Genomic DNA, 115,002 nt, shown 5'->3' with positions numbered 1-115,002 from the left:
TGAGCCACACACATACTCCAACACACCCACACCCTTTTTTCCCCTGCCTTGCATCCTACCCGTGCCCAGTACCTTTCCCCATTACCCTTGAAACGTACGGACATACACCCAAACCCATCAAACCTTCACAGATCGTGGAATCCAAGCACATATTCGAGCTCGTGAGGCTTGTAGGAGTCCAACCATACCATTTTCAGGTAAGAACACCATCGTTTTCACGTCGAATCCACGATGTCCGATTTCGAGTACTGTTCATGCACACGTGATTTCTCACGTTTTAGGGAATTTCAAGCTTGTAGGTAGCTTGGTGAGGTCCCTAGGAGGCTCGGGGTGGTTCGTTTGAAGGATTTGGACGTCGGGATCACTAGTGTCGAAGTTGGCCGGAGTTGGGTTGAATTTTCAGGTGAGATTTCGTGGTTTTTAACCCTTGAAAGTAGTATAATTGTGTTCCTCTAGTTCCAAGCTTCATTTTGGTACCAATTTTGTGAAATTTGGATGAAAAACGAAGAAGATATCAACGTTTGAAAAATTCCCGATTTTCCGGCGCCGGAGGCTCGCCGGAGAAGACGACGGAATATTCCTGACGCCGTTGACGGAATCTGTTAAAACTGACGGAATATTCCCTACGGCGTCAGTTGACGCCGTCAGCGTGCCACGCACGTGCCTGCGCGTGGCCGACGCATGTGGCCGTGCCTTGGCCGGCGCGTGGGGGCGCGTGCGACGGAGGAAAATTATTTTAAAAATATGGGGATGTTCCTGAGGTTGAGTAAAGCACGTTGGTATATTCAATTGCCCCATTTGAGCATTGTATGAGAAGTTATTACGAAAGGTTTGGTTATGTACTTTAAAATTAACGTTTTTGTAGTTGTTTCGCATATAGGTGATACCTTTCCCGAGGACGAACGTGGTCACTCGAGGCAGGGGGGCTACGACCCTTCCACATACCAGTGAGTGGGCTTTTGGTTTTCCGTATATACCTATATACTTATATTTTCCCAGAAATTGATTTAAATGTTTAATAGTTATATGCCATATTTTATATTGCCGTTGGTTATGCATAATTACTTGCATTGGCATATATGGGTGTGTATTGGTGTTGTGGACGCACAGGTAAGTGCCAAGTAAGTGTTATTCATGTTTATATTCAGTAGTGATTCGAGAAGTTTAGAGAGCTCATAGCCTGCACCCCCGGTGTTAGTGCTCCCGCCCAGAGTAGGGCACAGTCCTTCACGTGATGTTCACCTCCCGCACCACACGCTCAGCTTGGATCCAAGTTAGGTGCACAGTCCTATCGTACAGACCACTTTAGGTGGTTCCGACTCGTAGGTGACCCGCGATTACTCGCCCAGCCTTCATGTGATCGTAGCACTAGAGCGTTTATATGTTACACCCAGTCTTGTCGTACAGACCACTATAGGTGGTTCCGACTCGTGTGCAGGTCTAGCTATTGATATTGAGATTTGAGCTCTAGATGAAGCCGTACAGGTCACGTTAGGTGACTCCGACTGCCAGATTACATGCTATTGATATGATTTATACCTGGGCACTTGCATTTCATTGTGAGGTTTTGGCATGGCATATTCTTGAGCATGATTGGTATATATATACGTATATATGGTTTCTGGGAAGTATACAGGTTTTACGGCGAGGGGTTAGAACTTATTTATTAAATGGTTTTAGAAAAGCTTTGTTTTTGCCCACTCACGCTTTTGTTTTGCGCCCCTCCAGGTTCTAGTTGTCTAGCAGGTTCAATGGTTTCCTAGAGGACTTTTCCGGCATTTCTGACAGACGATCACCAGCGTAGGGCCACCTTCGGGTGTACTGTTGTCGCGTCATTTGCATTTGGACTGCTTAGGCTTTATGCTCTGACCTAGGCGTCGCACTTACTTTGCACTTGTTATTACTATATGTAAAATCAGTTTTTATTTATTCGTATTGCTACTGCTATTATCATTTTATTTAGCTTCCGCACCGTGCACATGGCTACGTCACTTCCACGTGACGGCCAACATACCCTGATCTCGGTCGGGGTGTGTCAAGGAACCTAATTTTCACTGAGGTGATAGTCCATAGACTAAATCGACACTTCACCCTTGTTAAAACATTGAACGAACATATTAACCTACTATACACCTTGAACGTCAAAATAACTTGGTTTTAGGAATGCTATTTTGAATTTGTAACTGACAAGGGATGAAGGCAACCAAGGTATTATTCGCATTTGAATGCTTATTAACATTAGCTGAACCACAGCACATACTTTATACACACTTGGTGCTGTAAGTATAAATTGCGATATGTCTGTCGTTTTGAGTAGGTGAGGGGGTGATCTGTGATCAAACCTTTTTTCTCCCAAAAAAGTCGTAGGAATATTATTAAGAAAGGCCGGAGGACCATACGCAAACGTTAGGAAACCTACATGCTTATTTATATACACGGAATGGAAACGTAGACATGAAGGAAAGTTAATTAACAATAGAGATGGCTGATCACCAGAGAGTTCGTGTTCATCCTGCTGGAGATGTGGAGGCACCACCTATGCCTCCGTTGGTGCTACTGCACATGGACACAGTTCATCATCATCATCAACTACAGAGAGAGAAAGCGACAGAGAAAACAAAGCTGCTTCTGCCTTCTGGTTCAGGCGAAAATCACTCTGCTCCCTTATCTCATCTTCCACCCTAAACTTCCTAATTACTCGGATGATAGCTTGAAGATTAGCGACTTAAGGCACAATTTGGACTTGACCTTATATGCTCAATTCAACGTCAAATAACAGCCAATTACCCAAACAAGTGATCAGAATTTACTACGAGAATGGTGGCCGGTTGAGTGTGTGGTATACAAACACGAAGCTTTATCAAGGGACGCTACCAAAGTTTTACCAAGCTCATCAGAACAATACTCTGCTCAATGTAGCCTTGACTGGCCAAACGCAATATGGAAGCACTTTGATGAATACACTGCAACAGCAACAACAAACCGGAAGCATCCCCTTGGATCTAAAGCTTAACGAACCCGTGGCAATTAAACCCGGGAAATTGAAGCTCAGGAAGGTGACCATCTTGGGGAAATGCTTGTTGGTGGTAGATAGCTTAACTGCTAACAATTTGATTAGCATTAAAGCTAATAATTGTATATTCAGAATGAAACTTTGAATTAATCTTGCAATACATCTGCAATATAGGGGATATGGGAGCTGTTTATTTATTTATTTGTTTTTTATCTGTTGCATTTCTCTCTTCTTTCTTTCTTTCTTTCTTTCTTTCTTTCTTTCTTTCTTTCTTTCTTTCTTTCCATATGTATTTCCATCAATGCAGTAGTCGTTTTCTCTCGTAGTAAACGCAGCAATTGAGCTGTGACGGAAATAAAAACCACAGCAATTGAGCGCGCACGAGACAAAATCACAAGTGATGCTAAAGGTATAAAATATTTTATATGTAATGGTGTACAGATCTACATAGAGTGTTATGCCTATCGATAAAATGTCATGTCATGTGTCCTACAATAGTTAAAAATATATAACTAGAAGGGTCTACGAGCAGAGTGCATCACATAATCAGAATCAGTTTCAACTTGAACTGACCTGCAGGATCAGTTTCAACTTGAACTAACCAGAACACCTGATGGATTTTGTCACCTGTACGTTCCAGTCATTCTGGGTGCATCTTATGTGATACAGACCCAACCACTTCAATTTATAAAGTGGATTAACAATACCTCTCATTGCCATCCATGGAAGCATGTTTGACTTCTAAATATCAGGACAATATACAAGAACTAATCACCAGTCAAAGCCCGAGGTCTGTGCTCAATCGTAAACAAGGACATCCCAGTTTGTGAAATTGCTCTAACAAATGCCATATTTGCCGTTACAGTTGGAGCACACCAGGAATCACCAGTACCAAAAACAACCTTATTCTTCAAAGCCAGTTTTCTAGTGGTTGGAAGGCTCATCATGCGTTCAGAGGGACTATCAGGAACAACCCTGCACCAGTCCTAAAGGTTATTAGCGCATGATAATACCAACAAAAGGGAAATGATTAACCAGATACAGACCCTATAGATAATAAAGGACCAAATCATCAAACCTATCGTACCAACGTCCATACAAGTCAGTTTGAACCTCAATGCAGACCAGGGTTGGTTGGTTATAACAAATGTGCAGTGCTCGTTTCCTTCTTTCTATAAATTTTCATTTCCTAAATAAATAAATAACCTCAAAATATGTTTAATGTCCTAGACTGAGGGCACTAGAATCTAGATAGGCTTTACCAACCTCGGAAGCCAATATGTAAGTCTATTTCATGCATCATCCTCCAAATGCAATCTACGAAGTTCCTCGTATGTGCAATGACCTAAATCATACACCCAAGGTTAACTCACCAATTAAGTTGAAGCATTCCGCAGGCTGAAGCCAATTATATAAGGAAAAACAACTTAATGTTGACCTATATTGACTTAAAAATATGAAGTGCCATGTCATCATAAAGGTTGTTAGAATCTGTTAAATGGTTAGGATCTGTTGGGATAAGATTGGCTAGCTAATCCTAGTCAGCTAAGATTGTAGAAGGGTGGTTACTCTTGTATAAAAGAAGAGAATGTGAGACTGTGAGGGATTATCAAGTAATCAAAAGAATATTCAGATTTTCTCTTAGTTTTCACTGTGTCGTTCTTCTTCCTTCTTCTTCCTTTCTTTTCTTCTTTGTTTTCTCTTTGTTATTGTAATACAACCGAGACTGTTAATACTTAAAACAGTTTTTGGTTTTTAGTTTTCATTTTGTGTACTTTTCCTTATACATTTCTGCTACATCTCTTCCGGCATCCTTCCTCCACTCTTCTTTATCGCTCTTTCTCCCATGTTTTTCTTCTATCTCCAACACAAAAATGAAAAGTAAAACCTTAAAAAACAAAAAAGAAGTTGTTATTAAATGGACCCTTAGTTTTTTCTATAATGTCAGTGTTTTTCTTCTATCTCCAGCACAAAAATGAAAACTAAAAACTAAAAAAACAAAAAAGAACTTGTTATCAAATGGACCCTTAGTTTTTTCTATAATGTCAGTGTTTATATTCTTTTGAAATTGGGGCAGACACAAAAAAATGTTTAAAGAAGTAACAAAAAACTGGTAGGAAAACTCACGTAAGATACTTTAGCATTTGGCTAGCTCTCAAGTTCTCATTGGGCCCACCACAGATCAATGCTAACTCTTTGAACTCCAAAAGGACACTTTCACAGATTATGCCTCTCTTTCCAGACATTGCGCGACCAAGTTCAACAAGAATTGGATTCTGAATCTCAGACATCACCTGGCAGGATATCAAGAAACCTTAACCTGGATTGGATGTTAATGTAACATAATTCTTGTGAAAGGTGGATAATTTTATTTAGTTCCCAGAACGAAAAAATGGTTGATGAGGCATATAAACAAACTTTATGAGTCAGCATGATAGCAAATACCATAAGAAATATTTAAGGAAAAGATAAATAAATATAATAAGAAGTTCAATGTACAGAGTAACAGTGGTTAAAATATTATAGGTTGTCATTTTAACGGACTGCCAATGATCTACCGAACCAATCCGTTTGTGTTTGTGTTTATTAAGTATCTGCCACACTGTAAGACAATAAACTTGAACAGCCAGCATTGAAAGGATTTCTCAAGATATTTTAAATCTTAAAAGTAAAACTAACCATTCACAGAAGAATACCACAGAGCCAACAGACGCTAACCCTAAAACTAACTACTTTTTGAGTTCATAATTCAATCCTTCAATATGGCTATGTCCCGCTGTAACACCAAAAGATTTCCAAGACAATGGGACGGGAAACACAAAACTAGAATGAAGAACTAACCTGTTGAATCACAAACTCGTAGTTACCCTTAAACCGCTGCCTCAATTCACTTTCTGGAGTAGCCAAAAGCTTGTCTGTACCACCATTACTAATACCCGATATAAGAGCAATCAAAGCAGTTGTATCAAAGTTAATAAGTTCACCATCACCCAGAATACGCCCCAGTTTCACAGATTCCACATTTTTTGCATCCAATGAGTGAATTCCCATTCTTGAAATCAGAGAAGAGAAAACAGGGAAAATTTGAGTGTGCTTCAAAGGGACAGACGGATCCTGGTAAGTCTCCACAGCCGCCTCTCCCAGGCATGAGTCCTTCACATCAGATTCTGAACTGAAAACAGTGTCCCTTGGATCATTAACCTTTATTTCAAATACACAAGCCTGTTGAAAAGTTCTTGCGGCAAGTACATTAGTCCAGTCACCAGGTTCGTCGGATAAATCAAAATCAAAGTCTAAAATAGGAAAATCCAATCGAAACTCAGTTGCCCCAAACTCCTCTTTTAGTCTATCACAAATAACGCTGCTAAGACCGTTTCGGTATGAGAAGAATAGAATAATCGAGGAAGGTTTGAGTGCCACAGCAGAGCGGGCAGCAGCAGTGAGTTGCTGAATACGCAATTTTAAGCCCCTACTCTTATGATGGGAAGGGGATCGGAAGCCAGTCCAAGTAATGTATTTAGGGTTCCTGTCGAAGACAACAATCCAGACAGGGTTCCTATGGAGTGTGCAAACTATATCAACATGGACGTGTTTGTGGTTGACACAAGGGTCGGTTTGCTGTGCAATTGGGGCTAAGGTTGAGAAAGGGATTGGCTTGCAAACGCGAGAAACCCCAGTAATGAAAGGCTGCCGGAGAATGTGAACAACTGCCTCAATGTGTCCGACATTGACACTGCCAAAATTACAGTTGAAATTAACAAAAAAGATACCCGTCAAATACAAGACAGACACCCCACAATCACAATCACTCCATTCCATTCCAGTTCACAAGTAATGAAAGGCAAAGGAGATGACAATTATTCGTTTGTTTACTTTTCAGTCGATATATTTCCACGATAAAATCATTAAGCAGCTAAGTGGGTTCAGATTATTTGGAGACTAAATAGAATTAGATGCCATGCCATAAAAAACTCAATAAAAAAAAACTCAACTCATGCATAAACAAGTAAAGAAATGAAAAGCAAACCAGATGATAATTATTTGTTTGTTTGTTTTTCGAATTTCATTGATTCAGACGATACATTTCGAATTTCATTATAATAGAATGAGATGATGTGAGAATGAATGGGCAAGCAATTCAGTGCAAACCTCTTGATGTTGGTGAGGGGAGTTGAAGAAGTGGAGGAGGAGGCGGCGGAGGAGGAGCGGGAGAGAAAAGTGAGTTCGGAGTGAACCAGTTTGAGAAGAGTGCGTTTGATGTTGGTAGGAGCTGGCAATCCCTCTATCCGCCCTATCACAAATCTGCATCTCTTCCTTGCCAATTCCAATTCCACTGCTGCTTGTGGTGCTGCATATGCATATGCATCTGCGTCTGCTTCTGCTTCTGCCCCTGGTCCATCAATCACTTCCTTTCTTCCGACTTCCATTTTTGCTCGACAGAGTACTCCAACAAGGAAAGAAGATACTCTATATATACATATGAGGCACGCACGGCAGGCCCAACGCCTTTTATATACTGTGGCTCGGCTCACTAAAAGCCCATTTATCTCACTTGGACCAACTCATGCAACACGAAAAGAAGCCCATTGATGTCAATGCTGTCCTGTGGTCGGCTGTGTCCTTCTATTCCAGTTTCCACCTCTTTTGTTTCTCCTCCTCCCTCTCAAATTGTCAATTCTACCATTCCATTCCACAGTGACAGTGTTAACAGTGCATTGCAGCGCCGCAGACGACGGGTCCGGGGCCTTCTCTTCGTCTTCTCCGGTATTCCATCTTCTTCTTCTCGCTACTTTTCCTCAACTATTTGTTTATTTATTTTTATTATTTCTGCTGCTGCTGATGTTTCTCTTCTGTTTTATTCTTCATTTTTTCTGCCCAACCAACCCAGCCTAGGGCTTTTGATTTAGCCAGTTGTTGTTATTGCAAATTACTTCTTTCACATCTTTTGGGCTTAACCTGCAATTAATACCCCTTTTGATTAAATATTAAAGGTTACAGATTAAAGATTAAATATCGTGCTGGATAGGATAATCTGGTGTAAATTATAACAATCCTCTGAATTTTTTTTTTAATTTCTTTCGTGCTAAGCCAAAATATATATTCATTATAATGTCATTTCATCTGCTATGGGTGAAGCAATGGCCGTTGAAGAGGACTCCGTTGAACAAGTACTTGCAGCGCGTCAAGAGAGGCTAAGAGCTCTTAAAGCTGCTCAGGAACTGTTAAACACTCCAGATGAGGATTCCGCTCAAGTTCACGATAACACTAATGAAAACAATGCAATTAGTGACGAAGCGTGAGTAGATCCTATTCATGTTTTGTATGTTAGTATCCCTTACCTATCCTCCATTTTCTCAATAGTCTTATTCAAGTATTGTATTAATTTTAAATTCACAAGTTTGTGGGTTGATAATGTGAACGTTATTTGGTAATTTTACCCATTATGTTTGCAATCCCTACTCGCTCTGGATTTATATTTCATACGCATGTGTCAGTTGAGATGATACTAAACGGTTTTGTTTGCATTTAATATTTCATGTATCTCGACGAGCATGAGGTATGCATGTGATTATGGGTTTTTTTGGGGATAACATAACTATGGATTATGTGGTTTCATCGTGAGGACAAGATCTTTAGGGTGAGGACAAGAGTAAACCTGAATAATCCCCAAAAGGAGTAGCTGAATGAAGGTTGGGAAGTAGATACTGTCGTACCATACACATATGAGACTTCTGCTTCCATTTTTTTTCATAGTCTATGTCTTCACTTATAGTAGCATTTGAATTCATTTCATGGTTGTATTTGTTTAGCTTAGTGAGATAGTTGATTTATAGTAGAAGGCTTGGTCAGGATGTTTTCCATTATATCATTACTTATTATGATACATAGGTTGTCTGTTCTTCATGGCCTTTAAATTTATAGGACCCGGAAAAAATGGCTGCCTTAACCTTAAACTGTAAGTTTGTGCAGTAATACCAACATGAAATTCCGAAATTATGTTCCTCATGATAAGCAGCTTCAGGGGGGAAAGCTTGTTCCACCGGTGCTGCCAAAGTTTGAAGACCCTGTTGCAGCAGTACCTCCTCTATCAGAGAAGAAAGAGGTGCTTGATTACTTTTGAATAGGCCCACTCTCTTATTCATTAATCACTAGCATCTGTGCTTTTCAAAGGGATTGTTCCTTATCTTACTTGTGCTAATTCTGGATCAACGTTCAGGACCCATTTGTGAATATTGCTCCTAAAAAATCCAAACTGGGAACTTCGCAGGGATGTGCAGAAGAGGCTTGATAAGCTTGAAAAGCAAACCCAAAAGGCAATGCTTAAACTTATGGGTATGTAATTACCATTTTCACCATCACCCTCCATAGAAAATTTAAAAGAATGAACATCATGAAATATTTTCTTAAATTGATTCGTTAGAAGGCGTGCCATAAGTTTCAATCACCATTACCGTATTGTTGTTTTCAGAAATAAAGCAGTTGATCTCTTCATATTTCTTTTCGTCTTTCCTGATATTGAGCTGTATGTCCGTAGCTTGTATTGTTACTTTCCTCGCCATTATTAAAGTCATGCTTCCCCTACTGGGAAATATATCAATCTCACATGGTGTCCCATTGGATATTCAGTTGCATTGTCTAGAGAAGTAAATAGTTTCAGAACCATAACTGGGGCCCCAGTTCGGCCTCTGCATTAAAAAGATCAAGTCTTTTCCTTGACGTGCTTGGCTTACAATGTAAAGAGGCTAACATTGCATTTGGTTAGGAAATTGGTTTGAAGGTTTCAAGGAACTGCATCACTTTACACTTTAATTAATCTATCTCCTGTGACAATGAGAATCAACTGCTTAATAACTGGTTTTCTCTTTCTTTTTGTATTTTTTTGTTTTAGCAGGGGAACAAGAGAAGCAAAAGCAATTGGATGGAGACGGCGGAAATGGTGGAGAAGACTAGAATTGACTTTTCCTGACCCTGGCACCTGAAAAACAAAAAGGGGAAAAGGAAAAAAATCACATAAGCTCTTCGAGTTAAACATCAGACCTTTCCCGCTCACTTATAAACATGTTGAATAGAGATTTGTACCTGTTTGCAAGTAGTGACTTGGAAATCAGCTTCTTTTAGCTTTATTATTGATGATAAACTCTGTGTTCTGCATTTGTTGAAACTGAATGTATTCTTGTATTTTCGCCAAACAATGAAAATGGTGTCAATAGACTCGATACAAACATCCACAGCCAACTTGAGCTATCAACACCCTAGACAGAATGGCCTGCTGCAGTTCCAAGTTGGAAATTCCGACCTGTTGGAGCTACAATGTGTGATTTTGTGCTTGATTATCCCTTTTCTTGTTGATGATTATCCTTGTTCTTGTTGATGAAAATATTACAGGAGATAGTCTTGGTTACGGCCAACACCTCTACCTCCATCTAGAGAAGAAATTATAGAGCAGCACGTGCGCAGTAGGTGGATTGAGATGCGGTGGCCATACCCAAGACCCACTCCGATTCCAAATCCAAAGTGACTTCCAAGATCCAACTTCCAACCAACAAAACGAGCCAATGTAAACAGAATAATTCTAGAATGCTTTTTTATGAAATGAAAGCGATGGGCAAACGTATTTGTACTGGATTAACTTTGATGGGCAAATACCCCATTTTTGGTACTTTGCAAACAAATCATTCATCTCTTTCCCTGAAACAGTCAATTAACAACTTACACACAAGAAAGGGGAGACTTTTACAGAGCTCTATCAAAAGTAAATTACCCACGGGAGAAGGAACAAAAGAAATTTAGAAGGAAAAATGGATGCACAACGATTGAAGAATAATCCACCCAGTTTTGAATGGCCATCCACACTTCTGGATCGGTCACTTTTACTCTGTAATGCAGAAAACTATTCTCATATATTGCTCAAGGTTCTAAAGGGCACTAAACGCTAGTCGAGCGGCGAGCTAGGACCTAGCGCCTAGACGGCTAGGCGGGATCTAGGCGGATTTAACTAAATCCATAATATTTCATGTAAATAAGTGTATGTTTATACGTAAAATATATATAATTTCATCATAAACTACAAAATAGAATGACATATATTTTGAAGTATTGGAACATAATGAAAACACGGGGAACAAGCATACAATGTGTGCTCATTTAAGTATTCAACAAGTCTCTTACAATTTATTGAAAAAAAAAATAAAATGCAAAATGAAAGTTATCTATTTTCTGCCTAAGTGAGACGATGCATAGGCGGGTCTGGGCGGGTGCCTAGGCGGTCTGGACGGGCACCTCAGTAGGTCTATGGGGCCTTTCTTAATTTTCAAATGCATAAGCATTAATCGGGACGGTGATCAACCGCCTAGCACCTAGGCGGGGCCTAAGAGGCTCTAGGCTGGGATTTTTAGAACAATGATATTGCTTATATTCTGTCATTCCTGAGCTGGTTGGAGCCCTTATTCATGTGTTCCATGTTCCAAGAGGGGTCTACTGGAGGAAGTTGGAATTCATCCGGTTTCAAGGCCAATGCAAAATCGGGCAATGTTGGTGCTGTCTCCATGATTCTGCAGTTGAAATATCCAAAACCAGACGTTAATTATTCCCGAGGGTTTGTTCTATGTATCATCAGCCAAGAACACTGAGATTGCAATTACGGGTGCCAAGAGTGAAAAGGAGATTGCATTTAGGCATAAACAAAATACTATTGGTAATAGTTCTATCAGGCAGGAACAGGACATACTTCTCGTGTGAGTACAGATCACGGTTTATCCGCACTTTGCTTGAAGCATCTTTTGGAATTTTCTCAGATAGATACTTCATGGTTCCCCAGAGCGGTGGATTTCTGCATAATGTGTGTAAAAAAAGCACTTAACCATTAAAAGAAGAACGATTGACAAGAAGAAGAAAACTGATCAGCTAATGGACATTTCAATCTTGAAACATCCAATGCTACATACGAGACGGTAGATATTCACAACACGCACACAAATTTCAAGAAGGGCCTGTAGAATAATCTCTGCTAATATCTAGAGATTGGACTAGACTCTAGAGTAGATAATTTAGGAGACAGTTTTCTTAGGAAGAGTTCTCGTAGAAACCGAACTCCATCTTAATGGATACTAAAGACAATTTTATGTTCGTTCCTTGTACATGTTTGTGTTTGACGTTCATGGAGATAGGGAGAGAGGATAAAGATATTGCGGCTACAGCACATAATTTATTGCCCCTAGAAAAAACAGCAGATAATCCGCTAGATGCCAACCAATGAAATTAGCAAAATGAATACGCAAATCCACCCTCTACCCACCTTGACAAAGGGGGAGCAGCATTAAATGCTTCGCATGCCTTCTTACTTTCTTTGAAATACTCATCTGCTGCTTGCAAAGCAGCTACAGCCATCCCATGAAATTTTTCTGTGTTACCCTCATCAAGGATCAAACCATGATAGTAATATGCAGCAGCCTGGTTGAAATGGGAAGGTTAAAATTGGAAGAACTTTGGTTAGCTGTTCAGAACACAAACTTCAATCATAATTCGTAATTGAAATCAAATATTCAACATTAGCAGCGTAAGACCCCTCCCTATCAGCTAGATCAACTCGAAAGAATGAACTAAACTATATGATTCTTCATGAATAGTTCAATATACTTTCATTTGGCAGTTACTCATTCAGAAAAGACAATAGCGTATCAGAACCTAGAACATAGGTATCAAAATCTGCATGCACGTAATCTAATGCAAGGGAAGACAAACCAAATGAGCAAGTAATCACCAACGTAGAAAATACAAATGACCAACTTGATATCTTTTTTAGATAAATGCAAGTGTGCTTTCTAGAGGAATCGCTACAAGGCCACTATTTTCCCTCCATAAATAAAACATACATTAACAATCACGCTTTTGGCTTCCTTGTTACTCTCATAGACACTATCCTTATAGTGGGAGGTAAACTCATAAGTTTAGAAGGATAGTGGTAAGAGCATAAAAAAGACGAGCAGAAAGTGCAAAATACCTTTGCCTCAACATATTTCCACTTCACAAAGAGCCGATGCTTTTCACCCCAACCATTTAATAATGGAAGGTTCATAATGTTATCTTGAGCCTGCAAATAAATGGCATAAAGAAAGCAATATGCTTCAGGATCACCATGTGATTCAACAAACATATAATGTGTTCGGATGACAAGAGTAATCATGAGAAACATAGTGAACCACAGAATTAACAACTTATATATGACATGTAACTGATATGAAATGTATAGGAACTTCTCACAACTACTCCAAATAGAGAACAGCCAACATTACTCAATGTCGGGAAATGCAAAAGGAAAACCTAAGAATGTAGCAAAAAATTGGTTTATGAATAAAAGGAATACTGAATAGGGATATGATTTTAGACAAACAGCACAAATTGGAGGTTAGATCCTCTTGTTTGGAGTATTCAGAGAGTTCATGTTTTTTTACCCATTCTAAATGTTGGGTATGTGGGTAAGTTCAGTATCATGGGCATGCATCATATATGCACATGAAGGCATGATAGCCTTCGTAAAAGAGAATCCAGCACATTACGAAAGACTACTGATAGAAAGAGATGATAACCTAGAACCAAACAAACTCATTAGTAAATATAGAGTAGTGGTATAAATGGGGTAAGCTCACCTAAGGCATCAAACAAACGAGGGTGTATATTTGTTATCATTTTTGGTTTTTTCACCTTGCCATCGATGGAATCCATCATGTACTCACAACGCGGTTTTAGAATCACTATAATGGTCCGTTAATCTAGAATATCTAAATTCAGACCCTGCACTGATGCTATTCGAGCTGACTACTGCTTCCTCTTTCCAACTCAATTCACAAGGTTCAAATTCAAAATGCATACAGGCCAAAGGAGATGAATTAAAACAGGAACACAATGGAAGCATGGAAAATTTATAACAAATATCCCAGACATTAAATGATATTACTCATTGACAAGATCAAACCAGAAATCATGATAAATTTCTTACCTGTTGCCAATACTTCACCATTTCACATGCAAGCCTTCGCTTCACTGCAAGTGTAGCTTTTGTGCTATCTATTGCCATTCCAAGTTGAATATCAACACCCTACAGGAGACAGGTGGAAAGAATGAAAGAATGAAGTAAAAATTATAAATAAAACAAGGAAATCAAGCGATAAAAAGGGTCAGCAAAACATAATAGTCAGAAGACACAAGGTTCCAACTAAATTGCATTTTCGGGATAAGCTGGACAATAACGAGATGTCAAAAAAGAAAGAAAGAAGATGCATGAAAAACCAAACTTATTGCAGTTGTACCCTTTGTGCCCATTAAGCAGGATAGGTTCACAACTTCAGGCTGACTGCAATACTTATGTTTTATAGTAAAAGATGGCATTTCAGAAGCATAAATGCTGAAATATAAAATGCAACATTTTACCAGATCAGTCCCTTTAAGTAAAGTTACTACCTGTCCTAATGCTTGTAGGCAAAGCGCTCGAAGAACTCCTTCTGCTAAGTCAATTGGCAGGTTTCTCCTGCAATCAAGGAATAGTCAAAAGATTATAAATAACAGCGTTAGGAACATGATAACAAGCAGAAAGTTAAAAATCAGTGCAAAATTTAAACTGATACAAACTTGAGCTCAGTCGGCAACTGTGGAAGAACATGTCGGACGGCACAATCAAGGTATCCTGCTGCCTTCAGGAAAATATCAATGGAAGCTCGTCTACTCTCTGTAACAACAAGAAAAACAATGGAACCTTCATAGTATGACCAATGAAAAAGAAAGAGCCATGCAAGGCACAACCTAAAGGTAGACTGATGACAACTACTGCATACACTGATTTTGTTAATTTTCTTTAGAAGTCTTACAAAAACAAGATTTCTGATAATATAATATAAGCAGGTGAAAAAAAGAACTTAGTACAAAGTATCAAACACAAAATCCATTTTTCACTCGTCTTAGTGAATTCCTTAACATATCAGCATACTGCTATTAATAGTTTAATGACATAATCTAATGAATTTTCAGTTTTCTTTATCTCCGATTTTCCAATTCCTACTATTTTTCACTGAGTTCCTATGTCAACCATACTAGGTTTCACCCAAAAATTACTGCATCTGATTCTTAAATCCAGGCAACAGTTTTGTACTATAACACAAAGTTCTCTTAGAAACTGAGAAGACTTTATAACCATTAAAGCTATACTCATTCTAGAAAGCATTGACAACACAACTTTTCTCGTTAACTTAACAAGCCATGGTAGGATAATAATAGAGATGATAAAAAAAAAAAACATAATTAATCGGCTTTAGTTCAGTTTTCATGTGGTAATGCCTACCTTCTGTTACTTTTGGCTGATAACCATCAGCAGATGTTCTTGGAAGAAGTAACAAGTTAGCTTGTGATAATGATAGCATTGCCATTAAGTGCAAAATCGACAGCACCTCGTACCATGCATTAGACATAGCTGTTTCCTGAAGAATCATTCATTCACATTAAGCTAGGTTCCCTTTGACAATACCATTGAATCTGAACGCTATTTGAGGAATGACTGAATGAGGAAAGCAAAAACTATGATTTGCACAACAGAGAAATATGAGCTTTAAGAGCGCTCCCACATGCCCACCTCTGCATCATCCTCATGATTTACCCACAAAAATTGAACCTTGTGGTGTAGCTGGCTTCCTTCACATTATAAATAAGAAACGCCTTTAGGATTTACTAAAACTTGTGGATACAATTAAATAAGAAGGCATGAGATCATGATTTACCATCTTTCATTAATCCCAAAAGGACAGGCAAATAATCCTCGAGAGCCTGCTGAAGATCGGCCAATGTTGAACCACCTGATGATAAGAATTCATTTAGATAAAGAAATATCTGAGTTCAGATATCATTTGGAAAAATTAACAAGCTTGTGTTTATGAGAACCATGTTGAGTAGCAGCTCTTCTCCTCGTTCTGGTAATTGTTGGACCTTCTTGGGCAGCCATTACAACTATGCGAGTCCTTAAAGCAGATAGGCGTTCCACTAAACTTTTGGACAAGTGATCACCAAGTGAATGAGAGAAATCAACAGGTTTAGGGATTCGCAAACCGGGAACATAGACAGAAACTTCCCCAATGTTTGCCGGCCTCCTCCTATTTCCTTGTGTATCTTTCGGTGTTGAGACCAGGCATCCCATATCCTAAGACTCGCTATATCTGCTAACCAAACAAAGTTCATTGAATCAGCATCGGCGGCTGTATATATAGATTATGGACATACGCATACGATTCTCTATGTATATGAATTTGCAAATTAACAGAGGCAGACTCTCTCTCACACATGAAACAGTGGTGAATTCAGAAGAGCATGCATATGAAACAGAAACGAAGATTGTTCAAATACTATAGTCCAAAGAATGGAGATGGGTATCACGAGGAGGAGGAACATAATAAACAGCAAGGAAGGCATAATTAAATGCCAACCACCAAAGTGCACTTGTTCACGAGCAACACCCAAATGGCTTGACTAGAACTCTCTCTCTATCTTTGGGATTGAGATTGAGATTGAGAAATTAAATTTTATCAATTGTTATTTAAAAACAATTATATCTATTTACAAAGGTAGACCAAGTGTGAAGGAAGGGAGCATCAACTAGTAGTATGTAAAGAAATAAATAAGAGTTGGGAAAAATTGATGAAATAAAAAACAAACCTCGTCTGTTAAAGGAAGGGTGAGTGATTGGTCAAGCGTTGTTGTATTTTCTGCAGCAAAAGGAAAAAAGAAAGAGAAGAATCAGAGAGGCTAGAAGAAAAAAAATTAAAAAAATTAGTTAGTTTTTTGTGAAAGGAGGAGAGAATGAATCACATGAAAGGCATGAGGGAGGCATGGCGTTGGACAAGAGTTGAAAGAGAAAGAAGGGGGTGATTTCTCGTGCAACCAATTGCAATTGCAATTGCATTTGCATACGTACGCCCGTCCGTTGAAATGATATATGAAATGTGAATGTGAAAGTAAAGCAATTCTACAATTGAACTACAAATATTCTAAAGGAAAGCATTTGGTGCTTGGTAATTGGTATTTGGTATTTGGTATTTGGTATTTGGAGTAACCTAACCCTTTCCGCTCACGAAATAGTGAACTTGAGCCGAGGATTATGAGTAAAGAAAGGGTGTCCAAACAGACAAGTTGAAACAAGCAACAACTGGAGCAAAGCATTGAATTGAATTCTATTAAATTAAAAACCCAGAATTCCAGGCTTCAAGCTTCAAAGCTTCAAGCTTCAAGGGACTCCAAAGTCTCTAAGGCTCCAATCCAAGCAACTGGAAGCAATTGAATAATTGATAGGGTGAGAAGGCGAGAATACTTACCAGTTAACATAAAAGCCAGCGACTTTGGATTGAGTTTGCAAGTTGGTGGACTCTTTCGATCATCAACCCCCAATCAGTCAGTCAGTCTCCTCCATTAACGATAATATGAGAAGGAACAAACAAGCTCTTTTACTCTACGACGGACACCCCACAATTACCGCCTTTAGCCTTTAAGAAGCTTTAAGCTTTAAGCTTATTTGGTCTCTGCAGTCTGGAGAGAGATAGATCACAGACAGACAGACCTAACAGCCCTTGAAAATTTTTACAAAGAGGAGAAAGGCAGCCTGCCTTTTGTTGATGTAGGAGCAGAGTCGTCCAGGAGTCCAGAGAAGAAAGAGCCAAACAAACAGGTGAGGAGGACAGAGGAGGGTATTGGAAATTTGGAAAATGTAAAATTCCTCATATTTAAAATAAAATAAATAACAATTACAGCTTCCAAAAGCTTTCAGCCTTTTTGAGTTTTAACTTCACTAACTCGACACAAAATTAACAAATGGGGGAAATGGTGGAAATTGGAAAATTGGAATGTAACTTTCAACTTTGTGTGTCCTCTTCCTTAACATATTATTATTATTATTTTATATATCCATCACCATTTAGTGGCTCTCTAGTATCCATCATCATTTAGTGGCTCTTTAGTAGGATTCTCTCCTCTCTTTTTTTTCTCTCGTTCTGTCACCTCCTATTTGAATAAATATGATTAAGTCACGTCTATATCTTGTATTAATTTTTTATTAAAAAAAATAAAAAATAAAATATAAAAGGCGTTTTTATAGAAAAAAATATAAAATATAAGAAGAGGGGAAAGAAAATTCTAATCCCTCTCTCTCCTCTTTTTCTTTTCTTTTTTTCCATTTCTTTCTTTCCTTGGATACTGGTTTCTTTTTTTTTTTTTTTTTTCTCTCTGTCAGTGTTAGTGCTCATCAGACGACGGACATCACTAGTGACTAGTGACCAGTGAGTGATGAGATAAAACGAGTTGGTCGGTCCTTCTTTTCCTACGTCAACATTAACTGACAGTTATTCTTGTCATTTCCGCACACCCTTTTCACTTGCACAAATTGCACTGCATGTTTACTTTTTCACCCTTCTTTCTATTTCCGGCAACAACTGTTAACTTATCAATTAATCAAAATTATGAATCGAGAATGTTGGTGTTGATATTGCAGTGCACACTTGTCGTTTGCAACTCATCTTTTCTTCTTTTCTCTTTTCTCTTTTCAGAACTATAGAAAATATTACAAAACAAAGCCAGTTCCATCTGACTTGAATCGACTTCGTCCCCATTACGACTACAGATTTCACAAAATAAATGACTAGTGTCAACCAGATACTGGTGCAACCACTCCTGGAGGCTTATCCAAAAGTTTTATGGTGGTGCGAGCTGTCGAGTAACGGATACTTTGGGTTTTTTTTAAAGTATTATATCATAAAGAAAGTGCTTATATTATAAAATTAATTGATAATACGAAGAGTAGTTTATTTACTTATAAACACATACAATGTTCATTAATTTTTAGATGTAGAATTCATATTCTAAACATATATTTTTTATATATATTTTTAACCCAATATCTAATTGTTGTAAAGTTCAAGTTTCACATTTTTCTTATGGAATTAACTTGGATCAGCCGGTTCAAATGAACTTTACGCCCATGATTAGAACAACTTATTATAAATGTAAATTTCATCGGTACAAAAAATCAATATAAATTACTAATGTAAATGAACTTTATCATATCCTAATAATTCTTATGGTCTTCGATCATGTTTAGTCATTGAACTATATACAAACAGATAATCGAACTTGGTAAAAGTATCGTAAACCGTCTATCTATTTTCAATAGTTAATTGATTAAACATTTTTTAATTGATTTTTTATGAGATCATCTTTACAACAAAGTGAATTATAACGTGAACGGTCTCGAGTATAAGCATGAAGTTATGTAAATTGGATACAAAATATTTTGAAGAGGAGTTCATCCTTAACCATGAGGAGCCAAGTGTAGATTTTTATAAAAATGGATGGATAGATTCGGCAAAAGTATTATGAATTGTCTATTTATTTGCTACAATTGGTTAACTAAAGAATTGTAATTTTAATTGATTTTTTGTAGAAACGATCTTTTTAGAGTGATTTATATTGACACACCCCGACCGGAGTCGAGGCGTGTTGGCCGTCACACGAGAGTGATGTAGCCAAGAGTGCAAAAGAAGTAATTAAAAAAATATGAACAAATTAAAACCAAATCAAAACTTATTTAAACTAGAAATAAGTAAGCATGCGGAAGTGGTCAAATGTGACATCCCACATCGTCCAGGGGAGTGATCCTTATATGTATATTCCCATCTCTACCTAGCACGAGGCCTTTTGGGAGCTCACTAGCTTCGGGTTCCGTAGGAACTCCGAAGTTAAGCGATAAGGGGGCTAGAGCAATCCCATGATAGGTGACCCACTGGGAAGTTGCTCGTGAGTTCCCAAAAACAAAACCGTGAGGGCGTGGTCGGGGCCCAAAGCGGACAATATCGTGTTATGGTGGAGTTGGGCCCGGGAAGTGGTCCCGCCTGGGCCGGGATGTGACAATTTGGTATCAGAGCCTAACCCTGGTCGTGGTGTGCCGACGAGGACGTCGGGCCCCTAAGGGGGGTGGATTGTGACATCCTACATCGCCCAGGGGAGTGATCCTTATATGTATATTCTCATCTCTACCTAGCACGAGGCCTTTTGGGAGCTCACTGGCTTTGGGTTCCGTAAGAACTCCGAAGTTAAACGAGAAGGGGGCTAGAGCAATCCCATGATGGGTGACCCACTGGGAAGTTACTCGTGAATTCCCAAAAACAAAACCGTGAGGGCGTGGTCGGGGCCCAAAACGGACAATATCGTGCTATGGTGGAGTTAGGCCCGGGAAATGGTCCCGCCGGGGACGGGATGTGACATCAAACCCGAAATACAACCATCCAAAGCATTGGTAACATAAAGGTGCAGACAAACTAATTAAGTACTAAATACACAACAAAAGAGGAAATATCCCTACATTATTTGATGGAGTGTCAGAACCACCGATTAGTCCTCGTGTGCCACGAAAGAAAGCGAAGGATATCTAAGACCTGAAGGGGCGAAAAACAGAATGGTGAGTGGGCAAAAACAAAGCTTTAGAAAACACATTTCTCTTTCTAAAAGTAATAACCCCTCATTGTAAAACCCGTATAGTTTACAGAAAATAATACTACATAATACGAAAATGAATGTACAAAGCTGTGAAAACAGAAACATGCCAAGCCACAATATCTTAGCAATAGCAAATGTAAGCCAGGTGTAAAATCAATCTAAACTAGCATACCAGTCGGAGTCATCTAATGTGGCTTGTACGACTGGACCTATTGCTCATTAGCCTATGCTAGCACATGAGCCGGAGTCACCTAGTGTGATTTGTACGACAGGCTGGGTGTAAATATGTACGCTCTAGTGTTACGATCACGTGATAGCTAGCGATAAATTGCGGGTCACCTACGAGTCGAAACTGCCTATTGCAGTCTGTACGACAGGCTAGCATCTACTTGGATCCAAGGCGAGCGTGCGGTGTGAGAGATGAACATACACATGAAGGCTATGCCCTAGCCCAAGGCGGGAGCACAATCACGGGGGTGCATCAATGAGGAGCTCTAAATGAATATATGCATGCTCATATAATGCACCCATTTCAACCACATAATAACTCACCTGAACATACATGCGCCTCCGTATAATAATTTGACATAATCACAATTCTCATCATAATGCAATATTTAAATATAACACATTTAAATCATGGCATGCTATGCATAATTAATTTAAAATATTTTCTGGAAACCATAATACACACACACACACATATACGAAAACAAATGCCTACTCACTAATATGTCGAAGAATCGTATCCCCTAGCCTCACTTGACTGCGTTCATCCTCGGGGTAGGTCTCCCCTATATACGAAACAACTATTTTTAGTTAATTAAATGACACATACACAAGAATCTAGGAATAACTTCTCATAGTTTGCTCAAACGGAAGGTTTGAATATACGAAAATGTTCTACTCAAAGTCACAGACCCGCATGTAAAAACCACTCGCTGGCCGGAGGCCGGACGCGCCCTCACGCGCCGTCCAACCCACTGCCATACGCGCGGCCACGCACAAGCACGTGCATGACATGCACGACAGAAACTCTAACAGCCGTTAGGAATATTCCGTCTAAACAGACAGAATATTCCATTAAATGGTAGCGATGTTACCTGACGCCGTTAGAATATTCCGTTAACTTTAATAGAATATACCTTGTCTTCTCCTGTCAGCTTCGTCATCTGCCGTCGTCTGGTTCCTCGATTTCTGGGAAAATTCGTCGAATTCTGGGAAATTTTTCAAACCTTAATATCTAGCTCATTTCTCAACCAAAATCCATGAAATTTATATGGATTTAAAGCTCTTGAAGAGTAGAACAAGTTCGTACCTCTTAAAAGTCCAAAATCAAACGAAAAACAGCTTGAAAATCCCTCGAAAGTTCTTGCCAAAACTAAAACTCCTCGAACTCACTTGTTCCGATGTCAACTTCACTCTAAACTTACTCTAGGGTCCTTAGGGAGTTGCGTAGAGGCTTCCTCACGTCCTAAAACCTTGAAATCTCATCGGGATCGCGACGATACCAATTCGACTGAGTCGGAGCTTCTGAGTTAGCGAGTTAAAACTCATCCGTTCGTCGATCAGATGGTACTACTAGGTTCATGAGGTCGAGATGAGTACGATGGTGGTATTTGCAGGTTCAATTTGTAATGATTTGGGGATGGTTGTGTTGTGGTGGTGTCTCGGGTACGAGAATGAAAGAGAGAGAGTACCTGATTGAGCAGATAGGAGAGAGAGATATAATCTGATTGAGCTAGGGAAAATAGGAACTAAAATAATTGGTGAATAAGGTTAGTGATAAAAATAATGTAAAACTGCATATGTACATCCACGTCACTTAGTCAACTAGGGTATAATCGTCATTTAACACACTCGAGAAGAAAATTATATAGAAAATAGGGACAGGTCGTCACATATATAATATGAACAATTTCAATCATAAGCACGAAGTTATGTGAATATGCACCAAGCCTTAAGAAACCAAGCTCTTCTTATACTTTGTCCAATTATTGAGACTTGAGCGTGGACGTTGTCTTCATGTCTTATCTTTTCCTTCCATCCCTTATTGACACCGAATACATAATAATGTATGCACTTATCGAGTAATTACTAACTTATAAACAGTAAAAAAAAATAAAACTTGCATTTCTCTATGAAAGAATGCACATATCTCACTTTTTTAATAACATACATATATTCAAGGTATGGCACCATATAAATTCATTTGTATAAACTGCATAAATTTCGTAATGGAAACTGTTAAATTTCTTAATCTTCATTTGATTATTAGAATCAGTGATTGTTTAATCATTCAAATGTATTAAATAAATGAACAATTTCATCATGCAAATGTTCTATATTACTCGTACCGACGATTATCCTAATTAAAACTTGATCACAAGCCATTAATAAAGAATTTTTCTTCAACTTGATGTGTTCCAAATTCAAAACATTTTTTTTTTCTTTCTAATTGAGATTGGAGTAGTAATTAACGTTGTTTGTAATAAAGAAAACAAAACAAGAACAATATGGATATTAATATTAATACGTACACGTTATTTTGGCTTTCATTACATTGGTACTTTGGTAGGTAATTAACTTGAGTGAGGATCCTCGCCGGATTCTCTTTGTGAGGATCCTAGGGATCTTCAAATCACATTCGTTTATCTTACTTTGTGCGGTTAAAAATTATTATATATTGTTTTAATTTAAAATTAAATATAAATAGTACATGACGAAAATTGATCGCATAACATATAATAAATGAATATAATTTAAGCATTTCTAGGATCCTCTCTCAATTAACTTGGCAAGCGTGGATACGAATTTCTCAAAATATATTGAATCTTTTGGATTTGGTCATTGTCTTGACTGATTCCAGACTTCCAGTTGTTTCTAGAATAGTAATATCTGTTATCAAATCCTATCCGACCTCGATCGGCTCATCATGTTTACTTGTCCTTTTATTTTTGGCTAAATTGGATTAATGGTCCCTGTGATGAGAGGATAATCGGAAGACAGCCCCCGTGGTGAAAAAATTTAGATTTAAACCCTCGTGGTGAACTCCGTTAGGATTTAAGCCCAAAATGAACATATTCCTCATCTTTCTGTTAACACATTCAACCTTCATAACCAAAAGAGAAAAAAACTCATTCATCCAAGGCTATGAATTCATTGATCCATGCTTCGATTCCATTCAAAGATCTTTTGTCCATTAATCAGTGAATTCCCTAAATATGCCCATTTGAGAAAAAATGATTTCAAAGAAGGTCCTTCAGTTGTCAGATTACATAAGGATTGTGATTTTCTCGCAAAAAGCAAAACAAAAATGAATATTATAGTTATAAACAATAGGAGGAGAAAATTGGCGATGAAAATCCAAAATATGTAGTGGTATTCATTTACAGGGAAATGGGTTTCTTCTGTTGGATGCGTCTATGGAGATTGAAGAAACATGAACATGGGTATCTCTTTTGGATGGGAGATGGATTTGGATTTTTTTGGTGCCATTTATTTGATGGTAAGAATGTTGCTGCTTTGATTGCACTCTCTATCTCAACGCTCACACAATTTTTCTTTGTTCTTTTGCTTTTCTGATCAAAAGATTGAGGTTGCAGCTATTCAAATACGACACATGGAGAAAAATGCAGGACAAATTGAGATTGAACGCAGCAGACTTCGTGGTTTTAAAATCCAATGAAATCTTTGGGGGAAGGGTGGGATTGTTAATTTTGGGTTAATGGAGAGTTCACATAAATGTTAATTTTGGGTTTAAATCCTAACGGAGTTCACCACGATGGTTTAAATCTGAATTTTTTCATCACAAGAGGCTATCTTCCGATTACCCTCTCACCACAGAGACCATTAATCCAATTTAGCATTTATTTTTTGACGAAAGAAAAAGAAGGAAGAGGATGCTCTCCAAATTCACTTAGTATGAATTTTAGGAATTCTTACATTTTAACCGTTCATCGTATATCGTGCGGTTATATTTCATCAGATACTATTTGTATTTAATTTTAAATAAAAAAGTCAAATGATTTCTAACCACACGTTGCACGATGAATGACTAAGATGTAAGGATCCATATGATCCCCACAATTTGGATCCGGATGGGATCCAATTCCGAAAAACAAAATATATGTTCCACTAAGCACTAATTTAATTTGGGTAATGTTAGAAAGACTAAATTTAAAGACAAAATTTGCAAATTAAATGACATAGCACCAATAAAAATGAGCATTTTTATCAACGTTTAAGTAATAAATCATCATCAACTTCCATGTCTTTTAATTTCCAAAATTTTGTCTATAAATTTAGTCTTTCTAACATTACTCATTTAATATAAATCAAAGAGCAAATCAGCTTGAACTTGTAGCTATTCGCGGGTCATATATATGTTTCCTCATGGAGCTATATATAATGTATAAGTATTATATATGTAATAGGAAAAACTTAACATCTGTCATGACTGTGATGGTAAGAATATAAACTACTCTTAAGTTTTGACAAATTGAATTTTGACAAGTAGGTACTGTTAAGTGTTAACAAATTAAGTAAGAAATTAATATGAATATTTAGACTGTGCATGCATATATATAGTTTTAGTTTTAGACTTTTGATTGACTAAGACATGCATGCATATGCATAAGCATACGCCATGAATTAGCAATTGCTTGCTTGCTAGGAGCAAGATGGATTCATAAAAAAGAACAGGATTTTATGGGAACTCATTAGATCTCTGGGCTGCGCAACGTCATATATATTCTCTCTCTCTCTCTCTCTCTCTCTCTCTCTCTCTCTCTCTATATATATATGTATGTATGTATGTATGTATAGAAAGTGTTTGAGTTGATGGTCACATATGCATATACATAGTACCAGTGGCGAGGCCAGGATTTGCCGAGGGGAGGGACGAAATTTAAAAGAGTGCAAGGTTCAATTGAAACAGTTGCTTTCACATTGGAAAGTGTAAAGTTTTGAATCAATATTCATAACAGAAAACAGTCTTTTCACCAAAACGGTTGTAAGCGGTAATATGAAAACCATGTAAAAAGCTTCAATTGGTTAAGATTAGATTCTAAAAAACGTTTAGGCCCTAGTCAAGCAGTGAACTGTGCCCTAGTAGCTAGGCGCCTAGACGAGATTTAGGCAGGAGCCTAGATAAAATTTAAATAAATTTTCTTTTATTGTAGAATAAGCATTAAACAATATTTACATTATTTTTTAAAAATTAACACAATATTCATAGATAATGTGAGAACTTAAGATTAATACGCTGGGGATCTTAAAAAGAGGAGAAAAATTACATACAAATTAAAAAATAATAATAATAAATAAATAAATAAGAGAAATGGGTTAACAAACCACAAAAAATGTGGGGTCAGAAGAGAAAAAAAAAGGACAATACTTGAAGTTAGTACTCAATTTACTCATTATAATAGGTGGTCTAATAACCTTATAACTGTTGTAAACATTCTTGGTTTAAGTGTGATTGTGTAAATCCTAGATTAGATTTAATTCTAGTTATCTTTTCATATTGTATCTTGTATTCCTTGGGGATGAAGGAATATATTCTCTCCTTTTACTACTATAAATAAAGGCACAATGTAGGACGAATAACAACACACATTCCCCTACAATTCTACAAACACATCTCTCTCTTCTCCTTACCGCCGACCTTCTTTAACCTTGTCAGATAAAATAGACCACAACACATTATCAGCACGTTGCTACCGCTGCGCTGAGGAATCTGACGTTAGAGAATTTTTCTGCATCAAGCCAGTTCATCCATATCAACATGCAATCATGTTCTTTCAAAACAACGGTTTTTATCTCGATATTTTTGCAGTCCTGATAGCATGAACATTCACCATGATGCATGACCCAACTTTACGTTTTACAAATTTTAGATTCTACATAAATTGTGTATGCATCATAATCATAATTGTTGAATTATGTGAATTTGATATTTGCCATGAATTGCATCAAGTATATGTACATGCATTGAAATTATTGAATTGCATATGCATCAAATCAAATTATATAAGAATTGAATTTAAAAAAAAAAAAAAAAAAAGAGAAAATTTTGCGATTGGAAACCTAGGGTTCTTCGAACCCATGCACTTGCACCATGCAAGCCGCTAGCCACCAGGCCAGTAGCCTGCAATGGCCCAGCCCAAACATTGAATCACGACCGCAAGCTTGAACCAAAACGATGCGTTTGAAGCACCTGTCCCAACCCACGGCCTGAAGCCCGGGTCATCCCCGTCGATTTTTCCTACGAAACACGACCAACAGTCATGTAAATTGGACAACACCCATTATTTTCACAAATGATTTCTAGAAATTCCAGAAGAATTTCATGCGTTTTTCGTTCGAATTCAATTGAATTCATTCGGTTCTCTCTCCTTCGACATCGAGATCTTTTCTCCGTTGACAAACACCTAGTTCTTCGACGAACCATGGTTTGCCCGACCTTGAAACGCCGTCTGACGCAGTGCCGTCGACTAAAACCCCGATGTTCTTCTCTGATGCACACACTCAACATGGCTGGGATGTATGACCTGTAGCCCTTTGGGCCCCTTCTCAGCCTAACCCTCAAACCTCAATCAGTTTTGGGCCTGCATCCTATAGCCTATAACATTTATTTTGACCCAATTTTTCCCGGCTTACAAGAAAAAAAAAACAAAATAAATTTTTGTTTTGGGCTCGCCTAAAGTGGCCCGTATGGAATATTTTTTTTTTTTTTTGGGCTTGCCTACAACAACCCACCTCCCTGCTCTTATCTCTCCCTGTAGGCCTGCAGCCTACAACCGAGATCCCCCAGCCCCATTTTCGGCCTAGGAAGCACATCACCAATTTTCTTAAGCCACCCGTGGGCTTAGTTTTTCTTTTGGGCCCCGAGTTTTATTTGCCTAATTATTTTAGGCCCAATGGGTTTTATATTTTTTTTACCCACACTTTAAGTTAGCCCGAAGTCCAAATAGTTAAATTCAATTATAATTGTAAACCTAAAAGTTCTATTTTTTTTTTGCATATTCTTGTTGCATATTTTTGTATATATTTGTGTTTGCCTGCAGGAATATATGAACCTGAAGTTCATAATTATTTCGAAACCTAAAGTTTCTTACAAACATGCCTTGTTTGAAAACCTGAAGTTTTCATTTAACAACATCACCCATGAAAACCTGAAGTTTTTCATGCAAAATTAAACCAATACATGTCTATTAGAACTTGTATGTTCTACTCCTATGTGAATGAATTGATTTTTTCTCCATTACACTAACCACATCTTGTCCATCTATTTTGTGATAGGAACATGTCGAACTTGAACAAACTCAACTTCACTACTTTAGAGGTCTCTGAAAGAAACTACCTCAAGTGGGTCCAAGATATGAAGCTCCACCCCACTGCCAAGAACTTACGTCCAGCTATTGAAAAAGAGACGGACAACCCTATTGGTGAAACTGAAAAAGCCACTGCTATGATCTTCATTTGAAGATATATCCATGATGCTCTGCAAACTGAGTATCTTGCTGAGGAGGATCCACATGCACTATGGGTCACTTTGGTTGATTATTTTGATCACCAAAATGACATATTCTTACCTGTAGCAAGACACGACTGGCAACACTTGTGCTTCCAAGACTTTAAGTCTGTGAATGAATATAATTCTAAAAGTTGTCGAATTCGATCACTTCTCAAGTTTTACAACGAAACTTTGATTGAAGATAATCTCTTGGAGAAAACCTATTCGTCATTCTCTGCCAACAATATAGAGCTCAGAAGTTCACTAAGTTCTCGAATTTGATCTCTGTTTTACTTCTTGTTGAAAAGCAGAACCAGCTGTTGATGAAGAATTATCAAGCTCGACCTAATGGGGCGACTGCTGTGCCTGAAGCACATTATAGCACCAACCAACGTCCAAAACGCCAAAAGAGGCGTGGTAGGGGCGGCTAGAAGCCATCCCACCAAGGTCAACAAAGTCAAGGCCCATCTAAGGGAGGAAACAAAGCCTCAAAACGTCCAAACCTCGCACCCAAGGCCCCAAACTTTAAGAATAAGGCAAATCACCTGCAACTATGGACGCGGATATGTGCTATCGCTGTGGTTCAAAGGACCATTGGTCCCGTGTTTTCCGAGCTCCCAAGAAGGTTGTAAATGAATATCATTCTCGTCGTAAGAAGTTTGAATCAAACTTTTTGCTAGTGGATGAACCAGAGACTACAAAGATGGAGGTTTCTGACTTTCAAGGGGATACCACCCTTATGGAAGATTAGAATCTTAGACATAGACTTACTTTTTAGTTGAAATAAGACAATGGGGCCAAATTCCACCTAGTGGCCGAACCCCTCCTTTGTTTTTGGTTGATTTTTGAACAATTTTCCTTTATGTTTGGATTATTTGTTGGTGTTTTTTTTTTCTTCTTTTAGATATTAAGTTTTAATTAATTGCCATCCTTGAATAAATGAAATTATTTTGAATTGATATTTGTTTTTATGAACTTTTATGCATGTGACCGATTCAAATTAATTTTTCATTCTAGGTATGATTAGAGGGAAAGTTAGTTGTCTGACAGATAGTGCAACCACGCATACAGTTTTGCGTGAACGCATCTATTTCACCAACTTCATACCTAAGAATGCACCTCTAACAACCCTCTCAGGCCCATCCAACCTGATAAAAGGATACAGTAGGGCACGTATAATGTTATCCAATGGTACAATCTTGACCATTTCTGATGCACTCTATTCTCCACATTTCGGAAGAAAACCCATGTAGAAAACAGAGTTGAATTATGTGCATAACTTCTTATTAATATGGCCATAAGTGTATTCTAGAGAAGATTGAGCGTATCCCGAGTGGTCTGTATACTATGACCATACGCCTCATAGAATGCCATTATGTGGCTGGCCCTACTACTGGGACTGCGCACGAAATTACACTTTGGCATGATCGTTCAGGACATCATGGACAAATAGCGATACGCCGTATCCTTAAATTATCACACGGGCATCCACTAACCCAAAGCTTAGGTTCGATCCAAGGAATCGCATGTCAAACATGTTCAATGGGAAAACTTATTACTAAGCCTTCTTATGACAAGATTCATTCGAATCCTCCCATTTTTCTACAATGGATTCAGGGGGACATTTGTGGACCGATTCACCCTCCATGCGGACCATTTAGATACTTTATGGTTTTGGTTGATGCTTCCACACGTTGGTCACACATGTGCTTGTTGTCCACAAGGAACGCTACATTTTCCAAACTGTTGGCTTAAGTTATCAAGCTCAGGGCTCACCATCCTGATTATCTGATCAAATCTATTTGATTGGATAATGCTGGAGAATTCACATCTAAAACTTTTGATGACTATTGCATGTCGGTTAGGGTTGAAGTTGAACATCAGAATCGTAGAAGAATGCGACGTGGAGACCCAAACTAGCTACAAAGTGGTTTTGCACACCTTCATCTGAGTGAACGACGACTCACTCTCAAGGTGGATAGCAAACACAGTGGTTAGAAAAGGCTTCTCAATGGAAAGCAAGCATTTAGCAGACAAACTGGAATTTATGGACATGGGAGTGGAATAGTAGAGAAGAACACACGTGTGATGCAAAAGGAAGAAGAACTAAGTAGTTGGTTCGTTAGATTGAGATCACAAGGCAAATAAACTATTCGGCGCCTCATCAAGAGTTTAAAACTCATAATCTTGAGAGAGAGAGCAAATTTTTAGTGTGATTACTGGGCACAACACTAATAATGCTATCAAATTATTATGCTTAAATTTATTTATTTTTCACAAATTAAATTTTTTTCACTTGTAAATGAGAGGTCTTAGGTTCGATTCTCACCAAATGCGAATTTGAACCACATTGTAAGGCTTAGTCTACTCCCCACCCCCTTAGCATAGATAATATCGTTTGTTAAAAAAAAACATAACATATCAATTTTGTCGTTTAATAGTACACAAAACATGCCACTTAATAGTACGATCTAATGGTATCCTTCTTCACTTATAAGTAAGAAGTCTTATATTTGATTCTCGTCGAAGGTGAATTTGAACCAAATTATTATTAGCCCATTATGAGGCTTAACCCACTCATTCACCCCTTAGTGTAGATAATATCTTTTGTTAAAAAAAAAAAAATAGTACATAACACATGAAAAAATTATTACTTGACTTATGTATAAGAAGCCTATAAAAATTCTCTTCACAATGACATCCAAATAAAGCTAAAATGGAGTAAGATTATCTCCCCTCAAATCCCCTCATCTTTGTACTTCTCTCTCTATAAAAGGTTAACTTATAGACAAAGAAAGACAAAGAGGAAAGTGTGAGAGAAAGATAGGAATTCAGAATGAGAGAGAATCTTACTCCGACTGAAATGGAAAACATGACCACATGTCCACAACTACAGATAAGTAGCACCAATCATGAGTGAGAGTGGGGCCTGACCTGAGCTATTTTGATTTGTTTTGATTAAGGCCACTATCTGTCTAAGGCTTCCTAGGCCATCTCCAATCGAATTAGGGGCAAATAACTATGTTTAGCCCTATAGCCTTGTAAGAAATTATATTTTAATGAACAATGTCAGACCATATTTTATACCATCTCCAACCAAGGGGGTCATAGGCCAAACATAGTCCTTTGGCAAAAAATTCATCTCCAACTGAGGGGGCCAAAAGGTCATAGGCCAAACATAAACCCCCTCAATAATTTATTATTTTAATTGAATTAATATAGTTAATTAAATTAAACTACCATATTAAAATAAGGTTTTCAGACATATTTTAAGTGCCACTTGCCACAATAACGAAGAAAGCGTGGTATTGTTGCACCTGCCACAAAGTCAAGCTTGACATTCTAACGTTGGAGGGCTAGCTGGAAATGGCCAACCCGCTGGCCTGATTTATGGGTTTTGGTCCGATAGACCCCACAAACTCTTTGGCCTAGCCCTCGATTGAAGACAATTTTCGTATCATTCCGAATTATTTTTAACCTTACGATATTTTGACTAGTCAGTTGGAGATAACCTTATTGCTACAAAGAAGGCTCAAGAAACAACGGGTCTAATGGTCACAACTCACAAGGATGGGTGGAGGGTGTTTCCGTCTTTCAAAAAAATCGAACATTCAAAAAGTGCAGAAAATTGCAACGGTCCGCAAATCAAATGCTTCCCTCTGGGGAGGGAGAGAAACCCTAATCGGAAAAGAAAATCCATCCATTTTTCTTTTGTGGGTTTGATTCGATACTTGGATTTTTCTATTTACTGATTATTTTGAATTTTAGAGCAGCAGGAGCTATTTATTTGGTAAATAGAGAGAGAGAGAGAGAGAGAGAGAGAGAGAGAAACCCTAATCGGAAAAGAAAGTCCATTTTTCTTTTGTGAGTTTGATTCGATACTTGGATTTTTCTATTTACTTATTACTTTGAATTTTAGAGCAGCAGGAGCTATTGATTTAGTAAATAGTTGATTTGATAAGTTGTTTGTAAATTGCCTGCTTTCTATTTTCTATTTATTTGTTATTGGGTGTTGGTGTTAAAGAATCATAATGGCCGCAGTAGATTTGAAGAAATCAGCAAAAACCCTAACAGCCGGTGATGAAAGTAAGATTACAAGTCAGACATCGGAAAATATGATCAAGCCTTGTCACTCCCACTTCTACAAATCCTAATCCCAGTTCCAATCCCAATATCCCAATATCCCAATCCCAATCCAGGAGGCTGATTGCCAACCCCAGCTTCCACTCAAGTAAGTAAACCATCCCTTATTTCTCTACACCTTATACTATTTTCTCATTACCTTTCCTTTATAAAAACATTTCTGTTTATAATTAGTCTATATTTTTTTGTGAATGTGTAGATATAGGATTATAGCAGAATTGTTTGCTCATATGAATTGTTCCTTGAGATTGCTTCTTCTGCGTAAAAGGTCGCCTACTTTTCAAAATGTTTTTGCTCAGGTGAAAGTCATGGCACAAAGATAATGCCTAACCCTTCACAATATTCCTGTTTGATAGTGCATTTCTTTCATTTGCTGGTTGGCGCCTAGCGGTGGTGGGTGTTGCTTTTCCACTTATAACCAAGTGTTCTTCTTTTCCTTTTCTTTTTTCAGAAAGTTCTTGCACATGCATCTTACTTAACTGAAATTTGTACTTCCGGAAACCATAAAGATAGATAGTATTTTGGTGCAGGACTAGAAAACTCTATGCACCAATCCAGATATGAATATCACCTTGCTAGTTGATGTTGTAGAAACTCACTCTCAAGTATCTGACTTTATGGCTCTGCGCCAAGTTTTTAATTTTAGGCTTATTCATTTCTTTGCCCTGCATCCTGAGGTATGCCTACTCTTTCTCAGAATATTTTCCCCACTTTTCCTTCTTCAATATGAAAGACTGCTGCAAGCTCCTTGATTGGTTCTAATAAGTATGTTTTAGCAAATGAAACTTGACTATATAAAACAGAAGATGTGGATCTCAACTGTGTAGGACATGAATAATGCCTAAAAATGTTAATTTAGCTTGATTTGAGTGACATATGATAGTCTTGTGGTATATGAAATGTTAGTGATCAGATTGAGCTGGCTTCAACTTAGTGATTCTGCTTTGTAGGATCGGGATTAGTTATTTAGTGACACCTAAAAGATGAAACAGTTGCATGCCAGAAAGTTTGATTGAGTAATTTTCGGATGACAGCCCATTTTGTATAAATGTACAAAGAAAAGATTAAGTTTATTTCAACAAATTGATTATGTTTCCTCCACTTGGGCATACCTCTTTGCATCCTGTATTAGTGTATTTGATTAATCGGATAGGTAATATTCTATGTAATATTTGGGTGTTAAAAGATAAAAGAAATGAACTCATGCATTTTTTTTTTTGAGATCAAGGCTTGTGATGTTCTAGATGCCATTTTGGTAGAGCCTTTTAGCCAAAGACAGCGTGTTGTTGTTGCTCAAACAGAAAAGACCCAGCTCTTAGCATCTCCATCCCCCGCGCCATCTGATGGTGTTAGGAACAACAAAAATGGGCAGAATAAAGTATTTACTATTCAATCTTCCAATTTTAAGAGTAAATCGGAGCTAGATATCTAAAAATGGGAAGTAGAAGGAATCATGTTTTGAATTTCGTATTATCAACCACTCAGTACAGCTGAACCACCCACAATGCTCTATTGCTTCAAGTGTATCTGAAAGCCCTCATGTAAAGCTCACCTCATCTGCTGACAGTTTCAGGTACAAATACCTGCACTATTGACACCAAGGAGATCAATGCCCAGTTGTGACGCCGAGCATGAGAGCATAAACAGCCAATCAACATCATGTTATAAGCCTGCAAAAAGAATTCTAGACTTCTCGCACTTGGAAGGTGATAAGATTGCATTGGATTGTATAACAGATTAGTCAGACTACTACAAAGTTGTAAACCAAAACATCCCTAAGACTACAGAAACACCTTTTGAGGATGAAAATGTTACTTTTTCTCTGGAACCACAAAAGGTATGTTATTTTAGAACTTTTCAATTATTCTAGTAAATTGGCATTGGCATACTTTAAATTTAGTTCTTTACTGTTTTCTTAAACTTGCATAGTCATAACTTTCTTTTCTAAAGGCTGTTGAATTGATTGACTTGGGGCAATTTTAAATTTTGTCAAGTGAAGTGTTTAGTTCAAGGTTCATGATGAGATCAACTAGATTTACTGCATCAAAACTCTGGTATTTTTCCTCTGGTGTGTGTGTGTTCATTTATCTTAAGAAAGCTCATACTATCGATCAATTCTGCATGATATGACACTAGGAAATATAATGATGTTTCTTTTGTCCAAGTAGATATTGTTTATGAGAACTTAAATGTGCAATCCCTTTTTTTGTACTTTTTACCTGTTACATCATTTGAACTTAATTCTGTCTCCCACTAACGTGGAGCCTATAGGTCAAGCAGATAATTGGTTACGCTGATAAGGATTGCAAGCGCATCATTGTGCCATCAAATCTCTGCTTGCATAGATGATGTGGTTACTATAGTTCACGGGATATTCAAGTCTTTAAACTGGTCCCTAATCACAAATTGTGCACAAGATAATTATGACTTATGAGTAGCTTGGATATTGTTAAAAGAAGTGTGTGTCAATGAGTTAAACTCTTGCTTTTTTTTTTGTTGCATTATCTAAACTAGGTGTTTCATGACTTGACCTTTTTTTTTTCCTTTTCAGGAGAAGTCAAAGAACATATTGATCTTCTTAAAGGGTATGCTCCAAATTTGTTCCATATGGAGTTGCTAGTGGAGATACTGTGTACAAGTAAGCTTCATTTTTATTCCGTTAATTTGTCAGTAACATCCTTACACATGAAGAGATGTCTGGTATGTGATTAGAAGACTTGATAAGATCAATGTTGTTAGGCCTTTTCCAGTGACATCAGTTTCTCATAAGAATATCAAAATTTCTGTAAAAAAATACCGTGAGAAATATCCTTCTGGTGTCCCCCAAAGGAAGGTTCTTACGTGTTGCCCACTATTCCCTCTGCGGTGGGGAATCATCTTTCTGGCCCATGGTGTGCACAAACCCTTTTAACACAAGGGATGAGCACATGATAGGTTTTTCTTTTTAATGTTAATGTTGGGCAGGAGCACCCACGCAATGTTAAGAGAATCTCAATTTGGTTAGGAACGTTGACTTTGTTTTTACTACAGTGTATTATTCGATTGAAGGTTATGTAGGGGAAATCACAGGTTTAACCCTTAATAATAAAGCATTTCTAGTATATCTTGTTCAGGTGTGGTCTTCTATCTCGTTTAACTTTGGTATATCTTGTTCAGTTTTATGAGGGAAAAATTATATCAAGAAGTTCCTGATTATCCTTTGTAGATTACAAGTTTATTTGTTGTAGAGAGATTATATTCACATCCCAAATCACTTTTTTCATACTTTCTTATTTTAAATATTTTTTTGATATTCTACACCTGACGAACACTTGATAGAAAATATTTTAAAAAATTAAAAAAGTATGAAAGACGTAATTTTCGATGTGTGAATATAATTTATTTCTTTTTGTATTATGGATATTTGTTTTTCATCTTATTCAAAAGCTTGTCACGACTATTTTCTTTAATACTGTTTTTTCATTTTAGAAGTTGGAAGCAAATCATTTGTCTGTCAAATTGATTTTTTTTTTGTCCGATGACAATGACGTGCAGAATCAAGAAGGTGGCAGATTCAAAATCAGTTGTGTCAAAGTTTGAGGAGAAGAGGATACAAGTGTACTAGTGACTGTGACAAGATTCGATCAACCGGAATTAGATCATCTCCGGATCTCTTCACTAGGGATCCGGATGATCAATTAATATCAACCGTTCATCAAAGATCATGCGGTCGCAATTGAATACTTTTTTATTTTCAAAAGTAAAGTAGTCTCGTTTTGCCTGAAAAATATATAAAAGAAAAAAGTTGTGGCCGCATGATTTTTTATGAACGGTTATTATTAATTGATTCTCATTATCCTCAGTGATGGAATGTCACATCCCGCCCCAGGGCAGATCACTTCTCGGTCCGCTCCACTACCGTAGCACGATATTGTCCACTTTGGGCTTACCATTCCCTCACGGTTTTGTTTTTTGGGCACTCACGAGCAACTTCCCATTGGGGGTCACCCATCATGGGATTGCTCTAGCCCTCTTCTCGCTTAACTTCGGAGTTCCTACAGAATCCGAAACCAGTGAGCTCCCAAAAGGCTTCGTGCTAGGTAAGGATGAGAATATACGTATAAGGATCACTCCCCTCTGCGATGTAGGATGTCACAATCCACCTCCCTTAAGGGTCTGACGTCCTCGTCGGCACACTTCCGGCCAAGAATTGGCTCTGACATCAATTTGTTACATCTCAGCCCGGGGCAAATCACTTTCCCGGCCCGCTCTACCACCGTAGCACGATATTGTCCGTTTTGGGCTTACCATTTCCTCATGGTTTTGTTTTTGGGAACTCACGAGCAACTTCCCAGTGGGTCATCCATCATGAGATTGCTCTAGCCCCCTTCTCGCTTAACTTCGGAGTTCCTACGGAACCCAAAGTTAATGAGCTCCCAAAATGCCTCGTGCTAGGTAGGGATGAGAATATACATATAAGAATCACTCCACTGGGCGATGTGGAATGTCACAATCCACCCCCCTTAGAGGCCCGACGTCCACCGTAGCACGATATTGTCTGCTTTGGGCTTACCATTCCCTCATGGTTTTGTTTTTTGGGAACTCACGATCAATACTTCTCAGTGGGTCACTCATAATGGGATTGCTCTAGCCCCCTTCTCGCTTAACTTCGGAGTTCCTACGAAACCCGAAACCAATGAGCTCCAAAAAGACCTCGTGCTAGGTAAGGATGAGAATATACGTAGAAGGATCACTCCCCTGGGCGATGTGGGATGTCACAGGGAATCCAAAAAGGATCTAATTCCTTTAGATATAAAAAAGAAAAAAATTGGGCCGCATAATATTTGATTAACGGTTGTTATTAATTGATTTCGGGGATCCCCAGTGAGGGAATTCGGAAAGGATCTAATTCCTGGAGTAGGATTATCTCTCCTCTTTTTTTTCCCTCCCTTCCTATTTGAACGGTCATGGTTAAGTTTCGTTAACATCTTATATTAATTTTTTATAGTAAGAGAAAGACAAAATAAAAGAATATGAGAGGAAGAGATGGAAAGATGATGGAAGAGAATCCTAGTCCCTAATTCCCGATCAACCAATTGAATTGATACAATGGCCCTGCAATGCAAATAATAATAATAATAATAATTTATTCGTTGACAAAAAAAATATGAATTTATTCGACAACTTGCAAAAAAAAAATATGAACTTATTTGACAACTTAATTCATTCATATAAGATGGGCAGGCATAGTCATTCACCTTTAGATTATGAATGGTGAAGAAAAATGAATGTGCTTTTGAACCTTATTATTAAATTTAAAGGAGATGATCACAAATCCTTGATTATTCAGAGTGAGCAAGAGAACAATACTCTGTAAAAAAATTCCTTATGATTTCATCGGTTTTGAACTCATGACCTCTTTTAACATAAACCTGACTAAGAAGGCACGTTACACATTGTTAAGAAAACTCACAAACATTATTAAAACACTATTCCACTAGAATAAGTATTAATTCAAGAAACAAAATACAATTTATAATGTACTTACTTATTGATTGTATATTTGTATAGATAGGTATTTGTTCACACGTGTGATGACAATATTTGTATTGAGTTCGACAATAAGTTTGTGATTCTTGTGACTTAGGTGGGTGGATCAAAAACTAATTATAAAGTATTTTTGTAAATATTCTATCATTTATAAATAAAAAAGACAAATTTTATGCGTGTCTTTCCTATGGTATAGTAAATGTATGTGCTTAATATATAGTTGTTTATGTATCTATAAAAAAAAACTATAATGTAAATTAAGCAAGCATTCTTATGATAGTTGTTTATGCATCTTAAAAAAAATTATAATGTAATTTAAGCAAATATTTTTAGGAATACAACGATACGTTGACTCTAAGGAGTAATGAGATAAATTGGTATCAAAGTTATTAGCCATGAAACTCGAACATAAGTCTCTCTTACTTAGGTGTGAAGAAGAATACCACTAATTAATGGCAATTGAGTAACTAGCTGGAAAAAAAAAAAAAAAAAAACTTTTTAAAGACGATATGAATAAATTTTGAAATAAAGCGAGATATATGAGGTCAAGTTCAACTTGTAAGCGAGATAGATGGCATCAAGTTCAAATTGTTTAGGAATCTCAAATGGCATAAAAAATAAAATTATTATTGGTCTGGTTTTTATAATAATTAACAAATTTAGAATAACAATGATGGAGATTAGTTCAAAAGAATACATAGACTCAAATCCACTTGTAGACCTTATTTGCATCTCAAAGGAAACTGTACTTTTAAGAAAAAAATTAATTCAAAATCTAAAATAAGTCTAAATTTAAATTCGTGCATCATTTGGAAAAGAATGTATATAAACCTTTGGGTGTTGAAAAGTCTGATGGCAATGAATGTCCACAGTTCATTAGCAGAATTCTTCAGCATGGGCAGAAGTTTTCAATGCCCATGCAAAGTGAAAGTTGAATATGAAAATACATAGAAATTGTATTGTCAAATGAAGTGTCGTAAGTTTCAAAATGCATTAACTGCATCAGTTTAGAGTTGCTCTATAAATAGAGCACTCCGCATGTTTTTAAGTTACAGAAAATATAAGAAGAAGAGAACGAGAGAAAAATATCAGTAACATCATCCATTCCTCTGCCTTTTATTTGTTATTCTCTTGTGCTATATTTTTAGTGTGACATTTAACATCTATCTTGCACCTACCGTTAAAAATGTTATCTCTTTAACTTTGACCTATTTATAATACGTTATCAGCACGAGTCTCTAAATATAATTATTCTCTCATCTCTCTTCGCCGAACGAACGAAAGAAAGAAAAAATGTTTCCTTTAAGGTTTTTACTGTTCATTTTCTTCCTCTGCCTCAACTGCGCGGTATACTCTCGCAACGAGCTGTTTGCTCCATGCCTGCTCTTAGTTCTTAATCTAACGGTTACATACATTTTTGATTACTTGTTTGGTGTAGAGATTGATTACTAACCTAGTATTTATTTATGTTAATTTTACTGCAATCCAAGATGATGCGGTACAATCGCCCATCTTGAACTGCAAATTTATTCTTACTGCGATCCAAAACGGTGCGGTATCATCGCCTATCTTGGACTGCAGATTTAATTTTACTGCAAATTTTAGGTGGAGCGGTATAATCGCCCACCCTACCCTGCATATTTAAATTTACCTGCTGTTTAATTTCATTGCAATTTTAGGTGGTACGGTATAATCTCCCACACTGCTCTGCATATTTAATTTTCCTGTTACTTGAGTGGTGCGGAATAATCGCCCATTCTATTACATTATTTCAATGAGAATGGTGCGGTACAATCGCCCTCCTTATTCACCCTGAAAATCTCGAGTTAGAAGTTTCGAGTACTTATCATTTTGACCTGAAGATCAAAATGAAAAATTTGTAAGAACCAGAAGTTCTAACATCATATTCCTCCAGGAATACATATTATTGCAAGTTCTTACACATCTCATTTTCTTTCAGAAAAGAAAATGGCGAACTTGACGAAGCTTGAATTTGCTGCCCTGGATATTACCGGGAAGAATTACCTGACCTAGGTACTGGATACCAAGATCCATCTGGAAGCAGGGAATCTTGGAGGTACCATTAGGGAAGGGAGCAACTCATCCTCTCAAGATCGGGTAAAGGCTATGATTTTCATTCAACGCCATCTTGATGAGGCGCTAAAGAGCGAATACTTAACGGTTGAAGATCCGTTAGCTCTCTGGAATGCCTTGAGAAACAGATACAATCACCAGACAACGGTGATTCTTCCAAGGGCCCGCTATGAGTGGACTCATCTGAGGATCCAAGACTTCAAGTCAGTGGCAGAATACAATTCTGCATTGTTCAGAATTACCTCTCAGATGAAGCTCTGTGGGGATATTATTACTAAGGAGCATATGCTGGAAAAGACTCTCAGCACATTTCATGCCTCCAACGTGCTCCTGCAGCAGCAGTATAGAGTGCGATGCTACACTGAGTACAACCAGCTGATATCTGTGTTCTTAGTAGCTGAACAGAATAATGAGCTCCTGATGAAAAACCATCATTCTCGACCTACTGGATCTGCACCATTCTCAGAAGTGAATGCTGTTTCCCTCGAAGTGAACGCCACATCCTCTGGTTGTGATAATCATAAACGAGGACGTGGCCACAAGTGAGGTCGATGGAATAGGAAAGGCAAGAACCATGGAGTTCAGTTTCACAACCAGGTTCCGAGGCATAATTCAGGCCCGAACTTCAAAATTGTGAATCGCCACAAAGGCAAAGTTCATATGAACAATGCTCCCTGGAACTCTGAAGGAGCCTGCCATAGGTGTGGTGGCAATGGGCATTGGGCGCGTACTTGTCGTACCCCAAAACATCTAGTGGATCTGTATCAAGCCTCCCTCAAGGAGAAGGGTGTCGCGACCAATTTTCTCGACCAAGCTAGACCAATGGATATACCTGATCCAGTGTTTGACTTATCAGGGCAGTTGAACACAACTCATCTAGATGTTCCAGACTTTATTGTGGAAAGGGGAAATAAAGTATACCGGTTCGATTGAATCATTGATGTACTTTTATTATGCTGAACTTGTAGTATTTCAGATTCAATAAAAGTGGCATGTAAATTTCTTGTTATAACTTGCTTTTAACTCTGATTCTCTTATTTAGAGAGCATGAATAAAAACTGTGGTTATTCTCAGAACATGAGAAATGGCGGAGATATTTGTCTTGCAGACAGTACAACCACACATACAATACTTCGTGATCGAAAGTATTTCTCAAGTTTAATACTTACAAGAGTAGGGGTAACAACAATATCAGGACCTTCAGATGTAATTGAAGGTTCAGGGCAAGCCCAGATTATGTTACCAAATGGAACAATATTGTCCATACAGAATGCATTGTATGCCGCTCGATCTACTCGAAATTTGTTGAGTTTCAAAGACATACGTTTAAATGGATACCACATTGAAACAAAAAGTGCAGAAAATGTGGAGTATCTATGCATTACCTCCAATGTTACCCAGAAGCGTATATTGGAGAAGTTGTGTGGTATGTCGAGTAGATTGTATTATACATACATAAGGACAATTGAATCACATACTGTCATGAACCAGAAGTTTATTGATTCAAAAGTTTACATGTTTTGGCATGACCGTCTGGGTCATCCAGGATCTACCATGATGCATAGGATCATTACCAACTCTAATGGACATCCATTAATGAGCAGACATATTGCTGCCTCAAATGATAACCCTTGCAAAGCTTGTTCTCAAGGGAAGTCGGTAATTAGACCATCTCAACTAAAGGTTGATGCTGAATCCCCATCATTTCTGCAAAGAATTCAAGGGGATATTTGTGGGCCTATTCAACCATCATGTGGACCATTTCAATATTTTATGGTTTTGGTTGATGTATCTACCCGATGGTTACATGTTTGTCTCTTGTCTACTCAGAATGTAGCCTTTGCGAGACTCCTTGCTCAGATAATTAAGTTACGAGCACAGTTCCCAGATTATCCCATTAAGTCAATCCGACTTGATAATGCTGGTGAATTTACGTATCAAACATTTGATGATTATTGCATGACTTTGGACATTGATGTTGAACACTCTGTTCCTCATGTCCATACTCAAAATAGTTTAGCAGAAGCATTGATCAAGCGACTTCAGTTAATAGCTCGCACTCTGCTTATGAAAACCAAATTGCCAGTCTCTGCATGGGGACATGCTATCTTACATGCTGCATCATTGGTTCGATTGAGATCTATAGCCAACCATCAATACTCTTCAGTACAACTCGTGTTTGGACATCAGCCAAACATTTCCCATTTACGAGTTTTTGGTTGTGCTTTATGTGCCTATTGCACCGCCACAACGCACTAAAATGGGACCTCAGTGTAGACTGAGAATTTATGTGGGTTTTGATTTACCATTTATCATTACATATTTGGAACCCTTGACAGGTGATATGTTTACAGCTCGTTTTGCTGATTGTCACTTTGATGAGACAATTTTCCCGTCATTAGGGGTAGAAAAGACCGTTCCAGAAGAACGGAAAGAGCTGACATGGGTTGTTCCCACCTTGTCTCATTTTGATCCTCGCAGCATTCAATGTGAAAATGAAGTGAGAAGGATCGTTCATCTTCAAAGCATTGCCAATCAATGTCAGATGCATTTAATGATGCTATGAAAGTGACAAAATCACATATACCAGCTGCAAATGCATCTGCAAGAATTGATGTCCCTATTGGACAAAATAAAGTGGTAGCGAATGATTCATCTGGTGCACGCCTGAAGCGTGGTAGACCCCAAGGTTCAAAAGATTCAGCCCCTCGAAAGAGAAAGTCGAGGGCACAACTGAATCCAAATGAAATCATTCAGGAAGAGAAAATGAATGATATATCTACAATTCATGATTCTGGACTTCCATAAAAAGAAAATGTCATTGATGATACATATGTCCCTGAAGAGACAGAAGTCCATGAAAGCAAAGAAATCTCTATAAATTATGCATGTACAAATAAATTGTGGGATCAGAATGAAATAATCATCGATGATATGTTTGCATTCGCAGTAGCCACTGAAATCATCTTAAGTGATGATATTGAGCCCCGCTCTGTTGATGAATGCAAACAGAGACAGGATTGGCCTAAGTGGAAAGATGCAATTCAGGCATAATTAAATTCCTTGGAAATGCGGAATGTTTTTGGACCAGTAGTCCAAACCCCGCCTAGTGTAAACCCCGTGGGTTACAAATGGGTATTCACAAGGAAACGCAATGAGAAAAACGAGATCGCAAGATACAAAGCACGACTCGTTACACAAGATTTTTCTCAAAGACCTGAAATTGATTATGAAGAGACATACTCTCCTGTAATGAACGCAATTACGTTCTGTTACTTAATAAGTTTAGTGGTTTTAGAAAGACTTGACATGCGACTTATGGATGTCATCACTGCGTATCTATATGGAGAATTAGATACTGACATCTATATGAAAGTCCCAGAAGGACTTAAGTTGCCTGAAACAAGTAACAAACCACGAGGTATGCTCTCGATCAAATTAAGGCGATCATTGTATGGACTGAAACAATCTGAACGAATGTAGTATAATTGTCTTAGTGAGTATTTGATCAAAGAAGGGTATATCAGCAATGTTATTTGTCCTTGTGTGTTCATTAAGAAATTCAATTCTGGATTCGCTATAGTGGCAGTATATGTTGATGATATGAATCTAGTTGGAACTCCTGAAGAGCTCAATAAAACTGCTAAATATCTGAAAAGCGAATTTGAAATGAAAGACCTTGGAAAAACAAAATATTGTCTCGGCCTGCAGATCGAGCATTATGCTAGTGGAATTTTGATCCACCAATCAGCTTACATTGAAAAAATTATGAAGCGATTTGGTATAGACAAGGCTTATCCACTAAGCACGCCAATGGTTGTTCGTTCTTTGGACATTAAGAAAGATCCATTTCGTCCAAAAGAAGATGATGAACTGGTCCTTGGTCCAGAAGTACCATATCTGAGTGCAGTAGGTGCTTTGTTGTATTTAGCACAATGTACTAGACCAGATATAGCTTTTTCAGTTAACTTATTAGCAAGGTATAGCTCTACTCTAACAATTTGCCATTGGAAGGGTATCAAAGATGTATTGCGATACCTTCGTGGGACAACAGACATGGGTCTCTTCTACTCAAAGAACTCCACAAATGACTAAGTCTTTGTTGGATATGCAGATGCTGGTTTCCTCTCTGATCCGCATAAGGCCCGCTCACAAACTGGATATGTGTTTAAGAATGGAGATACAGCAATCTCATGGCACTCAACCAAGCAAACATTAGTTGCTATATCTTCAAATCATTCAGAAATACTTGATTTACATGAAGCAAGTCGTGAATGTTCTTGGTTAAGATCAATGATCCATCATATTCGGAATTCATGTGGTCTAACTTCGAAGATAGACAACCCAACTGTCATCTATGAAGATAATGCAACCTGTGTTGCCCAAATGAAGGAAGGATTCATCAAGGGCGATAAAACTAAACACATATTTTCAAAGTTTTTCAGTGCTCATGAGCTTCAGAAGGCTAAAGTTATTGAAGTCAGACAAATCCGTTCAAATGAAAATCTGGCAGACTTGTTCACCAAATCTCTACCAAAGTGCACATTTCAGAAGTTAGTGCAAGACATCGGATTACGTCGACTTACCAAACAGCTAAATTTGGAGAATGCGGAATCAGGGGGAGATACATATCAGGGGGAGTATCCATGATACATGGTTGTTGTACTCTTTTTCCTTCGATTAGGATTTTTCCCACTGGATTTTTCCTATCAAGGTTTTAACGAGGCAACATAAGCATACTTGACACTATATCAACGATCCAGGAAAAGTTGTACTCTTTTTCCTTCGCTATGGTTTTTTCCCATTGGATTTTTCCAAGCAAGGTTTTAACGAGGCAACTCATGTTGATATGTGGGTATCCAATGGGGAGTGTTGAAAAGTCTGATGGGCAATGAATGCCCACAGTTCATTAGCAGAATTCTTCAGCATGGGCAGAAGTTTTCAATGCCCATGCAAAGTGAAAGTTGAATATGAAAATACATAGAAATTGTATTGTCAAAGGAAGTGTCGTAAGTTTCAAAATGCATTGGAGTTGCTCTATAAATAGAGCACTCCGCATGTTTTCAAGTTACAGAAAATATAAAAAAAAGAGAACGAGAGAAAAATATCAGTAACATCATCCATTTCTCTGCATTTTATTTGTTATCCTCTTGTTCTATATTTTTAATGTGACATTTAACATCTACCTTAAAAAAGTTATCTTTCTAACTTTGACCTATTTATAAGGGTATATTTTCTTTTTCATTTTCATTTAGCCGACGCGGGCTGGAGTGTACATCCCATCAGAAAACGAGGTGATAATCAAACCCTATCAGGAACGCACCACGTGGCAAGAGAGGTAGGTTGGTGACCGTCGGATGTTGAGGGGAGGCGAGAGAGGGCTTTTATAGCGAGAGAGAAAACCTAACCATAGCGCCGTCTGAGGTGAAGGCTTTGGATTCGTAATCTTTTTATCTTCTTATCCCGAACGGACAAACCCTAGGGAGGCCAAAACCCCCAAATCCCCCAACGCCAAGGTGAAGACTTTCTCACTCGCTCTCTCTCTTGTCGTCAATCCTTTTATTTTGTTGATGGAATCTGTTTCTGTTTCTGTTTTGTTTACTGGAATAGGTCTTTTGTTTTGATTCCTCTTGTGCTTGTTTGCTGGCTAATCAAGTGATTGAGGATGGTTTATTGAGTAGTGCACCCTTTGTATTGTGTTTGTTTTTGTTTGTAATTTGCTGCTGTTTGCGTCGTTGAAGCTTGTTCGTTGGTGGGTAAAGCTAAATCAATCATTTCTGGTGCAAATTTTGTAGTTTTGGATTTCTAGTTTTGATCGTGTGGGCAGCCAAAGAGTACGTTTGAAATGTTTACTCGGTGGGATTCCGAATGCATCTGCCACAGCTGTGCACTTATTGCACGCATACGTCGTCCTTGGTGTCACTGTATAAGTAGAAGCGTCTTCGGGCGAATGGGTGTGATAGTGCCCAATTATGAATTCTGAACGTGAACGGGTTTTTCCTTCGACAGTGTCACCAGTATTACTCTGTCAAATTTGGTAGTCTTGTTTGTATTCAGTCGTATAGGTCTATATATATACTTATAAATTCTCTTGCTTACTTGTCATTGTTGCCTTATGCCTTTAAACCGCTTGCTTATTCCCATTTCATTATATGTCTCCTAACATGGTTAACTTGTTCTCTCATCTTTTAAAGAAGATAAACTGAACTTTGAAGATTTTTTTTAATGTTTATAGGATTTGGAAGATGTTTTGAACCCAATTATTCAGTGTGCCAAGTCGTATAATTGATGAGTCTTTTCTTTGGTTGCATGTTGTCACCTCATAGAGCGTTTTTACTGAAGTTTCTATAATTCATGCTTATCTTTCTTAATACAATATGAGATTGAAGAAACAAGATAACCGAAAGTGGAAATGAATAGTTCATTATTTGACACTTGTAAAACAAAAGGCTTTGTGAGCTGGAGGTTTTACTGCTTAAAACTTAGATTAACAATAATGTAATTAAAGATGCAATGTTTTGTCTCTTGAAACTTTTTGTTGCATGTCTCAATTAAAACTCATGACTTCATCTCATTATACACTTACTTTATGCAGATGAATAGGGAGAAGCTTATGAAGATGGCTGGTGCGGTTCGCACTGGTGGGAAGGGCAGCGTGAGGAGGTGAGTTAAACTCTCACTTTGAAATTCTTCTTGTCCACCAATCTAATTCAGAGTCCGAATCTTCAAGTGCTAGCTTTAATGAGTATGTGTTGGATATTCTTGTGGTTGATGATTTATGTGATGCGGTTACCCTGATGGTATGTTCAGTAAATTGTTGTGTTACTATGTTTTGCTTTTCTTAAGAGGATCTTCATCTAATGTTTGATTGACTTCTTAGCGCAATCACTTTATAATAAAAATTACTGCCTGTTTGGCAATAGTTTCAGTATAAAACATAGTCATCAGTGGTTTAATAGTTTCAGTATAAAACATAGTCATCAGTGGTTTTGTAGTTATCTCACTTCTGTTGCATTATCTTCCTTTTGTGTGTATGTGATTTTGCTTGTTAATTTATGCTCTTAACTTCAGGAAGAAGAAGGCTGTTCACAAGACAACCACCACAGATGACAAAAGGCTTCAGAGCACCCTTAAGAGAATAGGGGTGAATGCTATTCCTGCTATCGAGGAAGTTAACATATTTAAGGATGATGTAGTTATCCAGTTCATAAACCCCAAAGGTGAAGCCAGCCCTACAAAACTCTGGTCCTGTATATTATCAGTTTGTTTCAAGTTTTTTCCCACTAATAGTTGATGATTTTCCTTGTACGTTTCAGTTCAAGCTTCAATTGCTGCCAACACTTGGGTTGTTAGTGGCTCTCCTCAAACAAAGAGTATGCTACTATTTCTTTTGAGTTTTTTTGAGTTTGAAATTTGTTTAGAATATCAGACCATCTGGCAAAACAACACGCTGCTTGAGTTTTAAAATATCAAACATATTTACATTCGTGTGTGGCTGTGCCTTGACATCATGATGCAGTTGGCTTTTGACGGCCAATTTTGCTGTTGTTTATACCTTTGATTGTCTTTTTTTAGATTTTAGACATTTTCATGTAACTTGACATATGATCTTTATTGTAGAGTTGCAAGATATTCTTCCCAGTATTATCAGCCACTTGGGTAAGTGTGCTTGCAAACCTTTTTATTTTGTTCTTGCTTATGTGAATCAGTTGACAGAGTTGTCAAATTCTTTTTCACACCTTTGATTATTTTCAGGGCCAGATAACTTGGACAATTTGAAGAAGTTGGCTGAGCAGTTCCAGAAGCAAGCACCTGGTGCTGGTGGAGCTGCTGCACAAGAGGACGATGATGATGAGGTTCCCGAGCTTGTGGCTGGGGAAACATTTGAAGCCGCTGCAGAGGAGAAGAACAAGGAGGAGAATCAAGCTTCGTAGGGAATTTTAAGGGGATTTTGTGTCATTTTATATACTTTTGATGCTGGGGAAGTTTTTGATTTTGTTTTTACCTTGTCATGTCTGACCATGTTTGATGGATTCTCCTTATGATACATTGGGTAGTAGTCTATCTTTTGGTTAAAATTTAGTTTTACTATTTCTGAATTTTTGGTCGATTATTGTGCTTAATTGTGTTGAAATTGGATGATCCTTGTTAAAATAACGAAATATGCAACACAAAGTCTGCGAGGATGATCAGGATATGCGAAGCTTTCATCAGTAACCAAAAGCACCTTCAGCAGTTTTGCATCGAACAATTGATGAATCTGCATTCAGCAATGCTTTCATCATTACGCTCTCCGACTATAGAAGGCAAATAGCACACATCAACAGTTGGGAGTCGTCTATCAGTTGGCAGTTGGAGTGTAGGGCTGGTTTGGTATGTCCGAACCGAAAATTTTGGGGACGGGAATACGACGACCGATCCCGAATTGAAATTTTGAGATTCCCAAAATCGAACCTGCATTAAAATCAAAATCATCTAGATTGAAATTGAAATCATCCAAACCTGCATTAAAAACTCAAATTGAAATTAAAGACAGAGTGACTTAATCGTGACTACACAAAACAGGAGGGCACTAGAAGTAGGAGGGCAGGCTGGAAGTCTGGAGAGAAAATGAGAGAGAGAGATGGGATGCAGAGAAGCAGGCGGGCAGAGGTAGAACCCAAGTGGGTGATAAGCTAGCCGGGATAAAGCCAAGGTGGGAGGCGTGTGTGGGAATGTTAACAGAGAGTACAGTAATGTTAATTTTAGACTTGAATTCTAACGGATTTCATCACAAGTGTTTAAATTTGAATTTTTTCACCACGGAAGCTATCCTCATATTACTCTATTACCACAAAGGTCATTAATCCAATTTAGCCTATTTGTTATGATAGTCATCGATTTGTTCAGCACATGTAGATGGCTAAACAATATTCAAATAATTTAAGATGTGATATTTAGATGACGGCGAAAGAGAACTAACAGCATCAGTTATGACGTTTGTATGGTGAATTAATGTCGTATATGGTACGCGGACAGTTAATCCCCAATGTTTTAAAACAAATGCTTCATAGAAAATTAAGCAACCCCAACCAGTTCGAAGAACAGCGCATGAAATTGACATGATTGATATTAGAAACCCAAGCAAAAAAAGGGTAAAACTAAAACCTTGAGAAAAATAAAAACACATGTAGAAGCTAATTACCGGAGATGAGCTAGCGCTCGTTAATTTGCTCATCTCCAAATTACAAAACACGTCTTGCTAATTGCTAATGTGCTGCCTGCATTTTCTAGTTGTGGGACTGGTTGTGGTTGGCAATGGAAAGGGCCTTGTGAAGATTTCTGAAAGCTTTCTCGTAGCGCAAGAATCCCATGAACCAGAAGTCGAAATCATCGTGCTTGGGTAACTATTTCAATGTACTTCTGTTGTGGTTTGTTGACATTCTCGCTTTGGTTCGCTGTTTTGATCTTCCTTATTGGTATCTGAACTTTGTAATGCGTTCTGAGGGGTTGGAGTTGTCCAGCAGCAGCAGGAGCAGAAGCAGAAGGAGAAGAAGGGAGAGTGATGGGTCTTTCGCTGCAAAAAGCAAGCTTTTGGGTAGAAATGAAAAGGAGGCCAGGAATGGGACCGGCGGTGGTAGATAGGTAGCATTGGGAGGCCTTCAAAAGCTCTTCTCCTTGACTGACACCGAATATCTGTTTAAAAATATTGGCCCTCCCACCCTCTTGAATGATTCTTGCCCCCAAACTCAACTTGCCCTTCACTGTTTCTGACAGCTTGTGCCCAAGTTTCACTGCAATTCGAATTCCAATTTATTCACATATGCAAGTATAAATAAATATATATATATATATATATATCATCTATGATTGATTCTATAGCTTAATTAGGTTGTATTAGGAGGACAGGAAGAGTAGATGAATTAATAAGACCGACTGACTCTCACCGTGGTCGCGTATCCTGTATGCGAAACTGCTACTTTGCTTCCCTAATTTTTTGTTGAGGCCTTTCCTCGAATCATCTCCATCTGTACTCGCAAAAATATATACATTAACTGCAGTTGCAAAACAAGCACACATACAGTAGAGAGACGAAGAGAGAGGGGGACGCACAGGTGGAGGTGGTTTTGAAGGAGGAAGATGAGTGTGCAGAAGGACTATGGCATAAGCTGATAGGTTCAGATAGAGAAGATGCCTGCCTTTGGCTTTGGCTTTGCCTTTCTGGTGTTGTATCACTATCATAATCATATGAGTGCATCATGTACGGACTGCTACTGGCAACAAATTGATCTGCAAATTTCTCATTCATTTCCACTTTCTAAACTTTCTCAACTCTGAAAGATGTTGTAAGCGTGTATAGATCTGCCTCCTCTCCTTAAAAGACGGTGCTTCATGTGCTAATTTATCACTGTCTTTATAATTGTATCTGGCAATTCAATAGCATCAATATTATATTATATTAGAATAGAAGAATTGCACTTATTATATTATATTCAAGCATCAAGCACCCACCACAAGGAAGTTTCAAAGATTCTGCTCATACATAATATTATATGGCGTTGTTGACTACATATCGAAGAACCTTGTAACCCTATTTTGAATGAAACATCCTTCGAGAACACGTCGCAATTTCATGGCAGTTGCCAGTTGCCTGCCTAGGCCCAGGCCCAGGCCCATCTTGGAAAATGGCAAAAGGAAAAACTATTATCGCTTGGAAACCTTCCATATTCCAACGCAATAAAGTCAACAAAGGGTGGCTGTGGCTCAAGGTCAAGACAAAGGACATTCAACTCAATTCAACAATAAGACAATTTGGAGAAACCCCTAAAAGGAGGAGGAGGGCTATTCCTTGCCCCTTTCCATTAGGTTTGTTACTTGTCTAGTTGTGTACTTGTGTGTCTTTGTCTAGGTTTCACAACAAACTAATTATAAATTACAATAAAGAGAGTGTATGCTGCTGTCTGTGCTGTGCTACAACTGCCTCCACCATATCCCTGTGAGTCCAAGACTGCCCTTAACACCAGACTGCCAGTTCGGAATAGGGTGGTGGAAGGAGGATGAGGTAATTCGCTTGGCACCATTTCATTGGAGTTTTTGAGAGTTTATTAGTGATTTGATTGGAAGGAATTTAATTTAATTTAATTTCCTAATGACAGACTAACCATGCCAGCTTTGTCTATTCAATAGCCAATATTCCTCCACCCTCCTATCGTCCTTGCCCAATGGCCATCCCGACGTGATAAGATAAGGACCCTCACCTAACACGACAATGGCAATGGCACTGCCATCCTTTTTCTTTTTCTTTTTTGTTTCTTTTCAACAAACAATATTATCTACACTAAGATTAGTGAGGGAGTGGTAAGTCTCACAGTGGCTAGCAATATGGTTCAAATTCCCTTTGATAAGAATCGAACCTAATACCTCACATTGACAAGTAAAACGGAATACTATTTGACCGTAGTACTAAGTGACAATTTCATCCTCTTATTTACAAAAACAATAAAATTTTTTCAAATTAGGATAACTCTTAAACTAAGCAAATGAGGTTTCTTAATCCAAAATGGCTTTATTCATAACATCACCAGATATTTTGTCAATGATGTGATTTTGACGCCTCTACACAAAATGCTCATCGTTTCTTTTAAACTACCAAATTACACAAAGGGATTCAACCTGTAAAACAAGTTGAACAACACAACAAGGTTAAGACAAAAATAAAAATAAAAAAAGACAAACTTGTATGTCAAGATGTACATTAATTTGAGAAGTGAAAACCAGACAAACCAACATATAGTCCTAAAACAAAGCAGCACGAGCAGCCAACAGAGAGGAATCATGTCATATTATAGTTGGAGAAGACAAGCTCATGTTAGAAAAATTGTCACCAAAAAATTTCATTCCCAGTAATGTGACAAGCGTAGAAAGGTAAATGTAAAATTTGTTGCCCCACGTAAGGAAATAAATATACAAAATAATCTAACCAGTGCCAACTTCGTGTACAAGCAAAATGATCATGATGCATGGAAAGGGATCCTCAGGATCCCTTCTATTTAATGCTCCTCATCAAACGATTCGGATCTTTGAAATTTGATCAAACGGCTAAAGTTATTATAACTTCTAGAGTAGGCCTGTGTTTGTAACCGTTGTATTAAATTTCAAAGGTCCAGATTGTTTAATGATAAGGATTAGATGAAAGAGATCCAGAGAAGATCCCTTTCCATGATGGATTGGGTCCATTAGGTAGGGTCCAGGGTGGTCCATGGTACACTAGAAGCCAAAAAAAAGCTTGGAAATGTCCTTAAGAGATCCTTCGAATGTCTCGTAGGGGACCCAAGAGTGCCCACCAATATTTGGTAAAATGCTCACTCGATGGATCACTCGGCAGCAAGCATCTACAAAACTCGGTAGGATTCGCTTGGCATTTGTTGACATGCTCCCTAAAAAGCTTTGCAGCATAGCTGTTCATATGACTACATGTCAAATAATTGTTTGAGTGTTGTGCGCGCTGTTTCCATTTAAAATTTTTTTGAATCTTTTATATTAAGTTGAGAGTTGAGACCCCAAAATTAGAAGTCCATAACTGTCACTGCGTGTTTGCGATCTTGCAGACGATGTATGATCTCTTTCTCAATCTCACTGGTTGGATTTATTTTTCTTTTTTAATCGGTACACTCATGTGTATGGTATACGCGCGCCCAACTAGGATCTTTTCCTAAACTATTCTCTATTCCTAAGGATAATGTCATGGACCCGTAATTTTAGCCACATAATTTTATTTGTAGAACCAAAACTAAATAAAGCGGCACTCTGGGTCTGGGTGGCCATATCTGCCAATTATTTCGTGTTGTTTGGCTAATCTGTCTAGTATTCAACACTTAGGAATAACAATGGTTCAGTTTGAGAACGAAAAATGCTATATTCATTTTCACAATTACGAAAATTAATCATATTTATCCGCAAATTAACGATCAGGGATTATTCATAACAATATTCATTGGGTAACGGATTTCCCATCAATTAACAGTTATATCCATCTTTTTCAATACAAAAATATATTCGTTCAGTTGACGCATAATAAATTAGTAGATATTAATTTCGTCATTAAACAGTTAACGTATAAAATGATTCAATGAACAAATCTTGTGGAGTATAAAAATTAAAATATTGAATTTAAATCATTACTGATGTCGGTTGATAATTTATATCTCTCATAAGAACCATTAAATTCTCTTTGATTTTGATTCAAAACTTTTGAACTTTCTCACAAACTACTCAAACAATGCAACTTTTGTATTCTCAAGTAATTTGTTCAATGAATAATGAATACATACATATATATATATATATTATATTATGTAAGGTTTTTATCATAAATGATTCTTAAAATTGATCTATCCTATCAAGATAGTCATTGAAATTGAAATATAATCCCTGAAAATGAATGTCACAAATCAAGTATTTTTGTCACATATCTGTCAAAAGTTTTGTTATGTGCTGATGTGATACATAACTAGGTCCTACAAGTCTATTTAAATTTGTCATGAATTAAAAATGTTAAAATAATTAAAAAATTTATTTTATATGATTAAAAAACCTAAAAAGGAAAAAAGAAGGAGAAGATGCATTATCTTCTTCCCGAACTGAATTTGCAGCCCGTGAATCCCAGAATATCAGAGCTTATATTCTGCAAAGGTGGATGAGCTATAGAAAAATTAAACAAGAAAAAAGATAAATATATTAATAGATTAATTCTAAGGATAAGAAGAAAACAAGATGGAGATGATCCCCACCCTTTCATCCCCGGCTCTGACTACTCCGGCAGTTTAATTTGAAACAAGGGATTATGTCAAACGGCAGTTTAAAATATGAATGCCTGTGCTTAATTTGAAACAAGGAAAGGGGATTTTTAACTCTTCTGTTATAATTTCCCTTGGTTTCCTATTATTATTATTATTAACCTTTGGGGCATGTTTTAAAGAGAGTTTTATAAAATTCAAGGGATTTATGTCAAGCTATAAAAAACTGAACTACAAATGTAGCATAGAGACGTTAAATAAAGATGGTATTATTCACACCTTTTTTACCTCTCACCCCTCATTCAATCTTTGTTAATTTTTATCATTTGGTTTTCTTCAATTCATTCAATTTGACAATTGAAAATTGTGAAGAATGTAGAAGATAAAAAAAAATGTGTGTGAAGAGCACCATCCTTAGAAAAACCATCCATGAGCATTACAAAAGTATGTCAGTGAGATTTGCAAAACTCTAATTGGGAGGTGTCATTTACAAAACCCTTCCATATGCTTTAAAAAAAAAAAAAAAAAAAAAAACTAATTTGCTTTAAGAATAAATAGTTGTAAAATAAAGTTGTTATTTTTTTATTTTTTTGTAAAGTTAACTTTTATATAAAACTGATGTAAATATATTAAATGATTAAAAATGATATGATATTAAATGTAATAATTGCCAAAGAAAATAATGTCAGGGCAAAAATTGTAATTTTGTGAAATATGCGGGGGTATACTTGCCATTTGCAAATGCTGTTCACTATGCTCTAAAGAAACATGTTTTTAGAAGCATGGTAAACTCTACTTCTGCTTTTCTACTGTCATTGACAGCATTTGATGTTCCAAATTTTCTTAATAAGCTACCTTTTATAAAAGCACTACAACTCTAAATCAGCCCTAAATAATTTACAAGCAGTTGTGGTATGATGAAATAAGAAAGAAAAATACTAAGAAGACTCTCTATAGATTAGAGTCCTACTTTAAAATGTTTCCTTGACATTTCTAAGTTAGAAATTTATGAGTTTGATGTCCATGTCCTAGTCCTTGATGAAAGTTTATATATATATATATATATATATATTTAATCTGGAATAAACAATATTATCTACATTAAAGGAGAAGAATATGAGGTAGCAATAATGTGATTCAAATTTGTTTTTGACGAGAATCAAACCTAAGATATCTCATTTATAAGTGAAGAGGAATACTATTAGATCGTAATTCTAAATAGCTAGTTTTGAAAGTTGAAGCTTTGAAAAGCGTGTCCATATGATAGATGAGGACGTAGATTTCGAGGTGTTGGTGGTTCAACTTGCTCGCTAATCCCTTTCCTTTCCCACCTCTAAGGCTGGTATTTATTTAATACTTGATAATTAATTATAGAGAATGTATTAATGTATGATGTATTCAGGATATGAATGATTAGTATTATAAGGCCTCGATTGGCAGCTCGGATTGTACTGACTATTTCTGTCGGATAGGATAAATAGCCACCAAATAGTACTGACTAAATTAGTCAGGCGTTTGGTGCAGTATCAGACTAATGACCATATTATTTATATTGTGTCTGGTTTTATACCGGATAGGAGGAATCAAACTTAAAAAAAAAAAAAAAAAAAAAAAAAAAAACCAGAAACCATCACTTTTGTTCCCATATCTCTCCGCCGCACCCCTCAAACTCCCTCCCTTTCTCTCTCCCTTCTTCTTCTTCCCCGACTGCAGAAGAATCCGAAATAAATTCAAACAGCTAATCGCAGAAGAATCCCAAATTGAAATCATCTCTCCGCCACACCATGTTTCTTTGCAAAACCCAGTTGCAGGGAGGACGGCGAGTAGGTGATGAGGAAGGCCACAAAGAGAGGACGACGATGAAGGCGACAAGGACTAGGAGAGCAGGGATGTCGAGAGAAAGCGATGACGATAGAAAACGACGGTGAGAGAAAGCGACGAGGAGGACGGCGATGGTGAGAGAAGGTGACAGGAAAGACGACGATGCTAAGAGAAGGCGAGAGAGAAAGGTCGACTAATAATCTGAGCCTTTTGGTTGGTTTTATTAATTTGGCGTATACCGTGTTAAATAAGCAGACCGGTTAAATTAATCTGTCGCTTATTTAGTACGAGTGAACGCCAAACACCTGCGTCTGTATAACTAGTCATATTTGATCCTTTATCCAATCTGCCAAACAACACCTAAGTTGACCTGAGTTGGCCATTAACCCCTGGTTCCCTGCTAAAAGGGAAGCCTCGCAGTTTCCTTCTCAACCCAAGTAGAAAGAGAAGAGATTATCTTAGAATCCCTTCTACTAAATTTTGCAGATCAAATTATTCGGACTTTTGAAATTTGATCAAACGTTAAAAATAGAGACCATTTTTAAAGGTTATAATAATTTTAACCGTTAGATCAAATTTTAAGAATCCGGATCACTTGATCAGTATATTTTAGTAAAAGATATCCAGAGAAAATCTATTTGCAATAGAAAAATCCGGTGATGGGGTCACTCTCGCTGCACGCCTAACATGTCACTCGTCCGCCAGTCAAGTGAGACTGTAGCTTAATCTGTACATTTCAACATTTCTATCTCGTCCGCACTCCACGACCACACACACACGGGTCACGGACGTATCCATGTCTCTTTCGTTTCCTTGGAAAAACCATTCCCTTTCTTTTACTCTGTTTTTCACTCCTCCTTTTTAACTTTTCTTTGAATATCATAAAATTTCAGTCCTTTATTTCTTTTTAAATTGCAGGCTCCTCCTTTCATGGACTCTCTCAGTAGTCAGTAGTATTATATATTCCACACTACTAGTACTATTACCACCACGGTCCGGCAGGCGGGCGGGCAGGATTCCAATACATAACAATTGTACAATAGTATTAGTATAGTAAGATGGGGGTTCCAGACACTCAGAGGCCGTATCAACTTGAAGAAGATGATAACGATCGTCATCATCATAACATAAATTCATCACCATCATCAGGAGATGCGGAGCTGGATTCCCAGCACCAGACTATGACAACGAACAAGAAGAAGAACAAGTACGTGGTGGTGGAAGACGATCACGATGACACGGCAAAGGAAGAATTACTGTCGGTGGAGAAATTGTTCGAGAACCAACCAGTGCCGTCATGGCGGAAGCAGCTCACGTTCAGAGCCTTCTTCATAAGCTTCGTCCTCAGCATCCTCTTCAGCGTCATCGTCATGAAGCTCAACCTCACCACCGGTATTATCCCCTCTCTCAACGTCTCTGCGGGTCTCTTGGGCTTCTTCTTTGTCAGGACTTGGACCAAGTTCCTCGACAGGTGCGGCCTCCTCAACCAGCCCTTCACCAGGCAGGAGAACACCGTCATCCAGACCTGCGTCGTTGCCTCCTCCGGGATCGCCTTCAGCGGTGCGCTATTCTTTCATTATTCTTAATTTGCTAGTTAATTCTCTCATCAGATTAATATTCAATTCAGAACTAGATCCTCTGCCATCCATCCATCCGTCCGTCCATCTTAAGGATGAGATGAGACCGAGAGAAACTACCGTGCCCAACATCTTAAACTAATACTTCCATTATTTTGTTGATTTTCAATTATATATTTGCTTCTGTGACTGTCATGCTGGCTAATCTTCTTGGAAAATTATTAAAACGAACCAGACAACCATGTTCATGACATAAATACATCACTGATATATATACAGAGTACAAGTATTTGTTTCATTTGTTTTTTCTTTTTTCTTTCGGGGATTAAGCAGTTAGGGCGTCACAAGTTTACTTGATTACTATTTGATGTATATGTAGTTAAATAGTAAGACCTTTTTTACCAGAAGTGATCAAGAAAAAGGGGGAATCTGATTAGTTGTCAAAGGTTAGGCAACTCAACCCCATGAGGATACACAGGCGAAGATTTTCAAACAGATCAGCTAGTTGTTCTTTATACTGGTGGCTGTATCAAGGGTTTGTTGGCTGTGCGTTATTCTCTCCAAACCATGTCAGCTCTTATGTTGAGATTGGTCATGGAGATTGTTTACCTATATTTGACGCCACACCCCGAGTCTTGTAAATCTTCTCTTTTTAATAAGATTATATCGTTTCTTCTAAAAAATAATGAAGAGCTAGCTAATAAGCCACTGTTAAAACTGGATCCATCCTGCTAGAGGACTGAAAATCTTCCATTGTTGAATTCAGTGTGATGCCAGTATTAAGAGATGCCACAACTTTGCTGTGGCCAGAAAGGTTGGACACAGAGGAGTCATGGATTGTGTGGCTGTGTTGCGTACTAGGATGCATCCTGCTATATATTCCTAGTGTTAAATTCCTTCCGTTTGATTGTGTATTGATATGTTATGTACAAACTGGCACAGGAGGGTTTGGGAGCTATCTGTTTGGAATGAGTGAACGCATTGCCCAGCAATCCAAAGACAGCAGTGACACAAAAGATCCAGGATTACTCTGGATCATTGGCTTTCTCTTTGTTGTTAGCTTTCTGGGCCTCTTCTCAGTCGTGCCTCTCCGAAAGGTACACTAGCTACTAGACACACACAGACGCACACCCACCCACTCAATGCATTCCATTTCCTATCATAAGAATGAATCCATTATGTATAGTTCGCAAATAGAGAAAAGAGCATTGCCGGGCGGTGTATATCATAGTTTAATGCATAAATGTTCATTGACATATGTGGTTGGTAACTTCAGATCATGATCATAGACTTCAAATTGACATATCCAAGTGGCACTGCAACTGCTCACCTTATCAACAGTTTCCACACTCCCGAAGGAGTCAAGCTAGCCAAGTAAGGCACCATCAAACCTCATTCCTATATACACACCCGTACATTTTATGACTAATACATACGTCTTCAAAATCAACATAACATGAGGTGAAAGTTGTGTCTCTCTAAATTTTAATGACTCTATTCTACTCTTTTAATTAGGAAACAAGTAAGGGAGTTGGGCAAGTTCTTCTCCTTCAGTTTTTTGTGGGGTTTCTTTCAGTGGTTCTATACTGCCGGAGACAATTGTGGATTTGCAAGCTTCCCTTCACTCGGCCTCAAAGCATATCAGAACAAGTAATACTTATATACCACCCCTGCCCCATCCTTAATTGGTTTTCTTATTTGCGTGCGATGATATGAATAAATGTTCAGTTCTGGTTATTAATCATATGTGCTCCTGAATTGGAATTGAATTCGCAGGTTCTTCTTTGATTTCTCGGCAACTTATGTTGGAGTGGGGATGATTTGCCCCCACATTGTGAACATATCAGTTCTTCTTGGAGGCATTCTTTCCTGGGGATTAATGTGGCCTCTCATAGAAACCAGGAGTGGTGATTGGTACGACAAAGAGCTCAGCCCAAAAGACATGAATGGCCTTCAAGGTTACAAGGTGATCAATTTTCCAGCTCAAGAAAAAATCTTAATTAATAATAATATTCTTCCAATGCATATATGTAAGGATGTGTGTCAATGGAACTTATCATGTACTTGTTTAAATAGGTCTTCATTGCCATTGCCCTGATCCTTGGTGATGGGCTATACAACTTTGTGAAGGTGCTAAGTCGAACCCTCGTTGCTTTGCAATCTCAACTCCGAAGCAAAGATGCGAGCGGCATCCTCCCTGTTAAGAAACATCATGGCTCTCCAGATGTGAGCTCAGAGCTATCTTATGATGACCAGCGGCGGACCCAGCTGTTTCTTAAAGACCAAATCCCAGCGTGGATAGCTGTTGGAGGGTATGTTGTGTTTGCTGCAATCTCAATTGCCACTGTGCCGCACATATTTCCCCAACTCAAGTGGTACCATATATTGGTTATCTACCTCTTTGCACCCACGTTGGCTTTCTGTAATGCATACGGTTGTGGCCTCACTGACTGGTCCTTGGCATCCACTTACGGTAAGGTGGCCATCTTCACGATTGGGACATGGGCCGGTTCTGCACATGGTGGTGTTCTTGCTGGACTAGCAGCATGTGGAGTTATGATGAACATTGTGTCCACAGCCTCTGATCTAACCCAGGATTTCAAGACCGGCTACCTAACCTTGGCTTCCCCCCAGTCCATGTTTGTGAGCCAAGTCGTTGGGACAGCAATGGGTTGTGTAGTTTCTCCTTGTGTGTTTTGGCTCTTCTACAAGGCCTTCAGTGACCTCGGAATGCCTGAAAGTGCGTATCCAGCTCCGTATGCTGTTGTGTTCCGTAACATGGCTATCTTGGGGGTAGAAGGTGTAAAATCTCTACCCAAGAACTGCCTCATGCTTTGTGGCATCTTCTTTGGGGCGGCCATTGCCATAAACGTGCTCAAGGATTGCCTTGGTAAAAAGAGGGGACGCTTTGTTCCACTACCAATGGCAATGGCAATCCCTTTCTATATAGGGTCGTATTTTGCGATCGACATGTGCATAGGGAGCTTGATAGTGTATTTGTGGGGAAGGGTAAACAAAGCCAAGGCAGACGCTTTTGTCCCTGCCGTAGCTTCAGGTTTGATTTGCGGGGACGGCACTTGGACTTTGCCCGCTTCAATACTCGCTCTTGCCGGGGTTCAGCCGCCAATTTGCATGAAGTTTTTGTCAAGCTCGCAAAACACTAGAGTTGATGCATTCATAGCTGGTAAAGCTCACTAATTAAGTTCATCGCCATCCCCAGCCTCCCCCTATGCATGATATCATATATGTGTATGTATATATACGAATCATCTGTACAAGTCTTTGGAAGGAAGGTTTGCATCGAATTTGCTTATGGAACAATCAAATATTATCTCCCAACTATATAAAAACTTAATCCTGGTTGGTGGATCACATATATAGCGCCGCTGCGACAATTCTCGCCAACTGGTAAATGTTCACCATGGATCAACTCATTTTTTTTTTATACTAAATATATTTGTAGCTCAGTAAATGGTAAAAACCGCTTTCAAATGCCTTGTATAGTTTCCTTTACTTAATGCTCAACTTATGATTACATGGAGCAATGATCCCTTAATTTTAGTTCCTGAACCACAACTCGGAATTGGACCCACGTCCAGAAGCCGATGCTTCAACTTTTCTCCAATACAAGGCAAGGCCTATCCAAATCATCAAGAACACTTTTACTTAAATGTCACGACGCTACAACCGAACAATAATGTTCGATGTGAGTGAAAATAGCAATACATGGCAATGTGTCAATTTGTGAGACCACTGACCTCAAGCAGCCCAATCTTCATCACTAAGATCCGTATCCTACACAAAGCATAAACTCAAGAAATCATTATTTTCCACAGTAATTAAGGCTTATTTCCAGTCAACAAGGAAATGTTATTACTAGAGCACTGCATCCAAAATCATTATCAGTTTAAAAAAAATCATGGCAATTTCGATGATCAGCGCCCAAAATACCAAGGCACCAGATATGCCATCACCAATCACGCATCTTAATTTCAAGGAATTGCACCAAAAAAATCAAAAAATCCATATCCATAACACTCTATTTAAAATTTTAAATAAAAGTAGGAATTACCTGCGATTGTGAGGTGCTTTCTTCAATATCATCCTCTTCAACCTACATGTTTATGCACACCTCAACACTTCAGCAAGTAGAATGTAATAATTACTTAAACAACAATCTTACCACATAAAAGGTAATCGAGCATTAACAAGTTAAGAGAGCAAATCTCTAGTATTGTAATTGGATAATCATGTTTTTCAAAAAGATCATAATGCTTAAGTGACCAGGTCCTTGCCCAGCTTATACAAAAGGGAGCAAAGTTTTTGGTATCCAACAGGCCCCCAAAATATATAATATATTTTACCAAATTAAAGCGCATCAAACATGCTTCTATATAAGATAAGATAATGCTCTAAAAAACTCCTTTCTGGCTGGTTAGATTGCATTATAAGAGCACTATCCACCTCATCATGGCTAGAGATGCCCTCTGATAAACCACTTCCCTCTTCTTTTCAATCTTTCCACCTCCACCCCCATCTCAAAAGGAAGCACAAAAATACACAATCTTATTATTACACTGAGAAATACATTTTAATTTAGAGTAATAGCTTTGATAACAATTATTAACTAAAAATCCACACAAAATAAAAGGGAAACAATAATGGCCATCGTACAAAAAGAATCTCCCCAGACACAAACGTACCTCATTTTTTTTCTTCTTTGCCAGGCCTTTGCCCCCTACAGAAACACAGACGTCACTTATAAGTGCTAACTTTCCCACACGTAGATGCATGCATAAGAGAAACTGTTATGAAGAAGAATTTTCAAACAAATAATAAAAATCGAAAAAGGTAACTATCTGGGAGATGTATAATAATAAAAAATAAAAAAAGTTGCAATTCCATAAATATTTAATAAACTAGATCAAATTATACACTCAAAACCATATCACATCCGATGCCACTCTAATCTGACATAGTGTTGCTAACGAGCAAACAATGATGAAGATGTGAGCAGAGAGGCCTGAAGGAAACAACAGCTGTTTAACTCAACCTTTATCACCGCTCACATTATCATGAGAACTCCCAACTAATGAAAACAATTACTCCTGTATGCAGCACTGAACAAGGTGAAGTTGTAGTTTTGGGCAGCACTCAACAACCCCACCATCACTAAAAGTTAATTGAGCAATAAAAGACGGAAAAAGATCATGCACCTCATCAGATAACAAACAGTTACTATTCCCAGATAGGACGTCAAGAACTCTGCATTTCATAAGTTCATAAACACACAATCAGACTAAACTGTAATCTATACCACTCTTACCAAACTTGACTAAAATGGTTATATGAATCTCCTCCCTCCTGACTCCTAAGCATACTGATAAGTTCATAAACAAGTAATCACCTCTTCATCAAATAATTTATCTCCTCGAGTATACTGACAAGTTTATATTTATTAGCTACCATAATGGGCACAGAGAGAGAGAGAGAGAAAGAGAGAGAGAGAGAGAGAGAGACCCGCATCCTTTTCCTTGGCAGTTTTTGCCTGTTTCCTGGGTCCTGCATCCTGCAACAACAACAAACTATGTCAGCTACAACACTCCGATGGAAAGCAGTCATGTCCAAGACAAGGATAAAATCAGCTAGAATTGTAGTTTGAAAGGGCAGGGAGAAGGGGGAAGGAGCATTAAGAACAAAATGTAACCAGATTAACCTTCTTCCTTGAATCAGTTTGGTGCGGCTTCTGGCCAGAATCTGGAAAACATCAACATCACTCACTATTCTGAGTACTCAAATCCCAATATTTTCATAATAAGCGTAATTTGGAAGAATTAACAACCTTTGGGAGATGCAGGTTTCCTTGGGCCTTTTGGTGTTTTATGAACCTGTGAAGAGGGAAGCTGTACTTGACTTTGCATGCTGGAGTCCACTTTCTGCAACACATTGAAAAATTTCAGAGCATTGTCAGCATTAAGAGGAAAAAGAAGGAAAATTCTGATAAAGGGAAGGAAAATGGCAATGCATGATACAATGTTCTCTTTTTGACATGCCAAGAATCATCAAGTCCACTCTGATTAGCTGTTTCATTTCGGTTTTCAGTTACATGCTTCGTGGTAGTCTGAAACATACCATAGCTACATAACAAGTACTGGCAAATCATAATCCTAAGAATAAAAGTAAAAAAAAAAAAAAAAAAAAGGGTTACCTTCTTCTCCACTTTCTTAAACAATGTAGATATAGTAGTTTGAATGAGCGAACCATGATTGCTATGAGAGTCCTCTTTAGATGTAGTCCCAGCAAAGGCAGAATGTGACTCTTTCTTTGATTTAGCTTCGGACAGAGAGGAATCTTCATTTTGCTGGGGAGTTTGAGCTCCTTTCATAGGATCCTCATTATCAATGTCTGCATGTCCAAAGCTGAGATTGTCAGTCTGTATCTACCAGTTAAGGGAATCAGTTGAAATATAGCAAGCTGAGATGGAAGTTTGATACAAGGAGCATGGTAAACCTAAGTTCAAATTACGATATATAAATTAAAATGCTGGAGTTTACAAAATTAAGACAGTAAAAATTAGGATATTTCCACTACTGTGCTTCCCGGATGAAGAATCAAGTCTTCCAACTTTTTTATCTTCTCCTTCAGCTGAGGGGGTATCACTTTCAACAGAATCATCTCCAGAAGAAGCTTCTCCAAACCTGAACAAAGTGACAGAACAAGAGTTGAAGCAAGATATGGGCACATCACAGGGCAGTAGGTGCTCATTTCTTTTATTAATATTCAATAAAAAGAAAACATATCAAAACGGTTAATTATATATGCTACGTAAGTATGTAACAGAAGGTATCACAAAATATCATGAAGACAATTGTTTAATAGTTTACACAGTATACACAACATTCCATGATAGACCATCGGCTGAAAAGTAATGAATGCATTCATGTCTTCCACATGCTACATGTGAAAGGACATTGGACATAAGGGCCTTTTGTAACTATTTGCAACATGTTTAATTGTTTTCTTTTTTCCTTGGAATGATAAAACTATACTACTCAGAGGAATGTTAATTAGAAAGGCCTGAAAAGGAAAATATGGACATGTTGCTCAAATGAAAAATAAAATGTTGGTTTCATTACTATCCTTCAGAGATGGCCTCAGAACATATAAGGTATGTCTGTGTGTCTGTTTTCCTGTACAAATATGTATACCTATATATGTATCATAGGTTGCACACTTTGTTTTGCACGTATTTAACTTATGCAACTGCTGATTTCTTTATGAGAATATCTAATGAGTACAATAAAAGGCAATGCCAGTACTTGAATTTTTTTCCTGCAGTTCTTGCCGAATGTCGAACTGGTGTTGCCTTCATTAATTCATTGTTTTCCTCATCTGATAAATTATCTTCAACCTTGTTATGTGGGGAATACTCTTCAACATATGTAGTTTCATTTTTACTATCACTTTGCTTTTTGGCAGATGTTGAACCTGCGCCACCTTGAAAGTCGAACTCAGAGTGTTGTCCCTGAAACCAACAAATTCCGAGAGTAGATCATCAGAAAACAACGATATGCACACCCTACAACATGTATAACCTAAGTGAATAGAAACCAACCTCAGTCAATTCCTTAGGAAAATCAAGTTGGGCTTCCTCGGGATTCTGATCTTTTGTCCCAATCCACCAAGCATTGGAAAATACAATCTGGGACATGAAAAGCTACTGCTGATAAGCCTGACATAGATGTGTAAAACATGCTTTCTGAACCTCAGTTTCATACAACAAGCACCCGACCTTAGACAAACAATAATATAAGTGTATATAACGGGGTAGTGGCACATGGGAAATCCTGAGAACTGAGAAGCTTAGAAACATATTGTTCTCCAAATCAAAGGAGAGGAAATTTGTTGGAAAGGGGTCCTTAAAGGAATTACAAAACAAGAAGATTCCAGGTGGAAGTTGTATAAGACAATAACTCTAAAATCATTATGTACACATTTGCCTTAGGAGTTACAACGTTTAGAATACAAGTTTTCAAGCATATCAGCTTTGCAATCTGCTGCCTCATTCTCTACCAACAAATGGCTGATATGAAACTATCAACTCCCATTAACCCTCTTTTTTCTCTTTCTTATTTCTAGAAATTTGAAAGAATTGAAATGATTATATCGAAAACCATGCAAGCAGGTCAATCCTCCTTGGTCAAATTCATATGATATTTTATAGTAATTGCATTGGTCATCAACCAAGCCTATGAACAAAGTGATATATATGCATATATATACCAAAGCAGCAACTTGAAAATCAATGCGGTAGACAAAGTTGTACTTGTACAGAGTTATAAAAAGGCACCAACCATATTATCGAAGTAGTCCTCGCACATGACACTCTTTCCACCCTTGGGGAACTGCATTGTCAGATACCTGTTCTTGGGGAACACAAGAGTCCCAAACAACTTCATCTGACCCTGAAAAGTGGAAACAGAAACAACTGAGACAAGTGGGAGAAAGAAAATTGGGAATGAAAGTAGTAGAGGTCACCGCCCGACCTGAGGGAATTGGAGGTAGAGGACGGGGTTCTTGGTGTCCAAATCCTTGAGGTCGCCGATCTTACCACCTCCAATGGGGGCAAGGAGGCCAGGGAAGGAGAAGAGGAACTTGTTCTTCCGCTGAGATTTCTTTACAATGTCCTTGCCATGCTGCTTAAGGACACCGTTTGAAGGTGTGAGAGGCGCGCGGGGCTTTGCAGGGATCTCTGAGAGCTGGTTGTTGGAGAAGGCGAGGGCTTTGAGCCTCTTCCGCTGCGCCACCTCAGGTTCTGCCTCTGCCTCTGCCTCTGCCCCTCCATCATCTTCGTGTTTCCGCTTCTTCGATGACGAGGTCCGCGCCATTTTGATTCCACCGGACCGGAGACCACCAACTCTACCTCCTGTCTCTGTAGGGTTTTGAACCTCTCTCTAAAATGTCTATTGCACCCAACCGACCCGACCCAAGTATACTCCTAGATTTTTTTTTTTTTTTTTGTTTTTTTTTGTTCGAAAGAATGATTTTAATAAATCCTCTCATATGTAAGACAAAAGACCCACAGATGTACTACCCGTTTACAAACTCAAGGAGAAAAAATAAAATCTATTGATCTCAGTTGCATTTGTATACACTTAATATCAAATAGAATACCTTCAATTACAACGTTTTGTTGAGTGATTCTGTTGTTCATATCCACAAGTTCCTTTGAATTCAATTCCACCTAGACAACCTCAAACCTCTTATCCATGCATGCCACCTGTCCTACCCATACTACCTCCACCTTCGCCATAAGACTAGACTCACAAAGAATGTTACCCACACCTTCTGCCGCCTTGAAAATTCCAACAAAATCTCGTGCCACCCAACCATATCCTCCCCATCCTGTTTCTCAAACCCAAGCTCCATCACAATCAATTTTAATTGTACAACGGAGGCTGCTGCCGACACGATGGCAATACCCTTTGCAACCTAGCCTGCTGATGCCCCACCTTCAGTCATGAACCTTGTTCCCCTTGGCTATCTTTTAACTATCTTCATTGTTGTCGTAACATCCTAACAGTTTCAATTAGTTGAACAACATTCTTTTCAAAAACCAAATTATTCCTACATTTCCAAAGTCTCCATAATTCACACACCACTCATCTCATTATTTTCCCATTTTCTTCAACATTCTCATACCGATTGGATAACCACTTCCATTTTTCCAAAAAATTATCTCCCTTAACCAAAGTAGAGTCTAGTTGGAATGGACTCCCAAACCAAAACACTCGAGCGTATGGGCAATGGAAAAATAAATGCTCTTGTGTTCCACCGCAACCTCACAATTCGGGCATGTAGTATCGAGTCGATTTCTCTAACGGTTAAGATTAACGCGGACCGCTAGTATATTTTTGCAGCACCTCCAAATAAAGTTCGGAGTTTTTGTGGAACCTCCAAACGCCAAATAGAAGACCACACCTTATCCTTATTTTGCCCTACACTCGACTCCCCAACACCTTTCCGCCCTAGCTCCGCATCGCGATTAAGTTCTTGAGCAATCCAATAACCTGACTTGACAAAATACACCCCGTTCTTCGTATGGTGCCAAACAAGTTTATCCAGACATCCAAATTTACTGAGCGGCCTACCCAAAATAATACGAGCTTCATCGCTCACAAAACATCGACCAATTATATCACCATTCCATTCTCCATTGCGACTATCAATTAAGTCCATTACCTTTTCCCGCATCTCCTCATGTTGCGAAAGAGGCATAAAAGTTCGTGGACTAGGCAACCACAGATCATACCTCACCCACCCTCCAGCAGATCCCCGCTTTTAGTACTTTCCGGCATCTGCTTTCGAATAACTTCGTACAAATAAAAATGGGAATGGGCCTATCCGACTAATGCCTGCCTATGCATTCCATCTAATGAGTTGTAATTTGTGCACAAAGTTTCGTGTTTTTTTTTTTTTTTTTTTTTTTTTTTTTTTGTTATGAAAGCAAGTTTCGTGTGTTTAAGATTACCAAAAAGTTTTAAAATGATTAAATTTTATTTTTTAAAATTTGTAAATTTTCTTGTTTGACTGACCTTAAAGTACTATAGAACTTGAATACAAAAATTTTAATTTTTGAACTCACTCATAAAAATTTGAAAATGATACTTATTTACATAAAATTTAAACTTGGGAATTGGAGGTTCAAACTTCTAAGTTTTTTTCACGTGAAACTTCTGCATTTCTATGTTTATGAATCCAAACAACGAAATTGGTTTATATCAATTTATAAATTATGCTTCTATCAAAATTCAATGTTTATTTTCTTAATCCAAACATAGTTTACAATCATATATAAAATTACTACAAAGGTTTTACTGACTTTTGAAAAAAAAAAATCATTTTCTTTGAACATCCATAGGACTTTGAAAATAAATAAATAAATAATGTGGCAACCAAGCAATTAATAAACTTCAGGGCTGTTAAATTTTTATAAGGGAAATTTTATTTGAATCCATATAACCTCTTTCCACATCCAACTTACTCTCAACACCCTAATTATTTGTAATTAAATTATTAATATCTCTTTAAATCCAAATTTACTACCTAAATTACCCTAACAGACCTAATTCAATATGCAAATTTGTTTCTACACCTATTTAAAATAAAAACCCAAAATCAAAGCATATGTTCTTTTCCCTACAAAGTTGCTCTCGATAAATTCCAATTCCACTAGGATCTTCCAAGTTCATAGCATTACAAAGCAAAAGTGACAGATAGAGTATCATTGCTGGGATTAGAAAAAATTTCACGGAATATTTTCACTGTTCTTTTAGTTTATTCCACCCCAACTTCTCTAGCTTGTGTATAACTGTAATGTTCCCGTCCTCATTTAAGTCGTGGCTTTCTTTGTGGCTATCTTCAAACTGCCTAACGAAAGGATTTGACAAACTCAAAGCAGCAACAGCTGCAACTGCGCATGCTAGCACTAAATTATCTCTGAAACTCTTCTTCTTAATCAAGACTTGAATAACAGTGAGCATCCTAGAGTGACAAGGACTCATAGGGTAATGAGCCATGGCCCTCCCTAGAGGTGTCAGTCTTCCATCTTTGTCAAGTGCTTGAAGACTCTTCAAGCAAGGCATCACCATATGGAGGAGGTGGAAGAGGAAAATTGGATACCTGGATGCCCAAAAAATGGTCATATTGTCTTCTTAATCTTCTCATAATGCTTAATGAACCCAAATTCACAAAAGGTTGCATGATGACAAATGTTTGACTATTGAGTGTAGGTTTATTAATAATTTTTAGGTTTATTGTTTATTTATCTTGTACTTAATAGTAATTATACAATAAGATGAAAAAGATCATTCACATTTAAAATTTAAGTTGTGGGTAGAATGAGGTTATTTGAGTTTAAATAAAATTTCCCTTTTTATAATTAATACAAAGAAAATGGTGTCAAAGAAAATGAAAAATTTTAAAAATAAAACAAGGATGTTCTAAACCATTTAGTAAACTATTTTGGAGTTCAAAGAAATGTATGAGAGTAAATTAAGTGTCTAGAAAAAAAAAAAAAAAAAAGGTTTCGGAAACGAAATATAGGTTTGTACATAACCACTCAACACATAAACACAAAACCCGTTCAACCAAAATACACCACAATTCACGATGGTATGAAAAAAGAAATCCACAACAAAATACGCAAAATTTGCATCCTTTAACAGAAAGCAGAAAAGGGAAGAGTAATCCAAATGTTAATTAAAATGTCTCGATGTCGGTCCAAATCCGCAAGGGAGGAGTAATGAGTGTGTTTTGCGCTTTTTTTCTTTCTTTCTTGTTCAGCACAGAAACCCTCCATCCTTTTACGATTCCTTCATTTCCGATGTGAAAAATTCCGAGTTTCTTCATTAGTGACAGTCAATTAGGAAGCCATGGTTGGTGCTCTGTCTCACGCCTTGCCAAGCATTCCGTCTTCTTGTTGCCTTTGCCGAATCGATAATCACAAGGAAGATCACAAGCTCTGCGTTTGTGGTTTCTCCACCTCCAGAGAAAGAAGCGCCTCTGGAATCGGAATTGTTCGGGTTTACAAGAGGAGCCTCTTGGGTGATAACCTCACCGGGCGTTGGACTCTCAACGCACTCGACACCCACATTGGTGTCGAGACTGCTCCTCGTCACACCACCGTTGAAATCCCCGTCACCTGTTACCAGGTCGCTTCTTTCGTCTTTAATTTGAATGGGCTCTGTGTTTGTCAAATTGTGATTTTTACATGTATTTTCTTTGCGGTTGAGAGAGATCCTGCAATAGCGACATATATACAAGTTAAATGTTGAACATTGCCATCAAAGACCTTCAAATCACTCTGCTATCCTTACGTTAGCCATCCTAGCAGCGTAGCAGCCTGGCAGTGCCATAATCAAGTGTCTGTCTAGTGTTTTAGTGATTAAGAAATTTGTTTCTTGTGTTATGATTTCCCTATTTTCGGAACTTCATTATAGGTCACCATTTACTAAATGCCATACAAATGACTTTGCAGCTTATTGGCGTTCCTGCTAAGGCTGAGAAAGATGAGGTTGTTAAATCAGTGATGGAATTGAAGAGTGCCGAAATTGAAGAAGGCTACACTTTGGATACAGTCCGATCTCGCCTGGTACACACCTGGATTTTTATTCTTTGCTATATTTTTTTTAATTAAGTTGTGCTATGTATTATATAGTTTAATTCCTTTTCTCTTACGCGTTTGTTGCCAGGGTCTCTTAACGGATGTGAGAGATAAGCTTCTTTTTGAACCAGAATACGCTGGCAATATTAAGGAAGAGATCCCACCTAAATCTTCCCTACGAATCCCTTGGGCGTGGTTGCCGGGTGCTCTTTGCCTTCTTCAAGAGGTAAAGCTTTGTCTTTGTGCACTCTTCTTAATTTGTAATATAATGTTGCTTCTTTGTTCCTTTTCTTCCCTTTAAAGAAAAATAAATACTGTTAATCACTGATTTAACTAAAGAGGAATTGAATTCTTTTTTCAGATATTAGTTACCGTACTATGTCGGTGAAACTCCATTTGGCACAGTGCTTTTCATTGTGGATTCTTGTAGATACTTTATTAACTGGAACTGTTTTCTTCTTATCTGTAATTTTATACAACAACTTTTTGTTTTGGTCTAATTATAAACGAAAAAGGATTTTGTTTTGCAAGACACGGGTGTATGATATTGGATTTCTCCATTATAGGTTGGGGAAATTAAGCTTGTGCAAGATGTTGGCCGCGTGGCTGTTCAGCATCCAGATGCTAAGCAGTATATTCATGATCTTCTTCTTTCTATGGCGTTAGCAGAGGTAAGGCATATCAGCAAAGAGGTCAGGATATTGTATCATCCGTTTCTGCATTGTTATGCTTCCCTTTCTCATCTTAGGTGCTTTCTTGAAGTGTGCAACTGCAAAGGTTGGTTTTGAGAAGAACAAGGTGTCCCAAGGATTTGAAGCTCTAGCTCGCGCTCAGTGTCTTCTAAGGAGTAGAAAGTCTCTTGGTAAAATAGCATTGTTGTCTCAGGTAATACTCTCGTCTTCTATTCTGTCAATATTTTGTTATCTGGTTTGTCACCCTGGAATGGGACTCTTGTTTTTGGGTTGCAAAGTAGTGACCAGATATCTACTAATAATCCAAAAGTATAGTGGATCAAATGTTGAGATGGATCATGGACCTGCTGTTTGAAATTTGTAAATTATGACAAATTTCTGTTTGAAAACATTTAACTTTATTCCATGCTTGTACTTGCCCAAAAAGTATACTTGCTTATGCTGCTGTGTAAATCATAAGTTGGTCATGTTTAATAGATAGAAGAATCTTTGGAGGAGCTTGCACCTGCTTGTACATTGGAATTGCTTGGCATGTCTCACTCACCTGAGAATGCGGAAAGAAGACGAGGAGCAATTGCAGCCTTGCGTGAATTGGTCAGGCAGGGACTTGATGTGGAAACTTCATGCCGGGTCCAAGACTGGCCATGCTTCTTGACCCAAGCACTGAATAGACTAACAGCTTCAGAGATAGTTGATCTTCTTCCATGGGATGACTTAGCTATTACAAGGAAGAACAAGAAATCACTTGAATCACAGAATCAACGGGTTGTAATTGATTTTAATTGTTTCTATGTGGTGTTATTAGCTCATATTGCACTGGGTTTTTCAAGCAAGCAAAAGGAATTGGTAAGTTCATTATTCTCCTAGGTTAGTTGCTTTGAAATAATTAGTTTTGAACGAGAAGGCTGATGGAATGGTTCCCTTCAAATTCTCTTGAGGGTGTTGTTGTCTGTTCCATTTTGTTAATTTCAGTATTTATCATATGGTTGTGCAGATTGAGAAAGCAAAATCTGTATGTGACTGCCTGATTGCATCAGAGGGTGCTGATCTGAAACTTGAGGAAGCTTTTTGCTTGTTCCTTCTTGGTCAGGTACATTTTTCACTTTCCTTCTAGTTTTATGTCCTGCACTGTTTCATAAAGTTCTTTTGGATATCTTGCATAGACTGAATTTGTTTTCTTTTTTCTCCTTTCTGTTTTCTCTACGAAATATTAACTTGGTTTCCAGGGTGATGAGGCTGCCGTTGTTGAAAAGCTTCAGAAGCTGGAGTTGAACTCAAATTCTGCTGCACGAAATTCAATCGTAGGGAAGGAAGTTAAGGATACTTGTGGTGCAACACAATCATTGGTATATCTCTTATGGGTTGTTGTTGTCTCCCTATTTACACAGCATATATTGTGATCAATGTGGTCTATTTATGTATCAACTCCTTTTAATTAGTGGCATGCACATCAATGGTCCAAAAACGCATACACTAGTAACCAGGGGCCACTCTAGCTCTTAATCAATTTTCCTTTACTTTCTCTGTCTCATGTCATTTGTTTCAGGAAAAGTAAAAGCTGTTTTTAGCCTGTGGAATAGATGGTTTATCATGAAAATGCATTGTGTTCTATTTGTGCCATTTCACACTCTACTTATTTCAGTACAAACTTTATGTTTGTTTTCAAGGCCAGTACTTTCTCATGTCGGACTGCCTGCTGAACTTAATCAGGAAATGTGGCTGAAGGATGCTGTCCTTGCTGTGTTTCCAGACTCACGAGATTGCCCTCCATCGTTGGTGAGATTCACAACGATGGATTGATTAAGGATTTTAGTTTTATTTTACCAGACAGTTTATGTATGTGTGTATGTATGTCTTTGCAGGCCAACTTTTTTGGTGGTGACAAGAGAACTCCTCTGAGCAAGAAAAGCAAAGTAGCTCCACAGAATTTGCCTATCATAAGTCAAAGACCAATGTCCGCTACTTTTGTTTCAGAACGGAGAGATTTTGATAAATGTTTTTCCCATATGAACTCTTCTCAATATCTTGGAACAGCTGTTAAGCAGTTGGCTCCAACTGATATGCGAAGTCCCTTGATATTGGGCAAGACTGGCAGTGGAACCAGTGCCATTGCATCATCTGTTCAATTGGAAAGGAATCTTGGCATGGACCACAGTAAAGTTTGGAATGGTTGGTTTGCGAGAGGAGTTTTGGTTGGAAGGATCACTTTAGTTGGAGTACTGGGGTGCATTGTTTTTGCTACCTTAAGATTAACAGGATTGAAGGGAAATGTGATGAGAAGTGCTTCTAAACAGGCCTCCAGTAAGCGAAATATGCACACAAGTTCTATTGCTTGGACAACAAATCCATCTGCGGATTCTAATCTTGTCCCTGCTTATATCAAGGGGAATGGACTAGCTGGCAGATTTAAGAAGCTTTTGGTGACTTTTATGAAGCCGGTGGGGACCTTCTCAGATGCTGGAAATCGGCAGATTCCGTATTTGTCCTCTTCAACAGCTGTGTTCCGGAGACTTATGTCTATTGAAGAAGCTAAAGACCTTGTGAAGCAATGGCAAGCAATTAAAGCTGAAGCTCTGGGGCCCACTCATGAAGTTCACAGCCTCTCTGAAATCCTTGATGACTCAATGCTTGTTCAGGTGTATTTAAGCTTACTTCCTTTTACATGTTCTTTTCCTTGATGATTCTTGCAAGTTTTACTGCTTTACGGTATGGGTTTGGGTGGTTACGATTGCATGCATGGTTCACAGTGGCAGGCTTTGGCTGATGCTGCAAAAGCAAGGTCTTGTTATTGGAAGTTTGTCTTGCTACAACTGTCTGTCGTACATGCTGAGATTTTATCAGATGAAGTTGGAGGGGAAACCGCAGAGGTTGAGGCTGTCGTAGAGGAAGCGGCTGAACTTGTTAATGAATCTGAGCAAAAGAACCCAAGTTATTACAGGTGAGTTGATTGAAGGGGTTATGATTATTTTTGTGGTTTCTGTTACTGTATGTGGTGGGGTGGGGTGTTTTTGGGGGGGGGGGGGGGGGGGGGGGTGGTGGTTGTGGTGATGATTATCGGGGCTTGTATTTGATTTCTTTTCTGTTGGAGTGATTGCAGCACCTATAAAATTTGGTATGTTCTAAGAAGGCAAGAAGACGGTTCGTGGAGGTTCTGTGAAGGGGAAGTGCAGACACCATCATAACATTGGCCTAGCCTAGTTGCTGCTGTAAGCTTGAACCATCCACGCCGAATAATGCTTTTTTAACTTGGTTCCTTCCTCCTATCTGTAATTTTTCTTTTGGAGGAGAGGTACCAACTAATTGGAGATGTGGATCTAAATTTAGGGAGTTTTTTCTTTTTTTTTTTTCCTTCGCAGAAGTATGAAAATGGTTTGTGTTCGATAATTCTTTTAGTTGTGATTATGTTGATACATTATTTACATAGCTGGAATAGAATGAGCATTGCTTTCATCGTCGTGTGTTTGTTGGCTTTTAATATAGGAATTGTTTGAGACGTGTACAAATTATTGATTAATTATCCAACTCAAAGGACAAGGAAGGAGGATCGAGTTTCCAAATATACCATGTCATCTTGTTATGCTAATTTAGCCGTTTATCTTATTAAACCTAGACATTACGTAACGGGAAATTTGTTGTGTGCAAGTTTTATGTGGGAAATTTGTTGCGTGCAAGTTTTATGTGGAAGATGTGACGCGTTCGAGGTCCGAATATACTACTAAGTGTCACATGTTTAAGTCAAAACTAACAGGCCATTTAGTACTACTGTTTGATGGTATTCCTTTCACTTGGAAGTAAAATGTTTTAGGCTTGATCTCATGGATGACTAATTCGATATTAAATTAGCTTGCCTATTGTGTAGTTTAGCTGAACTCCTCCTCCCTTAGTATAAAAATATTGATATACTAAAAAAGATAAAAAAAGATAAAAAAAAAGTCAAAACTAACAGACAAATGTCTGCCCCTTAAATAGGAGGTTTAGTGGGGAAAAAGGAGGTTTAAAGAAAGAACAACCACAAAGCTTTTGAAAAGCAAGCCCGGCCCAGCACAGCCCGTGTTAAACCACAGCGCCCCACCCCCACAGCACAAGAATCTGAGGCTAGAGACTATTTCTTTGATCGCGAATCTAAGCTTGAATTGAAGCCTTGAATTGAAGCACAATTCAGACGACTATCAGAGAGAGTTTGAAAGCCAATCACGGTGATGGGTCGTCAAGCCGTAGCCAAGCTGATCGGTTCGATCGCATCGCGCAGAGCATCTCCGTCAACGTCCTTACTTCAGCGCCGCCATTACTCCCCGGCTCCGCCACCGCCCCCCGCTGTCTTCGTTGACAAAAACACTCGCGTCATATGCCAAGGCATCACCGGCAAGAACGGCACTTTCCACACCGAGCAAGCCATCGAATATGGCACCAAAATGGTATCTATCACTTGCATTCCCCTCTCAGTCTCTCTCCCTTCTCCAAATTGGTCTCTATATGTGCACTCATCTGTTTCCGATTTTCGTTTGCTTTATTGAAAATTCTAGGTTTTTCTCAAACGCATTCATACAGGCCGGGCCCTAGATGTGTGTGCAATTTTTCTTGAAATTTCTGCTAGTGATTTACGCAAAGCCGAAAGCTTCGAAATCAATTATCAAATTACTGGCGCCACCTGAGATTAGTTTGCTGTTTTACACTTTTGGGATTTCCTTTTGATTCTCGTGTTGCTTTGTTTATGTATTTAGATTCATTTGCTCATGTGCTTAAACTTGTTTGTCTCTTACTAGTGAATATCGAAAGCGAAGTTTCAAATCGGTAAAAATAATTGGGAATTGTGTTCATGTTGACATGTAAACTGGCGATGTGGGTTTCCTAATGCGGCAACGCTAATGCAATATATTAAAGAAAGATAGGAGTGCTTGCAACTAATTGACTAAGTTTAGTTTCAAGGTTAATTTTCTATAACAAGCTTTCTTTCTGAAATATACTATAAAAAAAACTTAAAGAGTGATCCATTTTATTTTTCCTTTCTTTCTTTCTTTCGTTGATTATATTTGTATACGATTGTGCTGAAACAGGTGGGTGGTGTAACACCGAAGAAGGGTGGGACTGAGCATTTGGGACTTCCTGTTTTCAACTCAGTTGCAGAAGCAAAAGCTGAAACAAAGGCTAACGCCTCAGTCATATATGTCCCCCCACCATTTGCTGCTGCTGCTATTCTTGAGGCAGTGGAAGCAGAGCTGGATCTTGTTGTGTGCATTACGGAGGGGATCCCACAACATGATATGGTAGTGTTAATTTCACCAATATCTTTAAATAGGAAAAATAAGGTCACCATGTTTTTACTTGGGATGATGCGCCAGTAGTCTCATCTTTTGGGACTTGTAAAGAACCCCTAACCATATTTATTGAGTTTATCCTTCATGGACTATCATATGGCTTGGAATACGGACTTCATTGAACTTGATCAGGGCTTGGATAATTATTTTCAGTTCACCAGTTCACTGAAAGCTAGTTATTAATCTTGAATCTGGTCTTCTGTGATTCGTGCGAGTGTGTTATTGAAGCTAATATTTATGAATTTCAGGTGCGTGTCAAGGCTGCTATTAACAGGCAATCTAAAACACGGCTCATTGGGCCAAATTGCCCTGGAATTATTAAGCCTGGTGAATGCAAAATCGGAATTATGCCTGGCTACATTCATAAACCTGGGCGTATAGGAATTGTTTCTCGATCTGGTACCTTGACCTATGAAGCAGTGAGTACTAATTTTAATCCAGGGAGACTGGGAGAACTATCCGAATAGCCTCTACAATTTTTACTCTCCAACATACAATTTTCATATTCATTTGGTCCTTTCAGTAGATTGGATACTCTTATTATGATTCAATCTTCAGCTGTTCTTGTTTGATGTTTGGATCTTGTTGGCACCAGTTCTGTTCCTTATAAATCTAACTAATTTTTTTTCCTTTTACCCTGCAGGTTTTCCAAACAACTGCTGTTGGCCTTGGACAATCCACCTGTGTTGGTATTGGGGGGGATCCATTTAACGGTACAAACTTTGTTGATTGCATTGACAGATTCCTACAAGATCCTCAAACAGAAGGTTAGGAGTTTGAATTAGTTTTTCTTTTCATGTTGCAGTTGATCAAATTGCAGATTGAATGGAAGGATATGCATCCCTTCATCCGCTCATGTGTATTTGTTTACATTGCATGCATAGGTTCATATTTATGCTATGAGCGTCCATAAAATAATTGATTGTATTCAGACCCACATGTTTCCCATCTCTGTCTCACAGACACCCATATTGTCTAAGTCAAACAGTTATCCAGCTTTGATGAGGTAAAACAATACTCTGTCAGCGTTAGTTCAGTTTTAAGGTTCAACATTGGAGTATATGTTCGATGTTAAAAATCAGGTCAGTTCACCACTGCTGGAAATTACATCAGTACAATGAGCATAGTAGGCTAGACAACATCCCTGGATTGACATTGACCGACTATAATTTGTCGAGTCAAATAGAAAGTGTTCTTATGCTCCCATTTTTCAACCCTTTTTAGGGGCTTTATGATAAGCGTCATGTTCCAACTACTTTGACTGGATGCTTGTCCATTCTACTATTTTTGGCTGGCTGACATTGTGTATGTTGCTTAAACACTGCGTTAACCAACTTTTTCTTTGATGTAAGGTGTATGTATTCATTTCTTACCTTTGTCATCTGTGAGGATGTTGGTGAAGTATACAATAAAACATGTCTTGAAGTAGAGGACAAGTAATTTGAAATTAATTCCAGAATGTGCGTGTTTTAGGTATCATTCTTATAGGAGAGATTGGTGGGACTGCGGAAGAGGATGCTGCTGCATTGATTAAGGTAGGAATCTCACTAATTTTTGTTTGTATACCATAATTCATAGGTTTCTTCTGGTGTCTGAACATCTAAGGACCTGTTGAGCCATACATGATTTTACTGCTCGTAGATTCTCTAAGTTAGCTTCAGTAACAGTAAGTACTGGTGTCTATATTTGTTGTCTGGATATGGGTTGCTCCAACTGATTCTCTGACCAATTAAACAGGAAAGTGGAACTGAGAAGCCTGTTGTTGCATTTATTGCTGGATTAACTGCACCTCCTGGTCGTCGTATGGGTCATGCTGGAGGTAGATAATTCTTACCCTCTCTGTCTCATTGTCTAAGGATGAGTGTGTGGTTTCCGATATGTTATGATTGCTCACATCTGGTTTTGCAGCTATTGTGTCGGGGGGGAAGGGTACCGCACAAGACAAAATCAAGACACTAAGGGAAGCTGATGTTACAGTGGTGGAGTCTCCCGCGAAAATTGGGGTAGCCATGCTTGACGTCTTCAAACAGAGGGGCCTTGTGAATTAGCAGCTTGACAACGGCAGTTCATTTGCAATCACACCTATAATATTCTATGGCAAGATGTCAAAAACAAGATGATTGTCTTCAATTTTTCACTGAATATAACTTAACTGCGGTGGAGCATTTGAATGCTCCGAGATTTCTTCCCCCATTAATTTGGTTTTTGCGATTGTTTTTTCATAAGTGATTTGAAGGGAGTCCAGAATATGAATATTGTTGCTGTAGACAGATTATGCTCAGGGAATTCATTTCGTAACTTAAAGGCTGAATGCCGACTGCCGAGCTAACAACAATGTTGTAATGCAACTTTTTACTGTCCAATCAGATTAGAGAAACAAAGAGGACAGAGGGAAGGGTCTTCAATCTAACTTTTATTTGTTCTTTTCTGGTTACAACGTTTGTTTCTTTGCTTGATAATGATTTTTAGGTTAGTGCAATTCACACACTCATTTTTACTTCTTACACACCCCGCTCAATTTTCGATCGTCGGATCGAATGCATTGAAGAAGATCGATGGATGAAATTAACAAGGGTGTATGGAGATAAAACTGAGTTTACGGATAGCAATACCCTTTGACTCTTATGATTGTTGACTTTATTAGAGATTGTTATTGGCACTAATTACTAACACAAACCGATTGTATACCATCACTGATGAACACCAGATAAAACAATATTTACTGGGCCAAGGGCACCCCCAAGAGTAAAGAAACCCTTCTTTTACTTGTTAATTTTTTTTTTTTTAGGACATCCATTTTTCTTCTATAATTATGAATGCCTTCTCTTCAATTTTTTTGTGAACAGTGGAAAAATGCATCCGTTTTGTTTGCAAAACCCTATGAGTGTCCAAAGAAAATAATTGTCTTCCTTAAGAAATTACTAAGCCTTTTGCGATAATTTTATGTCTGGATATAAAATGTCTTTTCTGTTGAATAAAATTAATGGGTGCCGAGGAACAAAATTTGAGCATGCAAAGAACCACTCTCATGTGTTTTGGCCAGACCTTACAACCGCATTGGGATGTAAAAAAATGGTAGAAGAAACCTCTGATGCATAGATAATGCTTCTAACCACTTTAGAAGCCAACTCCTGGATCGCCAAACTTTTAGTTTTCACGAGTTACTTCGATTTACGCGTGAAAGGACTGTTACCCTACACATGAACCTCAAATGACAAGGCTTGGATAGAAATCTTGAATTTTTTTTTTTTTTTTTTTTTGAACAAACAAAACACAAGGAGGGTGGAAGTGAAATAAGATTCACAATTAGCTAGCAATTATGTAGTTCAAATTGACGAAATTTAAACCTAAGACTTCTTACTTACAAGTGAAGAGGAATATTACTAGACCGTAGTACTAAGTAGCAACGAACTTCACCAAGTCTGAGACTTACTCTGGACCACAAGGATGATCTATGCAATTTAGACGAAATACTATGTACAAATCGACCGATCACAAAACAATAAAACATGAATTAGTAGACTGTTGTGAGTAGTAAATAAGATTAAAATGTACACAAGTTCAAGAATGGTTTTATCTGTTCTAGGATTACAAGGCAAGTCTAAACGTTCCCCCAGTTAAACACACAAATTCCACGCTACTCGGGTCTGCAACAGTTCGAATGCCACAAGGCAAACGGGAAAATGTCCATGCCCACGATATCCCAACTTCATTAAGCAGTCGTAGGATCGTTTATCACACCCAAGAAATCGTCCTTTATGGTGCCAATGCAGAACTGCAAAATTAGAGGGGAAAACTAGTATCATAAGCAAACGAACGCTACATTAAATGAAGGACAAAACAATTCTAGCCCGTTTGTATAGAAGTAGCTTCAGCCAGGCTCTAAGAAACTAAATGCATCAAAAACTGACTATGGCGGATAACCAGGATCAAACAAGTAGGAAATTCATCAGAATGTAGGGTTGGATCATGATGATCATCCCACCACTCCACATTCAGTATGATTTAGTGCTGAAAATTCAAAATATGACACGCTGACTAATCAAGGGAACATTAAACAGGACCATTCCTAGAAGGCTAGGATGACGCTGCTACTTTACGCCTCTAAATCATCCTCACCCTACCCTTTTCGTCCATAACTAAAGCTGAATCACTTGGACAGTACAAGGAAAATGGCAAAACATAAAAGTCACGGAGAAACAGATTGAGCATATACAATTTCAGTAGCATCTACTCGGGTTCCAATTATCTTTAATCGCACTTCGCTGTCTTTCTGAATCTTAACCTGCAAAATAACAAGAAATCAATGTTTAACCATATAAATCTAAGCTAAAAGAAACAGCTGAGAATCAATTGAAACTGAAGCATACTGATCCATCTGATGTTGTATAGTTTGGCATATCCCCAGTCTGGAACTCCATGTCATCCGGTATCAACTACAATACAAGATGAGGACATTAGCATACACTGCATATGGAAAACATAATGACATGTTAGTTTAACCCATTAACTGAGACAGCAAAAGAAACAAGAACTCTTTAAACTCCAAAAACCAGAAACCTGATCCAAAGAAGTTGAGAAAGTACAAATCTCATAGAATTATTGCTTATGTGAATTATTCCTTTGTGTAAACGACTAGTAGACCACTACTTATGACACACCCCAACGCCAGTTTCCAGTGAGGACCGAACTCGAGGCGTGCTGGCCATCACCGGTTGGGTGACAAAGCCAAAATACAACATACATTGATTATGTTTTAAAGAAAGATACAAGATTGACTAACTTAAAAGTATATCATTCTTTAGACTGACATTTGATTTAAAAAGTTGAGTAGAACTTGTTATTTAGAAGGAAGGGGGTAAATGGACGGCAAAGGTAAAAGAATACCATAGCAACAATACAACCCAAGTCCTTGCAAAAGTTTACAACTTTGTACAAGGCAAAAAAATAATATTATGGAAAACAAAGTTTTCTAACAAGATATGGATAATGTTTATCACTGCTCCGAGTAATCAAAGGGGGAAGAGATACTTACGTGGTTCGAAACAAAGATTTGAACAGGACCAGCCTCAGCAAAGAATCCCATCTATAAAATTTGGAGATGACGTTACATTTTCTGCAGTTAGTATTATACAGAATACAAGAGCTTGCAAAAGCAAAGTAAGAACACTGATGATAAAACGTTAATAGGTGAAAGAGGAAAAGCATACCTTGTTGACCATAGTAACAACAGCTTCTAAGATCTCTCCTTTGAATGGTCTGAAAACAACACACTGGTACTTGATGGGGAATGAGACGAAGCCTGTCCCATCACGAATCATCCCTTTCCCAATGTTTTCTATGCCCGTAATTGCAACCACAAATCCATGTTGACCACTGCACAAAAAGTATTCATATCAACTACTAGATCCATCCCAACCCGTGATGGCCAATCTGCCATATATGTGGTTTGAAAGACACTAAGTAAAGCACTTGAATGCCAATATTGAATTGGATAGGAGAAAGAATGCGGTAAAGGATCGACAAGAAGCAACTTTTGGTTTGTTTTCGTGTTCTGACGTGTATTGCATAACCCAACAGCATCAAGCAAATTATACAAGAAAAAAATAAAGCCGAAGAGAGAGAGAGAGAGAGAGAGAGAGAGAGAGAGAGGACAACCTGCAAGTGCCTTCGACATCTTTCATGAGCTTGGAAACGAGATTTTCACGGAGATTGCGGCCAAAGTGGCGAGGGTGAAGCTGCATGTTCCTCTCCAGCACTATATGGAAGAACATCTTTCCTTCTCCCTGAATCTCTCAATTCTAATTGACGAGTTAGAAATCGAGAATTCGATGTTTGCCCTAACCTTTCCAACTTGGAACTTCTTACTTCGTCTCTCCAGAGAGATAATCTTTCCCTCGCTAAGAGCAAGCCCAGCGTTGGGTTTGGCTCGGGGGACAGGGTCGAAAACAAGGGCCCGAGGGCCGGTGGGATGGCTCCAGCGTGGGCTAGCCCGACCGAAGGTGGAGGCCCGAGCTCCGGGCCCGTGGGGGATTGCCAGCCCGAGAGCCCGAGGGCTACGTGATGTCATGCTGACGCCAGCCTGGCGTCAGCGCAATATTAAATTTTTTTTTGTGTCAGGCGCGTGCACCCCACTCGCGCGTGGGGGCGCGTCGCCGACACAAAAATCAGAAAAAAAAAAAAAAAGGTTGTCAGTGACCGTTGGGAAGCCACGTGGCTTCCCACGGTAGATCTCAACAGTAACTTAATTTGGACCGTTCGATCTCAATGGTAAAAAAAAAAGAGGTCAGATTTAATATCCACCGTTGATCTCAGATCGAACGGTGGATATTAATATTCTTTATAAATAAATAAAAAAAGAAAAAATAGTTTTAAAATTAAGAAAAGTTACCATTGTGACACGTGGCACAATCTGGAATGTTGGAATTCAAATTTCTTTATACTAATATTTTATTGCCTATTGCCAGGGCTATTGAAGTGTAACGGTGGAGATGAAAATTCTATTGCCAGGGCTATTTACTGTTCATTAAGGGCAGTTACTGTTTATTAGATGGATTGAATAGTGCATTGCCAGGGAGGAGGCTCCACGCTGGAGTTGCTCTAATCGCTATAGCCAGGCAGATACCTACTCTCCGCGGGACAAGACATCATAGTAAAAAGGAAAACCCAATTCGAGGGCCCAGCCAGCCCATATAAAGTAAAAGCCCAAAATATCCAAGTCCAACACTGTTAATGTTTGACCTGCGGGAGATTCTCCTAAACTGGTTGTGTCGCGGCGAGTGATGGCACTCGTAATCGCAGGAGCAGATCCCCTTCCTGATCCTTGATCCTTGATCCTTGTCTGTCGTGCTCGTGTCGTCCCTAAGGCGAGTGATCGCACTCGTAATCGCAGGAGCAGATCCCCTTCCTAATCCTTGATCCTTGTCTGTCGTGCTCGTGTCGTCCTTGAAATGTCACTCCTACCGTACAAGTGAAATGCAACTGACAAGTGAAAACCCCTGAAATTCAGTTCGCTCCAGTTCATTTCTTTCTCAGAGGAAACACAAACATCATGGTCGGAAAAACGGAGCCCCTCAACGGCACTGCCACCACGAAAACCGGCCAATCTCCTTCGCCATCTCCACCCCTAGCCACATCTATGTCAGGTCTCCTCGGCAACTTCTCGTTCAAAACCCTGAAACTGAAGACCAAGCAGCAGGAGCTCCTGATCCGAGTCTCCATCCTCTGCTTGGTCTACGTCCTCGCCTTCATCACCCGCCTCTTCAGCGTCCTCCGCTACGAGTCCATGATCCATGAGTTCGATCCCTATTTCAATTACCGTACTACCCTCTACCTCACCGAGAAGGGCTTCTACGAATTCTGGAACTGGTTCGACTCTGAGAGTTGGTACCCCTTGGGTCGGATCATCGGCGGCACCCTCTATCCTGGCCTCATGGTCACCGCCGCCATCATCTACTGGGCCCTCCGATTCCTCAGCTTCGCCGTACACATTCGCGAAGTCTGCGTCCTGACCGCTCCATTTTTCGCCTCCAACACCACCCTCGTAGCATATTTCTTCGGTAAAGAGATTTGGGACACCGGCGCCGGCCTTGTCGCCGCCGCATTGATCGCCATTTGCCCCGGCTACATCTCCAGATCGGTGGCCGGCTCCTACGACAATGAGGGTGTCGCCATTTTCGCCCTGTTGCTGACGTTTTACTTGTTCGTCAAGGCCGTCAACACCGGCTCGCTCGCTTGGGCGTTGGGCTCCGCATTGGGCTACTTCTACATGGTCTCGGCCTGGGGAGGTTATATCTTTATAATCAACTTGATTCCCCTTTACGTTTTGGTGCTTTTGATCACCGGGCGATATTCCATGAGGTTGTATGTCGCCTACAATTGCACTTATATTCTTGGAATGTTGCTCGCTATGCAAATTCGCTTTGTCGGCTTTCAGCACGTTCAGTCTGGGGAGCACATGGCTGCAATGGGCGTCTTCTTCTTGATGCAGGTTGGTTGGTTGTTTTCCTTAGGTTGCTTTTCCATTCCATACATTAACTCAGTTTATCTGTGCCCTTTTGTCAATTCATTTCTTGGTGCTTACTTCATTTTTCATCTTTGTTTGGTGACACGGGGGATGGGGTTGGCAGGTATTTTACTTCTTAGATTATGTCAAGCACCTACTAAGTGACTCTAAGATGTTTCAAGCCTTTTTAAGGATCACTGTCACCTGCGCTGTAGGCGTTGGTGGTGTTGCCTTGGGAGTCGGCACTGCATCTGGCTATATCTCTCCATGGACAGGGCGGTTTTATTCCTTGCTGGACCCAACATATGCCAAGGATCACATTCCTATTATTGCATCTGTCTCTGAGCACCAACCGACGGCTTGGTCATCTTTTATGTTCGATTTTCATATCTTGCTCTTCCTTTTCCCTGCCGGTCTTTACTTCTGCTTCAAGCGTTTGTCAGATGCCACCATATTTGTAGTAATGTATGGTCTTACAAGCATGTACTTTGCTGGTGTCATGGTTCGGTTGATTCTTGTTGCCACACCTGCAGTTTGTCTTATTAGTGCCATTGCTGTCTCCGCGACTATAAAGAATTTGACACAGTTGGCAAGGGCAAAGGAGAAGGTTTCCCAAACTGGTTCCACCAAAGGCGCCAGCAGCACAAAGGGTTCTTCAAAGGTGACATCTTTACTCCTTTATATGCATACATACACACAAAAATATACTTGCAGTTTTGATCTCTTGCTCACTGTTGAATACAGAGTCCATACTCACCGTGTATTTGAACCAAATGCAGTGGCTGATATTTGAGTCTCTAGAAAGAAAATTAATTTTCTGAATAAATATCTGCTGTCTGATTTGGATCCATGGTTAGTGAGTATGGATTTTGGTTCTTAATGGTGGCTAGAAGATTGTGATCGGGTGTGTGGCGTTTAGAACCACCCATGTGATTTTCTTTCGAGATATTTTGGTGTTATATATCAAGTACACTTTTTTGTTTTATTTTTTAATCACAGTATATAACAAGCAGCATCTTGCTAACATTTGTGTAACAAGCAGGGTTCAATTGATCAATCTCAGCCTTTTCAAAAAAATGGTGCTCTTGTCTTACTCTTTGGTGCATTCTACTTGCTTAGTAAGTATGCAACTCACTGTACCTGGGTCACGTCAGAGGCATACTCATCTCCCTCAATTGTTCTGGCTGCGAGGGGTGCCCATGGGAACAGGGTCATATTTGATGATTACCGTGAGGCATACTTTTGGCTTCGTCAGAATACTCCTCCAGATGCTAAAGTGATGTCATGGTGGGATTATGGGTACCAAATCACTGCAATGGGAAACAGAACTGTTATAGTGGACAATAACACCTGGAACAATACGCACATTGCTACAGTTGGGCGTGCAATGTCATCTTATGAAGATGAGGCATATGACATAATGAGATCGCTTGACGTCGACTATGTCTTAGTTGTATTTGGTGGTGTTACTGGTTATTCTTCTGATGATATCAACAAGTAAGTTCATAAGAATTTATTTAAACTTTTGAAACATCACTTGCTATTTGGTAAAGCATTTTATGACAGTGTTGTCTGTTGTTTTGATCCATGTTTCTGATGCTTCTTGAGAACCATTTTGTTCAATTTAATTGAAAGTAATACTCTTGTTAGTTATTTTTCTGCTTTCACTATATAGTAACACAAATTTCTTCATGCCAGATTTCTGTGGATGGTGAGAATTGGGGGTGGAGTATTTCCTGTGATTAAGGAACCTGATTACCTTGTTAATGGTGAATATCGTGTTGACAAAGGTGCAGCTCCCAAGATGTTGAACTGTCTCATGTAAGTTTCATAACACAGCTAAGATGTGCAAACTTATGTTATGTGTATGTACATATGAGATTTTTTAACAGGGCTAATGATTTCATCTTTTTCCCTAGTGGGACCACACCTTACTTCATTTCACGAACATAGTAAAAGAAAAAACACATGCGTCCAAAGGGGTTCCATAATCCAGAACAATTTGTGTGTCTGAAAATCGGTATGATGATTTAAAGTAGGCAAAATGGAAAACCTATGCTTGTTACACTGAGCTTATGATTATGATTGTTCTTTTATGAATGAATTCTCTCAAACTTTTAGTCATAAAATAACACCATATATTGGCTTGAAAATAGTTAAAGAGCTAATTGGCTTGATGATGTTTTGGTTTGCAATCCTTAAGGCCTATTGATTGATATAAGTGGACTGTATATCATAAAGTAAATTGAGTTTCATTTCTGCTGGACCACTGGTTCGAATGTGCGGGGTATTTGGGTGCTATCTCACTCAAAATTAGTCAGAGACCCTTCGATGAATTATCCATTTGAAAATTATTATACCATTTGTGTTCCTTATGTATTATGTCTAGTTCTGTACAGGAATGATTTGTTTTTTCCATTTTTATGGTGATTAGGTACAAGCTGTCTTACTATCGATTTGGAGAGCTGACGACAGAGTATGGCAAACCACCTGGGTAAGTTTCACGTGCCTTGATAACAACTATAGCTGTGCATGCTTCCGTGCAAACAAACGCACAAGTGTAATGCAAAAGCGCAGCATGTGGAGTATGAGACACTACCAACAATTGTCTAAACTGATTGACAAATAGAAAAAATAGAAACCGCAGCCTGTGCATCCTTATTGAGAGAATGGCCATAATATGCCAAGATTGATAATACTAGGTGCTCTTCCTAAGTTTTATATTGCATGAAACGCTGCAGTAGACTGGGAATTTTCCGTTGGCTCGGGTTTACACTACTAGTTGAAGCCTAGTACATTATTGGGTGAAAATGGAGAGTACATTATTGAGTAAGCACATCTGTATGCTTATGTGCTTGCAGTGCCTTAGCATGTGCTACCTATGCCAAATAGCTGATTGTCGTCGTTTTGATTGACAGGTATGATCGTGCACGGGGGGTTGAAATTGGAAATAAGGATATCAAACTTGAATACCTGGAAGAGGCATTCACAACATCGAATTGGATTGTTCGTATTTACAAAGTGAAACCACCAAATAATAGGTGGTAAGCCCGGCTCTCTTGCGGCTACAAGGAAGGAAGGAAAGGACAATAGTGAAGGAACATGGGTAGATGAAAGGCGGAGAGATTGGAGTCTTGAGATAGTAAAAGCGTATTTTTCTTTTCTTAGACTTGATTTGTGGCACTGAAGTTACTGATCTGATCCGGAACCCTTAATTGGAAGGCCGTCTTTTTGCCTCTGAATTACAACGGTTTTGTTCATTGTATCGTTGAGAGATTTTACAATGTAACATTTGAGCAGATTTCATTTAAGTCGTACTATAAATTATTAAATTTAGAGCGTTATCATAATATCGGTATTACTTTTTTAAGAGAGAATATGAAGATTAGATGAGCCATAGCATTTTTTTTTTTTTTCGGGTCAAGTGGCTCGCTGTGGTTTGAGGGATTTCATAGAATCATAATTAATTTCCGCAGAGGAAACGACCAATAAGTTTCATAATTTGAAAAGGTAAAATGTTTTTTTTTTTGGTGCAAATTAAATTTCGACAACGAAAAGAGAGAATTAAAATTATTCCTAAAGAAAAACAGAGAGGTTAAAAACCAAAAACCAAAAACCAAAGCAGTCAGGTTGGATAAAAAGTAAGCAACTTGGGTACTCGCGCTTCATGTTTTCTATAGATAGATGCTCCGTCCCCGCCCCCGCCCAGGTGCTCGCGCTTTTCTTGTACATACATTTACGCTTATCGTATCAAAATCCACACACAACTTGGCCACTGGGGAACAGACTTACTCCGGTTTCTTGCGTTCATGTGCCCAGACCTCTAACTTACCCCATGGCAGAGCACTCCATGCTAAACTCATCCGAGGCCTTCTGCCCTTCTCTCCTTTTCTTCAAAACCATCTACTCAACATGTACGCAAAATGCGGTGATCTTATTAATGCTCTCCAACTGTTTGATGAAATGCCTCACAAGAATGTTGTGTCGTGGTCTGCAGTCATTACGGGCTTTGTCCAACATGACTCTCCTAAGAAAGCCCTGTCTCTGTTTGGTCGTATGCACCGGGACGGCACCACCAAGCCCAATGAGTTTACCTTGGTTAGCGCCCTCCACGCCTGTTCCTTGTATGGGAACCTGACTCAAGCTTACCAAGTCTTTGCATTCATCGTTAGGCTAGGATTTGAGTGGAATGTTTTTCTCAGTAATGCGTTTTTGACTGTTTTAGTAAGACATGGGGAATTAAAAAATGCTTTGGAAGTTTTTGAGAATTGCCCCAATAAAGATATAGTGTCTTGGAATGCTGTGATGGCTGGCTACTTGCAGTATTCTTATTTGGAAATACCGACATTCTGGTGTCGCATGAATCTCGAGGGAGTGAAACCCGACAGCTACACATTTTCGAGTGTTCTCACTGGGTTGGCTGCTCTCACTGATCTTAAAATGGGCGAGCAAGTTCATGCACAGCTTGTCAGGTATGGCTATGGGGCTGAGATTTGCGTGGGGAATTCGTTGGCTGATATGTACATTAAGAATCAGAAGTTAATGGAGGGCTTCACAGCCTTTGATGAAATGCCTTCAAAAGATGTGTGGTCATGGACCCAAATGGCTGCTGGGTGTCTTCAATGTGGGGAGCCAAGGAAAACGCTTGAGGTTATTGATCGAATGAAGAAAGTGGGTATAATGCCTAACAAGTTCACGCTTGCAACTGCCCTGAATGCCTGTGCCAATTTGGCTTCCTTGGATGAAGGGCAGAAATTCCATGGCTTGAGAATTAAACTCGAAACCAGTACTGATGTTGATGTGTGCGTGGATAATGCTCTGCTAGACATGTATGGAAAATGTGGATGGATGGAGGGTGCAAGGCGTGTTTTTCAGTCCATGAAGGATCCGTCTGTGGTGTCATGGACCACAATGATCATGGGGTGCGCACAAAACGGGCAAGCTAGGGAAGCTCTTGAGATTTTTGATAAGATGAGGCTGGAGGAAGACGGTATTGAGCCAAATTACATCACCTTCATATGTGTACTCTACGCATGTAGCCAGGGCAGGTTTATTGATGAAGGATGGAAGTATTTTGCCTCCATGACTCAGGACCACGGAATCTCCCCAGGAGAAGACCATTATGCATGCATGGTGAATCTTCTAGGCCGAGCAGGATGCATTAAGGAAGCTGAGGAATTAATCCTGAGCATGCCCTTTAAGCCGGGTGTTCTGGTTTGGCAAACTCTTCTTGGTGCTTGCCAGATTCATGATGATACAGAAACTGGAAAGCGGGCGGCAGAGCATGCATTAGATATAAACAGAAGGGATCCATCGACGTATGTGCTACTGTCAAACATTTTTGCTGGATTGAGCAATTGGGATGACGTTGGGATGCTTAGGAAACTAATGGAGGTTAGGGATGTGCAGAAAGTGCCAGGATCCAGTTGGATTGAAGTGGAAAAAGGCCAGGCATCATCACCTCTGTAAAGACCTGCTTAATTTCATTGGTACCTGCTTCCATATTCTCACCCACTTACTATTATTCAAACGATAAAATCTTAGACAAGTAGAAATTGACCTCTCTTCCTTTTCCTTGGAATTCCTACATGCTGTTTAATTGGGTGGAATTCGTTGGTTTCTCCTTGAGAGCTAGTAGTCCAGTATTTTATTGTTCCACGGCTGTGGCCCGTGGGGAGGTAATGATATTGTTCCATGGCTGGGCTTGAATTATCTAGATACAAGTGCGATTTATCATATTATCAAGTTAAACATTATTAGTCAAATTCGGTTTAAGCCATGTTAGACAATAAAGCATTTCTTTAAAGTCAGAAACGATTATATTATATATGTGTACTATATGATTTCATCCCTCAGATCATAGACCAAATCGAGTAAAGCTTTTATATAGTTAGAGGCTAAAGTGTTTCAAACTAGTTTAAAGTGATTTGTATAAGCCTAATTTCATGTCATTGCTCATGTAAGGATTTCTGAAGTGAGCAATAAATCCTAGGTACCTAGCATAGGGTTTACTTGTTATACGTGCTATAGTGATAGCTTGTACTTGTACCTAGGAACGTAAGAGGTGAAGCAAGGTGTTCGATGTTACACAATCAGGTTGAGTTGCTCTTTTACCTTGGAATCAAGGTAGGGGTTCTGGGAAACCTTCTATTATTTAGTTTGAATATTGCTTCTGTATGTCTGTTTGTTATTACGTTATTATGAAGGTGGTTTGAATCTGAATAATGTTTCGAAATGTTGGTCGAATATGATTGATGATTTTATGATGTTTCGAAATGTTGGTTTTCAATATTGATTTTATGATTATCCTTGCTACGTGTAAAGAGAAATGGAAACTTTCATAACTATTCATGATGTGAGAATGGGTTGAATTATTAGAAAGAAATTTTGGAAATGGTGGTAATGACCAGGAGCTTTTGTGTAGTTGAGCTCAACTCTTGGTAGGCATCAGGTTTTAGATCAATCCAAGACACACATTCCATACGCCCTGCTTACTAACCAAAGCTACACTCACACCCCACACATTCCATACACCCCCACACCAAAATCCACCTCAAGTCTTCCATCTTGTCCCAAAAACATTTTTTGTCTTTGTCCTGAGCACATTTGCAACCTTGAAATAAAACTTTGGGAAAAAGAGAAAAGGGAAAAGAACATTTGCAACCTCCAAATAAGCCTTTATAGAATTTACATTTAATAAATAAAAAAAAGAGAAAAAACCAAATATATTCATTAAAAGGAAAAAATCTAAACCCATAAATATAGGAATAGGGGTAGGATTAAAAGAGTAAAAAGAAAAAACCATTTTAAATAGGATGAAAAATAAGGAATTAAATTAGAAAAGAAAAATAAAAGATAGTGTTGTGGTGTATTAGTAGTAGGACAAGAAGAGTCCACTCCTAGTCATCCACATCCGTCGAGTGGTCGTACATCGGCGCGCACTCGCCTAAACGCCATATTTCATCCACTCATTACAACTTTAATCTCTCTGTCTCTGTCTCTCTCTTCTCTCTCTCTCTCTCCCTAAAAAGTAAAAACTCCCTTCCCTTGAGGCTTGAGCCTTGAGTTTCAGGCGTCCCTCGTCTCGTCCTCCGTATAAATCGCCTCGCCCATCCTCTGTCAAATCTCTCCCTCTCCTTTCTCAACCCAAGAGTCATGTCGTCCTCGGGCGGCCACTCCGGCAGTGTTGGCGGTCCGATCGCCCCTCAGCTTTACTTCTGCCACCAGTGCGACCGTACGGTTTCCCTCACCCCCTCACCTACCTCCGATCTCGTTTGCCCGCTTTGCAGCGGCGGCTTCCTCGAAGAGATGGAAACCCCCAACCCTAACTCTTTCCCCCCCAATCCTTTCTTCTCCTTCCCCTCCTCCGACGCCCCTCCCTTCGCCTCCAGCGGATTTCCCCTCCTCTTCTCCTCCTCCGCCTCTGGTCCCGCTCCCGCTCCCGCCCCTGCCAATCACGCCGATGATCTCTCCTCCCTCTTCGGTGGCGCACCCTCACGCTCCTCACCCTTTCACGACCCCGACGCCTTCAACCCGTTCGTCTTCCTCCAGAACTACTTGCAAACCCTAAGGGCAAATGGTGCCAATGTCCAGTTCGTGATCGATGGCAGCCCTGGCGGCGGCGGCGGCGGGGACCCATCAGGTTTTCGTGCTCCTACCAATCTTAATCTCGGCGATTACTTCTTTGGCCCGGGCATCGAGCAATTGATCCAACAATTAGCCGAGAACGATCCAAACAGGTACGGCACCCCACCCGCCTCTAAATCCGCCATCGTAGCCTTGCCGGTTGTGAAAATTTCAGAGGAGTTGTTGGCTTCGGATTCATCACAGTGCGCGGTGTGTAAGGACTCATTTGAGCTCGGTGAGGAGGCCAAACAGATGCCCTGTAAGCACTTATACCACTCGGATTGTATTCTGCCTTGGCTGGAATTGCATAACTCATGTCCTGTCTGTCGCCACGAGTTGCCCACTGATGATCCTGAATACGAGCAGAGGATCCGTGGGGACTCCGGAAATGGCAATCAAACCAGTCAATCTGTGGCTCCTGGTGGGACTAATATTTCTATGGGCGGTGGTGGGAGTGTTAGTGGGTTTGGGTTAGGAATTGGCACGCCAGCTCTAGACAATCCGAGTCCAAGTCCGCGAACGGTGGAGCGGAGGTTTACCATTTCCCTACCACGCTTTTTCGGGGCACTTGGTGGTCCGGCCGAGACTAGCAATACTGGGAGTGGAAACAATGAGGAGTCGAACTCAGGGAATAGGGGAAGGCATAACTCTGGATCGGAGGAGCCTAGGCAAGAAGATCTTGATTGAGCACAATTGGTATTGCACTTGTTACTTACCTAACACATTTATATATCTTTGCCTTCCATTTGGTTATTCTAACCTAACAAGCTTGAATGTGCCTGTCAAACTTTGTTATTTATATCCTTGACAAACAATGATCATTAGCTCCTTTATTTTTGCATCACTGGTTTAACTCATATTTTCATGAAAAATCATGTAAATTTGAAGTCTTTATTTGATAATACTTATCGTAAGCCTTCTATGTGGCAAACTTGCAACTGGATTGTACCTTAGAAACATTGTTTTGCATGAGTTATTTGTAGCTAATCAATGTGGGATGAAACGACTGGTATAGTGTTAGGTACAAGGAAGAAACTGTCGTAAGCAATGGGTCATTCTGGTTTCTTCAGAAGTAACATGCAACCAGTAGACCTCCATTCATATAAAACTTCCAACAAGCCTCAACAATCTTATAAATTACCTTCTTTGAACTAGTAAAAGTCTATAATGCATACCTGAAGAACTCTGGAAATATACAGATGTGAATTGGGAATGCATATCTAAATAATAATACTAAACCATAGTGTATAACACACATAAATGCAGCTGCGTTGGTTGATACTCATAATTATTGGTATTTTGGTGTATCCGATCGCCATACTGTGATATGGCTGATATCAACCATATCTCATGAGATGGTTGTAGGAGGTGACTTTAACGGCATCTCTAGGATAATGTTTGAAATCCTAGACGGTATGATATTTGTTTATAGGTGAGAGATCTACGAGGTGCATAAGCACCAATGCCACGACATACTAGGTTTATTATGTGTAAAGGCTAAGATCACCATCTGCAGTGTTCTAGGGTAATGTTGTCTAACTCTTGGGATAAACCTACTCTGCCCAGGAGTGAACCTTCCGTTCTTTTCTTGTGTCTTAATCTGGTGTCCCTGGTCAGGGTAGTCATAGATCACCATCCCAATTATGTATGATTATGGATCTGTAGCAGTGACCTTAGTCTCTAGATTTGAGAATATGTGACTCATCCTTCCTGATTTATTTCAGAAGATCAAGTTGTTCTGAGTTTTTTCTATTTTATGTATCCAGCTTTTGAAGGTTACTCTCAAAAAGTGGAGAAGCGATGGGGTTGGATGTATAGGTGGGTCGGAGTGCTTTATAAATTTCATGCAGTAATTTGGCTATAAGTTAGTGGGACAGTAGTTATTCTGCTCATATTCCACTTCCTAAATGTGGAAGTTATGAGATACAAATTCTAAGCAGTAAGTTGACTATAAGCTATTGGGGAAGTGGTTATTCTGCTTGTTTTCCAATTTTCTAATTATGGCAGTTATGACTTGCGAATTCTTAGGTTTGTCAGACTCTTGAATCGTTGGATGCATCAGATTTTTGATAGGAGCATACTTGTTTGCATTATTAGTTAAATTGTAATACTCCTAATTCTCTTGTTGCTATCAGAATCACCTGAAGTTGTGTGCTGATGAGATTTTTGTATTGTGTTCCATCCATTCAAAAGAGTTGGACCATACAAAAATCTAGGCTGTTTTGTTTGTATCAGTATTGGATAGTATGAGTATTTCTATCCATTCAAATCAGATTTTAATGTTTATTTTTCTTTTCCATTCAAATCTAGGCTGTCTTGTTTGTATTAGTATTGGATCGTAAGAGTGTTTCTGTGTGACCAAGTTTTTTAAGCCAATCCATACATAAACGAGGTTCTTTTGTTTTAGTATACTGAAACTTGAGGAAATCAATATGGATCCTTGGTTGGATTATTTCGAGTGCATGTTTGACTATATTTCCAGCAGCATTTATGTGCATGATTCATTTAGTTTATGAAGCAAGTCTTTAACATAGCTTTATGTTATAAGTTCTAAGACTTTTGGCATTGCTTGTTGTCTCCGATTGAATTGGAATGGATAGCTCATAAAATTCAAGGTATATTGAAGGTTGGTGTATGATTTTTCATTTTTAGGGTATTAGAAGTGGAAGATTAGACATGAAGGAAACTTGTCCCTTCTAGTCCTTTCATTTGGGGGGATTGGATCCATCTACTTTTTAATTGGACACAGTTTTTCCATATCTTCCTTCAAAATATATTGAATACTGTGAAATATTCAATCCTAGACACCAAACGAGCCTTAGTGCTCTTTTTTTTCTAGTTTGCCATGTGGCGTCGTGTTTAGTTTTGAATTTATGTGCTCTAAATGTTATCTCTCCCTCTCTCTCTATCTCTCTCGCTCTGATATTACAATTTTATTAAGTTTTCAATTAAATGGTTGCTTTGTCTCTTTTTGGTAGGTACAGTTGGCAGATTGGATATGCAACCAATTGTTGAACAAAGAGAAAGATCTTACACATTAACAGTTAGTGACAATTGTTTTTCTCTAAATATTTTGTCCTGATAATCATAGGTAAATGTCCATCGTTATTTTTCATTGTTGTGAATTCTTTTATAGATTCATCATCTATTTATGAGAAGTTTATGTGCATGATCCGTGTTAATTTTTTATGTGTCGTGTGTCGTGTAATGTGTCTGTAATGAGGCATTGTCTTTCTTTCTTAATTGGCTTATATTGTAGTGTAGCTGTGAAATGGTTTTGATATTGTATCTCTGATTCTATATTTTTGTTATTGTCACGCCCACCCCACCCCCACCCAAATTGTGATTAGGCGCCCTAACCACGGAGTTTATGGCCGTAATTGTGAATCCCTTTAGTGGTGATGAACTTGACCGCCAGTATGTAGTGAGTAGAAATGGAGATTGGTGTTGCCATGGCCGTGTTATTTGACCGTGTATCAAGAATTTAGTAGCCAAAAATCACATTGTGTCTGATACCTTGGAGTAGGGGTGGCATTTTGGAGCCAACTTGACCCAACCCACCCATTAAAATCAACATTTGGGTGGATGATTAACGGGTTGGGTCGTTAACGGATGGACCTGTTAATCACATGTTGTTCTACTGGTCATTTTGAGTCTACCTACATACCCGCTAAGCACCTGTTAAGTAAGGGTGTTTGTGTAATTTTAATAAAAAACCTAATCCAGCTTTCTCTCTTGTGCATTACCACACAACCTTTTGCTTTGTTTGCATTCTTCCAACTTCAAATACTATACAAACTCTCTCTCTCTCTAGACTGTATAAAACTTTGCATATAAATTTACCTGACAGCCATCTCTTCTGCAAAATATATTTTCCATGCCAATGATTGATCCTCATATATATCATTTCATTTTGGTTTCATGGTCTGTATAAATAGTAGCTTGATTAATATTAAAATGGAGAAGACAAGATTATAGCAACATTTCCAATTGATTTTAGGGCATGTTTACTTACAAGAAACAGGAATTGAAATCATTTTGATTCATGAGTTCATTGCGGTTACAAAAATATGGGTATGGAAATCATTTTATTCTTTTAACTTTCTCATGTGTTTACTTACACGTAAAGATTAGAAAAGTGCAAGTTTTTCATAAAATCCATAAACAAATACCAAAAAATAAGGAATCGGATTGACTAGGAGGGATTGGTTGTTTAGATTCTCTTTTCTTACTTATCCTACTTTTAAGCTTTTCCCATTCATTTCTTTTCCAATTTTTGTTAAGTAAACATGCCGTTGCTACTACATAATGGATGACCCTTTTAATGTGGAATGATGATATAAGTCTTTTTACCCTTTTAATAAAGAAATAGTGTGTGGAGTTAACTTTGGAAGGTAAATAAGACGTTAGATTCGCAATCTATTTTAAATGTTAAGGGTTTATAGGCGAGAAAAGAATAATATTACACTCTAAAGTGTGTCAAGTGACTTAATTGACGAAAAATTAAATAAAATAACTTTGAATATAATAGTTAGTAGGGATGAAAGTAGCAATTTTTAATAAATTTAAGGACTTATTTTACTGAAAAAAATCATTCAGGGGCCTAATTTCCATTGAGCTAATAGTTCAGGAACTAAATCGGCACTTTATATATATATATATATATATATATATATATATTAGGATGAATTACTAACTTATTGTGATGAAGTTGAGTCGAGTAAGGTAGGTCTATATCACGGATAATGATTCTCTCTTCTCATTTCTTCTCTCTGACTTGAACGGTTACGATTAATGTACGTCAACATCTTGTATTGATTTTTTTATAGAAATAAAAATGTAAAAAACAAAGTGTAAGAGAATAGAAGAAAAGGGGATGAAAATATAAAAAGAGATGAGAGAATCTTATTATTTATCACGTGCATAAATCAAATAGTGCAACATTGTCCCTCTTTTTCTCCTCCTCCTCATGCCCCGTTGTACTCTTCTCAAAATGGATAAAAATAAAATAAAAATTAAAAAAAGGGCGGGAAATAATACAACAATCCCTCAAAAGGGCAACTAGGAAATAAAATAAAAAAATAACTCCAAATGTATGTAGGGGGAGGCAAGTCGAGGTGGGAATGCAAATACATATACGCATACGACTACTGTACGGCTATGAGAAGGAGGGTGGGGCCCGGAGGTGGGACTTGGAGAGTTGTTCCTTCGCGTGACTTTATCGTACGATACAAAATGCTATATAAGACGATTACGAGAAAAAAAAAAAATTATGTTACGTGGTGAAATTTGTTAAGATTTATGTGTAAAATTGAAAATTTTATCTAATTATTTGTTAATTACTAACATGTGATAAATTTGGAGATTAGGGAGAATAAATTTGAAGAAATTTTTTGAAAACTAAACGATATAGAAGGTGAGAGTTGGTTTATTCTTTAACCGTTAATAAACATGTTCATTTTTATTAATGACACATAATTTAGTTTGTTAATTTTGTCTCTAAATTTAGTCGCCTAATATTACCCTAGGCTAAAATAGAACCCTCTTTTAATTGTTAATGCGTGATATTACATGTAAGACTAATTTTATCTTTTTAGTCTCACATGCGAGCCTAATATGCTAACAATTAACGAAAATTGACAAAATTTTCAATTTAAGCTTAAAATATTAGAAGACTTCACCACAAGATTTAAATCCTAGTTTTTTTTTTTTTTTTCAATAAAAATTATTTTTCATCTACCGTATCACCACATAAATCTGCTCGAGAGGAGTGCCCCATTAAACCAATGAAAACCAAGAATTGCTGGAATGAAGGAGAAATAGAAAATGAAAGAAGACCAGATAGGTGATTTACTAATAATCTAATATTAGGCATAAAAATAAAATGAAAAAGATGATTGAGTGTTACTGCTGCTGAGGCTGAGAGATGTGTCGGTAGTCGGTTCGGCTTCTCCCTCTCTCTCTTGTCCGCTGTCCTCCTCAAGTCCTCCCTCAACTCAACTCAACTCAGCTCTGTCATTCCGCGTCAAAAGAAAATACAATATTGTTATTTTATTTTTATTATTCATAGTTGGTTTCCTGTTAATGTTTAAAAAATCAAATAACAACTGTCTGCCTGATGCTTCTTCTCCAGCATCACAATCACCATCACCAATTCACCATCACCATACAAGAAGAAGAAAAAGGCCAAGTATTTGACTTTTTTGTGGACTCCATTTTTCTTTACAATTTAATATTATTGTTATTCTTTCTCTTGTATTGCTGTATGGATCTGGTTTCGTGTCGGTTGGCTTTCTGAAAAAATCTCTACCCCCGAAGTCCCAGCCAAGAGATTGGATTTGGATTGGATTTGAGGCAGTCGGCACTCGGCCACAGCTGCCAAGGGACGAGAGATCTGAGAAGAAGAGGCATATCAATTATGTCTCCTTCCAATACAAGGTCGGCCGAGAATAATGGAGGAGGAGGCGGCGGCGGCAAGAATTACATAGAGCACCAAGTCTCAAAGATGGACACACTCGCCGGCGTTGCCATCAAATACGGCGTCGAGGTTTCCAATTTTTCTCTGAGATACCTTTTTTAATTAGCTTCTGCCCTGCCTGCGCATTGTTCCTAATTACGTTTAGTACTAGTCTTAATTGCTAAAAATTGGTATGGAATTGATAAATGGTAAACCCTAAACAGGTGTGTGACATTAAAAGGATGAATGGGTTTGCTACGGATCTTCAAATGTTCGCTTTGAACACCTTGAAAATACCTTTGCCCGGAAGACATCCTCCCTCTATTCCTTCTCCAGCCACAACCACAACCACAACCACAAGGTAACATCTTCTCATTTCTCTCATTCCGATTTCCAACAATTTATAACAAGAAAGAGAAGAGATATCATCTTTTTAATATGACTCTTGACTCTTGACTCTTGATCGGAATCCTACATTTTTACATGCTACTTGTTACGTCTCTATGTTGAGAATACCATTGCAAGCGTAGATTTATTATTCCTGAAAACTTGATTTTAGGGTTCCTTCCTTAAGGCTCTATCGTCTATAACAAGGTTGAAGCATTTCTTCTTAAGTTATGACGTTTCCTTTACCAACTTTCAAGTCGGAATGGATGCTCGAGTGCCTCTTAGTCTCTCTCTATATAGCTGCCGCTTTACATAAAGCTAATCTTCTGTATAACTTATTGCAGAGAAAACGACCTTGAAAAATCCACTCCATGTCTTGGCCAATCTATTGTGCTAGAACCATTCTGCTCTTCTGTGGGTTCAAACCCTCCCAATGAGAAGAAGGCCACTACAGCAATGAGCACTTTACAGAAATACTATGGTCTAACATCTCCAAACTTGAAGGGAAAAGCAGAAGGCACCGAGATGGCTGTCTACAGAAGTCGAAGTTCTGAATCCTTTGATCAAAGTGCGGTCTCACCATTGTCTGACCCACTAAGTCACCCTAAGAAGTCCAGACATTCTTCCATTGATCTGTTGTCGGAGAATGGTGCAATGGCTGATTACCTTGCAGCAGAACTTGGAGATGGGCAGGGTGAGAAATCTGATGACAAATCAGTCCGGAGGCGTCAGAAAGCTGAAGTTGATAATGGGGCTGTCACACCTGAAAGGTTGTTGAAGGGGGAAAACAGTGCTGGGACCAGAGCTTCAACAGGAAATGGTTTAGCCATGAGGCAGAAGTCATCAAGCCGAGCATCGCTGCCATCTGATTCGGAGTCAGGATGGTTGAACTCTATTCCGGTGGGCATGGGGGATTCTATAACTGTCATGACAGACGAAATGGCTGTGGTTCAGAAGTCATCAAGCACACCGAGCTTAAAAGACCAAGACAGTAATAACACAGCATCAATTTGGCCAACTTCAAGGTGGAGCTTGACACAAGACATTCAAGCTCTGTCAAGTGCAACGATGGCCAGACCAATCTTTGATGGCTTACCAAAGCCAATAACTGGCCGCTGGAAAACTGCCCTTGATTAGAGAAATTCATTAGCACTGTGATATCATCAATTTGTTTCCTTACACTCGATCCAGTTGGCTGAAAATTTCTCAGCTACAGATTCCACTGAAGGCATACATATTCTAGAGCTGGTGCAGTATTATAATTCGAGCGGGAGAAATATACTTGAGAAGGAGAGGATAGAAGGAAAATAAATTGAATAAGATATGACATGCAGAACTATGTTTATAACAGCATATAAAGTGTGAAGCAGTAGATGCCATGCCGCAGCTTGAGAAATGTAGATGGTATATGGCCAAATTATTTATTGTTTTGTTCTTGTTTGCTGTCATGTGTTGGTTTGTGATTTGTATCGAAAAATAGGAATCTGGCTTCTTGTATTGGGTCATGTGATATGTTACTCGTTGTATAATGTTTGTGAGGCTGTGCATTACAGCAGAATTGTTTATTGCTTATTGGCAATGTAGATTGAATTTGTTAGCACAACGCTCTCTTCTACTTCATCTGTTGCATCTTCTATTGGTGGTTTGTGCTCACTGGCTTTACATTGACACTCTCAGTAAGAAGCGACCTTGCCTCCACGGTTCCACCCACCACTCCAGGCTCCAGCCCTTGTCTCTGGCCTCATGCTCGGGCTCCGACCGACGGTGGTTTGCACATTTGAGGGCGGAGACAATTGAATTCAATGAGCTTAGGAGGAAGCTAACCAATTGTTATCAGAAACACTTGATGCAAACATTTGGTTGAGAACTTTTTTTTCTTTCCCTTTTTGAACTTTCAACCGCGAAAACAATCTAACAGATTGCACTTGTATGCAAGATTTGTACAAGTTTTTGGATTAAAAAACAACATTACTGAAATTCACCAGCATCATATGTCAATTCTCAATTGACGAAAACCAACATTGACAAATTACTACATGTCACAGGGATTTTGGGGCATTACAATTCTTTGTTTTATCACTCACAAAACCTAAACCTAATTCATTAGCCCCTTCTCCTTCTAACAAACACCTATGCGCAGTACAAAACATCGTCACAGATCCACAATATTACTGATCAGACGGCGTTTCTGTTAAGGCCTTAAGAAGAAGGTGAGGGATGATGGTCGTGACCGTGATCGCGGTCGTGGCGGTGATGGTGTTCGTCATCGTCGCTGTCGTCCTCGTCGAAGGGCTTCTGCTTGTGGAAGATGCAGCACTTTTTGGAGCTCTTCTTCTGCATGAACTCGTTGTCCACCGTCCCTTCCTTCCACGACACCTGCTTCTTCTTCCGATTCAGCCTCAGCACCACACCTTCCGATTGCGATGACGATGCGCCCGCGTTCTCAAGGGTGATGGTCGTCGTCAAGCTCCCGCTCGTCATTGGTGCTGTTCTGCCTCTACCTCTGCCGCCGCCGCCGCCGCTCATGCTTCAATCGCAAATCGAAATCAATCGTCAATCGCAAAGGCGTTTGGCTGGTTCACTCGGTACCAGGTCTTATTTTGCCTCCCTTTCCCATTTTTTTTCTTCTTTTCTTTTTTCTTTCTTCTCTCATTTATTTAGATTAGAGTTAGACACCTTTGACTGTTCTAACCACTCGCCAACATTTGCTTGCTTCTTCCTCCTACTTTTTCCTTTCATTTTGCGTAAATTATATTTCATGCGTACTTAGTATACGGAATTAGATCCTCTCCGGATCTTCTCGTTGGGGATCCGGGAGATCATTAAATATTAACTGTTCATCAAAAATCGTCGGTCACAATTAAATATTTTTTATATTTTCAAAAGTAAAGCAGCCTCGTTTTGCATAAAAAAATATAAAAAATGAAAAAATCGTGACCGCACAATCTTTGATAAACGGTTAATATTCATTGATCCACAGGATTCCCAGTGAGGGAATGCGGAGAGGATCTAATTCCCTTGGATACAAGTTGATTTGAATGATCATTTGATATTGCTTAATTTTGTTAACTAATTCTTGTACTTACTGTACTAATCGATGTAGATCATGCTTTAGAAATGAACACCTGAAGGATGAAACGAATAGTATGGGAATCGTTACAATCCATGGCGACAAGTGCAATTCAAATGACATTCGTGCTAAGTTTGACAAGGCAGGAGTTCTTACAATGATAATACCGGTTGCATATGATGATCATTACCATGAAAAAGTTGTAGTAGCAGCTGCAGATGAAACACAATAACAATACTATTGACAAAAAAAATTCAGCAACAACTGCAATTACTAATTACGATCAAAGTAGTGATTATGATGTTAATAAACCAACAAGTTGCGAATTTAAGGGCTAAAGGATTATAGTTTCTACAAAATTGAAAATGGAAAAAGATGTTGCAGTGAAGCTTGTGCCAGCAGTTGTCGTGATTGTGGCTTTTGTATTTGGCGCATATGTTGTCAAATATTACAATAAATAATGGACCATCATAACCATGTATACATACCAATTAACTAATGTTTATCAAATTCTAATTAATTAATTAATAAAAACGTCATTTGAATTTTTATTCTGTTAAGTTGAAAAGCAAATAGCTAGTGCATGAATATAATTCTATACCTAAGTGAAATGCCAACGATTGCGGGGATAGCTCAGTTGGGAGAGCGTCAGACTGAAGATCTGAAGGTCAGGTGTTCGATCCACCTTCACCGCACCAAGTTTTTTTCTTTTTAGTTTTTCAATTCGTTATCTATTTATTTTTTTAAAATGAAAAACTAAGAAAATAATTAATATATGAATTTGACCTATTCTGAGTGTGGTGGTGCTGGAGAGCGGAGAAAGAGAGATGGGATCGAGAGGAGCAGGGACGGTGGTGTCGCAGCTGACACGAGCGAGCAGAATGAGAACGAAATTGCAGACGGCGTTGGAAGCGAGCGTTTTGGAGATTGAAGACGTGTCGCATCAGCACGCTGGCCATGCCGCCATGAGAGACAAGGCCAATGCCAATGGCGAAACTCACTTCAACCTCAAGGTCGTGTCCTCAAAATTCGAGGGGCAGAACCTGGTGAAACGACACCGCATGGTCTACGATGCCTTGGCTGACGAGCTCCAGTCCGGCCTCCACGCGCTGTCCATCGTGGCCAAGACTCCCCAAGAGATTGCCCCCAACCCCAAATAATAGGATTCGAAATTCCACCTAATGAAAACTCTCTTGTGGTTAATCCAATTGCTGATTGCTACTTGCTAGTGTTTTATTTATGCAGCAGGATTTATCAGATTATTATTATTATATATATTATGTATTTTTTGTTGGTTTTAAATGTGACATTGAAATGCTTGCTTATATTTTAGTTATACATCCAATTTGTTTCTTCCAGAATTATGCTATGCGCTTTGATTATAATTTTGCAGTTTTCAGTTGCAGTTTGCGCTTGAATGAATGTTTTGCATTTTGCAAGTATTGAGAGAGAGAGAGAGAGAGAGAGAGAGAGAGAGAGAGGTGAAAATATGAGGCTTGTGAGAGTCAAAAGTTAAAAAACTCAGACAGAAATAGAAGAGAATAGAAGAGAATAGAAAAGAATGGAAAATGGAAAATGACTGTAGGCATGCTTTGAGGAATGCCAACCGTTTTTCCTTGGAATTAGTTGAGCCTCTACCTTCATTCCAGCCTCTCTCTCTCTCTCTCTCTCTCTCTCCGTGCTTGGGCCTTGCCTTCCTTCGCTCTCAAGCCTTAACGACTTGCCTCTGTTGTTGCTGTTGCTGCTGCTGCTGCTGTGTAGGTGTTGTTGTGTTGTTGTTTCAGGTCCCGTATCATCCAAACCAACAAACTAGCGAAGGTAGGAGCACAAGCACACACACTCACACTATCAACAATGAACAACAAAGCCTCTGTTTCGAAAGACCTCAACGCCAAACACCTCAAGGTATCCTTTATTTTCTCTATTTCTTCCCCCCTCTGTTCCTTGCACATTCTTGTGCTGCTCTTACATTTTCCATTATTGTTACTGTGTTATGTTGCATGTTGTCACTTGTGCCCCCAGATTTTAGAAGGTCTTCTTAAGCTGCCACAAAACAGGGAATGTGCTGATTGCCGGAGCAAGTACGCATTTCACATCCCTCTCTTTCCTTTTGTGTAGCATATTTTTACTACTGTCTTCAAGTGCTATTCTCGGCTATATTTCATATTGTTTGGTCCTGATTGTGGCAATTTGATGTCCATATTAACGTGATCTTCGTGCTGCAATGTATTTCTTTCAGAGCTCCGCGATGGGCTAGTGTCAGCCTGGGAATATTTATTTGCATGCAATGCTCAGGAATTCATCGGAGTCTTGGGGTGCATATTTCAAAGGTTTATTTTTCTACCTATCATTTCTCTATTTCCTAGTTCATATGCTGTTCGTGCTGGTAAGGTTTTTTTTTTTTCCTTTCCTTTCCTGGCATCTCAAATTCAAATGGATTGGTACTCATTGAAGAAATTGAACAGCCATATGACTAGAGAATTATTCTTGGTTTCTGAAATTGTTAAAGATAAATAATGAGGCCATTGTATACCTTCTGAGTAATCGAAAATGTTTTGAATGACAATGGTGATTGGCATATCCTGAATCTGCTACGAGTTATTTATGTGGTCTGGTCTACTGGACTACTGTTATCAAAGTTAAGTAATATTCTATATACATCTGTTTGAGTAGCATATGTTTTCATACTATTGCAACTCTATGTTCGAATAATAGCGTAGCCTGGTTGATCTTGGAAATAGGTACGGTCTACAACTTTGGATACATGGCTGCCAGAACAGGTTGCTTTTATGGAATGTAAGAACACGACTATGGTAGCTGATACTGAATCATTATTTGTCATCTTAGTGCCATTTTTTCCCTCTTTTTCCTCGAAATCATTTAACCAAAGTAGTTGTTAAACATCAGTTCAGTATTCACATTTTTGCTCTGTGTGTTTTTAATCTTTTCTAACCGACTACTATCTTCTGATTCATTATCCAGTTAAATAACTCTCTATGCACTTTCATGTAGCCATGGGTAATGAAAGGGCAAACAGTTATTGGGAAAAAGAATTGCCACCAAATATTGACAGAAGTGGGACTGAGAAATTTATTTGGGCCAAGTAAGTTGTTTTCTTAAACTAATTATGAGCTTCATGTGGAACTTGGAGAATATGTTGGTTATTATTTCCTTCTGCGCTTAACTTTCTAGGGAACTTACAGGTATGACGGAAGAATGTGGGTTGCGAAGAATGCAAAACAACCAGCTCCTGAACCAGTAGATATGAGCATCCATTCCAACAATATGGTAAAGGGTGGAGCCACATCTGGAGCTCCTAAGAAAACAAGGAGAAATTCTCTTGAGGAAGCAATGCTTTTTTACTAACCTGGCGGAAGCTGCTCCTACAGTGGCAAGACCCCGTGGGGTGAATTTTTTATCTGGTTATGTTTGCTATGTTATCTTGATGAAAATGCTCAAATTTTTTGTTTCTGACCCTTAATTGAGTTCTTATGGGTCTTGCTCATTCTTAGACCGATAAGGGAGCTTTTAGAAAATTGGCGGTTTAAAGATGAAAGCAAAAAAGTCGAGATTCTTTGTTGCCGATATCACTTTCTTTGGAGTTTATGAGATTGAGAAATTAGGTCTGGTGAAGCAAAAAAAGGTTTTCACTTTTGCCTAATATTTGTCATATATGATCCATAATTTGACTTCATAGATTATTAAGCTGCTTTTTGCCTCTACCCTTTAATATATACCTATCATATTGTACTTAGGCCTCGCCCAAGTTTTCTGGAAGAAAAATTTATAAGGTCCATACCAAGTAACCTATTATATAACTGATTTCACGTGTCGAAAAGATGACACGAATGAGAAAAGTCACTACCCATCAGGAGCTATCTGCTTCCGTGATTTGTTGTATGTCTACTCTTTCATGTCTTTTTGTGTGCTTTGTCAAATGTGTTTGTAATGCTCTTATCTTCTGTGAGTAATTTTAATGGTACTTTTGACAAGTCGAAGGCATTTACTAGTTAATATTTACCTTGTTTATTGCAGGGCTCTTTAGATTTGAATCATAAGTTTACTACTTCACCTCCAGCAAAGGGGCCACCACCTTCGATGGAATGTGATACAGTCACAAAAAAGATCAACGGTACAACAGACCTATTTGGCTTGCTGTATGTTCATGATGCAAAGCAGAAGTATGCCACTCCCCCACCCTGGCAAACTTTTGATTGTAAGAAAATTATAGTAACATGTTTCTTTTTGTTACTTATATTTTTGTAGTTGGGTAGGAAGTAGTAAAATTGAAGAAAGCGAGACGGAAAATAACTTGAATTTGAGTAGTTCCTCCTTAAAAACCCCAGCAAAAACATGTTTATAATTAATACATGGAAAATGACTTGTGATCATCCATGCTTTGCAGGAGAAGATGATTTTTTGAGTTAAGGCCATAGTTTATAACTGAACTGGATTATGGAAGATTTTGCTCTTCTTTCCTATTCCTATTCCTATTCTAGGGAGTACTAATGTCGCACGCTATGGATTATGGAAGAAGAAAAAATGGTGCAAAGGAAAAAGAATTGTATCACATGATATGCAAGAAAACGTTCGGGCTGAGTCTGCAGAATATGCCATTAACTTAATTGGTTTCTTTCCTTGCAAGATTTCGTTTTCCAGTTGGTTGCAAGAATGAGGTTGTTTGACCTATATATTTGCGTTTGTTCTCATGTCCATCCATCACCTTCAAAACCAAAACTAGTTTCTTCTGTAATAAGACTACATTTATTTTCTTTTCTTGTTTGTTCGATCCTTCTACACTTCATACACTGCAACAGAAGAGAAGAGAAGATCAGATGGGATCTGAATCAATCAAAAGATTTATTTTCTTTTTCTCCCGTGTCTTTATCGATCTAATATTCTGTAATGACAGAGACAGAAAAAGAATTAATAAACAAAAAAAAGGAAGATATGTACGTAACTCATAGAGAAGAGATCCCATCCGGATTTCTCCTACCAAATCCAAGGGATCCGGAGATTAAGACTCTTGAAATTTGATCCAACAGTTACAATTGTTATAACTTTTAGAGAGCTTCCTGTTTGTAACCGTTTAATCAAATTTCAAGGGTCTGGATTTCCCGATCCCTAGGATTTGGTGGGAGAGATCCGGATGGGATCTCTTCCCAAACTCATAATAGTAAACAAGAACAAAAAATTAAAGGAAAAATAATGAAAATAACTTTAAAATTTTGAGTTTTAATGATAATGATAAAATAAAAAGTAAAATGAATAGTATCAGGATTGACATTTTAACGTAAAAATATGATTTTTTATTAAAATAAAAAATACGAAAAACTTTTCGTTAAAATCTTTTAAAATTAATATCTGGTTGGAGTTGGACGTTCATCATTCATGATTTGAAGATTGGAGTCCCACAATCCAAGGAATATTATAAATAATAATACAGTGAGAAAAACGAAGGCCTTTTATGTAAATGACATATAAGGGCACATATAGCTTTCATTAGATTATGCAAATTATACGGTCAAATTTGCCGACGCTACTAAGTTACTAAGTTGCAGGACTGTGTTGCAAATCCTATGAAATACAAAAGAAATCCGAATTCGACTTTCATTTTAACCTCCTTAATTATGCATGCATACATACAAACAGTTGATCATCAGATTATATGCTAATTAACTATAGAATTACATGTACAACAAGATTCAAAATAAGTGTCTAAGTCTTTTATGCATTGGTTGCATCAATTGGTTCATTTTAATTTAATTGGAATCTGTCAGAAGAACATATATCAATAATTACATTGCATCTACGTTATATATATATATATATATAATCAACTTGGATGTTATATATATGTTGTTATCTAATTGGAAGGATTTGACCCAAAATTTCAATTTGGCTCCTAGAGATCATGGATATATAACTTCCCTTCATAATATTATATGTATTCTTCTATACAATAATTATATTCCAATATATTTTATATATAAGAGTGAAATGACATGTCAACTGTTGACCCTCTCTCTCTCTCTCTCCATCGGAGCATCTTCATCTAATTTGATACATGCATGATACATAATGTACATGTATAATATCCAATAAATATATATTAATTACAACCATTCACTTCATCATGAATTGCTCAGGATTCACTTCATCATGAATTAATCAGGAATGGATCGAACCATCTGTCAATTAAACTGAGACATGCATGCTTTTGTCGTCCATAATTTTAATTCTGTGACCTCTATGTATAATACATCTAAATATAAAATTAATTGGACCTTTTATAAAGGGGACTATGACATTATTAATTAATTAATTACAAAGGGTCATCTTCAAACTCAAACCAACAAAATCATGTGCAATAGGGGGATCGATGGGGCTGAGTCTATGTCTCATGTTTCATTTTTCCTGATGGAGATCTGCCTTAATATTAAGCTCTATATATACATATGACAATTTTAGAAATATCATATTTTTACCATATTGATGCATAATTTAATGTGAAAAGTAACATACACATAGCACATGGTAAATGATATATTGGTTATATGCGTTATGTGACACAAAATGTGATCCGTAAATATAGTTTTTCTAACACTTTGTATTCACATATACATATGTACATAATTTATTCATTCAAACTAATTAAATAACCAACTGCATGATGAACAATTAAGCACCTAATCTTAATTAATTTCGGGCCTTTTTCTATTTCTCTGTGTCCGAGTTCACACAACTCACTGTGTCTCTGTGGCCCTCTCCCATTTTCCTATTGGGTGTGTGTGTTTGGTGATCGCAACTTGAATTGAAAGATTGCTATTTAGTATTAATTTCATATATATATAGCATTCGACAAGAATATAGAAATGGCCAAATTTTTTTCTTTTTACTAGGCAGGGACATAGAAATTAAAATGTGAAAGAAAATATTACCTAGAAATATTTGGGAGTTGGGACAAACATCTTTTTTCATTTAGACAGAAGAAAAAAAGAAAAACATCCGAGAATAAGCTGCTTTTATGCCGCAGTCGAGAGGCCAGTGCTCATGGAAGTAAACCAACACTGATGGCGAGGTGAGGTGAGGTTTGTGCGTTTTTTCTTTTCTTTTTATCTTGTCGATCGAGGAGAGCCAATTGGTACGGATTCAATCATACAACCGGCCTAGATTCTTGTCCTTGCCTGCCCTAGCTAACAACTCTCTCTGCCACCATCTAATTACTTTACAATTTTATATATTAATTAGCTTCAATTCTGCATGCAGAATAGTAACATTCTGGAAGGAATTGCAATTTGTCAGTGTATCGTTATTTGAATTGGACCTGAATTGTCTGCCTTCCTATCCTATATTCTTCCCATTTTTTCTTATTTTCGTGGTTACGGTTAAGTCACGTCAATATTTTATATTTTTATTATTTTTTGTCTTATTATTTTTATAAAAAAATTAATATAAAATGTTGACATGGCTTAACCATGATTACAAAATATAGGAACGGATGTGAAGAATATGAAATGAAAAGAGCAGACAATCCATGTCCATTTGAATTTGCCTCTCAACTTAGACACTTAAGACATGTCTAATAACCATTTTGTTTTTTTGTAATTAGTTAGGGATATGTGTTATATTATATATATATATATATATATATATATATATATATATATATATATTATAGCTAGGAAAGTGAAAAGTGATGGTATATAAATATGTGTATGGAGCATGCAAAGGAATCATGATTCGTGAAAAGATGATGGCCATAGATGCAATATAATATTTGATTTGGTATATATGCAAAATGCAAAAAGCAGTTATAATTAGTACGTGACTTATTGGTGCTTGGCTTGGAAGCAAAGCAGGTGCCACCCCAGCAAATTGGAATTGGTGGCTTTGGTCGTCCTTAGTCTTTCACCCCAAGCAACCAACCAATATATCATGTAATTAAAGACTCACCATCAGTACAACTATGTGTATAAAGCACGCTGAGCCCGATAAGTCAATGTATGCCATTTCCACTCCAGCTCTCTTTAGGAGGAGAGAGGGACCACTAATTCACCCTTTATTTCAAATTATTTAGATATGAAAGATCCTTCCACTTCCAATTCTAATTCCAATTCTTCTTTCTTTGAATGTTATATAAATTCTTAATATATATATATATATATATATTATATCGCTGCTTAGGGCCCTTCCAAATCATATATAATGACCTTTCCTCAAGTACGGAGTTAGTGTAGACCTAGGAGGGCTCCCACTCATTTAAAAAAAAAATGTATGTTTGCGTTCCAATTCTCAATAATCAGCCCTAATTAAACTACAATTAAAAAAATTGGTAGGCAACTAAACTAGTCTACCGTTTTGGATCCCAAATGCCCTACCTGATGACAATTTAATTAACAATTAATTTAATTGTGCCTACCCGTTTTTCTAACCCTAGGTCGTTAATCCACACAAAACTCATCCCATCAAGTACGGCAAAGCAATTACAGTCCTCAACTTCTCCAGATTTTTCCTCCCCTTTTATTCAACCAAAAGTCAATTGAATTTGAAGTGTTATAGACAGTATGAGTTCAAGTAATCAATTATCAAAATTCAACACTAAGAATTTTATAGACTGTATGAGTTCAAGTAATCAATTATCAAAATTCAACACTAAGAATTTTACTCCACAAGGTATTTTATACGACTTTAATTCATTAATTTGTTTTTGACATTTCAATTTAGAATTTAGTTTTCTAATTTAGAGATCAGTGGATGAATGATAACATGATTATTTTTATATAAAGAGATATTTAATGATATTGGTAATGATATTATTATGTAACGTTTTTAAAACATGAAAACGATTCGATGAATAATATAATATATTGTATGAAAAACTTTATTGATTAATATATTAGTGTTTTGTTCAATAAATTCTTGAGATTTTAATTATAACTTTATTGTTTGAGGATACCCTGCTCATACAAATCTTTAGTTTCGTCCTTACCTTTCCTTGTAGTAGTCGTATGGTATATAATATAGTACTAGTAGTGATGATTGATGAGAGAAAGAGAGAAGAAAGAAAATATATGTATCATATCATATAAAAACCCTAATTCCATTGTGCAGTGGCCACTTGGCAATTAGCTAGGGCGAGGGAAAAAGTTCAAACAAAAGGGATAGGGCGCCGCTTGGTGGACACCCACCACTAGCGGCAGAGCTTCAAAGTTTCCAACGCCCATCTTCAAACTTCTCCTCTCTCTCTCTCTGCCTTTCTGCCTCTCTGGTTTGGTTTCTAGTGGGGGAGATAAATATACATAGGCTATTTATATAGGGGTATAACCCCTACCAGCAGTGTGTGTGACTCCAACATATGTCTCCATCTCTTTATATAAACATTAATCAAGCGGTAGCTACTTGAAACAATCAACAATACAATTCATTATATATTCACTACATTGTTTGCTTAATTGTTAATCTTAACTAATTACAAGCAGCGTCCATTTATCCCTAATCACTAATAAAGAAAGGAGATTGTGGTTTCAATTCTTAGAAGTTAGAAGATGATATATATACACACGTGTGAATCGACTTGATAGCTAGGTCGAGAGCATGGACATCAATCACAAAAACTTTTCTTCAATTCATTAATTTCTTATACATATATAGCTACATGTATCATAATTCATAGGTCGTCAATATCTCGCATGAAGATGGAACTATATTCTAGTGGAATTATTTATTAATCTTGCCGTTGCTGCCGATGCAATCGAAGGAAAATTAAACTGCAGTAGCAGTTTAAAAAGCATATGCATGCAGTAAATTGTGTATTATATATATGGTAGAGGATAATGATATGGGGTCAGTGGTAATTAATTTGGTCACCCAAGAAGCCAATTTATAAACAAAAGTAATCTTGGAACAAATTTCACCTCGATGTACATATCTATATATCTAGAATGTTACTGCAAATAATATCATTGTTACACCTCTACTCATATAATAGTATGGAACAAGAAATCAAAGACGTATTTGAAATATATATAGGCAATACTCTATTCACTCTTTTTAAACATCATAATTATTATTTTTATAATTTTGCATACCGTGTTCATGCTCTCGATCTAAAGTTGACCTTTTAGAGCTTTCCTTCACCTTATACGTTAAATTAATAATTACAATGGACTAAAAACTCTCTCGTTTTACCATGAAATCCTCTACAAAGTGCTAAAAAAAACTTAAAAATTTGTTTTTAATTGCGGAATGAGAGTATTTAAGTCTAACATTAACTACGCTCGAACATACCAATTATGGCCTTCCATGTGTTCATTGCTTGAAGGAATACATCAACTTTTGTTGTTGTTTGTTGATATAACGGATTATCCACGAAGGACTTCAATTGCCAAAATTGAAAACTGCATGTCCTTAAGTGAAAGATCCTTCAAATTAAGAGAGCAATATTCTTATAATTTTGTTATATTCATAATTGGTAAGATATCCCAATCATGTTTTGACTTATAATTACTTAAGCATGTGCTGATTGGTAGCTAGCTAGTACTATGTACAAAGAGTTTTATTCTTGTATGCTAATAAAAAGCGATCGAGCTCAACTTTGCCACCGACTCATCAAAGCAACTAGGTACGTATGTCAAATGAAAAGGAAACCCACGATGGAGATTTCGATGTATCGATCGCAAAATACACCAAGAGGGGATTACTGTTTACCTAACAATGTTGGGCCTGACCAAAGAGGGATAGTGATGCATAATTATTAACAACTCAACTTTCAGTTGTTGATCCCTCAACGGGTGGATTTATGTGTTAACCAAAATCAAAGCCAAAGCCAATACTGTACTGTTTGTGATCATCACTGTAGAAAGATTTTTCCCTCTCCCTATTGTAAATGTAATGCCATCAATCACTAGTAGAATTACGTAGTAGTAGTCTAATATGTACACTGTAGCTCATTCCGAGTGACGTTATTTTACTTTTATTTGCTTGCTCTGCTACCATATATCTAATGATGGTGTTAAAATTAATATCCATCAAAGAACGAAAAAAAGAAGAACAAACGCATTATAAACTTGTATTCTTATTCGATTAATTAAAATAAATAAAAATACAACAAAGCGTCAAGACAACTACACAACCAAACAGCTACGTCTTGTTAGATTTAATTCATACAGAATTACAATTAAAATGCGTGCTTATAAAGACCTAATTATGAAACACATAATAAAGCATTCTTAATCCCTAATAAAAATACAAAAGGAACTATAATTCTTATCCTACGATAAAACCACAAACATAATCAACATTCTTGTGTTCTTCATCAGTCATTGGCTATCTTCAACATTCCTCCTCAGCCCTCACCTCGTGGCAATTAGGCAATCAGCACTGCTAACAGGGGCGGATCTACTAAGGGACCTGGATGGTCCCAGGACCACCCGGAAGCTCACATAAGGGGCTTGAAACCTCCAAGGACCACCCAAGTCTGGGCTGTGGTGGTGGAGAACAGCAGCCATGGCTGCTGATGCACTGCTCGTTCTGTTGCAGGAGGAGAAAGAAGATGACTTTTTGGTTTTAAAATGACTTGAAATGACTTGGCCAAAACGCACCGTTTTGAGCCTAAGTAAATAAAAAAAATAATTTAAAAAGCATTGTCGACTGCATTTCATTGTGATTGGACATCCTCTAGACTCCACGTTACGGGCTTTTGTATCATTCCAAAGTAAAAAACAATTTAGAGACTTTAATAAAAAGGAAAAAAATTAAATTAAGTGGGATTCCGTCCAACCAGTAATAAACTTTTAACACCCTCCTCATCGCTATCCTTCTTGCTTACTACTGCCTATTGGGCTTGTATCTTTCTTGGCATTAGGGATTAGCCTCTAGGTTTGCAAACGTCTTTCATTCTTCATTTTGATGCCAAAACCCTAATTAGGGTTATGCAAGTTTTTCTTGGGGAGCCTGGTTTATTTATTAGTGCATGTTGTGAGGACTTGTCACTCAAGTGATCAACATAGTGTTTATCTATGTAAATCTCAAGAGTTTTGATAGTTTTGCATTCACGACAAGAATTATACATTATGAAGTTGTACTCATTTTTTATTTTGGTAGACAAATAAAAGGGATTATCCTCCAAATATTCGAAATGAGGTCCAAAGAGCATGTATATTGATAGAGTCTTTTAGAGCTAAAGATCATGATTTTCCATTCACATTCCAAAAATATTCCAAAAAACCTCCTAGAACCGCCTAGGTGCTGCCTAGCCCTTCGCCAAAGAGCCGCCTAGGACCGCCTAGCTCCAGACCAATTTTTTGAAACGATATGCCCAAAATCAAGACGGGCCTTCACCACCTAGCCTTTAGGCGCTGCCTATGCCGATTTTTAAAACACTGATTAGAACCATTCTATGTTAAAATTCTGGATCCGTCACTGACCGATAATGATATGATGTACGTAGCTAGTTGCAATGTTTTGGCTGACATGAAGCCTGCTAGTGCCTGTGCAACTTTTGATAATCACGACAAACGACTCAGATACATTTGAAGACGAATCGAAACCAACGGCACAAGTTCATTTGGGTTAAAGCTGTAATTACAGTTGGTTAGAGGAGAGAGGTAGGTTCCAAATGAACTTGTTGGGACATGGCATAGTGTTTTTGGTACTTAGTGAGTGACTAGTGAGCTATCAGTTTCAACGCAGAATATTCATAATATAGATTTCGAAAATAAAGTAGTATAATGAGAAAAGATTGTGGAAAAGCAGAACCAGGCTACCACAGTGGGTGGGGTGGGGTCGGAAAGATTTTTTAATATGATCGATACAGAGAGTGATATATTACGTGTCATTATATAAATAGTGAGATATGTATGTTAAAAATTTAATAACTTAAAAAATAAAATTTCCCACCACTTGTATAAAAACACGTGGTGTATCACTCATGTTTCTCGTCATAATGAAAAATTTCTCGTGAGGGTAAAGAGATCCTCTCTAGATCACTTCCACCAAATAAAGGGATCCAAACACACGGAGTTCTCTAAAAAAATATAATAACTTTAGCTATTTAATCAAATTTTAAGGCTCTGAATCCTTTAATTTGATGAATTTGATAGAAAGCATTCGGAAAAATACCCTTTTCCGTGGAGGTGGTGGCTAGTACATGGCTGTGGGTGTTCCCTGGGGTCAGACAGAAGGAGACCCCCAATGGCCCCCAATGAAAGGGAGGGTCCATTTCTGCTTGTCATCAGCCTGGTTAACTTATGCCACTTTCATCACATGCAAATGCAATGCATCCTCCTACAAATTA

At 38.2% G+C, this 115,002-nt stretch overlaps 16 protein-coding genes, 1 long non-coding RNA gene, 1 other non-coding gene and 3 pseudogenes across 22 annotated transcripts; 15 read left to right on the top strand and 6 right to left on the bottom strand.

Moving 5' to 3' along the window:
• The first annotated feature begins 2,481 nt into the window (after nt 1–2,481).
• LOC137724301 (NDR1/HIN1-like protein 6) lies at nt 2,482–3,175 on the top strand (annotated as a pseudogene).
• Nucleotides 3,176–3,414: 239 nt separating this feature from the next.
• LOC137724313 (uncharacterized) lies at nt 3,415–7,441 on the bottom strand. The gene is made up of 4 exons (XM_068463055.1): nt 7,163–7,441; nt 5,855–6,746; nt 5,141–5,307; nt 3,415–3,988 (listed from the first exon to the last, which is right to left on the bottom strand). Exons 1-4 carry the CDS (start codon nt 7,438–7,440, stop codon nt 3,781–3,783), a joined length of 1,545 nt encoding a protein of 514 aa, XP_068319156.1. The 5' UTR covers nt 7,441; the 3' UTR covers nt 3,415–3,780.
• Nucleotides 7,442–7,593: 152 nt separating this feature from the next.
• On the top strand, nt 7,594–10,240 carry LOC137724318 (uncharacterized; annotated as a pseudogene).
• An 890-nt stretch (nt 10,241–11,130) lies between these two features.
• LOC137724310 (uncharacterized) lies at nt 11,131–17,765 on the bottom strand. 2 transcript variants are annotated; one of them, XM_068463052.1, is made up of 13 exons: nt 17,362–17,765; nt 16,706–16,755; nt 15,938–16,209; nt 15,778–15,852; nt 15,633–15,691; nt 15,345–15,480; nt 14,639–14,735; nt 14,471–14,537; nt 14,010–14,108; nt 13,014–13,103; nt 12,309–12,463; nt 11,742–11,843; nt 11,131–11,565 (listed from the first exon to the last, which is right to left on the bottom strand). In XM_068463052.1, the coding sequence occupies exons 3-13, from the start codon at nt 16,188–16,190 to the stop codon at nt 11,424–11,426; spliced, it is 1,275 nt and encodes a 424-aa protein (XP_068319153.1). In that variant the 5' UTR covers nt 16,191–16,209; nt 16,706–16,755; nt 17,362–17,765; the 3' UTR covers nt 11,131–11,423. The 2 variants fall into 2 exon arrangements, with proteins under 2 accessions (XP_068319153.1, XP_068319154.1); XM_068463053.1 differs by lacking the exon at nt 16,706–16,755.
• A 13,941-nt stretch (nt 17,766–31,706) lies between these two features.
• Nucleotides 31,707–35,393, top strand: LOC137724297 (uncharacterized). The gene is made up of 3 exons (XR_011067360.1): nt 31,707–32,280; nt 33,760–34,029; nt 34,744–35,393. It is a non-coding gene; the product is annotated as an uncharacterized lncRNA (long non-coding RNA).
• Nucleotides 35,394–39,848: 4,455 nt separating this feature from the next.
• On the top strand, nt 39,849–40,361 carry LOC137724323 (uncharacterized). The gene has a single exon (XM_068463066.1). The coding sequence runs from the start codon at nt 39,849–39,851 to the stop codon at nt 40,359–40,361; it is 513 nt and encodes a 170-aa protein (XP_068319167.1).
• Nucleotides 40,362–45,193: 4,832 nt separating this feature from the next.
• LOC137724312 (nascent polypeptide-associated complex subunit beta-like) lies at nt 45,194–47,914 on the top strand. Its single transcript, XM_068463054.1, has 6 exons — nt 45,194–45,331; nt 46,411–46,478; nt 46,887–47,035; nt 47,132–47,188; nt 47,436–47,474; nt 47,571–47,914. Exons 2-6 carry the CDS (start codon nt 46,411–46,413, stop codon nt 47,747–47,749), a joined length of 492 nt encoding a protein of 163 aa, XP_068319155.1. The 5' UTR covers nt 45,194–45,331; the 3' UTR covers nt 47,750–47,914.
• A 992-nt stretch (nt 47,915–48,906) lies between these two features.
• Nucleotides 48,907–50,356, bottom strand: LOC137724319 (putative GEM-like protein 8). The gene is made up of 4 exons (XM_068463062.1): nt 50,307–50,356; nt 49,908–50,220; nt 49,742–49,822; nt 48,907–49,588 (listed from the first exon to the last, which is right to left on the bottom strand). Exons 2-4 carry the CDS (start codon nt 50,101–50,103, stop codon nt 49,185–49,187), a joined length of 681 nt encoding a protein of 226 aa, XP_068319163.1. The 5' UTR covers nt 50,104–50,220; nt 50,307–50,356; the 3' UTR covers nt 48,907–49,184.
• Nucleotides 50,357–56,245: 5,889 nt separating this feature from the next.
• LOC137724314 (probable metal-nicotianamine transporter YSL7) lies at nt 56,246–60,360 on the top strand. The gene is made up of 6 exons (XM_068463056.1): nt 56,246–56,971; nt 57,931–58,085; nt 58,265–58,362; nt 58,504–58,638; nt 58,765–58,954; nt 59,065–60,360. The coding sequence occupies exons 1-6, from the start codon at nt 56,470–56,472 to the stop codon at nt 60,184–60,186; spliced, it is 2,202 nt and encodes a 733-aa protein (XP_068319157.1). The 5' UTR covers nt 56,246–56,469; the 3' UTR covers nt 60,187–60,360.
• An 88-nt stretch (nt 60,361–60,448) lies between these two features.
• On the bottom strand, nt 60,449–66,022 carry LOC137724315 (DNA-binding protein RHL1). Of its 3 annotated transcripts, none has more exons than XM_068463057.1 (13): nt 65,535–66,020; nt 65,343–65,453; nt 64,604–64,690; nt 64,308–64,513; nt 63,571–63,686; nt 63,197–63,423; nt 62,831–62,924; nt 62,705–62,745; nt 62,509–62,557; nt 61,692–61,726; nt 61,061–61,102; nt 60,747–60,783; nt 60,449–60,626 (listed from the first exon to the last, which is right to left on the bottom strand). In XM_068463057.1, exons 1-12 carry the CDS (start codon nt 65,874–65,876, stop codon nt 60,748–60,750), a joined length of 1,386 nt encoding a protein of 461 aa, XP_068319158.1. In that variant the 5' UTR covers nt 65,877–66,020; the 3' UTR covers nt 60,449–60,626; nt 60,747. The 3 variants fall into 3 exon arrangements, with proteins under 3 accessions (XP_068319158.1, XP_068319159.1, XP_068319160.1); XM_068463058.1 differs by having other exon boundaries at nt 60,485–60,669; XM_068463059.1 differs by lacking the exons at nt 60,449–60,626; nt 60,747–60,783; nt 61,061–61,102 and adding an exon at nt 61,162–61,525 and having other exon boundaries at nt 65,535–66,022.
• A 3,141-nt stretch (nt 66,023–69,163) lies between these two features.
• On the top strand, nt 69,164–74,389 carry LOC137724302 (plastid division protein CDP1, chloroplastic-like). The gene is made up of 12 exons (XM_068463044.1): nt 69,164–69,701; nt 70,028–70,141; nt 70,242–70,379; nt 70,720–70,824; nt 70,916–71,038; nt 71,323–71,691; nt 71,840–71,935; nt 72,072–72,191; nt 72,556–72,621; nt 72,708–73,481; nt 73,593–73,783; nt 73,943–74,389. Exons 1-12 carry the CDS (start codon nt 69,423–69,425, stop codon nt 74,025–74,027), a joined length of 2,460 nt encoding a protein of 819 aa, XP_068319145.1. The 5' UTR covers nt 69,164–69,422; the 3' UTR covers nt 74,028–74,389.
• A 472-nt stretch (nt 74,390–74,861) lies between these two features.
• On the top strand, nt 74,862–78,471 carry LOC137724305 (succinate--CoA ligase [ADP-forming] subunit alpha-2, mitochondrial). Its single transcript, XM_068463047.1, has 7 exons — nt 74,862–75,260; nt 75,900–76,109; nt 76,409–76,579; nt 76,804–76,927; nt 77,634–77,695; nt 77,898–77,979; nt 78,069–78,471. Exons 1-7 carry the CDS (start codon nt 75,045–75,047, stop codon nt 78,206–78,208), a joined length of 1,005 nt encoding a protein of 334 aa, XP_068319148.1. The 5' UTR covers nt 74,862–75,044; the 3' UTR covers nt 78,209–78,471.
• Nucleotides 78,472–79,663: 1,192 nt separating this feature from the next.
• LOC137724307 (DNA-directed RNA polymerase II subunit RPB7) lies at nt 79,664–82,058 on the bottom strand. The gene is made up of 6 exons (XM_068463048.1): nt 81,819–82,058; nt 81,371–81,536; nt 81,196–81,246; nt 80,531–80,596; nt 80,377–80,445; nt 79,664–79,935 (listed from the first exon to the last, which is right to left on the bottom strand). The coding sequence occupies exons 1-6, from the start codon at nt 81,932–81,934 to the stop codon at nt 79,873–79,875; spliced, it is 531 nt and encodes a 176-aa protein (XP_068319149.1). The 5' UTR covers nt 81,935–82,058; the 3' UTR covers nt 79,664–79,872.
• An 881-nt stretch (nt 82,059–82,939) lies between these two features.
• On the top strand, nt 82,940–87,580 carry LOC137724303 (dolichyl-diphosphooligosaccharide--protein glycosyltransferase subunit STT3B). Its single transcript, XM_068463045.1, has 6 exons — nt 82,940–84,150; nt 84,290–84,826; nt 85,208–85,662; nt 85,864–85,986; nt 86,600–86,659; nt 87,084–87,580. The coding sequence occupies exons 1-6, from the start codon at nt 83,212–83,214 to the stop codon at nt 87,211–87,213; spliced, it is 2,244 nt and encodes a 747-aa protein (XP_068319146.1). The 5' UTR covers nt 82,940–83,211; the 3' UTR covers nt 87,214–87,580.
• Nucleotides 87,581–87,816: 236 nt separating this feature from the next.
• Nucleotides 87,817–89,887, top strand: LOC137724304 (pentatricopeptide repeat-containing protein At2g13600-like). The gene has a single exon (XM_068463046.1). The coding sequence runs from the start codon at nt 87,850–87,852 to the stop codon at nt 89,632–89,634; it is 1,785 nt and encodes a 594-aa protein (XP_068319147.1). The 5' UTR covers nt 87,817–87,849; the 3' UTR covers nt 89,635–89,887.
• Nucleotides 89,888–91,187: 1,300 nt separating this feature from the next.
• LOC137724326 (E3 ubiquitin-protein ligase RING1-like) lies at nt 91,188–94,960 on the top strand. 2 transcript variants are annotated; one of them, XM_068463069.1, is made up of 2 exons: nt 91,188–92,487; nt 94,776–94,960. In XM_068463069.1, exon 1 carries the CDS (start codon nt 91,321–91,323, stop codon nt 92,476–92,478), a length of 1,158 nt encoding a protein of 385 aa, XP_068319170.1. In that variant the 5' UTR covers nt 91,188–91,320; the 3' UTR covers nt 92,479–92,487; nt 94,776–94,960. The 2 variants fall into 2 exon arrangements, with proteins under 2 accessions (XP_068319170.1, XP_068319169.1); XM_068463068.1 differs by having other exon boundaries at nt 94,770–94,960.
• A 2,724-nt stretch (nt 94,961–97,684) lies between these two features.
• Nucleotides 97,685–101,351, top strand: LOC137724309 (uncharacterized). Its single transcript, XM_068463050.1, has 3 exons — nt 97,685–98,338; nt 98,473–98,609; nt 98,980–101,351. Exons 1-3 carry the CDS (start codon nt 98,210–98,212, stop codon nt 99,770–99,772), a joined length of 1,059 nt encoding a protein of 352 aa, XP_068319151.1. The 5' UTR covers nt 97,685–98,209; the 3' UTR covers nt 99,773–101,351.
• Nucleotides 100,835–101,161, bottom strand: LOC137724322 (protein phosphatase 1 regulatory subunit INH3-like). The gene has a single exon (XM_068463065.1). It carries the CDS (start codon nt 101,159–101,161, stop codon nt 100,835–100,837), a length of 327 nt encoding a protein of 108 aa, XP_068319166.1.
• A 976-nt stretch (nt 101,352–102,327) lies between the features above and the next one.
• Nucleotides 102,328–102,400, top strand: TRNAF-GAA (transfer RNA phenylalanine (anticodon GAA)). Its single transcript has one exon. It is a non-coding gene; the product is annotated as a tRNA-Phe (tRNA).
• An 83-nt stretch (nt 102,401–102,483) lies between these two features.
• LOC137724311 (probable ADP-ribosylation factor GTPase-activating protein AGD15) lies at nt 102,484–106,534 on the top strand (annotated as a pseudogene).
• LOC137724321 (sufE-like protein 1, chloroplastic/mitochondrial) lies at nt 102,533–102,865 on the top strand. Its single transcript, XM_068463064.1, has one exon. The coding sequence runs from the start codon at nt 102,533–102,535 to the stop codon at nt 102,863–102,865; it is 333 nt and encodes a 110-aa protein (XP_068319165.1).
• Nucleotides 106,535–115,002: the final 8,468 nt, after the last annotated feature.

The sequence above is a fragment of the Pyrus communis genome, unplaced genomic scaffold (assembly GCF_963583255.1).
Source record: "Pyrus communis unplaced genomic scaffold, drPyrComm1.1 SCAFFOLD_22, whole genome shotgun sequence".
Classification (NCBI taxonomy): domain Eukaryota; kingdom Viridiplantae; phylum Streptophyta; class Magnoliopsida; order Rosales; family Rosaceae; genus Pyrus; species Pyrus communis.
The sequence above is the reverse complement of the archived record's forward strand: the minus strand, read 5'-3'. Positions and strand labels throughout refer to the sequence as shown.

Excerpts from the sequence above, each read along its gene's own strand:
- LOC137724313 (XM_068463055.1), bottom strand. The coding sequence starts at position 7,440 with ATGGAAGTCGGAAGAAAGGAAGTGATTGATGGACCAGGGGCAGAAGCA. Across the intron at positions 5,308-5,854 it reads ACGAGTTTGTGATTCAACAG|GTGATGTCTGAGATTCAGAA; the intron begins GTTAGTTCTTCA and ends ATATCCTGCCAG. Across the intron at positions 3,989-5,140 it reads CAAATGCTAAAGTATCTTAC|GGTTGTTCCTGATAGTCCCT; the intron begins GTGAGTTTTCCT and ends GGACTGGTGCAG.
- LOC137724310 (XM_068463052.1), bottom strand. The coding sequence starts at position 16,190 with ATGGGATGCCTGGTCTCAACACCGAAAGATACACAAGGAAATAGGAGG. Across the intron at positions 14,538-14,638 it reads CAGTTGCCGACTGAGCTCAA|GAGAAACCTGCCAATTGACT; the intron begins GTTTGTATCAGT and ends CCTTGATTGCAG. Across the intron at positions 12,464-13,013 it reads GGAAATATGTTGAGGCAAAG|GCTGCTGCATATTACTATCA; the intron begins GTATTTTGCACT and ends CATTTCAACCAG.
- LOC137724323 (XM_068463066.1), top strand. The coding sequence starts at position 39,849 with ATGATTTTCATTCAACGCCATCTTGATGAGGCGCTAAAGAGCGAATAC.
- LOC137724312 (XM_068463054.1), top strand. The coding sequence starts at position 46,411 with ATGAATAGGGAGAAGCTTATGAAGATGGCTGGTGCGGTTCGCACTGGT. Across the intron at positions 47,189-47,435 it reads TGGCTCTCCTCAAACAAAGA|AGTTGCAAGATATTCTTCCC; the intron begins GTATGCTACTAT and ends TCTTTATTGTAG. Across the intron at positions 47,475-47,570 it reads CAGTATTATCAGCCACTTGG|GGCCAGATAACTTGGACAAT; the intron begins GTAAGTGTGCTT and ends GATTATTTTCAG.
- LOC137724319 (XM_068463062.1), bottom strand. The coding sequence starts at position 50,103 with ATGAATGAGAAATTTGCAGATCAATTTGTTGCCAGTAGCAGTCCGTAC. Across the intron at positions 49,823-49,907 it reads CTTCAAAACCACCTCCACCT|ATGGAGATGATTCGAGGAAA; the intron begins GTGCGTCCCCCT and ends TTGCGAGTACAG. Across the intron at positions 49,589-49,741 it reads ATACAGGATACGCGACCACG|TGAAACTTGGGCACAAGCTG; the intron begins GTGAGAGTCAGT and ends TTCGAATTGCAG.
- LOC137724314 (XM_068463056.1), top strand. The coding sequence starts at position 56,470 with ATGGGGGTTCCAGACACTCAGAGGCCGTATCAACTTGAAGAAGATGAT. Across the intron at positions 58,639-58,764 it reads CTCAAAGCATATCAGAACAA|GTTCTTCTTTGATTTCTCGG; the intron begins GTAATACTTATA and ends TTGAATTCGCAG. Across the intron at positions 58,955-59,064 it reads ATGGCCTTCAAGGTTACAAG|GTCTTCATTGCCATTGCCCT; the intron begins GTGATCAATTTT and ends TTGTTTAAATAG.
- LOC137724315 (XM_068463057.1), bottom strand. The coding sequence starts at position 65,876 with ATGGCGCGGACCTCGTCATCGAAGAAGCGGAAACACGAAGATGATGGA. Across the intron at positions 63,424-63,570 it reads CGGGAAGCACAGTAGTGGAA|AGACTGACAATCTCAGCTTT; the intron begins ATATCCTAATTT and ends ACTGGTAGATAC. Across the intron at positions 60,784-61,060 it reads AAAGCACCTCACAATCGCAG|GATACGGATCTTAGTGATGA; the intron begins GTAATTCCTACT and ends TGCTTTGTGTAG.
- LOC137724302 (XM_068463044.1), top strand. The coding sequence starts at position 69,423 with ATGGTTGGTGCTCTGTCTCACGCCTTGCCAAGCATTCCGTCTTCTTGT. Across the intron at positions 73,482-73,592 it reads ATGACTCAATGCTTGTTCAG|TGGCAGGCTTTGGCTGATGC; the intron begins GTGTATTTAAGC and ends CATGGTTCACAG. Across the intron at positions 73,784-73,942 it reads AAGAACCCAAGTTATTACAG|CACCTATAAAATTTGGTATG; the intron begins GTGAGTTGATTG and ends GAGTGATTGCAG.
- LOC137724305 (XM_068463047.1), top strand. The coding sequence starts at position 75,045 with ATGGGTCGTCAAGCCGTAGCCAAGCTGATCGGTTCGATCGCATCGCGC. Across the intron at positions 75,261-75,899 it reads TCGAATATGGCACCAAAATG|GTGGGTGGTGTAACACCGAA; the intron begins GTATCTATCACT and ends GTGCTGAAACAG. Across the intron at positions 77,980-78,068 it reads TCGTATGGGTCATGCTGGAG|CTATTGTGTCGGGGGGGAAG; the intron begins GTAGATAATTCT and ends CTGGTTTTGCAG.
- LOC137724307 (XM_068463048.1), bottom strand. The coding sequence starts at position 81,934 with ATGTTCTTCCATATAGTGCTGGAGAGGAACATGCAGCTTCACCCTCGC. Across the intron at positions 81,247-81,370 it reads TTGTTACTATGGTCAACAAG|ATGGGATTCTTTGCTGAGGC; the intron begins GTATGCTTTTCC and ends CAAATTTTATAG. Across the intron at positions 79,936-80,376 it reads GAGTAGATGCTACTGAAATT|TTCTGCATTGGCACCATAAA; the intron begins GTATATGCTCAA and ends CTAATTTTGCAG.
- LOC137724303 (XM_068463045.1), top strand. The coding sequence starts at position 83,212 with ATGGTCGGAAAAACGGAGCCCCTCAACGGCACTGCCACCACGAAAACC. Across the intron at positions 84,151-84,289 it reads GCGTCTTCTTCTTGATGCAG|GTATTTTACTTCTTAGATTA; the intron begins GTTGGTTGGTTG and ends TGGGGTTGGCAG. Across the intron at positions 86,660-87,083 it reads GAGTATGGCAAACCACCTGG|GTATGATCGTGCACGGGGGG; the intron begins GTAAGTTTCACG and ends TTTGATTGACAG.
- LOC137724304 (XM_068463046.1), top strand. The coding sequence starts at position 87,850 with ATGCTCCGTCCCCGCCCCCGCCCAGGTGCTCGCGCTTTTCTTGTACAT.
- LOC137724326 (XM_068463069.1), top strand. The coding sequence starts at position 91,321 with ATGTCGTCCTCGGGCGGCCACTCCGGCAGTGTTGGCGGTCCGATCGCC.
- LOC137724309 (XM_068463050.1), top strand. The coding sequence starts at position 98,210 with ATGTCTCCTTCCAATACAAGGTCGGCCGAGAATAATGGAGGAGGAGGC. Across the intron at positions 98,339-98,472 it reads CCATCAAATACGGCGTCGAG|GTGTGTGACATTAAAAGGAT; the intron begins GTTTCCAATTTT and ends AACCCTAAACAG. Across the intron at positions 98,610-98,979 it reads ACCACAACCACAACCACAAG|AGAAAACGACCTTGAAAAAT; the intron begins GTAACATCTTCT and ends AACTTATTGCAG.
- LOC137724322 (XM_068463065.1), bottom strand. The coding sequence starts at position 101,161 with ATGAGCGGCGGCGGCGGCGGCAGAGGTAGAGGCAGAACAGCACCAATG.
- LOC137724321 (XM_068463064.1), top strand. The coding sequence starts at position 102,533 with ATGGGATCGAGAGGAGCAGGGACGGTGGTGTCGCAGCTGACACGAGCG.